Here is a 144179-nt window from a genome sequence, read left to right as displayed (position 1 = left end):
AACATCATGTGAGATCCATATACTAATTAGGATTATTAAAGTTCTTAATTTAAAATTCTCAATCTTTTTTCAAAAAATATATATATAATTTGAAATGAATAGTCAAATAACAAGTTTAAATGCATATCACAAATGAAAATTTCATAATAATTTTTTGGGTTTTTTTTGGTACTCCAGAATTTTCCAGCAAATATTGAGTATAAATGTAATTAAACTGATATCCCTGGTCATGCTCTACCACTACTATAAAGTTTTTGAAAAAATTATTAGGTGGACTCGTGGAAATGCTTCCACAATCATCAAATGTCATGCCCTTACTGTTCTTCATCACCCAATATTAAATCGTGGGCCATACTCTTTCCACCAAATGGTAATTCAGATTGGAAACAAACCTCTTTCTAATTTTTTTTTACTGTAATGTGAGATTTGTCATTTATGGGAGCTTTTATTTGTACATCATATGTTTTCTCAGTTTACATTATTTCGTGATTATGAATTGTTGAAGAAAAATCAATTGTTCGGATGTCAATTCGTATCAAACGCAATCGATATCCCAACAATTAACTTCTATTTGCAGTTGATATCTGTATGTTTAAATATAGTGCTAACTGAAAAGTTTAATGATTTACAAATAAAACCTTAGTGATAAGGTTACCTAATATGACCATTATAAACAATATTTACTGGTAGGGGGGAAGATGATGAGTGGGGAGAGAGATGACAAATTTCAAGAACAATAATTGAAGAAGAGGAAGACATGTTTGTTTGTGTGGAAGCAGCACCCATGAGTAAAAAACATTCGTATAAAAACGAAATGAAACAAAGATGGAGAGAGAGAGAGAGAGAGAGAGAGATGTGATGGGCCTGTACGACATGCATGCAGCCACGCACCCTGATGGATAGTCATTGACTCACTGAAACTTTTGAGGTCACGAGCCTCCCTCACCAATCCAACCAATTTATATATGAGACAACTCTTGTACATATCCTCATCAAAACACACAAGTTTTTTATTACTTTTTTTTTTGGGAGCAAAGTCTTACCTACTTGCCTCCTTCCTTTATTACTGTTTTCAATTTCTCATCTATTCACAGTGACAGTCTCTCATCAACAGAAGAGGCAGTCTAAAGCAAGCCTTGAGTAACATTCTCAATTTAGGGTCATAGTAAACCTACCCTCGCAAGGGAAATCCCAAACATTCGTAGTCATCCACAAATTATGTGTATCAATTAGGATCAAGTGCAATACCAGAATAAATTAAACTAAAAATGTCTGAATTTACGATTCAATCCAAGACTAATCTTTCATCACAGAAACTACTCATGTGGGTTTGCATGAGATGTTTTCATATCAAAATCGTCATTAAGCTAGCTAGATGGAGATCCCCTAGTCCCTTCAATGAAAAGCAATTTGAAGGCAGATACAATTAACTTCTATTTAGCTACTTAGTAGTACTAACATGGTATTGAGTTCTGTATCATGCTACCCTGCCCAGTTTGTGCCATTTGGAATTTAATTTGGGGGGCATTGAGGGAACCGATAATTGCATAGCTCTGGTCACAGAGTGGGGGCACTTCAATTCAGCTCGACTGATGTGGACCAGTCTTTTGTGCGTAGGGTCCAGTCTTGAATGTGAATGAGAAAGAAAATGGCATCTAGTCTTCAATGTCAATTACCATTCAACTTGAATGTCAAATTTCTAGTTCATTAATCTAAAGGCAAGATTGAATATTTTTGTTCCAAAAAAGAAATGAAACAGCAGGGATTCGATGATAGTATATTTGATATTGAAGAATAAATCAAGCTCATCAAAATCAGAAAAACAAGCAGCTCCAAAAAACAATTTTTGAATAATAACAATGGAATTTGGGGGTAAGTTTTTTTGTAACAAGAATGCAACATTTATTCATGAAGGTAATCATAGACCGAGAATTCCTCATAAAGCAGCAAACCATTTGCATAGTGAAGCATATAATAGCAATTCTTACAGAAATAGCAAGGATTCTCTTCAGCCCACTTGTCATCCACCGTCATCTTCTCCGCTCTACAAATCTTACAAACAGAGCATTTCTTGAACCGTTCTTTCAATTGAAATGTGATGATCGGATAAACCATGCGGTTCTGTACATCTTTTGAATGAATAAGCCTGATGCCTCTCACTACATCTATGTGCTTGCAATCTCCCTGGTGACAGTAAACATAACCAGCACCAACTCAAAACCTCAAGTCGCAAAATCGTGTCTTGTTCATTTCAACAGATCTGAAACACGGTAACTGTGAGGCCGTGGCACTCCCTAAATGTTCCTTCTGCTTCTTCTGCAATTCACCAGATACGATCCATTCCCATTTTTCGAGTGCTTCATCTTTGGAGTTCCTGAGCCAATTGAGTATGGGTTCACTGTAGTCTCTAGCCTTTGAATCCCTCAAATCATTGCAAAACACATCTTCTATGAGGAAATATCCAGATGGGTCATGCTCTCCTGCCTTATGCATAACCTGATCAGTCAAGCAGTATATCTTGTCTCTCAGCTCCGTCAATGGTTGGCGTCCCAAAACCAATAATTCTTGGGTCTTTACCCAAATTTTCTTGTTATTGTAAACCTCAATGCAAAGAACAATTTCTGGGTAAATCAACGGTACATGATCAACCCAATTGTTCGATGAATTCGATGAATTCATGTTAGTTGCACAACCTACAGACCTGAGAGAAGTCATCCTTTCAGTGTCATTATTAGTCCCTAAACCGCCATTGAATGAATGCAGCCTCGTTTCAGCTCTTTCTTCATCCTGTTTTTGCTTAATTCTCACAAGCTGTTCAATTTTTGCAGAGTAAGATTCAAGATTATGATTCTTCTTCTTCTTCCTCCTCCCATTACCTCTCTTCCTTTTCTTCGCGATTGTCTTACTCGAATTTTCATTATTATACCGGGAGCTATCTAAACATGAATTTGAATTTCTTGTAGACATTTTATCAACTTGGTGGTCATCCTTGAATGCTTCGTCAAAAGCCATACTTACCAACTCTTCATCTGTAACAATCTTAAGTTCATCGACCAAGATATCATCGTCACACGATTCGATCGATTCCGACCATGGTTCTAAATCGCGGTATCGGGTAGTGTAACAGTATCGATCGCGTAGTATCGGTATCGGTAGTATCGGCCAGTACGTATCGGGAATCGGGTGTCGCGACTGTGAAATTTTAAAAATCATTAGCAATCCCTCTGAAACTCAATTTTATATATTTTTTGACTCTTTTAACCTTAATTTGTCACATTTTAATCAAAATTTTGATATATAAGAGCACTTTTAACCTATTTTTTCAACTAAATGATATATATTTATTTTAATCTTGAGTTTTTTTTTTTTTTGACATATATTAAACTTTTAATAAAAAAATTAATGTGAACAAATAAATAGAAAAAACAAAAACGTGAACATTGTATGATGCACAAAACATAAGTTAAAAAAAAAAGAAAAAAAAATTAAGTAACAGTTGTAACCAATTTAGAATTAACTCTAATTTAAAATTAATTCTAGTTAGATTCATCAATATAATAAAACAACTAGTCTCTATTGATTAAAACAACTAGTCTATATTGACTAGACCAAAATGTCAGCAGGCCACTGACCTCTTCCCCTCACCTCTCTTTTTCCTCAGACTTCATACCTTTCACTCACGCTCACCTCTCACCTCTGTATAGCCCAGGTCTCTCTCTCTCTATATATATATATATATATAAACTCCGTATATATATTGATTTGAATTTCTATCTTCGATTTTGTGAGGAAATGAAAGCAAGGTGAGAATTTGTGTAAAAAATTGTATTTTTAGTTTATTGAAATTGTGTTTTTAGTAATTAATTTGTTAAATTCGAGATTAGAACTTCAGAGTCGTATCAGAGCTTCAAAGAACTCCAACAAGCTTGAAGATCCTTCAATGGCAGAAATGGTTCTGTCTTCGTCTTAATCTTCCTCTTTTCATTACCTTCAAATCTCACCGTCTTTATCTCGAATCTAAGTTCTTTTGCTTTTCTTTCTTCGTCTTCATCTGGTTCTCTGCTTCAATCTTCTTCAGCTGATTCTCTGCTTCAATCTTCACTGTACCAGCATATATCGCTTCATGTATCGGATTCAGGCCGATACGAACCGCGAATCGGACGCTACGTACGTGAATTTCAGTCTCACCGATATATCGGCCCATATCCGACTCGGTCCTCTGATTTTCCGGTACGAATCGGCCGGTACGTACCGTACCGGCTGATATTTAGAACTATGATTCCGACCTTAAATCTGTGTAGAGATTGTGAAGTTCATGGAGCATAGAAGTTTCGAAATCAAAAACCCTAGTTAAAGGACTGACCATGTTGGGAGTGTATGTTGGAACAATCTTCTGTGTAAATAAAATAACTTGAAATAAATTCAAACAAAATAAATAAATAGCATACCAGATTTATTTATCGAACCGAAATAAAATTAAGACCAAGTCGAGTGTGTGACACTCTGTCCTTAAGACAGATTCGCCCCGCTATGGTACTTACGGTTGAGTGGCGTCTATCTCTCAGGATACAATGATCTTCACAAATTGTAGTAGTACTCCAAAACAATTTGTTCGGCGAACCAAACCTTGTGTTCTAAGCTCTCTTTTATTTTTCCTTAAACTAGAATGAAGATTAAAATGTAAAATAAAATCTGGACAGCACAAAGGAACAAATAATATGAATAATAATGCAAAAGTGCTGATTTTCGAATAAAAATTTGATCCCAAAAACTGTTGGATTCAAGTAGTATTTATAGGCAAAATTAATAGACCCGAATAGGTGCAATCTGAAAAAGAACCGGTGCACCACTGTTTTGAATAAATTTGATTCAAATGAACAGGTGCACTAAAGTCAAACAAATTTGACCGTTTGCCATTTGAATGCATTATTCAAACTTTTGAAAAAAGTTCCGTTTGTAACTGTTGGAACTAAAAACTATTAATTAAACTATTTAAAATATATATATATATATATATATTAAACTATTTGAATATATATATATATATATATATATATTAAACTATTTAAATAGTTTAATAAATAAAAGAAGAGGTATAAACTTAATGAAACCACTTAGGAATCCAAAATATGAATTTAGAGTTAAATTAAATTCTCATAATTACAAATTTTAAGAAACCACTCAGGAATCCAAAATTTAAATTTTAGAATTAAATTAAATTCCCACAATAGTTTTTATTGCAAAAATTCAAATGAATTTTATCTAAAAAATTAATGTTAAACCCGAAAACGACGTCAACTTCCCATTCACTCATAAATGGTTTTGACGTACTGTCTTCACCGTGTGACTTGCCACGTGGCAAGGAACACGTCACCTCTTCGGACCCACCCCAAAAGACGTTTGGGGCCCACCTAAAATGGGCTCAAAATTATGCCTATATAAAACCATTTTCCAACAATCCCCCGCATGAATGGAATTTGACGGAGAGAAAATGCAACAACATGATCTAATTACAGAGAGTACAAAAATTGAAAATATTCTGCAAAGGATAGGTAGCTTTTGGCTTTGAACCTTCCCTTGTGAGACACTATCGAATTTACTAGCTAACCAGTGAACATGATGTCTTGAACTGTTCAGCCGTTTGCGTAAACCAAGACAATAGAACTCACACAGTATATTCCCAGACACAGTTTAGTTCTTACTATTGTGTTCATTTTGGCCCTGAACAACCTGGTCTATCATGAGTGCTCTAAAAACTTGTAGCCCTTCACAAATCTTATAGAACCGGCCCAGTTCACACTCACATAGGTGATTCTTATGAAAAGTATCCTGCCATACTCCACTAGGTTTACCTAGATATAAGAATCATTAAAAGTATTACTTAACCTAAATCGCTACAGACATCACTTATTTCATCATAGAAATGGGTAGGAGTTGGACTCCACAGTGATCATTCTGAGTCAATCACAACTCGGTTATCCCTTTGAACCTAGATCTTGGGATCTCCAGTCAACTAGGTTGGGTTGCCGTTGTGGTAACTCTTATTTAATAGGCTTAAGCCCCATTCCCCTCGATAAATTTTCAACTAACTCTCTTGCTAACCCTTTGGTTAGTGGATCTGCTATGTTGTCTTTAGACTTAACATATTCTATGGAAATAATTCCATTAGAGAGTAGTTGTCTTACGGTATTATGTCGACGACGAATGTATCGAGACTTACCGTTATACATATGACTCTGTGCTCTACCTATTGCTGATTGACTATCGCAATGTATGCATATAGCAGGCACCGGTTTTGGCCAAATTGGAATATCTTCAAGGAAGTGGCGAAGCCATTCTGCCTCTTCCCCAACTTTGTCTAAAGCTATGAATTCAGATTCCATAGTAGACCTAGCAATACAAGTCTGTTTGGAAGATTTCCAAGATACAGCCGCCCCACCAAGAGTAAAGACATACCCACTGGTGGACTTTAAGTCTCTTGTATCCGATATCCAATTTGCATCACAGTATCCTTAAAGTACTGCTGGATATTTAGTATAATTCAGCCCAATGTTACGAGTAAATCGGAGATATCTTAGAACCCTTATAATTGCTTTCCAGTGTTCTACTCCCGGATTACTCGTATATCTACTTAATTTACTTACTGCATAAGATATATCTGGGCGAGTGCAGTTCATCAAGTACATTAAGCTTCCAATAATTTGGGCATACTCTAATTGAGAAATACTTTCCTGTACATTTTTAGAAAGATACAAATTAACATCTACAGGTGTTCTAGCTAGATGATCATCATCTTTGCTGAATTTGTCAAGTATTTTCTCAATGTAATGAGATTGTGACAAAACATATCCTTCTGATGTTTTGGTAATTTTCATACCAAGTATTACATCAGCAATGCCCATGTCCTTCATGTCAAAATGTTTATTCAACATTTTCTTGGTAGTTTTAATCATGTCATTATTACTACCAATGATGAGCATATCATCTACATATAGACATACAATGACATAACCTTTATCTGTGTTTTTAATATAAACACATTTGTCACACTCATTAATTTAAAATCCATTTGACATCATTGCCTTGTCAAATTTCCCATGCCATTGCTTAGGCGCTTGTTTTAAACCATATAATGATTTAACCAATTTACATACTTTCTTTTCTTTCCCTAGAACAGAAAACCCTTCTGGTTGTTCCATATAAATTTCTTCATTTAACTCACCATTTAAGAAAGCGGTTTTAACATCCATTTGATGAATTTCTAGATTGTATAGAGATGCAATGGCAATTAGCATTCTAATAGATGTTATTCTAGTAACCGGTGAGTACGTGTCAAAGTAATCAAGACCTTCTTTTTGTCTAAATCCTTTGACTTCAAGTCTTGCCTTGTATTTGTCAATTGATCCATCCGCTTTCATTTTCCTTTTGAAAATCCACTTATATCCAAGAGGTTTACAACCTGGTGGTAAGTCCACTAATTCCCAAGTGTGATTTTGCAAGATGGATTCAACTTCACTGTTGACAGCTTCTTTCCATAAAGGAGCTTCAGGACTGGATATAGACTCTTTAAAAGTTAAAGGCTCATTTTCTATCATATATGTTAGAAAATCTGGACCAAAAGATTTTGAGGTTCTAGCACGTTTACTACGCCTAGGTTCCTCTTCTTTATTTTGATCTAACTCTTGTTCTTGATCATGCTCTTGATCATTACAAGTAATAGCATCAAAAGATCTTTTCTTATTACTAGTCTCTTGTCCAATCTTATTCGGAAATACATGTTCAAAGAAAGATGCATTCTGAGATTCAATAATAGTATTTACATGCATTTCGGAATGTTCTGATTTATGAATCAAAAACCGATATGCACTACTATTCTTGGCATAACCAATGAAAATGCAATCAATGGTCTTAGGACCTATCTTAGTCTTTTTAGGACTAGGAATAGCCACTTTAGCCAAACACCCCCACACTTTTAAGTATTTGTAGGATGGTACTCTTTCATGCCACAATTCGTAAGGTGTTTGATTCACTTTCTTTCGGGGTACTTTATTAAGTATATAATTAGCAGAAAATATTGCTTCCCCCCATAAGTTCTGAGGTAATCCAAAAATTATTAACATAGCATTCATCATTTCTTTTAAAGTTCTATTTTTCCTTTCAGCAATTCCATTTTGCTGAGGTGAGTAAGGAGCGGTGGTTTGATGAATTATTCCATGTTCTTTACAAAACTCACCAAAAGGTGATTCATATTCACCACCTCTATCACTTCTAAGTTTCTTGATTTTCTTACCAAGTTGATTTTCAACTTCATTTTTATATTGAATGAAAGTTTCCAAAGCTTCATTCTTGGTTCGAATTAAATAGACATAACTATATCTAGTATAGTCATCTATAAAAGTGATAAAATACTTTTTCCCACCTCTAGTTTGAATTGATTTAAAATCACAAATGTCACTATGAATTAATTCAAGTGGTTCCGTACTTCTTTCAATTGAATGAAAAGGAGTTTTAGATAATTTTGCCTCAACGCAAATTTCACATTTATGATTTGAATCAATGTTAAATTTAGGTAAACATTCCATATTAATTAATTTACGCAAAGATCCATAATTAACATGTCCTAGTCTACCATGCCATAAATTTGAAGACTCAAACAAGTAAAAAGAAGATGTAGTATTATTAATAACTGAGGGTACAACGGTCATTACATTTAACTTGAAAAGGCCATCAGACATGTAACCTTTTCCTACATACATCCCATTCTTAGTAAGTACAAATTTATCACTCTCAAATACTAGCCTAAACCCATTCTTACTCAACAAAGATCCGGAAACAAAATTCTTGCGAATGTCCGGTACATGCAGCACATTGTTGAGAGTGAGTTCCTTTCCAGATCTCATCTTGAGTACAATCTTTCCTTGTCCTTCAACTTTGGAAGTTGAGGAGTTGCCCATAAAGAGTTGTTCACCATTATCCACTGTAGAATAAGATGTGAACATCTTTTTGTCGGCACAGATATGGCGAGTAGCACCAGTGTCCACCCACCATTCTTTAGGATTTCCGACAAGATTTGCCTCGGAAACAACTGCAGAAAGATTGATGTCATCTACACCATTGGAAATTTTGTCCACTTCGGTCATATGGGCTTGAGCAAGCTTCTTGCTAGTTCTTTTCTTGCTTTTGCCTTTGCTACGGCAATCTTTGGCCCGATGTCCCTCTTTGTCATAGATGTAACATTTGCCATTAAACTTGTACTTTTTATTTCCCCCCCCCCCCCTCTTTAGAGCCTTGTGATGAACTTTCTCCAGAAGACTTTCGTTTCTTGGTTTTTGAAGCATGTTCTACCACATTTGCCTTAGACTCCATAGGAAGCTTACCAGCCCGCTTTTCAGAATTGCGGTTGTCCTCCTCAATCCTCAAACGCACAATTAACTCGTCCATAGAAATTTCTTTGCGCTTGTGTTTGAGGTAGTTCTTGAATTCCTTCCAGCCTTTTGGTAATTTTTCAATTAAGGCTGCAACTTGAAAGGATTCACTGAGAGACATACCTTCTGCGTGAATGTCATGCAGGATAAGTTGGAAATCTTGAGCTTGGCTGATCACAGTTTTTGAATCAACCATTACAAAATCCAAGAATCTGCCAACCACAAATTTCTTTGAGCCGGCATCTTCTGTTTTGTACTTTTTCTCCAACGATTCCCAAAGTTCCTTTGCAGTCTTGATTGGACTGTAGACGTTGTATAATGTGTTGTCAAGTCCGTTCAAGGCGTAATTTCGGCAAAGGAAATCGGCATGTTTCCAGGCATCAACCGCAGCAACCACTTGCCGGTCGGTTTCATCCTCTTTCAGGATAGGAGCATCTTCACGGAGGAAACGAGCCAGGTTCAGAGTTGTAAGATAGAACAACATTTTCTGTTGCCATCTTTTAAAGTCAGTTCCTAAGAACTTCTCTGGCTTTTCACCGTGATTTACCGGTACTGTTACAACAGGAGAGGGGGTTGGCGTCATTGCAGCCACCACAGTAGTACTTGTTTGGGCATTTGTTTCAGTAGCCATATAACGACCCCGGTCTTTTCCCATTTGATTATTGTATCCGGACTTAGGTTCCGTAGCTCCTGCCATTGTATTATGATTGTTACCGTCCTTTAATTTCCTATTTCTGAGTTGGGGGATGCAATGGGCAGGTTTGTAGCAGGTTGGTTGAGCTTGGGAACAAATGGTTGCTGCCCAAAATTTTGATCCTTCGCTCGAGCGAGCAGTTCTTTGCTCGAGCGAGCTCTTTGTTTTGGTCCGTCGCTCGAGCCAGGGTTTCTTCGATCGAGCGAGGATTGCGTTTTGTAGTAAGACCTGAGAGCAGAGGTTTTTGGCTCGAGCGAGCTTTTCTTCGCTCGAGCGAGTTAGTTCATTCTTCGCTCGAGCGAGAGTTCCTTCGCTCGAGCGTGTGTCTGGTTATAGACCTGAGGGTTTGAGCTCTTCGCTCGAGCGAGATTTCTTTCGCTCGAGCGAGCTTTTGGGTTGTTGGCTCGAGCAAGGCTTCCTTGGTTCGAGCATAGCTTTTCTGTGTCTGGTCGCTCGAGCGACCAAGTCTTCGCTCGAGCGAGCCTGTCAAGTTTAAATAGGCAGCAGCGTGTTTCAGATCAGTTTTTTATCCACTTTCAGATTCCAAAACCCTAGGTACGAGTTCTCTCTCCCTCTACACACCTTCTCTCTTAGGATTGATCTACTTAGAGTGAGTTTCTACCTTAGATCCTTTATTAAAAAGATAGAGTGGGTCGAGGGCTTCCATTTAATCTGAATTGTTGATAGTTTGGAGCACTTTGGAGTTTGGGTCTTTATCTCCATCTTCTCTTTTGGGACTATTTCTTCGAGGTAGGGATTTCCTACTCCATTCTATAAGTTTTGTTCTAAGTTTTGGTATTTTGATATGTTGGGGATGCTTTGGTAATTTTGGGAAAAACCCTAGTTGTATTAATAAATTAATTTGTATAATTAGTTTAAGGGAATTTGGTTAAATTCATGAAATTGAGGAATTCATTGATTAAATGGTGTGGTGGGATAATTTAAACCACTCGCCTAGTGAATTGTTGTTATATTTGTTTACAGTCTAGAAATAACTATTTTGGGCTATCGGCGGAGGATAGTCGTGATTGTTGTAGACATTGCATGTGGATTAGGAATAACTGAAACTAATCACATTGGTTAAGTCATTAATTTGGAATATTGCATTAATACAGAAAATACGTGTATTGATTGAGCATTGCATTTGCATACATTGTTTTGTGTGGGAGGAGATAGGGGATGTACTCCACGGTTTAGGGGAAGATAGGGGATGGACCTCTAAACCGGATTTTGTTTGGGAGGAGATAGGGGATGGACTCCATTAGCATCACTTTTATGTGTGCTTATTTATATAGAAGTGTTTTTATTGATACAGCACTAAAATGTGTATCAATCTGGAAGTATGAAATGTTTTGATTTGAGCTTGAGTCTCATTTGTTTGTTGACATTGGAAGAATGTGAATATGATATATATATAATTCACTATTGTAAGTTTGGCCACGTTCTGAGCCATATTGATAATGTTGGAAAGTGAAACGTGTCGTTGACAATAGTGTCATGAGATTGGATAATGATGTAATTGATTATCTTGGTTAACCATCTATTGAATGCTATTGCTTTATTCAATGCTTATATTTGGTTTAGTATATTTCTACTGGGCTGTGGCTCACCCTATATGGGAACATCATTTTCAAGTTCAGGTGATAAGCTACTTCCAAGGACATAGCTTGGAAGGACTTGGATTTTGAAGATTATTTTCAGTTATTTGCTTTCATTTGTTAGTATATGTAAACACACAAGCCTAGGGCTTTATTTGTATTTGAGTTAGAACTCATACTTTTGTGTCCAAGTGTTAGCTTAGAAAGATGTAAGCCTGTAGGGCATTTAATTTGATGTTACATGTAATGCTTTTGTTTAGTAAGACTCTGATGAATATTATAATGAACTGTTTCCTTTTTAACATTGCATGTTGATGTTATATATATTTAATGGGTTTATTTCCGAGGGCGTTACAAGCCATCAATTCTAATATATAAAATAAAATTATAATTAGAATTTACACTACACAGAAAATTAAACCAAATTCACAGAATTAAATTCTGTAAAAATAAAAGAACAAGAATGTAACTTTTATTTTTCAATTAATTTGAAAATAAAATAAAATTTTATTTAAACAAATTAATTCCACACAGAAAATTAAATTCTGTAAAATAAAAGAAATAAAAACTATAACTTTTATTTTTCAATTAATTTAGAAATAAAATAAAATTTTATTTAACCAAAATAATTCCACACAAGAAATTAAATTCTGTAAAAATAAAAGAAATAAAACCTATAACTTTTATTTTTCAATTAATTTGGAAATAAAATAAAATTTTATTTAACCAAATTAATTCCACACAAGAAAATTAATTTCAGTAACACTTCAATAATTAAAATACTGAAACAGAATTTTAATTAATGAAAACTCAGAAAATAATTTCTAAAACCCAAAATTAATTTCTGAAAAATTTCACAAAAATATATTCTGAATTTTTAATGACACCAGTATCGTACTACTAGTTGTTGTCAAAGAAAAGAGATAGTATATTACTACTATCTGTCAAATAGCATATAATCACTATTTGTTTTTCCAACCAGAATATTATTTTGTAAATCCACAGAAAATAATTTTCTTCCGAAATTATTTACGAAGAATGAAAAAGGAAAACAAACGAAAAATTCTGTAAACAGAATAATTCGAATCTGTCTTAAGATTGTTGGAACAATCTTCTGTGTAAATAAAACAAATTAATTACACACAGAAAATTAAATTCTATAAAATAAAATAAATAAAAACTATAACTTTTATTTTTCAATTAATTTGGAAATAAAATAAAATTTTATTTAACCAAAATAATTCCACACAAGAAATTAAATTCTGTAAAAATAAAAGAAATAAAAACTATAACTTTTATTTTTCAATTAATTTGGAAATAAAATAAAATTTTATTTAATCAAATTAATTCCACACAAGAAAATTAATTTCAGTAACACTTCAATAATTAAAATACTGAAACAGAATTTTAATTAATGAAAACTCAGAAAATAATTTCTAAAACCCAAAATTAATTTCTGAAAAATTTCACAAAAATATATTCTGAATTGTTAATGACACCAGTATCGTACTACTAGTTGTTGTCAAAGAAATGAGACAGTATATTACTACTATCTGTCAAATAGCATATAATCACTATTTGTTTTTCCAACCAGAATATTATTTTGTAAATCCACAGAAAATAATTTTCTTCCAAAATTATTTACGAAGAATGAAAAAGGAAAACAAACGAAAAATTCTGTAAACAGAATAATTCGAATCTGTCTTAAGATTGTTGGAACAATCTTCTGTGTAAATAAAATAACTTGAAATAAATTCAAACAAAATAAATAAATAACATACCAGATTTATTTATCGAACCGAAATAAAATTAAGACCAAGTCGAGTGTATGACACTCTGTCCTTAAGACAGATTCGCCCCGCTACGGTACTTACGGTTGAGTGGCGTCTATCTCCCAGGATACAATGATCTTCACAAATTGTAGTAGTACTCCAAACAATTTGTTCGGCGAACCAAACCTTGTGTTCTAAGCTCTCTTTTATTTTTCCTTAAACTAGAATGAAGATTAAAATGCAAAATAAAATCTGGACAGCACAAAGGAACAAATAATATGAATAATAATGCAAAAGTGCTGATTTTCGGATAAAAATTTGATCCCAAAAACTGCTGGATTCAAGTAGTATTTATAGGCAAAATTAATAGACCAGAATAGGTGCAATCTGAAAGAGAACCGGTGCACCACTGTTTTGAATAAATTTGATTCAAATGAACAGGTGCACTAAAGTCAAACAAATTTGACCGTTTGCCATTTGAATGCATTATTCAAACTTTTGAAAAAAGTTCCGTTTGTAACTGTTGGAACTAAAAACTATTAATTAAACTATTTAAAATATATATATATATATATATATATATATATATATATATATATATATATATATTAAACTATTTAAATAGTTTAATAAATAAAAGAAGAGGTATAAACTTAATGAAACCACTTAGGAATCCAAAATATGAATTTAGAGTTAAATTAAATTCTCATAATTACAAATTTTAAGAAACCACTCAGGAATCCAAAATTTGAATTTTAGAATTAAATTAAATTCCCACAATAATTTTTATTGCAAAAATTCAAATGAATTTTATCTAAAAAATTAATGTTAAACCCGAAAACGACGTCAACTTCCCATTCACTCATAAATGGTTTTGACGTACCGTCTTCACCGTGTGACTTACCACGCGGCAAGGAACACGTCACCTCTTCAGACCCACCCCAAATGTAACGCCCTCAAAATAACTACATTAAACCCATCAAATAAATATGCATTGATATATAAAAGTCCCACAACCTTACATTCATCAGAGTTTCATTACAAAAGTATTACATGTTAACAACAAAAGCAAAATGCCCTACGAGCTTACAGCTTTCCAAGTTAACACTTGGTTACAACAAAAGAGTACTAACTCATTTACAAATTTAGCTCTTGGCTTGAATTTACATGTAATACATCAAAAATAAAACGACAAAAGTATGTCCGCCTCTAGCCTCCCAAGCTATGTCCTTGGAGGTGGCATGCTACCTGTACCTGAAAATGATATTCCCATATAGGGTGAGCCACAGCCCAGTAGAAATACACTAAACCAACCGTGAACAATGACTAAAAGATTAGCAATTGATAGATGGCCAACACTGATACATTCACATAAATCACATATTTATGTCATACGACTTATGAGTCCAAGTTACTTTTCATTTTCCCTTTTTCAACAGATAAGCATATTAGCTCTATCATCATCTCAACAGATATGTATAAAAACTATATCCCACATTCACAGATAAGCACATAAGCTATATCCACATTCTCAACAGATATGTATAACTACAATATCCCACATTCACAGATAAGCATATAAGCTATATCCACACTTCACAAAGATAAGCATAAGAGCTCTATCTTCACTTCTCTAGACAAGCATATGAGCTGTATCTACGGAGTTCATCCCCTATCTTCTCCCAATACTATCCGGTTTAGAGGTACATCCCCTATCTTCCCCTAAACCGCGGAGTACATCCCCCATCTCCTCCTCTACACATAACGTATATAAACACATTGGTTCTATATACAATCACCCAATACATACAGTTAATGTATTCTATCAACCGTCAAATTCCATGACACATTCCATTGATTAGTTTTCATTTGCCTAATCATCATGCATTGTCTATAACAATCACGACTATCCTCCACCAATAGTCCAAAGCAGTTATCTCTAAACAAAAAATAAATGCACAATGGATATTCAATCGACATTTCAATTCGGTGAGTGATAAATAATTCAACTACACCCTTTTTCCCCATACATTCCCAATCTCAACAATTCCATTTCATTTCCTCATTTCTCACAATTAATTATCTCAATTAATCAAATAATGTAATTAGGTCATTTTCCATAATTACCATTACAACCCTTGGGTCCCATTTTCATCAATGATTCAACATTTATTCCATTCCTCTATACCAAGCATACATCTAGGTTTATTATAAATAAAACCCCAACTTTTGTAAAATAACACAAAAGCCCCAATCTTTCACAAAATCACCAAACCAACCCCAACCTCTCAAAATACCAAAATTTAAAGACAAAATCCATAGAGAGGAGTAGGATATCCCTACCTCAAATTCGGAGCTCCAAGGGAGAAGATGACAAAACCAAACGTGCTCCAAATCTCGAAATTTTCAGATTAAAATGTAGCCCTCGACGATCAACAACTTTTTTGTAAAGGCCAAAGATGAGCAAATCACTCCTACTAGATCAAAACCTAGAGAGAATGTAGAGTTCTAGAGTGAGAGGCTCAACAATGGTGTTTTTGGAAAGTATGAGAGAGAAGAGAAAGTGAAAAAGTGATTTGAAAAGTCAAAACACGGAACTTAAACCCAGTCGACCCGCTCGAGCGTCGAACACCCCGCTCGAGCGTCACTCACAGACTCCCGCTCGAGCGTCAACAATCCTGCTCGAGCGGCGGATACACACTCCCAGAACTTTTACAGAACCAGGTCTTCGCTCGAGCTTCCAACTCCCCGCTCGAGCGGCACTCACACAACCCCGCTCGAGCGGCCAATACCACGCTCGAGCGTTCAACACTGCACAGGAAATACTGGATGGGTGCAATTCCCGCTCGAGCGCCAAAACCCCCGCTCGAGCGTACAGGTCAAAATCTGGGCAACTAGTTTTGGTTTCTAAACTCAACCAACCTGTAACAAACCTGCCCAACACATCCTATAACTCAAATACGAAGTAAAAGGATGTAAACAAGATAATAATCAACTACCAACATCTACAGACACATGTCCGGATCACTGTACAACAAGCGTAAACCCGAGATCGCTATACCAAAAGACGTTTGGGGCCCACCCAAAATGGGCTCAAAATTATGCCTATATAAAACCATTTTCCAACAGTGTATATAGGACCGCCTCGAGGAATTGAAAAGTCTTGAGCGAAAGACTCTGTCATCTGGGTTTTGTGTTATATATAATATATATACACTTCAAATTCAAATTTTTTGCTTTTGTCTTTGCGGATTCTTGTGTTATGGTATACTGGGTTTCTGTGGAATTGCAGGAAGTAGAAGAAGCCAAATTGATGGAATTGAGAGTTTGAAAGAACGAGTGATATGCTCCTGAGGTAGGGTTTAAGAGGAGAATCGAAAGAAATTTTGGATTTGTAAATTAGGGTTCCTCATGGTTTTTATTTGTGTTTTCCCTTGTGGAAAGGTGTGTGCTATGGAACTTATAATTAGAGAATAGATAATTTTATATTTTTTAAGTTATAATTAAAAAAAATCATAATTAAACATAAAAAGATATAAATATTTCAAAATAATATTACTATTTAAAAAATAAATTAATCATAACTAAAAAAATAACGTAACTAAATATTTTAACATAATATCATAATTAAGAAAATTAATTATAATTATAAAAAAAATAACGCAACTAAAAGGTAGGGGTGCAATTCGAACGGGCTCAACCTAAGTAACCCATGTCCAACCCGACTTTTTTAAGGACTTGGGTAACAATATATTGTAATATGGACGGGTTTAGGCAAATTTTTGATACCCAAATTGCAATTTAGGTCGGGCCTACTGTCACGGCCTTGGTTTTTTTAGAACCTCCCGGGTCTTTCTTCGTAAAGGACAGTTTCAAAATTTGCCAGCTTGTGACACTAGGCACAGGTTGTATATAACCCAAGTAACCTGAACTCGAGTTGCATTTTCTATACTATAAACATTATATAATATATGTATAAATACATGGCCCTTAGATTTTATTTTATTTTATTTTATTTGTTGGCTGGGCTTTGGCCCGTAGATTAAAATCTTGTATTTGGACCATTAAATTAAAAGTAAAGACTAAACCCTACATATTCTTTTCTTCCCTCTTTGTGTCTTAGACTCTCATTTCTTTCTCAAAGAGTTGAAGAACGGTGGAGAGATAAACAAGGACCATGTAGTTTAATTAGGGAAAGATTCTATTTGTGCAGATATTCCTACTCTTAAGGATTCCAACTAAGCAATCCAATTATACTCTTGTATCTTGATTAATATTTTACTAGTTTAGCTTGTATACTGATAGCAAAATGTTTATCCTTGTGAGACCCTTAACTTTAGTGAATCCTATTAGGTCCCTAAATGTTAAGTTATTATAATAAAGCCTTTAGTTCGTTGATTATTCGCAAATTATACTCTAGAATTGAAAACGCATCACAGATGAACCTATACAAATCCAAATCGACCCTAAAAGCTTAGAAATCATTTCTAACACTTCAATATTAATTATTTAACTCTCAAATTTTAGATTAATCTCTCTAAACCTTAACTTCCGGTTTTCACAATTTTCGTTCAGTTATTCACCTTTAAATTCAAAGTAAGATAATACAAACCGAATTATTTTTCCTAACACTAATTTATTAACTCTACACTTGAAATAGATATTTTAATTAAGCCTAAGCCCTCACATTTTTCTTAAATCACATTTTGACCCCTAACTAGTACCATTACACACACACACACACACACACACACACACACATATATATATATATATATACCTGTACCTTTCTTAAATAAATAATTTTGTACACAAAATATCTTCATATATATATATAATCAACAAAAATCTCTCAAAATTCCTTGCACATGACTAGCCACCTTGGGAAGAGAAATTAATATAACTTTTTCAAACCATATCCATGAAATTAAGAAAAAAGTTTGTTAGTGCACCTCAAAACATGGAAATTTGTCTCCACCTCAAGTTCTATCCTAACTAGATCATGATTAATTTCATAAATAAGGCCTCTAATCAGTTACTATTCTATTAGGTTCCAAGTAAATCCAACATATCCAATCCATTTCTAACTAATGGACAAAATGGACTTTTTGCACCAATTTTCCTATAAAAGGAACCTCACCCTTAGCATTTTGCACATAAGAACACACATACAAACACTTCATTCGGCTGAGAGGAAGAGAGGGGAAGAGGGTGAACTTGGCGGAAGAAAAGAAAGAAAGAGAAGGTCTTGTTAGTTAACCAACTAAGCCTCAAGTAAGCCGCAACACAACTCTCTCTTATTTTTCGTTTCAAATACATGCCCTTAGAAGTTTTAAACATTCATTTCAGATGTGTTTTGACGGTATTCTTGTGTTAAAAATGAAAGGAGTTGCGCCTTGATTTTGCCATTCTTGTATTTCTCTTAATCAGTATAAGACGACATTTTTCTATACAATCTCTCAAAATTTCCAAAGGCACACCGTCATCTTAAATTTCTAAGTTTAATATATATTATTTAGCATGTTTTCATCGCAAGAGAAGTGGAAAATTTCTCTTAGTTGACCTCTTTCCTTACCAACTTTCTTATTTCAAGAACTGTATCAAAAAAATCTGTTTTACAACCAACTTTCAAAAATTCTAGAAAAATCTTCTAGACCTCAGTTTTACATCAAAATCTTCCTTAAGAGTTAGATTTCAAGGAAAATTGGTTTCATTAGAAAAGATGGAGCGGTTTGTGAGAAAATACGATTTTCATACCGGTCGACGAATCTGGACAAGGCTGGACTATTTCTGAAATAACAAAACATTTAGGAAAGCTATTCCATTTTCGAAAAATGTTCTGAAAACTAGCTAAAATTCTCTACGAATTATAGGAAGGCTGGGGTCGGCAAAAATCTGAAATGGTCCTTTTAATTTCAATCTTTAAGTGGTTCTGAATCTGGAAATTTTGTTCCGCCTTGGTGATATAGCAGATGAGAGTTATAGATTTTATCAAAGTAAGATCAAAGTTATTTTTGGAGATCCATGGAGAAATATCGCGATTAGAGTGTTGGCGATGGAGGAGATTGATTTGAGGTAATTTGGGTGGTATACAATATGCTTCCTTTAAATCTCTTTACAAACATTGTTATTTTGATCATCTTTAATTTGTACTCCTCTTGATGATTTTCATAATTTGATAAATTTTGTGAAATTATTCGTTGTTGATTCATTTGATTACTCTAGTCATTTGATGAACTTTGTGTGTTATTATGTGTTGGAAATGTTGATTTGTCTGGCTAAATGACGTGGAAATGCTCCGTACATGGATCAAGTGAACTTTGCTAATATGCTCTGTACCAATAGCCCAGATAAGCAGTTTGTGTTTGGGTGAAGGGGGTGAGGCCGGTCACTGATCATGTACTAAGTAGGATTGGGTATTTAGTTTTAGATAAATTATCATATGTCGAGTTGACTTATTTGTGCAATTTGGTAAATTGCTTGGTATCTCAAATTGAATCATTTTGTGTAATTATTGGATCCCCATGAATTTATTATTTGTTTGAGCTTTGTTATTTCTATCTTATTGTATACTTCCCGAATTAATTTATTTTTCAAGTGCAGAGCAATTTAGTAGAGATTGGGTTTGAAGTTCTAAAAAGATTATTCTAAAGAGATTATTAGAGTTGAATATTTTGGGGTAACCACTATATGTTATAATTATTATTATTATTTTGGAGATTTGTATAAGATATATTTTGGATACATTTGTGTAATTATTTTAGAGATAAATTTGTATTCTTTTGATGTTATTAACTAGTTAGAAGTTTAAATTTGAGACTAAATTGATTTATTAACGGTTCGGAAGTTGAGGTGTTACAATCCTAGCCTTCATCCATGAATTGCAATAGTTTAATCATGAAGATGTTGATCATTTTGGGTTATGGTTCAGATCCACTGAAATGCATGATTGTCAGTCCTCTATTTCAAATTTGGATGCATTCTGCTGCTACATTTGCAGAAGTTTGAATAATGATGAAATTAACTGCTTATTGGATTGTGGTGGTCAATTCTTAATCAGAGTATGCATCTATACAAATCATGTTTAACTTAAGTTTTTTCCTAAATTCTCCTATCAATATAAAAGGATAAAAAAAAAGGGCTTCTTGTTATAATATCATCATATTTCTTGTGAAATTTGGTCAATTCGGGCTAACTCGAGTTCAGATTATGAAGCTCGGGTTGATGGTCGGGTTTGGGCACTGCCAAACACAATTTGGGTTGGGCCTGGGTAACCCTCCAACCTGAGCGAATCTGCCCGAGTTGCACCTCCACTAAAAGGTCATACAATATCCTTTCCCGTTGCTATGAAAGTTATCTGGGTTTCATGCTAAATAATTGCATTTTATTTACAATAATGTTACCTACTTAATTTATTACTCTTAAATCATCATTAATAATGTGAAATTAAAGTTACATCTCACATAATAGAATATTTGATAAAGTAAAATTTGATATTTGCTAGATACATTATTAGGGATGATTTTTAAATATGATAAATTAGGTATCTCAAGTATTTTTCTTTTATTTATTTATTTATTCAACAATGCCACATTTCCTAATTTATCACCTCTGGTGATGTGGCATTGAAATTAGACCCACGTGATGAAATATTTGACAAATCCAAATTTAACCTTTGTCACACACATCATTAGGAGTAATAAATTAGGTATTTGAAACATTTTTCTTATTTATTTTAGGATAAAATACAAATGGATATCTTGAAATTGATTGAAATACGATTTGTCCCATATAATTATGAAAATTACATCACACCCTTTGAAATTTCTAATTTATTACAAATGGCTTTTTTTTATTAATAAATTATCAGGTCAATTAATAATTTTTAATGATGTCAGAAATTTGTTGTAATTAATAGCTCATGTAATTTTATCATTGTATAAAGAACAGTTAAGAATTTTATTTTTTTTCAATTAATTATGTTAAATAACAAATTCTAACAAGTAAGTATTTTTAATTTTTTAAGTCACTAGAATAATTCGTATTTTAAGTAAATTTTAATATATTTATTTATAATGGGTTTTGTTAATGAATGCCCTTAGAGATAAAAAGTTTAGGGTAAATTACATTTACCTCCCTTGAAGTTTCTGACAAATACAGGGACCTCCCCTGTGGTTTTAATAATTACAGTAACGTCCCCTGCTTTACCTGACAATGTCAAGATTCTCCCAATCCGTTAATTTCGCACAAACGACGTTACTTGATTATACAAAATGACCATATTGCCCTTTTATTTGAACACAAAAAGACCAAAATACCTTTTAATTCCTATATCTCTTATACCTACCTCACCAACACCTCCCTCTCTCTCTTTCTTCTTGCCTCCTTTCTCTTTGTTTCCAGGATAGAAAGTCCCATTGAGAATCTGTAATGGGTTGTCCTGTTTCGAGTTCTTGAACTCACTGTTGTTGGTATCTTTGCTCCAATTACCAACATAGCAACTACTATCAGACCAAGTAAAAACACTATGGCCTTTGGGTACTCCGTTTTTGGCCGTACCCATGTTTTCGATCAGCGGACCAAGACCCCATGTAGGTGTCTCCATCGGATCCGATGAAGGTTTCGAAACCTTCTATACGACTCGACTTGAATTCACCTTCGAAGGTAGCTCTAAAAGGCCAAGAAACCTTTCCTTTTCCCGAAGCTTTCCCTCTATTCCACTCTCCTTCGTACATACACCCATCGGTCCACAAATACTTTCCCGATCCGTGAGGCACGTTTACGGCGAGATCTCTGTTCGCCAGAAGTTTTTTCGCGGCGGATGTGGTGGTGGTGATGGGTGTAACTCGACGAGCAGCGGATTGAGATTAGATGCGGCTAATGAGGGGGAGCGACGGAGGAGGAAGAATAACCACCACTGCTTTGGTGGTCTCGACTTCTCTGTCCGTAACTTCGTCCTCAGATTTCTTCTTCTTGGGGCTGTTGTTCTCTTCATAGAATGATGACAGAACTGGTTCACATTTTTGGGTACTGGATTTTCTCTGAATCTTCTACGCTCGTCGGAAATTACATCACCCATTTTACGACTTCAATCAATTGAGTTGTTATCACTTACAGATCCATCATCTTGTGCCCCTGTGATCGGCTTATGGCAGTGATTATGTTGAAGGGACTGGTATCCTAGTAGTGCAACTATGTTGCAGTTGAAAGAGCAATGGTTGGAAGCTGCACGCTTGGATTGTTGTTGTTGTAGTTATAGTCACCTTTTCTTGAGTACGCCTCTGGCACTCCAGCCCAATTCTCATATAAAGAACTACAACGTGCCACAAAGGGTTTCAAGGAAAAGCTTGGAGCTAGAGGATTTGAGGTTGTTTACAGATGCGTTCTTGTTAATAAAACTATTGTTGTAGTGAAGCAACTTGAAGGAATGGAGCAGGGTGAGGGCATTATGGACATTTTAGTGTTTACATTTGATGACATCAGCAAGGTCTGTTACGTGTATAAACGGCTGTTAAATTTTGGGGGAATCTTGACATTGTCAGGTAAAGCAGAGGAGGTTACTGTAATTATTAAAACCATAGGGGAGGTCCCTGTATTTGTTAGAAACCTCAGAGGAGGTAAATGTAATTTACCCAAAAGTTTATAATGTTTGTACATAATGTATGAAAACATATAAAATATAGGGTAAATTACATTTACCTCTCCTGAGGTTTCTGACAAATACAAGGACCTCCCCTGTGGTTTGAATAATTACAGTAACCTCCCCTATTTTACCTGACAATACCAAGATTCCCCCAATCCGTCAATTTTGCTCAAACGACGTTATTTGCTTATACAAAATGACCATATTACCCATTTACTTGAGCACAAAAATACCCTTTAATATTTTTTTAACCCAATAATTTATATTGATCCTTTCCCTTCCTCCATTTACCAATCTAAACCCTCTGAAGAAATAAGAGAGAGAGAAAATCTCTTCTTCACCAGTACCCCTTCTCTCCACCGTCTGCCACTGCCGTCTTTCCTTCTCCTCCTCTTCTTCTTCCTCCACTCCCTTTCTGCCGTCCGTCGCTGACCGATCTGGGTTGACCGATGATGGCAGCAGCGTTGACCGATCTGGGTTTGTGACGGTTGGTTGCGATCTTGGTCACGATCGGAAGAAGAAAAAAAAGAGGAAGAGAGAAGAGGGACGAACGGCAGGAGAATGAAATGGGGAAAATGGCATCAATTGATAAAAATGGAGCATTATCTCTTTTTGATTGCAAGGATGGCAATGGTGGGCCTAAGATTGGGATAGTGTTGAAGAAATAGGAAACATAAGTTTTGCACACCAAGCATTCTGGTAGTGATTGATAGATGCAAAAGTTCATAAATCTTGTTGACTTGCTTTCTATTCCTTTTTTCTTCTTTGAAACCAGATTTCATTGATTTTTCTTTAAATCATACTTTTTTCTTCTCTTGCCTTCTCAACCATTGATTTTTGTTTAATCCATACAGTTCCATTGTTACAATAGAACAGATTTATGAGCTTTATTTATTGTTGCTTGTAATGAAAAAGGAATTGAACATGATTGGCTTTATTTTTTTGGATTCTTTTTCATTAATTTTCATTTTCTCTGGCATGATGGTTCACAATACATTATAGATGCCAAAATCTGGACCAACTGAAACCCAATTTCATTATTGGGTTGCGGTAGATATGGACCATAGTTCTTTGAAATCTATTGGGTTATTTCTAATCTTTGAACAATGAATCTGTTTGAGAAGCATTTTATTTGAATTTTACTTTTATTGCCTGTGTAGCATGCATTCTTTGATTTTATTTTATTTTTTTTAAATTAATTTAATTTCTTTTTTTTTTCATGTTAAATCTGGATGGCCTAATAATATGAATTTACAAATTTGTATGTATATGCTAAGGCCATTCTAGTTGTTTCTGTTTGCTGCATATTATAGTTCCCAAATATTATGAATTGTTACTTCTGCGCAGAGACAAATCATGCTATTTTGAAGTCTACTAGTTCTTACAATATTTGTATAAATTTAATGTTGTGTTTGGAATGGATAATAAGGAGATGGAAGTGGTAAGGATGAGAGAGAGAGAGAGAGAGAGAGAGAGAGGTGATGGCAGTGATACGACCAGTGGAGGAGTGGGAGAGGAGGGAAAAGAAGAAGAGCAATGTTTATTTGTGATGTTGTGGGTTGTTTGGTTACAAGGAACAAAGGGTAATTTTGGTATTCAGTCACCATAATATGCTAATGTAAGAAATTTTCATCACCTGTCTAACGACTAGTTAACAGAAGTGTGGTTTGTATATATTGTTAAGTAAAGTAGGGGAGGTCACTGTAATTATTCAAACCACAGAGAATGTCTCTATATTTGTCAGAAACCTCAAGGGAGGTAAATGTAATTTACCCTAAAATATATAATGTACAATTAATTTAAATATTATTAATCAATATCCTTAGAAAAAGCGGTCAGTTTCGATACCACTCCATCTGAAATTGGTTTAGAATATGTCTAACTAGCGGTGGCACGGCTCGCAAGCCCATTTAACCCATATAATCCAGCTCTTATTTTTACCTTGTAGAATTGATATTTTGATGCACATGGGTGGGTTGTGCTATTGTTTTGTTTTGTTTTTTTTTTTTTTTTGAACAACAGTGATACTGTTTTAGGACCGTTTAATTTTTTGTTTGAGTTTTTGAATTTTTATTTTTACAGCCTAATTCAACTTGGACCGGCTAGTTGTGTTAGGTGCATAGAAAAATTAAATATAAAATACACAAATATGGGACAAAAAATATTTGCATGTATAATTGTAAATATTTGTCTTACATGTGGGGGTGTTTGGGAAGTTTGGTTTGTGGTTTTTTTTTTTTTTGATTTTTTTCACTAAAAGACAAATTGGTTACAAAACTAAAAAAAATCAATTCAAACAAAATATCACATCAAACTCCATCATCATTTCACTTTTTTTCTCACAAATATCATATCCAACCACAAAAAAACTAACTATCTTTTCAAACACAAAAAAATTTCTCTAATAATATCCTATAACTAAAAAAACCTACAAAAAAATCCACTTCCCAAACACTCACATTATGTGTATGATTCTTTATGTGCACACAAACATTTTATTTGAGTAATGCATGAATAATTGTATTTTTTTAAATTTATTTATTAATATAGCCCATATATATGGAGCAAGAGGGAAAGCTTGCGAATTGAATTTTTGGGCTGAATTAGATATAATTTCATGGGCTCAATGTTTGGGCTGAGTTGGACTTCAACTATGTGCAAGCTTGGTCTAAACCCAATCTGTACACACCCTTATGTCCGGCCCTATGGCCATCAATTGAGTGAGTAGTTACAGGCGAACCCGATCCAGATTGACTCAAGAACAATCTTAACAATGCATATTAACCCCGTTCAAAAGAAAAAGATAATCCATATTTTTTGTGAAATAATTTTTTTTTAAATCTACAAGTTCTTATTTTAAATTCAAATTCAAAACCGTCATTATACAAGGATGAATTGATTTGAAATTTTGATTATAATAGCATGATTTATCAAAACAAAAAAGCTAAACACTCATAATTTATGTTCAGAATTTTATTTCAAAAGTTATTGTGCGATCCCAATTCAATTTTTATATGGTAAGACTTATACTAAAAATAAATTTAGACCTCACTTTAATTTTTTATTTTAAATTTAAATTCAAAATCGTTCTTATATAAAGATGAGTTGATTTGAAATTTTGATTATAATAGCATGGTTTATCAAGACAGAAAAATTGAACACTCATAATTTATGTTCAGAATCTTATTTCATTTCAAAAGTTAATATGCGATCCCAATTTAATTTTTATATGATAAAACTTATACTAAAGAATAAATTTAGACCTCACATTAAATATTAGTTTAAATTCAAACTTAAAACCGTCATTATATAATGATGATTTAATTTAAAATTTTGATTATAATAGCATGTTGTATCACAATAGAAAAAGCTAAAGACTCATGATTGTGTTCACAATTTTATTTCAAAAGTTAATGTGCGATCCCCATTCATTTTTTTATTTTTTTTGTATGGTATGGCTTATAGTAAGAATAAATTTAGAAATCATATTAAAATTTTGGGCAAATTACATTGATAGTTCTCATATTTTACCTCTTATGTCATTTTGGTTCATATACTTTTAATTGACTCAATTTTTACCCTTAATTTTAGATTTTGTTTCACTTTGGTCCAATTGATAATATGGTTAGTGTTTTTTTAAAAAAATTATCACTAAATTGGTTAAGATGTCATTTTGGTCCTTACACTTTCAATTGGTTCAATTTTTATCCTTAATTTTAGATTTTATTTCAATTTGGTTCAATTGATAATATGGTGGTTAAGATTAACTAACTAGATTGAGTAAGTTTATAATTTTATCCTTAAAAATGTAATACATAACATATACGTGTGTATTTTTCATAAAAAAAAATTAAGAATTGTAATCAATTGAATTAAATTGAGACAAAATCATAAATTCAGAATTAAAATCAACCCAATTGAAGTTATAAGGACTAAAGTGACACAACACCAAAGTACAGAGACTATCGTTACAATTTGTCCTTAAATTTTTAAATAAATTTTTTGATTAAAAATTTGGTTATGTAATATTGCAATTATCAAAATCCTGGAGGATAATATGGATATTAAAAAGGTGTCTCTGTGTATTTATTTCATGGTAAATTATAAATATATTCTCAATTTTTATGTGTGATAAATCAAAGAAAATATGATTATTATTTCTCTTGAAACGATATGAACAAAATACCTGTATTATTTTATTATTTTATATGTATAAAAAATATGTTTTTTTTAATCTGATGAAGAAATAAGTGTAATTTTTTAAATATGAGGGATGATTTGTATTAAACTAGAATATCCGAGAGTGTTACTGTAATTTACTCAAAAAATAAAGAATGAAAAAGATAATTACAAAATGAATGTACAAGTAAATCTTACGTTAAATAAAAAATGGAAAATGCTTGGGGTCTTTTTTTTTAGAATCTTTTTTGGATTTCAATTATGTACAGGATTCATTCATATATGTATGAGGCTTACTTTATCAATAATGGATTGTCTCAAAAAAAAAAAAAAAAAAATTCAATCATCATTGATAAAAAAATTGGGAGCTTTTTTGATAAATCCATTTTCTAAAAGTTTTATTCCATCCAACCCATATTCTTTTTGACTATTCCATTAGGTCTAATTTGAGATAAGAAGACCAAAATACCCTTTTCATCTACTTATGTTCCATTTAGTTCACATTATTTTCTTATGTTTCAATAAGTCCTATAGGTGACATAATTACCAAAATACCCTTAATGTGAATGTTCACACCATCAATATAAATGTTTATATCGTCAATGTGTAGGGGCCCGGCTCATGTCGATCCTCGTGGGTGCTCGAAAAAATTCGAGTCGGGCCCGGCCGGCCCACAAGCCAAAAAAATAGACCTAACCCGGCCCGTTGATAATATGAATATTCACATTGACAAGTTAACATTCACAATGATAGGAGTGTAAAATTGGCCTGCGGCTCGTAGGCGGCCAGAAACCAGCCCGTCGCCCGGGGCGGGCCCGGGCCGACCCGTTCATAATATGAATATTCACATTGACATATTAACATTAACATTAACATTGACAAGAGTATAAAATTGGCCCATGACCCGTGGACAGCTCGAAGCTCCGGCCCGGCCCGTTGACAATGTGAATATTCACATTGACATGTTAACATTCACATTGATAGGAGTGTAAAATTAGCCCGCGGCCTATGGCCGGCCCGAAACCTGCCTGCGGCTCGTGGACTGCCCTGGGCGGGCCCGGCCCGACCTGCTGATAATGCAAACATTCACATTGATAAGAGTATAAAATTAGTCCGCGCCCCGTGGCTGCCCGAAACTAGCCCACGGCCCGTGGCGCAGCCTGGGGCGGGCCCGACCCAGCCTGTTGACAATGTGAATATTCACATTGACATATTAACATTCACATTGATAAGAGTGTAAAATTGACTCGCGTCCCATGGGTGGCCTGGGGCGAGCCCGGTCCGGCCCGTTGACAATGTGAATATTCACATTGACATATTAACATTCACATTGATAGGATTGTAAAATTGACCCATGGCACGTGGGCGGCCCGAAACCCGCCCGTTGCCCAGGGAGGGCCCGGCCCGGCTCGTTGACAATGTGAATATTCACATTGACATATTAACATTAATATTGATAAGAGTGTAAAATTAGCCCGTGACCCGTGGGCAGCCCGAAGCCCGGCCCCGGGCCGACGCGGGCCCGGCCCGTTGACAACGTGAATATTCACATTGACATGTTAACATTCACATTGATAAGAGTGTAACATTAGCCCGTGCCCCGTGGCTGCCCAAAACACGCCCACGGCCCGTAGGCTACCCGAGGCGGACCCGGCCTGGCCTGTTGACAATGTGAATATTCACATTGACATGTTAACATTCACATCGATAAGAGTGTAAAATTGACTCGCGTCCTATGGGCGGTCCGAAGCCCATGGGCGGCTCGGGATGGCCCAGGTTTGGGTCTAGGCCTACCTCGGGTCGCGGGCGAGCTTCGGGCAGCGGACAAGTTTTACACTCCTATCAATGTTAATGTTAACATGTCAATGTGAATATTCACATTGTCACGGGTTGGGCCAAGCCCGCCTCGGGCTGCGATCGGGCTTCGGGCCGCGCCACGGGTTGCGGGCCAATTTTACACTCCTATCAATGTGAATGTTAACATGTCAATGTAAATATTCACATTGCCAAACGGGCCGGGCCCGCCTTGGCCTGAGGTCGGGCTTCGGGCTGCCCACGGGTCACGAGCCAATTGTACATTCTTATCAATGTGAATGTTAACATGTCAATGTGAATATTCACATTGTCAACAGGCCGGGCCGGGCCCGCCCCGGGCCGCCCACGGGCCGTGGACGGGTTTCGGGCAGCTACGGGGCGCGGGCTAATTTTACACTCCTATCAATGTGCATGTTAACATGTCAATGTGAATATTCACATTGTCACGGGTCGGTCCAAACCCGCCTAGGGCTGCGGTCGGGCTTCGAGCCGCCCACGGGCTGCGAGCTAATTTCACACTCTTATCAATGTGAATGTTAACATGTCAATGTGAATATTCACATTGTCAACGGGCCGGGCTGGGCCTGCCTCGGGCAACGGGCGGGCTTTTGGCCGTCCATGGGCTGCGGGCCAATTTTATACTCTTATCAATGTGAATGTTAACATGTCAATGTGAATATTCATATTGTCAACGGGCTGGACCGGGCTCGCCCCGGGCCGCGGGTCGGTTTCACGCCGCCATGAGACGAGGGCCAATTTTATACTCCTATTAATGTGAATGTTAACATGTCAATGTGAATATTCACATTGTCAACGGGCTGGGCCGGGCCGAGTCGGGCCCGCCCTAGGCTGCTGCCTAGTTTTATACTCTTATCAATGTGAATGTTAACATGTCAATGTGAACATTCACATTGTCAATAGGCCGGGCTGGGCCCGCGCCACTGGCCGTGGGTGGGTTTCGGGCAGCTACGAGGCGCGGGCTAATTTTACACTCCTATCAATGTGAATGTTAACATGTCAATGTAAATATTCACATTGTCAACGGGACAGGCCAGGCCCGCCTCGGGCTGCGGGCGGGCTTTTGGCCACCCATGGGTCGCGGCCCAATTTTATACTTTTATCAATGTGAATGCTAACATATCAATGTGAATATTCACATTGTCAACGGGCCGGACCGGGCCCGCCCCGGGCCGCCCATGGGCCGCGGGCGGGTTTCAGGCCGCCACGGGACGGGGCCCAATTCTACACTCCTATTAATGTAAATTTTAACATGTCAATGTGAATATTCACATTGTCAACGGGCCGGGCCCGCCCTGGCTCGCGGGGGGGTTTTGGGCCGCCCACGGGCCAATTTACATTCCTATAAATGTGAATTTTAAAATATGAATGTTCACATCATTAAATTGCTAATCGTTGAAAAAATATTTATAAGGGTATCGAAATTAAATATAAGGACATAAGTGTCCAAGAAAATAGTGTAAATCAAGAAAATAGATTTTATGGAATAAAACTATACATACATAAGACTAAATAGGTTAAAAAATTCCTTCATGCATTTCTTGGGTTAAAACACTTCTAAATTGGACTTATCAATAAAAATTTCGAAAAAATTTGACTATGCTCTAGATCCCACAACCCCGCCACTCGCACCGCATTTGAGAGACAGCGAGGGAAAGAAAGAGAGGAAGAAAAAATAAATAAATAACCACAAATCAATTGTGAATTATAGGGTCACAAAAAATGGGAAATATCAAATATTTTTCCAAAAAATTTAGCTTCGTCACATAGCAATCTTATATTTATGAAAAATATTATAAAGTTTAAATAAATTATTAAATTTTTACCAAACTTCTCATATATATAAATCTCACCATATAAAATATTTAATAAAAAATTTGATAATTTATTTGAGATCAAATCTATATTTAGGCCAAGTTTGGCATACTTCATCTTTTTTTATCTTTTTTTTATTACATCACCTCTCTATTTTTTTACACTTCATTTTATAAAAAAATAAAAAATACACTTATTTAAATCATCACAAACAATCCCAAATTACTCGTCAGCGTTTTTAAATTTTCCCAACTAAAGTCGTACATAACCCGTTAAATACGTTGGATTATCCATTCCAATTTTTTATGACTTCGTGTTTATCCAAACAAGTAGGTAGGTATATATGTACTATAACATTCCCATTTTTCCTCAACTTTGCATAGCATAATCTTTTCTTTGTGGTTTTTGAATTTCAATTGATTTTCGCTGTGATTGCTTGCTTGCTTTTGCTACAATGGAGGATTGTTCTCTCCGCCTGGGCTCTCTTTTCCTTGGATTCGACAGTTCTACTCAGTAAGTCTGTGTTCTTTCTCACCTTCGTTCTTTCTACTAGTAACAAATTCTAAATCACCCAGATCGCAATTTCTTATGTTTGGCTTGTTCTCTTTTCTGGGTTCTTTTGATTTTGTCCAGTTTCATTCAGGGTTTTGAGAATTTCATTCAGAAGTGTTGTATGTTATCAATTAATTTGTTTTTGGTGCTACTTCAATCATGTATTTTTTTTTCTAGGTACTTCAATTATTTATCAATTTTATGTGTTTGGCTTGTTTTCTTTTCTGGGTTCTTCTGACTTTATCTAGTTTCATTCAGGGTTGCTAGTTTTTTTTGAGAATTAAGTACAAACCCTTTTGACTGAATTTTATAAATTTTTGATTTTTTAGGTCATTGAAGTCGACTGTATTAGATGCCAATCTCAACATTGTCCATTCGGATATTGTTAATTTTGATTCTGAATTGCCCCATTACAAAACCAAAGATGGTGTCTACAGAGACCCATCTATCAATGGCCGAATCGTTTCGCCAACCTTGATGTGGGTTGAAGCATTTGAACTCATGCTTCAGAGACTCTCTTCCAAATTGGATTTTGGGAAGATTGTTGCTGTTTCCGGAAGTGGACAGCAACATGGCAGTGTGTATTGGAAAACTGGAAGTTCCACCAAATTATCGGCATTGGACCCGAAGAAACCATTGGTGGATCAACTCGGTGATGCCTTTTCAACAAAGGAATCGCCGGTATGGATGGACAGCAGCACCACAGAACAGTGCAAAGTCATTGAGAAAGCTGTTGGAGGCGCATTGGAGTTATCTAGAATTACTGGGTCACGTGGGTACGAGAGATTCACTGGCCCACAAATTCGAAGGATATTCGAGACACAGCCAGAAGTTTATAACAATACTGAGAGGATCTCCCTGGTTAGCTCCTTTGTAGCATCTCTACTTATAGGGGCCTATGCTTGTATTGATGAAACCGATGGTGCGGGAATGAACTTGATGGACATTAAGCAACGGGCTTGGTCTAAAATAGCTTTAGAGGTCTGTTCACTGAATTTAGAGACAACTCTTTTAGTTCCATGTTCAATATCATGTGATTCTTTTTCAGTTGGTATTAGTTATAATTTGAATTAATGCTCTTTGTTTCTTGTCCAAATTATAAGCATCGTATGCTGATACTTTGAGATGATATTTGTTGATTAATGGTCAATCTTACATCTCTTGATCAGTTGATGTTGAACTTTCATGCTCATCACAGGCCACTGCACCAGGTTTGGAGGAGAAACTTGGAAATTTGGCTCCTGCACATGCTGTTGCTGGTGTTATTGCTCCATATTTTGTGGAGAGGTTAGTGAAAACTGTCAGTAAATTTGTGACATCATGAATTTCAGACGCAACAACTTTTGTACAAAACATTGGCACATACCTAAATCTTTGGTTTGACTTCAGTTCGTATACTGCTTTTTCTTTTATAGTTAATAGTTCATTCATATAGGCATTTTGTGTTTTACCCTCTGAATATAATATTGACTGTAACATATTACATCAAACTGCTTCCAGGTTCCACTTCAACAAGAACTGTTTGGTTGTTCAGTGGTCTGGAGACAACCCTAACAGCTTAGCAGGTGAATGGTTTTTTTTCATCTTTTACTTTTCAGATCATATCTTTTGTTCACTTATTTCAGCTTCCTCAATGCATGATCCATGCTTTAGAATTTTTTTGATATTTTCTTAAAAGGAGGCTTTTAGCATTTTCTTTTTTCGTCCTGAGGTTCCATCCCATCACTTTTGTGCTTGCTGGAACAATGATTGATTCGGAATAGAATTTTGTATCTATTGCATTGTCTTGCAAAATGCTTTGTTTTAGTTTACTGGCTGACCAAGATGTGACTTCTGGTTCTCCTCTTGTTGTGTATTTTTACCCATATTCTCATATTCTCTTACTTCCATGCTGACTTGACATTCTGAACATATGTAGGTTTGACCCTAAACACTCCTGGGGATCTAGCAATTAGTCTTGGCACTAGTGACACTGTAAGTTAAAATATATACAATCTTAAGTTACTTGTTTATGTACTTGATATTGGTATTTGTATATCTTGTTATAATCTTATTTTGTGCTCAACTGAGTTTAAGCACACTAACTAGCCTAATCAAATGTTCTCACTGTCCCAATCTGCCAATCATATCTGTTTTCTAATTCCACACCTGTATGTACACAATCATCGATTAGCCAATGGTTATTGAATTGTTCATGACACTTTTTTATCGCAGCTAATCTTCAGGTTCTATTGTTGTTTAAGTTTATCTTGCTTAAATTTGCCTTGTTCAGCAGTTAGCTGGAGATGGAAGCTTAAGCATGCCTTATTTTATCAATGATGATCAAAATTCAATTTTTTTTGGGGCAAATTACACTAATAGTCTCTATAGTTTGGGATTCGTGTCATTTTAGTTATTGACTTTTCAATTGTGACACATTTGACCATGAATTTTGAATCTTGTTCCAAATAAGGACAATTGAAGACCATTGCTCAATTTCAAGGGTAAAGTCATCAATTTGATAAAATATAAACTAACTTGACAAAAATAAAAGTCAAAAAAAATATTTTTTGAATTTTTAAAAATTATTTCTATTCACCAAAGATAAAATTATATAAAATTGATAAATCTTTTACACATTTGTTTATTTATTTATTTTACTAAATAAATTTTTATTATGTGATTGGTTGATGATCATGCAATAGGCGGTTGTAAGCCTTTTAATGTGTAATCGATATATTTAATATATGAAATGTTTTTTGGATTTTTTGATTTAATGGATTGGTTTAATAATAATATCAAAGTTATCGTTATATTTGACTTTTAAAAAAATATAAACTAATTTAATGAAAATAAAAATAACTACCCATTACATTACATGATCATCATCCAAACACATTAAAAATTAATTTGGTAAAATAAATAAATAAATAAATGTGTAAAAGATTTATTAATTATACAGAATTTTATATTTGATAGGTAGAAGTAATTTTTAAAAATTCAACAATATTTTTTTGACTTTTATTTTTGTCAAATTAGTTTATATTTTATTAAATTGATGACTTTGCCTTTGAAATTGAGCAATGGTATCTTCAATTGTCCTTATTTGAATCAATATTCAAAATTTAGGGTCGAATGTGTCATAATTGAAAAGTCAAGAACCAAAGTGATACAAGTCCCAAACTATAGGGACCATTAGTGTAATTAGCTCTCTCTCTTTCTTTTCTTTTTTGTTTATAGTGTCTGTCAGCATGATTTAGGGGGTGTCTAACTTATGTCTGTAAGGTTCAATGTTCTTACAGTCATGAGTCGAGCCTAAATAACTGTTATTTTGCTGTACCCTTTTATACCCCAATCTTGATTCCTTGTGAGTTAATTCACTTGTGATCTGTTCATCCTTGTCATTCAGGTTTTTGGGATTACCAATGACCCTCAACCAAGCTTAGAAGGGCATGTATTTCCTAATCCAGTTGACCCAAAAAGCTACATGGTGATGTTGTGCTATAAGAATGGGTCTTTGACTCGTGAAGGTGAACTACTCATATCTGATATATAATTCTAAGGGTTTCGACCAAAGTTTTGGAAATTGGACTGTTTCTTGAACTGGAAAATTGGCCTGGTATGGGACATTTGGGTCAACCATGGTTGAACCTTGACATCATTATGATATCATAAATATACTAATTTATATATTATTATTATTTAAATGGTCTTTCTTTTGGGGGTGAAAAGTCAAATTGTATTTATTTCATGGGTATGTGTTTGCTATTGGTACACAAATAGAAAATCTTCAAAAGTGAATCACATTAAGTTAAAAAATCAGTAAGGCAGAAAACATCAGCAAAAGATGAAAGATTTAACAATAATTCATTTGGAAGAAATCACTAACTACTGAACTCAAGGGAATAGATATTGTCAGTTCCGAGGGAGTGGTGTTGCTTTGAAATAAATTTTATTAGATCTGAATCATAGCACATAGAGTTTCAGTCAAGTTCAGTAAAGCTTTTGGTTTAGAGAAAGTGAATAGGAGGTTCAACTATTTGGGTAATAGTCCAGGTGGTTCAACCATAAATTCTCATCCAAAATTGAACTGGTTAATAGTCCAGGTGGTTCAAGCATTGGGTACGGTCCTGTTTTTAAAGCATTGGTTTCAAGTTTCAAATAAAACAATAACTGAAAATTCCTATTAGTGACCATCACAACCTTGACAGATGTGCGAAATCAATGTGCGGATAAATCTTGGGAAGTTTTTGCTAAATTTCTGCAACAAACACCACCTCTAAATGGTAAGTAAATATGTTTCTTGAATGAGTTTGGAGGAGTTGTTTTTATTTTGTGGTTTCACATATTTCTCTCTGCCATAGGTGGAAAGATAGGTTTCTACTACAAGGAGTATGAAATACTTCCTCCCCTCCCTGGTAAGTTAATGGGTTTTGTTTCCTACATATTTTAGTGGTGGTCTAGCAAAGTACTTCCATTTCAGTAATATGGAAGTCAGAGCATTGCATTCATTTCACTCTTGAATATAATTGTACCACACATCAAACACACCGAAGGGTGTGACATGGTTCATCTTTAGTTTTCTACTCAAAAAAGAATTTGATATATATACAGGCTGATGTGAGAGTTATTTTTGATCCATTCAACTATTTGTGCTGGTTTAATTTATTATCTTACCAAATTGGCTGATAGAGATTTGAGATCTTGTCTGATTAAAAGGATTAATAGTGAAATGATTAATAATCTCATGAATTAGTATAGGATTAGTTATCCAATTAAATTAGTGAGATAACCATTTATTATGTATTTATTTTATTTTTTTCTTTCATACTTGATATTATGATCCCCATCTTCTCTCAATAATAAAAATTCGTCAATTTCGTCGGATTTAATGTCCCCCCCCCCCCCCCTACATATAATTTGGTTAATAAAATTTGCAATCAAACATGAGATTGACTAGCAATCTCTATCTTATGTTATAATCCTACTAATCAAACATGCCCTAAAATTGATATAAACAGTAATTCAAGTCCTACTTAGTACACATGGAGTCTTGAGTGTCGATCATTCACTCAGTTCGTCTAGCAAAATGAAATTGAGATCAAGATCCAGACATGTAGATGCTCGAGTTTTTGACCATGTCGTATTTTCCTTTTTTCGTCATGACAAGAATTTAGCAATGATAAACTCAAAAGTTGCTTATGTATCCAGTTGGTTTTCACCGCTATGTACTTGAGAATTTCACTGGCGATACCTTAGATGGCATAAGTGAACGTGAAGTGGATAAATTTGATCCTCCCTCTGAGGTTAGTAGTTGCCTTAGTTGAGATTTCATGAGATCTTGGGTGAAAACACTTTTCTTACCGTTAAATAAATTCACTTGCAGGTTCGAGCATTGATTGAGGGCCAGTTGCTCTCTTTGCGAGGTCATGCTGAAAGATTTGGAATGCCTTCTCCTCCAAAACGAATAATAGCTACAGGCGGAGCATCAGCAAATCAGAGCATTCTAAACACAGTAGCTGCCATCTTTGGCTGTAATGTCCATACAGTCCAAAGACCAGGTCTGTCCTGTTTGTTTAACTAAATTTATGCAGTCAATAACTGGATACATTATTCAGATCAACTTGGCCTTGTTGTAACAGATTTATGTAGTTAATGTCCCACACCCACTGAAAACATAACGAAATCATTATTGATCTTAAGTTTCCGGATCTTAGTATCAGGAACCTCCTACTTGGGTTTCGTACTCAGAAATGTTATCACGTACTCCTAAGTGAAAGAAACTCATAAGAAACTGTCTCCCAAATGAGATAGGACCTCTCAAACACACAAATCTTACAAAAACAAAAACAACTCAAACTTATTCTAAGTTTCTATTTATATAATATTTATTTATATTTAATAAAGACAATTTGTAGTTGACTTAAATTTCTACTATTTATTCATATTTTAACATATATATTATTGATAAGCAGGAAAAAAAAAGTTAATTGTTAATAGATTTATATATTTAATATATAAAATATATACACGCTCCTATAGATACTTCCAACTTTAGAAACTTCGATATGCTCTTGCTTTCACATCCCCACTCCTGCTCCCGTCTCTACCCCTCTTTGTGCATCTAAGTTCCATATTCATAATCTTTCCCAATTTCAAGGAGTCTCTAGAGAAACTGATGCCTTCATATGTGAAAGTAACTAAAATTCATGCCGTGCCCTGATAGCAAAATCTTTATCTTGCTTGACAGACTCTGCATCGCTAGGAGCGGCATTGAGGGCCGCTCATGGTTGGTTGTGCAACAAGAAGGGCAGTTTTGTGCCGATCTCATGTATGTACATGGACAAGTTGGAGAAGACATCTCTCGCCTGCAAACTTTCAGTGAATGCTGGAGACCAAGAACTTGTCAACAAGTATGGTTTGTTCATGAAGAAGAGATTAGAAATTGAGAACCGCCTTGTCCAAAAGCTAGGACGATTGTGAGGTTGAAGTACAAGGCACTACTAGCTTGAACGATTTTTTGAGCATTGACCACTGTGCTTTCTCACTTGGCATTGTGGTATTTAAATTGAGCCAGACAATAATGAATTATATTTTTACAGTGAATTTTTTTAATAAACAAACATAGTAGCTAGCATTTTCTGCACAGAATAAGTTGTTCGTATTTGTAAATAATAATAGAGCAAGACAATTGTTCCATCTGTTATTCTATGTTCATGATCACATGGTGCGTTGTTTTTCTTCTTCTGTAAGCATCAGTGTGTGCCTATCAAGCCATTTTCTTGTTTCAAATCTATTGTTTGGGTCAGAACAACATTGTTCTGAAAGAGTGAAACGTTTTGGGCATAGCAATTGTGGTTTTCCAAATACTATGTTGCTTCTGTTTGATTGTTCTGAAAATGCAAAATGTTTCAGTAATAGACATTGGTGGTCTTTTAAATGCTTTGTTGCTTCTGTTTGGATTATGCACCTATTGAAACATTTCAAATGGCCATGGCTATTGCCAAAACAGGCCATGCTATGATCTGTCGTACTGTACAGCTCACCAAAAACATGGTCTGCTTTTGACAAAGCTATTCTTAAAATATAAACTCTTAACACAACATAAAAGGAAAGGAAAATGTTTGGGACCCACAAAGGAGGACCCCCAGGTGCTATACAAATTAGTGAAGCACATATTCTTAATACCAAACAACTCTTGAGCACAAGAAGTTCACAACCAGGACAAATCCACCATTAGAACATATAATAACAGAAAATGATAAGGAAACCATGATGAGCACACAATAGACCTTCAAAAATCAATATTCATCTCCTTCGTCACCTTCATCACCTTCGGCAGTCTCAGCACCAACCTCCTCGTAATCCTTTTCTAGGGCAGCAAGATCCTCACGGGCTTCACTGAATTCTCCTTCTTCCATGCCCTCACCAACGTACCAGTGCACAAAGGCTCGCTTAGCATACATGAGATCAAACTTGTGGTCAATGCGGGAGAAGACTTCAGCGACACTGGTTGAATTAGATATCATGCACACAGCTCTCTGCACCTTCGCGAGGTCACCTCCGGGAACAACAGTCGGCGGCTGATAGTTGATGCCACACTTGAACCCAGTTGGGCACCAGTCAACAAACTGGATTGTTCGCTTGGTCTTGATGGTGGCCACAGCTGCATTCACATCCTTGGGCACAACATCTCCACGGTACATCAGGCAACAGGCCATGTACTTGCCATGGCGGGGATCACATTTAGCCATCATCGATGAAGGCTCAAAGGCACTGTTGGTGATCTCTGCCACGGAAAGCTGCTCGTGAAAGGCCTTCTCAGCTGAAATGACAGGAGCATATGAGGAGAGCATGAAATGGATTCTGGGGTAGGGCACAAGGTTGGTCTGGAATTCAGTCACGTCAACGTTTAAAGCTCCATCAAACCTCAATGAGGCAGTAAGTGAAGATATCACCTACATCAAAGGAATTCATTTGCATCATCATCATTTGAAACACATCTTTGTAATTTCACATTGAGTGGCGTTTGTTTACCTGAGAGACAAGGCGATTCAGATTGGTGTAAGTAGGGCGCTCAATGTCAAGGGAGCGCCTGCAGATGTCATAGATGGCCTCATTGTCCAGAAGCACAGCAACGTCAGTGTGCTCGAGAAGGGAGTGGGTTGAGAGGACACTGTTATAGGGCTCCACAACAGAAGTAGAGACTTGGGGTGAGGGATAAACAGTGAAACCGAGCTTTGATTTCTTGCCATAGTCAACAGAAAGACGTTCCAAAAGAAGTGATCCAAGACCAGAACCAGTACCACCACCAACAGCGTTGAAAACAAGGAAACCCTGAAGGCCAGTGCAGTTGTCAGCAAGTTTCCTGATGCGATCCAAGCAGAGGTCAACAATCTCTTTGCCAACTGTATATAACAAAGAAACGCAAAATTAGAGCAACTCCAATGATATTTGCTATAGTAGCAACTATAATTCGGCAATAAATAGTAACAAATTATCAAATTATAGTAAGCAGAGATCAACAATCTCTTTGCCAGCTGTATATAATAAAGAAACGCAAAATTAGAGCTTCTATAATGACATTTGCAATAATAGCAACTATAATTTGGCAATAAATAGTAATAAATTATCAAATTATAGTAACGGTGCTCTAATAATCACATGCTATGTTGGCAAATCTCAACTAGCTTTCCCTTCAAATTTGTAGGTATTGTTTAAATATAGATTTTTTAGTGATTTTTTTTTTTTTTGTTTATTTTTTGTCTTTTGTGGCATTTTTTCAACTGTTTTTCAAAAAAATTATATATTTATATTATATCCGACTAGACAAATATAAAAAATGAAAAAAAAAATTGAAAAATTGAAAAAAGAAAAATATAATTCACCCCATCAAAAAACATACCACTACAAAAAACAAAATAATAATAAAAAAAATTAACTACATTAAAAAATAAACAATCATCAATTACCCACCAACCATCCATTATTTACCAGCATGCACTCACCAACAACTCCCCACCAACAATCATTCATCATTCACGCAACATTCATTCACCGACAATCACTCAGCCAACAATCATCCATTATTCATCCACTATTCACTTACCAACAACTACCCACCAACAACCACATCATTCATCCCCACCCACAATTTTCTCTATAAATTATAACATAAAGTTTTCTACAATTTTCATATTCACTTATCAATTATTTTCATATCTTCTAAACTATCCACAAAATTATCTATAATTTTCATATTCACTCATCCACCCACCCACAATTAACAAATTCACTAAAGTCGTTTTGAATGGAGATTTTGATGAATTTTCATCATCTGATGATGATATAGTGATGACGCAACTAATATAACTTTAATAATATAACTTGAAAAAGAAAACAAAATCTAATATAACTTTAATAATGGAAGAGCTATAGAGGGCAGGAGCTTAAAAATTGGATAAAAGTGAAATGTCACCTCAAAAAAAAAAAAAAAAAAACTCAAAAATAATAGAACAGAGGTAACATAGGTTAGAAATTAGATAAAAATGAAATGCCACTTATAATTTTTAAAAATTTAAATTGTGTATTTAAAAAATAAGTATTTATGATATCTTATTGTACATTTTTTAACTCTATTTTGCATCTCTTACCTATAATTTTAACAATTTTTGTATTTTAAACATACGTAATAAAAAAAGGGATCACCTTTTTATTTTTTAATTTTGTTTTCCATCTATAACCTATAAATTTCAACAACTTTTATATTTTGAAACTACTAAATAAATAAAAATATATAGCATCACTTTTCTATTTAAAATCTTAGTTTTATCTATTACTCTGTGTTATATATGATACTATAATTATTCATTTTAAATAATTAGGTTTTGAGTATAGAATGCGCTTAACTTGAATGCTTTTCTAGACCCTCTTCTCCAATGATCGAAACCCTAACCCTAACCAAAATGATCCTCTCTCTCTCTCTTCGTTCTACCTCTCTCTGTGTTCTAAACCTCTTCTCCAACAATCCCTCTCTCTCAAAAATGATCCAAACCCGAAATCCTAATGAAGACCATCCAAAGATAAGGATGAAGATGAAGAAGATGAAGCCAAATTCCTCTTCAAATTGCAGTTATTTTTTTATAATATTATCTTGCTGAAATTCAATTTTTATTTTTGAAATTGATTGCTTGAAATTGTTGAAATTGATTTATTCATATTCCTTGAAATTCCTGAAATTCAATTGTGTTTGGTTTCAATTTTCTGAATTCAGTTTTCTGAAAATAAAGTTTTTTGTTTTTTGTATTTTTTTGTTTTTAGTAAATATTTTTAAAATTTTAAGCATTTTTTTTTTTACTTTTTTAGATGCACCTTACTTAGATGTATCTAAAAAGTAAAATATTTGTGAAAAAACATTTCAAAAATTTAATAAATACACAAAAATACAAAAAATATACTGATTTTTTGTTTTTGTTTTTTATTTTTTTGTATTTTTTGTATTTAGTAAATTTTTTAAAGATTTTTTTCACAAAAATTATACTTTTTAAATGTATTTATGTTAGATGTGTTTAAAAATTAAAAAAATTGCTTAAAATACTAAAAAAATTCAGTAAAAATAAAAAAAATATGAAAAATAAGAAAATAAAATTTTTTGAAAAGCTTTTTTAGAAAATCCAAACCAAGCAAAGTGAATATTTTTATTTTTTTTATTTTTGCTTCAGATTGATTTATTGATTCTGAAATTTTTAGCTTTAGAGTTTATTTATTTTTGGATGGAATTTTGCTTCTGTTTTAGAACATTTTGCTGCGAAGGATGATGAGAAAGGGAGGGACGGAGGGAGGGAAGGTTGGTTTTAGTGACTTTACAACTTTGGCATTTGCCAAAAATAGAAACTGCCAAAACTTAGGCTCCGTTTGGTGCAGTTTTCAAAATCTAGTTCCACACTCACTTTTGAGTGTGGTGTTTGTTTAGGGTTTTCAAATCATAATTCTACACTCATTTCTCAAAACTCAATTCAAAACATAATCATTACTTTTCAAAACTCATAACCAAACACATAATTCAAAACTCTTTTCAAAACTCCATTCAAATCAATATTTTAAAAATATTTTAATTTTGTTAAGATTTTAAATATTTTAATATTTAAATATGTTACGATTTTTTTAATTTTTTAATTTTTTTAATTTTTTGAATATTTTTAAATATTACGATTTTAATTTTTTAAATTTTAAAATATTTTATAAAAATAAATTCAAACTCTATTTTATAAAAATATTTTTAAATATTTTAATTTTTTTGTTATGTATTTGGTTACGATTTGAGTGTAGAGTTGTGAAAGTAGTATAGAGTTTCGAGTTATGTGTTTGGTTATGAGTTTTAAAAATAATTTTTTAATTGAGTTTTGTTTTATGTGTTTAGTTACGATTTGAGTGTAGAGTTGTTTTTAAATTTAAAATATTAAAATTTTAAATTATTTTAATTTTTTTAATATTTAAATTATTTAAATTTTTACGATTTAAAATTTTTGAATATTTATTTTAATTTTTTACTTATTAAATTTTTTAGATTATTTAAATTATTTAAATATTTATGATTTAAATTTTTTGAATATTTATTTTGAAAAAAAAATTATTTCCTTTATAGTATTTTCAATTAAAAAATTGATTAATGTTATTTTTTGTTAATAATAAATTTTTTTAATTGAATTTTAAAAAGAGTTTGGTTATGAGTGTTGATCAAAATTTTCAATAATGTGAAAGTAATGTGTTTTGTTATGAGTTATAACAATTTGAATTAAGTTTTGAAAACTCTTTTCAAAACTCATAACCAAACAAATTTTCTTACTTCACATGTCAAATCAAACTTTCAAAACTCAATTCTACACTCAATTCCACACTCAATTCAACACTTTATTCAAAAATCATAACCAAACAAATTTTCTACACTCAAATCATAATTCTAAAACACACAAACTCAAAATACAACTCATATTCTCAAATCATAGTTACAAAGCTCTACCAAACGGAGCCTTATACTTTTGACACAGACCTACTATAAAATGGACAAATCATTGGAGATACTCTTATGCTATGTTTTGGTTAGGTGATTTGGAAAGAGATTTAGAAACGAAAAGGGAAAATGGGTATGAAACTAGGTGAAATATAGACAGTATTACTAGAAAGGAAATTTTTCTTTCCAAATCCCTCTCAAAATCCCCCAACTAAACACAGTATTACTAGAAAGGAAATTTTGAAAACAGAAAGTGTGATGAGAGGTAAATATTTACTTGTGTAGTGGCCGCGAGCAAAGTTGTTGGCAGCATCTTCCTTGCCGCTGATGAGTTGCTCAGGGTGAAAGAGCTGGCGGTAAGTGCCAGTCCTCACTTCATCAATGACAGTAGGCTCAAGATCGACAAAAATAGCACGAGGCACATGCTTCCCAGCACCAGTTTCGCTGAAAAAGGTGTTGAACGCATCATCTCCTCCGCCAATTGTTTTGTCACCTGGCATCTGGCCATCAGGCTGAGAAAAAAAAAAAAAAAAGAAAAAAAAAAAAAAGAAAAAAGAAAAACAGAGGGTAATAGAACAAAGGCTTCAGAATAAGATCATTGATAGAGAACCACTAATTTAAAAAAAAAAAAAAAAAAAAAAAAAAAAGAAAAGAGAAAGGATTGAGCATGAAAATAAAGCAAATTCCACAAGTACTTCGATCAATATACAAAGCATACCACTGTACTAATACTTGATTATCATAAGAAAAATCATAACAAGGTTTTGATGAATAATAAACCAGAATAAAAAATATATAAAAAGAAGAAGTTATCAGATTAAAATCATGAAAGACTTAGACACCAATGATATCCTACATATAACAAACAATCAAGCCCCACATGCAGTGTCATACAAACATCTGAACAACGAATCCAATGCGGATGCTGTTGAATTTCAAAACAGAGCACCCAAACTGATCAGACTAATAATCAACATATCAACAACCCATGGACTAGGTCCATAGCACTAGATCCATAATCTCCAAAAGAAACATATTATAGGTATATGATTTGTTGATCAGATTGTACATAACAATGAAAGCAGAACTCAACATTTACAATTTAAAAATCATAATTCTTAAAGTACACCATACAATTAAAAAAAAAAAAAATCAGGAATAATAATCAAAATTATTACTGGCTGGATCTCATCCATAATTTGCACAATAATCCCAAACACCAATACCAGCAATTTCAAAAGATACATATCAGATAATTTAACCAAAACATTATGAATAGTTTCCATTGTAATTGTTTGTTTTCAGTAGAATGCATATAATATATGATGAACAACAATCTGTAATAAAGCATACATTGACAAAAACACGAAACGAAACTTGGTAGAAACACAAAATTGATATATATATATAAACTTGGTAGTATTTACCTGAATGCCATGCTCGAGGCAGTAAAGTTCCCAACAGGCATTGCCGACCTGAATACCGGCCTGACCGATGTGGATCGAAATGCACTCTCTCATTGTCGAAGCAAAGAAACCCTAAAAATTTTGAAGAAAAACGAAGAGCAAATAAGATATTCACGAACGACGTTTATGAAGACGCCTTTCGCTTCGATTCGAGGATGGTTTTTTTTAACTTTCAGACCTCTCTGCCTTTTGGTATTTATAGCATATACAGCACAGGCCAGGGCAGAGAAACAGCTGGTTAATTAACTATGGTTGCTGTCACTTTTTTACCGCGGTTAGCGTTCGCTGCCTGCTGCTAGGCTCTGTATTTTGGCTTGTTTTGAGAAGTATTAATTATTTTTTAAATTTTTTTTTAAAACGTATAAAAAAATAAAAAAATTTATGTGGTCCAAATAAATTAATAAATTAACAATTTACTTTTTTTTCTATATTCCCCAAAAAGTTCTTTGTTGGATTTGCCAGCTTAATCACTCTATTTAACCTTGGTTAAAGATTTTTCCCGCTCGATTTGAATTTTTAATTGATTAGTTTTATATTAATAAATAAATAAAGATTCAAAAATAGATAGGACACCTATCATATTAATTTACTACATACCACAATAAAAGAGATTTAAAAGAAAAATTTTAACAAGTCCAACTTAAAAGACACATGGTGTTATGCTTTAGGGAAAATTACATTGATTTATTTTGAAATTTGAAAAAAAAAAATACAGTAAGTTTTATAATTTTAATATGATTACTTTGATTTCTTTTTTGGTAAATTTAAATGAACATAGATTAATACAGATGGTGTAAAAATATATAAAAAATAAATAATGTAAAATATACATTTTAATATAAAAAAGATAATAATATAATTTTGTTCATCTATAAAACAAATAAAATATTGATAATAAGGAGGCTAAATAGTATATGAATTAAAATCTCAAAGAAACTTAATATGATTATATTAAAATTATAAAATTTATTGTATTTTCATCATTTAAAAATTAAAAAAAAAACAAAAATAATTCAGAATAAATTTCATAACATGCGAAGTTGTTGGGCTGTCAACACGGACTCGGATTCCATGGTTCTATTAGTGGGCCTAGACCTACCTAAATTAGACTGGGCAGCGGTTGATGAGAAAGGTGCGATATTGGGCCACATTTCAATATAATTTTGATGGTAATACTTCAGCGCAATGTTCTGAACTGGACCAGGGTCAATAAAAATGTCCTATTTATGAGACTTATTACCTATTAAATTTTATTGATAAATTTATCAAGTGATAATTTTATCAATCTCCCTTGAATAAGTTTACAGTAATAAATTTATTAGTCAGAATTTGTAAATAAATAAGTCTAGTTTATAAGACTGATTGTTAAATGCTCCAAAATTCAACAATAATATATCCCCCTAATTTACTACTTCTAAACCACCCATAATGATGTGATATTGAGGTTAGACTCCACATGATAGAATGCTTAACAAATCAAAATTTAACACTTATTAGACACATCATTAAAAGTGATAAATTAGGTATTTTAAGCATTTTTTTAAAAAATTATACAATATGCTGACTCATATTGATCGCTTGTGGAAAAAAAAAATATTGATTATACTTCTTTTTTTTTGAAAGAAAATGATATATATATATATATATATATATCTAATTTGCGTTGAATTCCCAATAGAATTAAAAAAATAGAAAGGATAAATGACACTCTGTCCTTCTTATATTTGGTCATTTTTTTACTTTATCATTTGATATTTCATGTTTCAAATTTTTTCAATTTAGTCTTAAAACTAACTTATATTAAAAAATAGGGTATGGCCCAGACTGGACTGTATTGTTGGGCCTGTGGGGGCCCACCACAGGTCCCGTTTTGATAATCTGAACCGTTGAATGTGTAGAACTCGTCGAGTACTATATGCTTGTAAAAAATCACGTTGATCGGATATCGATAGCTATCTGATCAAATCAGTTTCGTATTAAAAAAATTGGATAGTAAACAAATTAACGGTTGACAAAAAACTGATTTGATCATATAGCTATCGATATCCGATCAATGTGATTTTTTACAGTTATATAGTACTCGACGAGTTCTACACATTCAACGGTTCAAATTATCAAAACGGGACTCTTGGTAGACCCACGAACCCAACAGCACGGTCCAGTCCGATCCCGGACTGGACAGAAGCCATACCCTAAAAAATAAATAGAAAACGTCATATAATTCGAGTTTTTGCTTGAAAAGCATGTCATGATATATTTCTAGTTTTTGCTTGGAAAGCATGTCATGATATATTTCTAGTAAAGGCAAATCTGATTAAGAAGTGGATAATGTTGCAGGAAATGTGTGACATTTGTCTTGATGAGGCGAAGACTGTGTGCCATTGCTTGTTTGGGTGTGATTTTGCGGAACGGGTTTGGATAGCTGTGTGTCTTGACAATCGTTGGCAACGGGATTGGACCTGTGGTTTTGTTGAGTGGATTTTGGGAATTTATTTACTTCATGATGATGCAATTTTGGGGCTGGTTTTCACAGTTTGTTTGAGTATTTGGTTGCACCGAAATCAGGTTATCTTTGCTCGATCCAAACGGGTGGCGCAGGAGATGACCACTCCTGCTCTTGGCAGTCACTCAGCTTACGTCGCAGCCTAGGTATGTTCCAGTCCTTTGCCTACTCCAATGTCAAATACGATTTGGTCGGCACTGACAGATGGAATGTACAAAATTAATTTCGACGGGGCTATGGGCTGTACACAACATGTTTTGGGAGTAAGTGTGGTTGCTAGGGACAGTTTGGGGCGTGTCATGGCTTATTTATCAGAACAGACGAATTTAATCTCTGATGTTGATTTTTTAGAGGCAATGGCGGCCCTCAAGGCTGTTCGGTTTGCTTGGGATCTCGACTATCATGGCATTCATCTGGAGGGGGATTCTTTGAAAGTGATCAGTGCCACTCTGGGTGCAAATTATTTGTTGGCAAGTTTTGGGCCCGTGATTGCAGAAGTTTGCCAAGCTCGTTGTGTTGGAAAAAATGATTTTACGGTGATTTTAATGTGAAATTAAAATAGGTCACAATCATTGATTGAATGGGTTTAGATTCTTTGTAACAAGGTATTTACACTACAAAAAGAATGACAAAAAATTATTAAGAATTGAAGGAAAAATTATCTCATAAAGTTGGCCTCATGAATGAGGTATTGAGAATTGTGTATAATTACCAATCTCACATTGATTATAGAGGAAAACTTTGATGGGTATTTAAACCTCAAGACTATGAGAAGGGTATGAGCCATTTGGGGCATTCAAATTTTTCGAAAGAAGGGAGTTATGGATGCTTCAAGAATGGACTAGGGCCAAAACTATGGTCCAAGTTGGTTATGGAAAAAATGCCACACACGTTCGCCGCACGCCTGGGTCGGGCCGGGTCTGTGATCCGTGGGTCTTGGATCTTGAGGCTTGAGGGAATGTACTGGGTCAGATTGGTGGTCTACCAACTTAATCTTTTTGGACCAAGTTTGCTGCAGATGTACTCACTTGTGTATACAGAATATATATCTCAGATATTATTGTCCCATCAGTTTTGGTCCATTACTCCAACAGTTTTTGCAGGCTTAATGGGCATTGGTTGCTAGCTTTCATGGCTGTTTTTGCAGGCTTAATGGGCATTGGTTGCTAGCCTTCATGGCTGGAGGCTCCTCCTCTGTCCCTCATGGTGTTTAAAAAGAGACCCATCTCCCTTGGTTTTGGTGCATAATTTTTTGTCTTCTAGATATATAGTCAGTTTGTTTTCTCCTATAATTTTCTTCCTGTGTTGAGAGAGTATTGCCATTGTCGGTTCGCCAAAGCTAACAGAAAGTGTTTCTGCGTTAGCTGGTCTAAACCGTCGTATCCTGGAAGACAAAAGTCGACGTTCCTCCAACACCCACGGTGAGGCGGCTAATCTGTTTTAAGGACATTGGTATCACATAGGCTTCGATTTGCTTATTTTATGCCATTTCAATTTCTGATGTATTCTTGTCAATCTTGTAATTGTAAACATGTTGTTTTCCTCCTTCAAATGTAAATTGATAATTATGAATCTATGTATTTTATTTATTTTAGTACACAAATTATACAACAATCTTAAAATAGACTATTTGTGTTTGTCATGAAATTAGATAATTAGATTCATATGAAATTTCTAAGGAAAAAAAAAAAAAAAACTCACTGTGTCATTTACAACTTCATTTTGCTATAACAACCAAAAAGGGGGAACTCAGCTGGAAAGCACTGGCAGAATAGATTAAGCCCGAACAACCTGTCACAGAAATATAAGAATCCCGCGGTGGTTCGTCCACCCGGGAGCACTCTGACGATCAAGTCAGTAAAATATCTCTCAAAGATAACCAATAGTGCCTAACTCACTAGACAGAGTATAAAAAGCATACCTTAGACTCATGAGGGTACCTTCCTTTTATAGCCAACACAAACCTAGTCCCAATAGAAGCCTTGCTTCAATGGACTCTGGATTACTGCTAATCTTGGACTCCCAGTAGGATTGGAATAAACTCTCTAAGAGTCTTATCTTTATCAAAACTGAAGTCCTCTCCCAATCTAGGACTCTAGTCCTTTATCTAAATATTTTAGATTCCGGTATTATCGCACCATATCTCGGCATTATGGTCCGCCCACGTGGCACCTTGGCTAACAACCTCGGCCACATGGACTACCCAAAAACATGCCCCCACAACTGCCCCCTAGGTTCTATCGCCTCGGCTTGTGGGTGTTAATTTCCGACCACACAACCAAAAAGGGGGAACTCAGCTGGAGAGCACTGGCAGAATAGATTAAGCCCGAACAACCTGTCACAAAAATATAAGAATCCCGCGATGGTTCGTCCACCCGGGGGCACTTCGACGATCAAGTCAGTAAAATATCTCTCAAAGATAACCAATAGTGCTTAACTCACTAAACAGAGCATAAAAAGCATACCTTAGACCCATGAGGGTACCTTCTTTTTATAGCCAACACAAATCAAGTCACAATAGAAGCCTTGCTTCAATGGACTCTGGATTACTGCTAATCTTGGACTCCCAGTAGGATTGGGATAAACTCTCTAAGAGTCTTATCTTTATCCAAACTGAAGTCCTCTCACAATCTAGGACTCTAGCCCTCTATCCAAATATCTCAGATTCCGGTATTATCGCACCATATCTTGGCATTATGGTCCGCCCACGTGGCACCTCGGCTAACAACCTCGGCCACGTGGACTACCAAAAATATGCCTCCACAACTGCCCCCTAGGTTCTATTACCTCGGTAAGCTGAGGTGATGGAACCTATATATGTACTCCTCCGACCAAGATCCTGACTTGTTGACGCCAAGAAATAAGGACTCATATGTCCACTCGTCAAGAATCAAGAATTAAGAATCAAGAACAAAGAACCACCATGTTCTATCTCATCTAGGTCCAACATCTCAACAGAGATCACACTACTAGCAGAGATCATGACTTGCTAGTTCAAGAACATCAAGATCCTAGTATCATCTCATAAGAAACCAAGAATAAACAAGTTCTGCTCCCATCCAAATTCAACATCTCAACCGAGATCGTCATCTCAACCGAGATCATCACCTCTACCGAGATCATCTCAACTGAGATCGTACTTCTCAATCAAGATCATCATCATATTGGAGCGTACTAATCATGTCTCCATCGTGTCGCATCAGTTTTGTCCCCAGCCGTCTAATATCAACACGAGCACGTCGCCTAAGGACTCGAAATCATAACTTTTTGCCATCTTTTTTATTTTGCCTCTGTCTGTGTCCCCAGACACTTTCTTTTTGCCTCTGCAAACCATCATCTTTGTTCTTGAAGCATTGATTTCCATGAATAATCCATTCGTGCCCCAGGTTCAAACTCTATTAGCTGAACCAGACTAGCAGCCAAGCACTTCATCAACTGCTCCACGTATCAACCCACCATTTCAATGGCAGTGCAAACATCGACATATCGACAATCTTGCAACTATAACCAGGAACAGGAAACACCGAGGTCCTAAGCTTCCAACATTAGACTTGATAATTTTTCAATCGCCTTATTTGTGAGTAAACATCGTCGTAACCAACGACGACATGTCTCGCTGAACTCTTGTCGTAGAAGACCTTCTCGTTGACATCTCTGATGTCATAACTGTGCAATCCACTTCATCTCCTTATAGTCAATCTGATATCCTCATGCCTCCAGCAACTCAATATCTCGAAAGAGAAGCACATGAAGCAAGTGGACTAAGTTACGGCTGCCAAAGCCGAGGCCATTGCTAAGGTTGAAAAAACAAGTTAACATGGCCTGCAACAAAGGCTATTATCTTGACTGGATGACAGCCCTCAAAAAGATGTTTGTTCCCAAGGACTTTTCCCTCCATGATATGGGTCAGCTCAATGTCCCTTTCCCTTCCTCTCCCAATCAATCTGAGGATGAGGCCAAGAAAGTAGAAGAGGCCGACGACGAGGAGGCCAGAGACAAGGAAGAGGCCGAGGCTGAGGTTGCCAAGAAAGAATTTGAAGCTGCTGCTGGGGCCAAGTTCGCTACTTTGTTGTTGGGGCCAAGTTCTCTACTCTAAATGATCAAGTCCTGGACTTGATTGAGGATGACGAGGATGGGGTCTCCAAAAGCACCTCACCAAAGAAGGCCGACACTTCTGAAACTGAGATCACTGCCGTTGCAAAAAGCCTAGACCAGACTCTTCTAGAAATCGATGCCGAAATCACGGCCGAGAAGTCTGCCCAGCTATCTGCCAAGACCGAAACAATGCCAACAGTCAAGGTTGAATAGTCTGAGATCAATGCACAAGATCCTAGTACTTAGGAATTTTTCTTTCCATTGTACCTTTTTCTTTGTAATTTTCTTCTCTGTTTTGAACAGTATCTGTTTTGTCAGACCGATGTGCCTGTTTATGTACTTGAACAAGCTGTCCCTTTTCAATGCAAGCCTTCTATTTTCTTCTAAGTGTTGAATATTGCTTTCATCATGTATGCTTACCATTTTTCTTCTATGCTTTGCATGTTTTCATACTTAGAATATTTTGCATGTCTTCAACATACACCTCAAATGTGTAATCTTCTTGGTGTGGAATACTTCGGCTATACCCACTAGCAGTTTTATCTCGGCTTTGACCTAACACTTGAAAATATTTATCATAATATTTTCACAAGTGCTACTCACAACTTGCCACTTCACTCTTTACTTATCAGGACCTTTGTCTTCTATTATTTCAACATAACCTTGGATTAACTTCAACTTGTAAACTTTTCTTAAAATTTCAACAAGTGTTAAACCAACTTCCTTTAACATAACCTCGACTTAACTTCAACTTGTAAATTTTTCTTAAAATTTCAACAAGTATTAAACCAATCTTCCTTGTAAATTCTAACTCCCAAGCATCATTCTCCAGCCCTCTACCCCCTAACGTGAACTTAAGTTCCACTTAGGTTCTCATTAAGTATGTGGTTTTGACCTTGTCGTCGAGGTCAAATTCAAACAAAGACTGGCCGAGGCTATCAACCTCAGCCTCTTTGTTAATCTTGATTGACATGCACTTAGCGTCAATCTGTGTCTGATTCTGCTGACATAGAAAGTTCAAGTTGATTCAACTTAGTTCAACTTCATTATATGCAAGTAGGAACTCTACCATATAATAAGTCTAAGTTATTCGTTATATTTCAATCAGAAACATCACCAACTTAGTTCAACTCTATTATATGCAAATAAGAACTCTGTCATATAATAAGTTTAAGTTATTCGTCATGTTTCAATCAGAAACATCGCCAACTCAGTTCAACTCTATTATATGCAAGTAGAAACTCTGTCATATAATAAGTCTAAGTTATTCGTCATGTTTCAATCAGAAATATCGCCAACTTAGTTCAACTCTATTATATGCAAGTAGGAACTTTGCCATATAATAAGTCTAAGTTATTTGTCACGTTTCAATCAGAAACATCGCCAACTTAGTTCAATTCTATTATATGCAAGTAGAAACTCTGCCATATAATAAGTCTAAGTTATCCGTCATGCTTTAATCAGAAACATCGCCAACTTAGTTCAACTCTATTATATGCAAGTATAATTCAACTCTGTCATATAATAAGTCTAAGTTATTCGTCATGTTTCGCTTAGAAACATCGCCAACTTAGTTCAACTCTATTATATGCAAGTGTAATTCAACTCTGCCATATAATGAGTCTAAGTTATTCGTCATGTTTCGCTTAGAAACATCGTCAAGTACTGGAATCAGGGATTTGCTCACTTAGGCTGAGCTCTTGTATTCTTGGACTTAATCTTCTAGGCTGAGATCTTGTCTTCTAGGATCTGGGATCCGGGATCTGGAATCCGGAATCTGCTCACTTAGGCTGAGCTCTTGTCTCCTCGGACCCACTCATCTAGGCTGAGATCTTGTTTTCTGGGCACCAATTTTGGTTGCTAGTGCCGGTATGTCTTGTGATAGGGATGTCGGCTGTATCACGTTGTTCTGCATCATGAGGTTGACCACTATTTGTAGATATGTCAACTTATTTGCCATGTCTTTCAGTTTTCTCGTCTTTTCTCCAGCATCTGTCCTTCCATACCTGAAGGTTGCTGTTACGGTAGTACTTATCTCGGCTTGCTTTCTTCGGTGCGTCTCCATTTTGGCCGATGTTATTCTCCCCGGGATTTTGATCTCGTGCTCCTTCATTACGGTTTTCTTCTTCCACGTTTAGATTGGCAAGTTTACTACCCCCACTAGGGATGTCAGCCCCAATCTTTTCTCCATACTCGTTGTTGGCCATCTATTGTCCTTAAGTTTCCACAGATGGCGCCAAATTATGGGTGTTGATTTTCGACCACACAACCAAAAAGGGGAAACTCGCTGGAGAGCACTAGCAGAATAGATTAAGCTCGAACAACCTGTCACAGAAATATAAGAATCTTGCAATGGTTCGTCCACCCGGGGGCACTCCGATGATCAAGTCAGTAAAATATCTCTCAAAGATAACCAATAGTGCTTAACTCACTAGACAAAGCATAAAAAGCATACCCTAGACCCATGAGGGTACCTTCCTTTTATAGCCAACATAAACCTATTCCCAATTGAAGCCTTGCTTCAATGGACTCTGGATTACTGCTAATCTTGGACTCCCAATAGGATTGGGATAAACTCTTTAGGAGTCTTATCTTTATCCAAACTGAAGTCCTCTCCCAACCTAGGACTCTAGTCCTCTATCCAAATATCTCAGATTCCGGTATTATCGCACCATATCTTGGCATTATGGTCCGCCCACGTGGCACCTCGGCTAACAACCTCAGCTACGTGGACTACCCAAAACTATGCCCTCACACTATATATATTCAGGCCACTGTGTTTATCATATTAATGTGCATGTTAAGTATGCTATAATACATGATGTCAGATTTATTTTATTAGGACAAAAACCAACATAGGCCTCTGTTGATAAATAAAAAATAAAAAATAAATATATGTTTTACCTAGATTTTTGGTTTGGTTTCCGTGTAAAATAGTCTGTTAACCTACTGTTTGTTATATAGATGCATGCTATCGTCTTGGTACCTGAAGCACATGTGATCGGCATTATTTCACCTATGAAATTCTTGATTAGAGTGTTAATTTACTATTATTTGCATGCTGCCATTTAGTGGTTTCTATAGATGTAAATATATGTTTCAATAGTACATACTTATTAAAAGTAAGTATGTACTATTGAAACATATATATACATTTATAGAAATATGACCGTTACTGAGCTTCCAATCGCCAGAGAACAACGGCTGGAAACGGGCTGCTCCACGAAGGAGGCAGATCATCTGATCAGAAACACTAAGAAGATTAAAAGCACAGTTGATTCAAAGGACGAAACGATGAATGAATTCATCTTAGAGCCTGAAATTTTGGGAGGGGTGTCTCATGCGTGCCATGTGGATGCCCTAGCTACTGACGAGGTTAATCCGAATCAGATCACGGCGACTTGCCCTGAATCTACAGATATTAAGATGAGTACCTTTGGAAATCGCTCCTTCAAACAGGCCCTCTTACGATCTAGGTTTAATGAGAATGGTAATGAAAAAAATTTTGATTGCGATGTGGAAGTATTATCCTCTGATGAGAAGGATGATAACACTGATGCACAAATAGAGGAAATGGGTAAGGATGGTTTTGAAAATCATAGTGCCATTCCCAACATCAGAATTCCTCCGACTCTTCTGAAGAAGATTAGGGAACCCTGGAAAAAGTGCCTGATTGTGCGTCTGCTTGGGAAAACCATAGGGTATAAATTGTTCATGCTGAAAATGTCCAAAATTTGGGGTCTGCAAGCAGATTTTGAAGCTTTGGATATAGGGAACGGATTTTTTATAGTTAAATTTGACATGGTTGAGGATTATACTAAGGTTTATACAGGTGGTCCTTGGATTGTTTTGGATCATTATGTCACCGTAAGGAAATGGCAACAAGATTTTAAGTCTGATGATGCTGAAGAGGATACCACCGCGATCTGGGTTAGATTTCCTAATCTACCCATTGAGTATTATAATGAAAAGGTCTTATTTCATATAGCTAAAGCCTTGGGAGTCCCTTTGAAAGTTGATATCAACATAGCCATGGTAGCTCGCGGGAAGTACGCTCGTGTGTGCGTTGAAATCGATCTTCAAAAACCACTGATTTCTCACTTTACCATTGGTAAGTATACTTATGGAGTTAAATATGAACACCTCCACTCACTTTGCTTCTCTTGTGGCAGGGTAGGGCATCGCCAAGAAAGCTATAGTGATTGTCAACCAAGAAAGCTACAGTGATTATTAACTACCGACGTTAGCAACCCAGCCCCAAGATTGCACCGGCAACACAATAGAGAAGACAATGGACCAAACGGGCAAAAGCCCAAACCCAGACCAAGAAAGGGCAGATTCTGAATTGGGCCGACCCACGTATGGGCCTTGGATGACAGTCACAAGCCAAAGAAGAAAAGCCAAAGGGTCGCTGCCTAATAGAGGAAACAAAGCCCAAATGGGCAACAAATTTCATGATCTGAGAGAGAAAGGTGGGCCTGTCAAAGATCCAGGTCAAACTAGTAGAACTAATGAGGAGTTGGGGTTTCACTATAAGACCAACAATAGCCCAATTGTGGGAAATATATCACATAGCCCCCTAGCTACTGTTAAAGCCAACAATGGAAAGGACATTAGACTGGGATCAGAGTTTCAAAACCTACAGACACGCCATCAGAACTCCAACAGTACTACCATGGCTCAGATGTCAAAGTTTATCCCATCTACTCATAGTGGTAATCCCCCACCCACCACCACTGAAGCCACTCTTCTGCAACAAGCCAACCCTCAAGTTCAAGTTCAACCCCAAGCAAAGACCAGAAAGCCACCGGACAAGAATGGAGGCCGAAGGAGAGAACTACCCCGTGGAACAACTCACAGTGAGCCAAAACAGAGTGATGGTGTTTCTCACACCAGGGACAGAAGCATTTCACCGCATTGCCTCAGAAGGGTGGATAGAGGAAGTAAAAATCAGGATTCAACCATGGAGGCAGATCGAAATGGGTCAGGAGCATCACATGATATCGGTAGAGGCATTGAAATCCATGGAGGACAACCTAAAGAAAGCAAAGGAACTTCTGGGCTTTGTTGACCAGATGTCACCACCCAAATTTAACAGATCATCCATGACTTTACTAATTTCGACTTGTAGAGGTGCGGGAAACAAAAAGTTCAAAAGAAATTTGCGTGAATTAGTACAGATCCACAAGCCAGATTTGTTAGTTCTTATGGAAACAAAAGTGGAGTTGGCTGCCATGGGAATGTTTTTCAACCAGATGGGATTTACTACTTCAGCTCATGTTGATCCTGTAGGTCGAAGTGGGGGAATCTGGATGCTTTGGAACCCCAGTCTAGTCAATGTTAGAGTCTCTGAAGCCAGCTCTCAACTCATCACAGCCAGGATTGCTAAGCAGGATTACCCTGAGTGGCTTCTCACGGCAGTGTGTGCAAGTCCTATCAACAACAAAAGAGAAGATTTATGGGACAGCTTGGAAAACACTGTTCAAACTAATTCTGCACCTTGGATGATAGCTGGAGACTTTAATGATTTTGCTAGCCATTCAGAAAAGAGACAATCTGCAGGGAGCTCAAGTCTTTCTAGCAGCCAAGATCAACGAAGAATAAACAAGTTCTCAGAAAGAATGAACAATTGTCAGTTAATGGACTTGGGTTGCACTGGTCCGAGGCTGACCTGGACAAATAATAGACAAGGTTGGGCTAATACAATGGTTCATTTGGATAGAGCTATGTGCAACAGTGAGTGGAGAACTAGCTTCCCTGAAGGTCTGGTTCGAAACCTCCCACGAACTTACTCTGACCATTCCCCAATAATGATATTCACTCAAGGTATATCTCCTTTTAAACCCTCTTGTAAGCTTTTCAAATTTGAGGCTGCCTGGATCTCTCATGAAGAGTTTCACACAGTGGTGGAGGAAAGTTGGTCTAACAACCAAACTTCCCTTATGACTAAACTTGATACTCTAGCTCACAAGGCTAGTAATTGGAATAAAGATGTGTTTGGTAACATATTTAGGAGGAAAAGATGGTTACTTGGGCGGATTAAAGGAATTCAGAGAACCCAGACAACTTTATATTCCCATAACCTTCATGTGTTAGAACTTGATTTGATTGCTCAATATAATAAAGTCCTCTTTCAAGAGGAACTGCTGTGGTTTCAGAAATCTAGATCGAAATGGATCACCCAAGGTGACAGAAACACAAAATTCTTTCATCTCACCACTATTATAAAAAGGAGGAGAAAGAAAATTGATGTTCTGAAGGGTGCTAATGGTGGTTGGATTGATAATCCTGATGAGCTTAAGAGGCATGTGCTCAATTATTTTACTACTCTGTTTGCTCATAATCCTTCTATTTCTTTGAGTCATTGGAACAACTTGGCTAGTCATGTTGTTAATGTTGAGGAGAATTGTGAGCTCATGAAAGTAGTTACTAATGATGAGATTTGGCAGGCTGTGAAAAATATTAAAGCCTTTAAAGCCCCTAGAAGAGATGGCTTCCAAGCCATCTTTTATCATACCTATTGGAATGTGATTCGCCCTTCTGTGTGTGATTTTATCAAAAACTGTTTTGCTACCCATTCTATTCCCTCAACCATCAACCGTACCCTGGTGTCTCTTATCCCTAAACTGGATAACCCTGTGAATATTAAATAGTTTAGACCCATTAGTCTGTGTAATGTGACCTACAAAATCATTGCAAAAATTTTGGTTAGTAGAATTAGACCTTTGCTCTGTAAGCTTGTATGGCCTAACCAAAGTAGCTTTGTGCCTGGTCGTTCTACCAGTGATAATATTGTTATCTCGCAGGAAATTATTCATACCTTAAGTTCTAAGAAAGGGAAAGTTGGTAGAATGATCCTCAAGGTTGACTTGGAAAAGGCCTATGATAATATATCTTGGGAGTTTTTGAAACTGACTCTAGAAGAGTTTGGTTTAGATGACAACCTTAGTGATATGATTATGTGTTGTGTTACTTCTGTCAGCACTGTCATTCTTTGGAATGGTGAACCATTGCAAGAGTTTAAACCTGAAAGGGGGCTAAAACAGGGAGACCCTTTATCTCCCTACTTGTTTGTGTTGTGTATGGAAAGATTATCTAACATGATTACCAAGCAAGCTGAAAACAATAAATGGAAAGGCACTAAGACCTCCCATAGGGGCCCTTGTCTGACACATTTATTTTTTGCTGATGATTTAATGTTATTTAGCAAGGCAGATATAAGAACTTGTAACACAATTATGACCACCATGGCTGAGTTCTGTGAGATTTCTGGATTGAAAGTTAATGCCCAAAAATCCAAAATCTTTGTTTCTGCTAACATTGAAAGGAGAGTGGCCAGAGATTTGAGCCTTATATGTGGCATTCCCCTCACTTCTAAGTTAGGGAAATATCTGGGTGTTCCCCTTTTATATGGGAGAGTCAACAGAGGGCACTTTAACACTATTCTTGAGAAAATGCAACATAAGCTGGCTGGTTGGAAAACCAGTGCTCTGTCCTTGGCTGGCAGAAATACCCTTATTCAAGCTATTAGCTCTGTTATCCCAGCTTATACCATGCAGACTACTGTGTTTCCTATGAAAGTGTGTGATGCTATTGATAGACTTAATCGAAATTTCTTGTGGGGTGATACCCCTAAACGGAAAAAAGTCCACTTAGTGAAGTGGGACACTGTTTGCACTTTGAAAAAACATAGTGGACTTGGTTTAAAGAAGGCTAGAGACCAAAATCTGGCTTTACTTTCTAAACTTGGCTGGAAACTTTTAAATAATGAGGAAGGTTTGTGGCTTGATGTGTTGAGAAGAAAATATTTGAATAGAACTACCTTCTATAATTGGCCTAAGAAGAAACTTGCTTTCTATGTGTGGAGAGGCATTCTCTAAACTAGACATATTCTCAGAAAATGGGTGAAATGGAAAGTTGGAAGTGGTGAATTGGTAGATATATGAAAGGATTGGTGGTGTGGTGATAAATCCTTTGAGGAGTTAATGACTATTGACCACCAATCCAACCATATACCTGCTGGTGGTTTTGGTACTGTTAACGCTTTCTTGAATGAGCATGGAGGTTAGAATGTGGATTTTGTGTCCACTCTAATGCCTTCTTACATTGTTGTTATCATTTTGGCTGCACCTTCTCCTTCTTCTACTATCACAGATAGTTTTAACTGGAATAGCACCCTTAGTGGAGGTTTTTTCTACTACCTCTGCCTATGATATTATCATGGGCCATCATAGTTATGTAGATAACTGGAGCTGGATTTGGAAAGTAAGGCTACCTCAAAAACTTAAAGGTTTTATGTGGCTTCTTTTTCATGGAAAACTGCTAACTAACCTTATGAGATTGAGTAGGGGCTTAACATCTGCCCATGCATGCCCTAGCTACTGTGGGGTGGAAGACATGGATTACTTATTCAGACATTGCTTCAAAGCCAAAGAAGTGTGGTTGGCCTTATGTGGCCGAACCTGGTGCAGAAACATGTTTAGCTTATCTTGGAAGGATTGGCTTTTGTCTAATTCCAAGAATAAAAAGCCTTTTAATGAGCAGGCTACTTGGTCTTCTGTCTTCATTATCACTTTATGGAAAATTTGGAAAAATAGAAATGTTTTTGTTTTTGAAAAAAAGTTGTGTAATGGCATGGATAGTGTTAAATTCATTCTTGACTACTCAAGAGATATTGATTTGGCTTTCAATTTGTCCATTATTAATCCCAGGCCTGCTTTTAGATTGATACAGTGGATGTTACCTCCTGCAGGTAAAATAAAACTAAATGTTGATGGCAATAGGAAGCTGGGAGGTGGAGGCGATTTTGGCGGAGTTTTCAGAGATGTACGCGGCGCTTGGGTGTGTGGCTACTATGGAAGGTTGGACAGTGGAACAAGCTTGGAGGCGGAACTGTGGGCTCTCCACAAAGGACTGACAGTGATGCTCTAGAAAGGTATGCACGAGGTGATCATTGAGACTGATGCTAAACAAGTTGTGCAGCTGATGGAGGATGCCATAGATGATAAATTCCCTTTTAAGGCACTATTGGAGGATGCAAAAATAATTTTCAGAGGATGTGAATGCACCATCCACCACATCTATAAAGAGGGGAACTTGTGTGCGGATGCGTTGGCCAAATTTGGAGCGGAGCAACCTGAAGATGTCTTAGTGGTTAATGATCCACCACAGGAAATTCAATGTTATCTTGTTGCTGATATGATCGGCCTCTCTAGGGAGAGGTCCTAGTTTGTTTGTATTTTCTGTTGTACCTAAAAAAAAAATAGTACATACTTATTTAGATATTTAATTGAATGTACATAGAAGACCATTGTTATTCATAGGAAAAAGTAGTTTACCGTTGCAATTCAATTTATTTAATAATTAATTAATTGATTAATGATCTATTGTTTAATTTATTTAAAGTGAATAAATAAATTTTTCCATACTTTGTCTTTCTAGTGCTTTATCATGATTGGCATGTTTCTAGTTTTACAATATAATTTGCATGTTAATTGCTTTTTAATTTCTAGGATTATTCACATGAGTTGTTTACAATGTAATTCCTCTAGAATTAGGTGTATGCTACTTGTTTAAATTTATTTACATCTTTATTACGTAATAATTGATATATAACTGATGGCAATAAATTGTAATTTAATTATTTGAAATCATAATTTTTTTAAGGTTTTGTAACTTGTCTAATTTATTTATATATTTATTGTGTAAATTAAATTGTAAATTTAATTTTGGAGTTTTAAGTTTTATATGTGTAACTTATATCGCATTTTAATTTTCACTTAATGTGCTATTCATAATAGAGCCAGAAGGGTTAAATACAAAATTTTTCTAATTAGTTATTTTGTATTATGTTGTGGTTTGCTACTAACTTTCTTTGTAGGCATACCAATGCGAAAGGGAATAGAAACCATACAAATCCAAATTAATAGAATTTGGGAGTGCAATCTTTGACTACTAACCTTTGTGTTGAACAGAAATACCTAAGCATGGAAAGAAATTTTTGGACTGCTTACAATCTTCAATTGGATTGGTTTACTTGTCATTTATTTAAAGCAATTGGTTGCTTGAGTTTTATTGTGGTTATTTACCAATGTGTTTAAGAAAGTTTTCTTTGCTTGTATTGTTGTAGCAATTTTTAAATTGCATGTAAGTTTGGACCTCAGTTTGGTTTAACCTAGTTTATCCCTTGGAAAAGTTAATTCTAAAAAAATTTTCCCATGGACTAGGAGCCAACATGCTCTTGAAAGTTTTGTGAAAAGATTAACTAGGTTTTAAGTGGGACCAATGTGACCTCTCCAGTCTTCGTGGGAACATTCTTGACCATATTCGATTCTAGGTTAAGTGGTGAGACTAGTTTTGAATTAAATTTCCAACTGTAGGATTTTTTTGGTGTTAAGTTTAATTTCTGGAAACATAGAAAGTGAAATTATGTTGTAATTTTTAGAAATAACAACTGTCATTGATGCTGCTATTGCTACTACTATGAATGTTGGTGGGGATCTGAATCCCGAGGCAACTGACTTGCCAACCCCTATTGTTGTGATCTCTGTGGTCAACCCTATTACTGCTCCTGCTGTTCCGAAAGGCCCGCTTAACCATCACGAGTGCCTGAAGAAGTTCACGAGAGTGAATTTCAAGAGGTGGCAGCAGAAAATGATGTTCTACCTGACTACTCTTAACTTTGCGAGGGTTTGGAGTGAAGATCCACCAGCTGTGGAGGAGAATGAGCAAGACAAACAGAAGCTCATGGCTCTAGATGCTTGGGAGTAGTCAGACTTCTTTTGCTAGAACTACGTTTTGAATGGCTTGGCAAATTCACTTTTTAACGTGTTTTATGCCAAGAAGTCAGCAAATGAGCTGTGGGATGCTTTGGACACGAAGTACAAGACCGAGGATGCAGGGGTAAAGAAATTTGTCATTGGCCGGTTTTTGGACTTCAAGATGGTGGACTAAAAAACTGTCATCAGTCAAGTCCAAGAATTCCAAGTAATTTTGCACGAAATTCATGCAGAGGGAATGTTCCTGAGTGAATTATTCCAGGCCACTACTCTGATTGAGAAGCTGTCTAACGACTATAAAGACTTTAAGAATTACTTGAAGCATAAACGAAAGGAGATGACAGTCGAAAAGCTCGATGTCAGACTCCGGATTAAGGAAGACAACATGAGGAAAGAGAGGAATACCTCCACTGTGAAAGCAAATGTGGTTGAGCGTAGCTAGTCCTCAGGGTAAAGAAAAAGCCACCGACAGGTAAAAGCTCAAAGCTGGGGGTAAGAGGCGATGTCTCCAAAAGATCGGTCTACAAGCCGCAAGAACCTACTTTTAGGTTCAATGGAAAGTGCTTTAACTGTGGAAGTGATGGGCATCGGGCTGTAACAACCCCCATACTGTTTACTGATTAATGACCGATTGATTACCGATAATCACCGATTACTGTTAAACGGAACTGATAATGACTGATAACTGACTGATAATTGAACTGTCTGACTGCAATTGGAAACCGAATTGATTGAGTATACGTTAGTTAAATTGCATTTTATCTGTTGACAGTATGATTATCTGTTCATGTTCATATGCTTAAACTGCTAATTGAAGGCCTTATCGGCGGCCGAATCCAAAACCGATTAGTGTTCTATGACCCTCATAATTTATGTGATTTTATAGTACAATTATCTGAAAATTGATTAGGTATGATTAAATTAGATTAAATAAGCTAATTAAAGAGTTGGACTTAATTACCGAATTGCCACCCTTAGTGGTCCACTCAAATGCACACACTTGAGCCTTGTATACACTTCAATCAGAGCATTTCATCAGCTCATTTCTTGAGCTTAACCGACCAAGAGAGGGAAAGGGAGAGGAATTGAGTTCTACCTTGTGAATTGCTTGGAAATTGAAGGAATTGGAACATAGGTTGCAAATTTAGCTTCCTCACCTTGTAACTAAAGCTCTAGGTAAGGAATTCAACCCCTCTTTGTTGTGTTTAAGCTCATTCATGTAAGATTCTTGAGCCTCTAGTGCTTCAAGTCTAGAATTGGTTCATTGTTGTTGATTTGGAACTCATTTCATGCATGCATGTTTGTAATGTAGATGTTTGAGTTGTTTTCATGGCAAAAGGTTACATGCATGTCCATCTTTTGGTCATACTCCATGAATTCATCATGTTCTTGAAGAAATGAGCCCATTTGAACAAGCTTTGAAGATTGAATTTGGTTTGAATCCATGCATGTTTGCATGTTTTTCATATTTTTGAAAATGGGTTTGAATGTGGTTTTAATTGACTCACCTTTGGGGCTTGAATTCATAAATTGAGCTTTGAAACTTGTTATACATTGAATTTAGTTATGTTTTCCAGAATTTGGGCCCAAGAGGTCGAGTTTGGAGTGGTAGAATGCTTGGTTTGAGCTTGGGAGGCAGATCTGGAAATTTCAGATTTGGCTTCCTCGCTCGAGCGAAGGATTCCCCGCTCGAGCGAGCACCTTTGTCCAGGGCTCCGCTCGAGCGACCATCGAGCGACCATCGCGCGTAGAATCTCAGCATCCAGTATTTTTACTGTTTTGCAGACCGCTCGAGCGAAGGATTCCTCGCTCGAGCGAAGCCTTTGATTTTGGACTTACGCTCGAGCGGAGAAAGTCTCGCTCGAGCGAGGCTCCTAGTTTCAGCAAACTTTGCGAAATGTTTTCTAAGTGTATTTTTGCATCCTCATCCCATCCTAGGCATTCTTAGGCCTAGTTTAAGACATTTAGATGGGGATATCGTTGTAGAACACACCAAGGCAAATTAGAGATTAAGTTATGATATTTCCCAACTGTGTAGCTTAGTGTGTGTTCAACCTGTGAACTGTGTAGGGTTGGCAACTGGGGAGACACGCTCTAGCATACCGTAGCCCAAACTCTGTGAGTAACAATTGTGTAAAGATATGTTCAACTGATATCTTTTGAATACTGAACTGAACTGTTTACTGAACTGGTATTATTTACTGAATGAATGTATGTCCTTTATTTCTGAACTGTACTGTGGCATCCTTAGTACTTACTGTTTACTGTTACTGTTACTGCGACAGAATCCTCTGTCGGTTCCCTCGTGGAACCACTACTGTTTACTGACTGATGGCCATCATTACTGTTCGGTCTTTTAAGACCTACTGTTACTGTTATGCTAATGGATGTACCACATATGACTGTTTACTGTACTGAACAACTGAAATACTGATTGAATTGAACTGTTTTCATTACTGTAAGGACATTCATTCTAAACCCCTTTACGCTTTATGTTATTCACTGGGATTTAGCTCACTGCTCATATATATATGTAGGTGTACAGGCACCAGATCGGAGCTAGGAGCGTCAGGGTAACTCCAGTTTTGTCAAGCCAGCCTTTGTGCCTCACTGCGAGGTTCCGAGTTGCCATGCTATGGCTTGGGGGTGTTTTGTTTGTTTTCCCCCGCCTGTCTTCATACTGTCTAACTGTTCTGTATAGACTGAATGTTTACCGTACTGTTATCAAGGGATTAGGTCCCTGTACTGTGTGATTGTAAATTCTGTATAGACTGTACTGTTTGTATATGTATGAATGCATGAAAAATCTTTTTGGCATACAGACTGTCACAGCTCATTGGACATTGTTTACTTACTGTATTGGCTTCCGCCAGGCCCTGTACTCTGTTTTACCGTATTACTGTTCAGCAGGCCTTCGGTAATCTCGGATTACTGGCCGGTTACGGTGCTAAACCCATAGGGCCGGGTTTTGGTCGTGACACGGGCGGTTGACTGTCACAAGAAGAAGAAGCCTTACAACAAGTACCTTTCATAAAACAAAAGCCGGGTACACGTGGCTGAGATGGAAGATCGATCACTAGATGTGGACGACATGCATCTGGCAGCTGTCGTTTCCAAAGTGAACATGGTGGGGTCCAACTAGAAGGAATGATGAGTGGACATTGAGGCCACTCGCCACATCTGTGCGGAGAAGAAAATGTTCATAACCTTTGAACCAGTTTCAAATGGTGAGAAGTTGTTCATGGGTAACTCTGCAACCTCAACTGTTGGGGGAAAGGGCAAGGTGATCCTGAAGATGACTTCAGGAAAAGAGCTGACTTTGAATGATGTCCTATATGTACCGGACATTCGTAAGAACCTTGTCTTGGGATCGCTCTTAAGCAAGCATGGCTTCCGCATGTGTCACAACCCAAGCCCGCCCCTTTAGGTTTAACGACATAATCAGCCAGTATTCCTCGGATTACCCAAGGCCTCTTAGCAGAATAACAAAAATATAAGGGGCTGCAGAAACAATTATACAAAATATAAGGTCCATGGAGCTGTGAAGACGTACATGAGACAAATAAGTTTTAAACTTATATATTGTCAAACTTCCAAAAAAACTCATATCACCATACAAATAATGTCATGAGGGATTTAGCCCAACGTATAGACAAGCAAAGCAACCAACAAAACATTTTCATGAGGTTCACAAAACTTGACTTCTCAAACGAAACCTCTCCGGAAGGCACAGTGGTTGGCTGACACAAAACACTCCAGGCAGCAACTTAGGCCTAGTCACGCGCCTGTTCACCTACATACATAATATAAATAGTGAGTGAAAGCCTAGTAAATAATAACATAGTAAAGGGTTTAAATAAATGACATCCATAACAGATTCAGAAATCAGAGTTCATACCAAAATAGATGTGTATTCATATTCTTGTTCAAACTACATATAGAAATCAGAGTTCATGCTTAATCATACATAGTATATCCATTAGTGTTATCATGCTTGTTAGTTCTATAAGGAACTTTCGGTACTGGGAAACTTGTATTATACTTGAGCTATGGTATTATTACCCCCGGGAAAGGGCCTTGAAACCACGGTATTGTTACCCCCGGTCAAGGGCCTTGTACTTCTAAACCACAATATTATTACCCTCGGGCAAGGACCTTGTGCTAAGGATGCCACGCATACTTGTCAAAAATTGGACATTCATTCATTGATACAGAACATAGCATTTCAGAAAACTGATTATTTCTTGTCATATCATATAAGAAAATACTTTAACATGAACATAGCTTTATAAAGTTATTATTCACAGATGGCTCCACTTGCATAACAGACCAGTCAAACAACTTGTGGAGCGTGACCTATACACACATAACAGAAACACATAATGAAATACACACTCGGTTGGTACTTAACTTCTTTCTTTTTGTCCTTAGTGTGTTTCTAGGTCTTATCCTCTTATTGAGCCCTAATCATGGCCTATGAATGCCTAGGATGAAATGTGGATGCCAAAATGCACTTTGGAACTCTTAATAAAACTTGCTGAAAACAAGGATCGCGCTCGAGCGCAACTTCCCTCGCTCGAGCGGACATGCAAACATATGAGGGGTCGCTCGAGCGCAGATTCCCTCGCTCGGGCGGTCTGTAAATTTTGCAAAAGTATTGGTTGTGTGAAATCTTCGCTTGATGGCTACTCGACGGTCACTTGAGCGTGAGATTGAGGTCCCCGCTCGAGCGCAACTTCCATTGCTCGAGCAGTCTGCAAAATGTGTAAACTTATGGGAGCTTGCATTTCACGCTTGAGCGGACTTCTAGTCGCTCGAGTAGAAGTGTAAGATTACTGACTTGTCGCTCAAGTGCATAATTTGTCACTCGAGTAGAAGTACAGAATCTGGAATTTCCAAATTGCACTCCCAAGCTCTAAACTCGAATCACACACCTTAAAATTCATCTTTTTGGGCCCAAATTCCAGAAAACATTTAGAAACTTGTAAAATACCATGATTTGAAGATCATTCACTAAATCAAGGTTATGCCATTAGTACCATTCGGCAAAGTCAAAATTGGTACAGTTACTAACCTAGTCTTTAACTCTTGGAATGCGGTCTCTCTTTGATCAGTCCAATCAAATGGTGTGGTTTTCTATGTCAATTGAGTGAGTGGCAAAGCAAGTTTGGAAAAATCCTTCACAAATTTGCAATAATAGCCTGCAAGTCCCAGAAAATTTTGAACTTCTGATACATTGGTTGGTCTAGGCCAGTCCACAATAGCTTCAATTTTCTATGGGTCAACAGAGATACCATCCTTATTGATTACATATCCCAGAAATGCTACACTGTCAAGCCAAAATTCGCATTTGAAAATTTTTGCATATAACTTCTTTTCTCTCAGAATCTGTAAGACAATTCTCAAATGATTTTCATGTTCTTTCCTATTTCTTGAGTAAATCAGAATATCATCAATAAACACAATGATAAATTCATTAAGGAATTGTTTGAAAACCTATTCATTAGGTCCATAAACACTGCAGGTGCGGTAGTTATTTCAAATGGCATTACCAAAAATTCATAGTGTCCATATCTAGTTCTGAATGCAGTCTTCTCTACATGTTCTGCCTTAACCTTTAATTGGTGATACTCAGACCTAAGGTATGTCTTAGAGAATACTTATGCTCTTTGCAGTTAATCAAACAAGTCGTCTATTCGGGGCAACAGATAGTTGTTCTTAACAATTACTTTGTTTAACTCACGATAGTCAATACATAGCCTCAAAGACCCGTCTTTCTTTTTGACACATAACACTGGAGCACCCCAAGGTGAAGTGCTTAGACAGATAAACTTCTTGTCTAATAGTTCCTGGAGTTGAGTTTTCAATTCTTTCAATTTAGGCGTGGACATTCTGTATGGGGTTTTAGAAATTGGTTATGTCCCGAGTACTACATCGATAATGAATTCAATTTCCTTATCAATTAACTCCCTAAGTAGTTTATTAAGAAATACATCAGGAAATTCAAAGGCCACGAAAATATTTTCCATACTAACATTATTCAAAGACACAGTCAACACACAACACAAATAGCCCTGACAACCTTTTCTTAACAATTTCTTGGCTTTCATAAATGAAATCAAGTATAGCGGAGGAAATACCCCATTTCTAGTAAAAACAAACTCAGGCATACCAAGTGGTCTAAACACAACAGATTTACTCACACAATCAATAGTGGCATAGTATTTGGTCAACTAATCCATACCCAGAATACAATCAAAATGATCAATGCTCAAGGGCAGCAAATCGACATACAATGTCATATCACCAATCATAATATCACATGCCGAATAAACATAAGCACATATCATAAGACCTCCAAATGGTGTAGTCACAGATAGTAAACAGTTCATGGGTTCTAACGGTCTAGTTAATTTTCGAGAAAAAGCATGCAATACAAATGAATGCGTGGAACAAGAATCAATCAGCGCATAGGCATTTGAGCATAGATAGAGATTATACTTGACACCACTGACTTAGTATTTTGTACATCTCCAGGTACTAATGCAAAAACCCGGCCTTGTCTCAAACTTTCTCCCCCAATATTGGCTCTCATATTCGTTCGTGGTACAGAAGCAGATTCGGATGAACTTACTGCAGGACGGTTAACCCTGTCGAGCCTCGTCGAACAATCTCTAATCATGTGGCCTATTTTGCCGTATCGAAAACAAGCACCAGATGCACGGTGGCACGTGCCACTATGCTTCCTTCCACATTCTGGACAAACTGGCATAGACCCACTGCTTTGGCTTGAACTACTTGAAGACCCAGTATTTTTCTTTTTGCCTACAAAGTGTGAGCGGCCCTTCCGAAAATTGGAGCTAGATCTTTTGCCTCTCCATTCAGTTGTTGGAGCATTAGTCTGTTTCTTTGTTGCTAGTATGACCTCTGCCATCAATGCCCTATTAAGTACTTCCACATAGGTAGGCAATTTCAATACGCTTATTCGATCATACACGTCCAGGTCTAAGCTCCCTTCAAATTTTCGGGCCTTCTTATAATCTGTGTCGACCATATGAGGGGAAAAATTTGGCCAACTCAGTAAACTTAGCTTCATACTCGGCCACAGACATCCTACCTTACTTCAATTAGTGGAATTCAGAAACTTTTCGATCCCGAAAATACTAAGGAAAGTACTTGTCATAAAAGATGTCATTGAATTGTGCCCATGCCATGTTCCTATTATTAGTTCGAATCAATAACCACCATTTTCGAGCTTCATCTTTTAAAGTGTAGGTGGCTAATAGAACTTTCTGAGTCTCAGAACGAGAAAATACCTCAAATAATTTCTCAATCTCGAGCAATCATGTCTCTGCGTCTCGACGGTTTCATCTTCATAAATTTCTGAGTTAGGTTGATAATGTTGTTGTTATCCGGTTCAACTCACGTAGGTAGAGGCGGGGAGGGGGGGAAGTAAAGGTTGTTGCCTCTGTTGTTGTGTCATTGCTTCAGTTAAGGTTGTGAGCATTTGTTCGATTTGGCTCATTCGAGCCTCAGAGGACCCTGCTGCATCATCACTTCTTGTGTTTTCCATTGCTATAGGGAAACAAGAAAACAATAAACATGGGCAAATAGTTCCTTTCACAGTGTTCGGAACATTTAATCTCAGTTCATTCGTTTCAATTTCATGTGTTCATATTCAGGTGCAGTTTTCTTATATACAAAAATTGATACATACTCACACATGTAGATGGAATGCCCTTAACTCTTACTAAGACATCCTATAGCTCATATGGACTTGTGTGTGAGGTATAATGTGTGTTTTGATATCACTCTGTCACGACCTCAACTCGCCCCTTTAGGTTTAGCAATGTAACCGGTCAACAATCTTGAGATTATCCAAGGCCACTTAATAGAATAACAAAAATATAAGGGGCTGAGAAAGCAATTATACAAAATACAAATGTTCATAGAGTTGTGAAGACATACATGAGACAAATAAGTTTTAAACTTATATAATGTCAAACTTCCATAAAACTTATATCATCATATATATAATGTCATGAGGGACATAGCCCAATGTACAAATAAGCAAAGCAACCAACAAAACATCTTCATGAGGTTCACAAAACTTGACTTCTCAAAAGGAATCTCTCCGAGAGGCACAGTGGTTGACTGACACAAAACACTCCAGGCAGCAACTTAGGCCTAGTCACGCGCCTGCTCACCTACATACATAATATAAATAGTGAGCGAAAGCCCAGTAAATAATAACAGAGTAAAGGGTTTAAATGAATGACGTCCATAACAGATTCAGAAATCAGAGTTCATACCAAAACAGATGTGCATTCATATTCTTGTTCAAACTACATACAGAAATCAAAGTTCATGTTTAATCATACATGGTACATTCATTAGCGTTATCATGCTTGTTAGTTCCATAAGAAACCTCCGGTACCGAGAAACTTGTATCATACTTGAGCCACGGTATTATTACCCCCGGGAAAGGGCCTTGAAACCACGATATTGTTACTCCCGGGAAAGGGCCTTATACTTGTAAACCACAGTATTATTACCCCCAGGCAAGGGCCTTGTGCTAAGGATTTCACGCATACTTGTCAAAAATTGGACATTCATTCATTGATACAAAGCGTAGCATTTCAGAGAGCTGATCATTTCTTGTCATATCATATAAGAAAATACTTTAACATGAACATAGCTTTACAAAGTTATTACTCACAGATGGCTCCACTTGCAAAATAGACAAGTCAGACAACTTGTGGCGCGTGACCTATACACACATAACAGAAACACAAAATGAAATACACATTTGGTTGGTACTTAACTTCTTTCGTTTTGTCCTTAGTATGTTTCTAGATCTTATCCTCTTATTGAGCCCTAATCATGGCCTAGGAATGCCTAGGATGAAATGTGGATGCCAAAATGTACTTTGAAACTCTTAACAAAACTTGTTGAAAACAGGGGTTGTGCTCAAGCGGAACTTCCCTCGCTCAAGTGGACATGCAAACATATGAGGGGTAGCTCGAGCGCAGATTCCCTCGCTTGAGTAGTCTGTAAATTTTGTAAAAATATTGGTTGTGTGAAATCTCCGCTTGATGGCCGCTCGACGGTCGCTCGAGCGTGAGACTGAGGTCCCCGCTCGAGCGCAACTTCCATCGCTTGAGTGGTATGCAAAATGTGTAAACTTCTGAGAGCTTGCATTTCACGCTCGAGCAGACTTCTAGTCACTCGAGCGAAAGTGTAAGATTACAGACTTGTCGCTCAAGCGCATAATTTGTCACTCGAGCGGAAGTGCAGAATCTGGAATTTCCAGATTGCACTCCTAAGCTCTAAACTCGAATCACACACACCTTAAAATTCATCTTTTTGGGCCCAAATTTTAGAAAACATTTAGAAACTTGTAAAATACCATGATTTGAAGATCATTTCACTAAATCAAGGTCCCAAACCATGCCAATTTATCAAAATCCAACTTGAAATTTATGAATATGCCATGAACATGACATGCATGAATTACTTTGAGCTTAGGCTTTCCAAAACATGATCAATTAAGGTCAAATGGTAAGAAATGTGATGAATTCTCAAAACCAAGTTAAGATAGACACATGCATGTGAACATTCTTCAGAAATCTACTCAAGATATCATGATATATGCATGCATGAAATGATCCTCCTTTCTAATTCATTAGCTTATCTCTTGCATAACTTAGCTTAATTCTTAAGAATTCTTGTATTAAAGTCTTGATTACTAAATTTAAGGACAAAATTCTTACCTAGAGTCTTAATTGCACAAGTGTAGAAGTTTCACCTCTCAATTCTCTTCAATTTTCCAACTATTCCTAGTAATTTCCGCTCTCCTAGCTTTGATCTCAATTTCCTTCCTTCTCTCTCTCTCTCTCACGTTTTTGACATCAAGAATGAAGATATAAGAGTGTGTGAAAGTGTAAAGTCACTTATGGCTTATATAGGCTTAGTTAAAAGTATAATTAAATTATTGATCAAACTAATCAATTAGACATTAAATTATTCTAATTTAATCGTTTCGAATAGAATTTTAATTAAACCTACCATAATGTTTTCAAAATTTTAAATAGCACATAAATCAAGTCAATTTCGTAATTGGATGTCGATAAGGCCTTCAATTCGTAGAATGAAGCAGAAATACAAACAGATATTCCTATGATAAACAGATATAAGCACAATAATGCAACACACACTCATGCAATTAATTCATAATTACTGATTAAGCTTATTTAATCATGAATTAACGTTAATCAGAGGTCGGGGTTGTTACAGCATGGTATTTGGATCTGATAAGGTTGTGTTGACCAAAAGTGAGGTCTATGTGGGGAAGGGATACATGTCGAGTGGTATGTTCAACCTAAATGTAATGACTATTATCCCAAAACGTAATAAGAAAGTTTCTTCTTCTGCTTATATGCTTGAGTCTCTTAATTTATGGCATGGTAGACTGGGTCATATAAATTTTAATTCTTTGCGTAGATTAATCAAGTGAGGCCATATACCGTCTTTTAAGATTAATCCAAATCACATGTGCGAAACTTGTGTAGAAGCAAAATTGACAAGGACTTCTTTTTATTCTGTTGAAAGAAGTAGCAAGCCTTTTGATTTAGTGCACAGTGATGTGTGTGATTTGAAAGTCGTACAATCATGTGTTGACAACAAATACTTTATCACTTTTGTTGATGATTGCACTAAATACTGTTATGTGTATTTGCTTAAAAGCAAAGATGAGGCGATTGAGAAATTTATTCTTTTCAAGAATGAAGTTAAGAATCAATTAAGCCGAAAGATCAAGGCTATAAGAAGTGATCGTGCTGGTGACTATGAATCCCCGTTTGCTAAGATCTGTGCTCAATTTAGGATTATTCACCAAACCACAGCACCTTACTCCCCTCAGTCAAATGGTGTTTCTCAGTGGAAGAATATAACATTAAAAACAATAACGGATGTAATGTTAATAAGTTCTGGGTTGCCACAGAACTTGTGGGGGGAAGCGATTTTCTCTGCGAATTACATTTTAAATAGAATCCCTTGGAAGAAAGTAGACAAGACTCCATATGAATTATGAAAAAGCCGCAAGCCTTCTTGTAATTTCCTACAAATGTAGGGGTGTCTTGCAAAAGTTACGGTACCTACACCCAAGCGGGTTAGGATAGGTCTGAAAACCATGGATTGTATATTCATTGATTATGCACAGAATAATAGTGCGTATAGGTTTCTTGTGCACAAGTCTGATATTTCAGATATCCACAAGAATACCATAATGGAGTCAAGGAATGCGTCCTTCTTTGAAGACGTATTTCATTGCCGAACCCGAAGAGTGGATCCAAGTTCTGAGAAGGAACTTGAAGATGATCAAGTAGATGATCAAATAGCTGATCAAGATAAGGAAGTAGATGAGCGAAGAAGGAGTAAGCAAGCTAGGACTGCCAAGTCCTTTGGTCTGGACTTCTTGACTTATCTATTAGAAAAAGAACCTCGCACTTTTCATGAAGCCATGACTTTACCTGAAAGTCCCTTATGGAAAGAAGCAATTAAGAGTGAAATTGACTCAATCTTACAGAACTATAATTGGGAGTTGGTTGATCTACTCCTAGGCAGTAAGGCCTTGGGGAGTAAATGGATATTTAGAAGAAAGATGAAAACGGATAGGTCAATAGATAAGTATAAAGCCAGGCTAGTTATCAAAGGATATAGGCATCAAGAAGGCTTGGATTACTTTGATACGTATTCACCTATGACAATGATTACATCCATTCACATGGTGATTGCGATAGCCGCTTTACGTGGTTTGGCGATATATCAAATAGATGTGAAGACAACTTTCTTAAATGAAAATTTAGATAAAGAAATCTATAAGGAACAACCTGAGGGGTTTTCAGCTCTAGGGCAAAATAAGAAAGTCTGTAAGTTTGTCAAGTTATTAAATGGTTTGAAGCAAGCTCCTAAGCAATGACATGAGAAGTTTGACAACACTATGTTGTCAAATAGGTTTAGAATCAATGAGTGTGACAAGTGCGTATATGTTAAAGACACTGATAGAGGTTATGTCATTTTGTGTCTCTACGTAGATGACATACTCATTGTTGGTAGTAATTGTAACAACCCCAGTCTGTAATTAACTACTAATCCGTAATTAAGGATGTTAATTAAGTGGTTAAAAAAAAGTTATGTGTTTATTATGTATTTTGTATGTTATTTGGGCCTTCAATTTGCTACTCGTAGTAATATCTATCATGATTTACGCTTTGACATGAAATGATTTATGCTTTGATATGAATTTGATAGCCTAAATGGTCTCAGAAACTGAAATTGAGCACATGGATTGACTAATTAGAATTTTTGGAACCATTTGAGAAGTTTTGCTAAAAACTGATTCAGTTTAGTAAAATCGCATGTGATTAAATTAAGTCTTAATTGGAACTATTTTTGAATAATTAAATTTTGTGCTAACCTTGACTAATTAAGGTTACTTGTGTTTGATTTAAATGATACATGATTGATACCTAATCTAATCCTATTAATGATCCAAGATGTGATTAAGTGTATGATGTGCTAAGACATTTTGTGGTGTTGAGTGTATGGGATTAAAACCCTTGTGTGTGTATGTGTTGGAATTTTGCATGTGTGTGCACGTGTATTGTGCTCAAAGTGAGGTGTGTGTTGTGTATATTCTAATGAGTTGGGAATGTTGTATCATTCATTTGGCTTTATTGAGTTCATCCATGTCTTGAGCTAGAGAGAGATAGCTCATTCTAGAGAGAGAAGCTTGTTTTTGTGCTAGAGATTGAAGAAACTAGGAGGGTTCATCTCACATTTCTGAAATTAAAGCCTTGGGTAAGGATTCTATGTCTAATTTATGTAGCTATTCCTCCATGCATCATGATTTCATCAAGTTCTGAGCTACTTTCATAAAAATGCAAGAAAATGGGTCTTTGAACATGTTGATGGCTTTCATGAGTATTCATGGTAGATCATCTTTGAATTTTATCATTTTGAGTTTTAAAGTCCTTGCATGCATGTGAGCTCTAATCATGTCCATGTTTCAGAAATTCATGAGTTTCTTGATCACCAATTGCATGTTATGAAAACCATGAACGGAGTTGAAATATTGCATGAAGGAATTTTGATTCAAATCTTTCATGAATTGATGAGTTTTTGAATAAAAGATGTTTCAAGGGTCATGTATTGAAGTTTTCTAAAGCTATTTTATGTGTTTGATCAAACCATGCAAGACCCCAAGGTTTGAAGGTGGTTTGGAAGCCATTTTTGTTAAGCTTGGCGCCCAGAAATTTACAGTTGGCTCGAGCGAAGAAGTGGTGGCTCGAGCCAACATTACGAGCTCTTAGAATTTTGAACTCTGTAGAAGCTGGCTCGAGCGAAGGAGTTATGGCTTGAGCGAGCTCTGTTTTTGCCTTCTGCTGGCTCTAGCCACCAACTTATTTTCAGCATGTTTTCAAAAGATGTTTTAAGTACATATCTTCACTCCCAGCTCTTTATGGGCATTCTTAGGCATGATTTATGAGCCGTTAAAGATTAATAAGCTAAGAAATAACATAAGTAAGTGAATTAGAAAATATGTGTTGAATCCGAGTATATGGGCAATATGAACAAGTTATGTAGCATGAATGAATGAGAAATTAAAGTGAGAAAGCTAAGCCATGTATGGCCACATGAATGAGTAATAATGAGACATGTTTTGTGCCATGTACATTTATGTTTGTAGGTCAAGACTCAAAGACTGACCAACTGTTTCTGGAAGCCCACTGTGAGTAACATTTCTGTAAAGATATGTTGATATGAATTATGTTCCAAATGAGTTATGATATGTTATGATTTCTGAAATGATATTGTTTACGTAAACGAATGTCCCATGTTTGAAATCTATTATGGCATCCATAGATAGTCCCAAGTCATGGGGGACGGCATGTAAATGTGGGTCCATGACATAACTGTGAATATGAGATCTCGTTAGCCACTTCATCGTGGTGATATGTGTTTAATCGGTATCCGGAGCCGATTACTCTAGTCGGAAGACGATATGTAATATGTTTTATGAGATGTACCATTATGTTATGTTCTGATATGAGACTGATATGAATGATTGTGTCATGAATTGTTTTACGGATATGATATATTTAGAATTCGTTTACTAACCCCTTTACTTTAATGTTATTCACTGGGCTCTAACTCACTGTTTATATATATATATATTTATAGGTGAGCGTTCTGGAGGGCAAGTGTAGGATGGTTTTACCGAGCCACTGTTTTGAAGCCTACCAAGTGTTTTGGGTGCCTCCGAGTTGGGGCTAGGCCTGGAAGGCCGTTAGCAAGGTTTCGATTATGTTATACATTTTTGTCCCGTAATCTATTTTTTTGTATAAGATATTGTGTTATATGGTATGTAATGTAAGTGGGTAAATTAACACTTTTGCATGTGATTATTTGTTCATGTAGATGCACAGCTCGTTGGACTACTGGTGTTTTGTTTATTGCTTCCGCAAGCCTCGATTATTTTGATTATACAGAAAGGCCTTCGGTAATCCAAGGATTACTGGCCGGTTACGATGCTAAACCTATAGGGGCGGGCTTGGGTTGTGACAGAATGGTATCAAAGCAAATGCAGTACGAACTATAGAACAAAATGTACTTCGTTTGAAAATGATGGGGATAAAACTTTTATCTGATCTGATCTGATCTGATAGAACCTTGGTTTGATGAGACCTTCGTTTGAACTAATAGAACTTTTGTTTAATGACACACACTCTAATACCTGGATGGAACTTTCAGCTAATGTGATCCGATAGGACTTTACTTTGACTTGATCTGAGGGGAACTTTACTTAATTCGAGAACCATTATCTGATTTGATTACATTATGGGGAATCGTGAATTGCTTATGATTGAATGACAGGTTGTGTTGCTAAGGGAACTAACCGAGTAAAAATTTGAATCAATTGTGAACACTTACGAAGAATGTGAACTGTCAATAGCAAACTATGTGATTATAAACAACTTTTACCATATGCCTATAATTGATTGGAAACACACGTGAATAAGATTATAAAATTTTGTAACTTAGGCTCAGGGAATATGGGAATACTGTATGCATGACATGTGGTTAATTGCTCCGATATTACCGTTACTACCATGAACTTGCTTGAATTAGAGAATGATTGCTTTTGTGTTACTGTACTTTGAAATTGATGAGACTTGTTGACAACAGACTAATTTGATTGTAAACTCTGACTACCTGGAAGTATAGGTAATCAGTATGTTTTGTGAATAACTGCTTTCTGTATTAACATGTAGTACAATTGAATCTGTGAAAACTGAGGCTAATGAATAGTATATGAATGATTACTTCTGAATGACTTGAATAACTATGGTAGATTGTCGAACAGAATACTGAACTGACCAATGAACTGTTTAATGATTGGGAAACGAATCAAGTCTCTGTAACAAGCAGAATGGAGAGGAAACTACTTACAAAAATAGAAAACAGTGTGAACCTAAAACATCTGATCTGCATCTGATATATATATATGTGGTAACTCAAGTTTGGAGGACCAAACTTTTTAAGGTGGGGAGACTGTAACAACCCCGGTCCGTAATTAACTACTAATTCGTAATTAAGGATGTTAATTAAGTGGTTAAAAAAAAAGTTATGTGTTTATTATGTATTTTGTATGTTATTTGGGCCTTCAATCTGCTACTGGTAGTAATATCTATCATGATTTATGCTTTGATATGAATTTGATAGCCTAAACGGTCTCAGAAACTGAAATTGAGCACATGGATTGACTAATTAGAATTTTTGGAACCATCTGAGAAGTTTTGCTAAAAACTGATTCAGTTTAGTAAAATCGCATGTGATTAAATTAAGCCTTAATTGGAACTATTTTTGAATAATTAAATTTTGTGCTAACCTTGACTAATTAAGGTTACTTGTGTTTGATTTAAATGATACATGATTGGTACCTAATCTAATCCTATTAATGATCCAAGATGTGATTAAGTGTATGATGTGCTAAGACATTTTGTGGTGTTGAGTGTATGGGATTAAAACCCTTGTGTGTGTGTGTGTTGGAATTTTGCATGTGTGTGCACGTGTATTGTGCTCAAAGTGAGGTGTGTGTTGTGTATATTCTGATGAGTTGGGAATGTTGTATCATCTATTTGGCTTCATTGAGTTCATCCATGTCTAGAGCTAGAGAGAGAGATAGCTCATTCTAGAGAGAGAAGCTTGTTTTTGTGCTAGAGATTGAAGAAACTAGGAGGGTTCATCTCACATTTCTGAAATTAAAGCCTTGGGTAAGGATTCTATGTCTAATTTCTGTAGCTATTCCTCCATGTATCATGATTTCATCAAGTTTTGAGCTACTTTCATAAGAATGCAAGAAAATGGGTCTTTGAACATGTAGATGGCTTTCATGAGTATTCATGGTAGATCATCTTTGAATTTTATCATTTTGAGTTTTAAAGTCCTTGCATGCATGTGAGCTTTAATCATGTCCATGTTTCAAAAATTCATGAGTTTCTTGATCACCAATTGTATGTTATGAAAACCATGAAAAGAGTTGAAATATTGCATGAAGGAATTTTGATTCAAATCTTTCAAGAATTGATGAGTTTTTGAATAAAAGATGTTTAAAGGGTCTTGTATTGAAGTTTTCTAAAGCTATTTTATGCGTTTGATCAAACCATGCAAGACCCCAAGGTTTGAAGGTGGTTTGGAAGCCATTTTTGTTAAGCTTGGTGCCTAGAAATTTATAGTTGGCGCGGGCGAAGAAGTAGTGGCTCGAGCCAACATTACGAGCTCTTAGAATTTTGAACTCTACAGAAGCTGGCTCGAGTGAAGGAGTTCTGGCTTGAGCGAGATCTGTTTTTGCCTTCTGCTGGCTCTAGCCAAGAAAAGCTAGCTCTAGCCACCAACTTATTTTCAGCATGTTTTCAAAAGATGTTTTAAGTACACATCTTCACTCCCATTTCTTTATGGGCATTCTTAGGCATGATTTATGAGCCGTTAAAGATTAATAAGCTAAGAAATAACATAAGTAAGTGAATTAGAAAATATGTGTTGAATCCGAGTATATGGGCAATATGAACAAGTTATGTAGCATGGAATGAATGGCAAATTAAAGTAAGAAAGCTAAGCCATGTATGGCCACATGAATGAGTAATAATGCGACATGTTTTATGCCATGTACATTTATGTTTGTAGGTCAAGACTCAAAGACTGACCAATCGTTTCTGGAAGCCCACTATGAGTAACATTTCTATAAAGATATGTTGATATGAATTATGCTCCAAACGAGTTATGATATGTTATGATTTCTGAAATGATATTGTTTACGTGAACGAATGTCCCATGTTTGAAATCTATTATGGCATCCATAGATAGTCCCAAGTCATGGGGGACGACATGTAAATGAGGGTCCATGACATAACTATGAATATGAGATCTCGTTAGCCACTTCATCGTGGTGATATGTGTTTAATCGGTATCCGGAACCGATTACTCTAGTCGGAAGACGATATGTAATATATTTTATGAGATGTACCATTATGTTATGTTCTGATATGAGACTGATATGAATGATTGTGTCATGAATTGTTTTACGGTTATGATATATTTGGAATTCGTTCACTAACCCCTTTACTTTAATGTTATTCACTGGGTTTTAGCTCACTGTTTTTATATATATATATTTATAGGTGAGCGCCCCGAAAGTCAAGCCTAGGCGGAATCTTGAACCGAGTCACCGTTTTGAAGCCTACCAAGTGTTTTGGGTGCCCCCGAGTTGGGGCTAGGCCTAGAAGGCCATTAGCAAGCTTTTGGTTATGTTATACATTTTTTACTTGTACATATGTTTTTGCATAAAATATTATGTTATATGTTATGTAATGTAAGTGGGTAAATTAACGCTTTCGCATGTGATTATTTGTTCATATAGATGCATAGCTCGTTGGACTATTGGTGTTTTGTTTATTGCTTCCGTAAGCCCCGATTATTTTGATCATACAGGAAGGCCTTCGATAATCTCAGATTACTGGCTAGTTACGATGCTAAACCTATAGGGGCGGGTTTGGGTCGTGACAGTAATGATGAAATGATTCGAACTACCAAGAGATTGTTAAACTCCAAGTTTGACATGAAAGATATGAGCTTTGCAGATGTCATTCTGAGTATCAAGATTACTAGAACATCTAGTGGCATTGTACTTTCTCAATCTCATTATGTTGAGAAGATACTTGAGAAATTTGGTAAATCAAATACAAGTGTGTCTAGGACACCGATAGACGTGAGTCTATATTTGATCAAGAATAATGGTAAGAGTGCCTCTCACCTAGAATATTCATGGGTCATTAGAAGTTTGATGTATCTGATGAGTTGTACAAGGCCGGATATGGCCAACTTTGTTGGCAAGCTTAGTAGATACATGAGTAATCTGAATGTCACGCATTGGAGAAGCATTACGCGGGTGTTACGTTATTTACGTTACACCCGGGATTATGAGCTGCATTATACCAGATACCCAACAGTACTAGAAGGGTATAATGACGCTAATTGGATATCTGATATAAAGGACTCCAAATCCACTAGTGGTTATGTGTTTACCCTCAGAGGGGCAACTGTGTCTCGAAAATCATCCAAGCAAATGTGTATATCGAGATCAACGTTGGAGTCTGAGTTTATTGCTTTGGACAAAGCAACTAAAGAAGCTAAATGGCTTTGCAAGTTCGTTGAGGATATTTCATGTTGGCCGAAACATGTGCTTGCTATCTGTATTCATGGTGATAACCAATCGGCGATTGGACGGGCACAGAGTCATATGTATAATGGAAAGTGCAGATATATCCGTCGTATACATAATTCTATACGACAACTACTCTCTAATGGAGTTGTCTCTTTAGATTATGTAAAGTCTAAGGACAACATTATGGATTCGCTAACCAAAGGGTTAACTCGAGAGTTAGTAGAAACGTCGCCAAGAGGAATGGGGTTAAGGTCTTTAGTAATGTTACCGGAACGAAAAACCCAACCTAGTGGACTGGAGATCCCAAGATCTAGGTTCAAAGGGACAACCTAATTTCGTGTAACAGGTGAGTCACTGAAGAGGTAAATCCTCTTACCCATTCCTTTGTATAGTGATACCCTATAGGGGTAGAAGGTTAAGCTAATGTTTTTAATGACCTAAGTGATATAAATAATCAACCGTGGTATAGTGAGATACTTTATACAGGTCACCTATGTGAGTGCGAAGTGGGGCTGTTTCTTTAAGAATTGGTAAGGCCGAATTCTTTAAAATACTCACTAAACTAGGTCAGTGTTCCAAGGCCATACCGGACACACCCGTGAGAACAAGAACAATGGTTGGACTAACTCTTGTGTGAGGTCTATTGTCTTGGTTTAGGTTTACACAAACGACAGAACAATTTAAGACATCACGTTCATTGGTCAGCTAGTAAATTCGATAGACTTTCACTACGAAAGGTTCAAGGCCAATAGCTACCTTTTCTAATGTAGGGTTAGTCTATGTGCTCTTTCTCCGAGTCTTTGTTATAAACACTATTCGTTTTCTTTATTCAATCAATTTTTATTCATGTGGGGGATTATTGGAAAAAAAAGATTTTATGGTGACTTTAATGTGAAATTAAAGTAGGTCCCAACCATTGGTTAAGGTGAGATTAAATGGGTTTAGATTCTTTGTAGCAAGGTTTTTACACCACAAAAAGAATAACAAAAAACTATTAAGAATTAAATGAGAAATTGTCTCATAAAGTTGGCCTCATGAATGAGGTATTGGAAATTATGTAAAACTACCAATCCCACATTGATTGTAAAGGAAAACTTTGATGGGTATTTAAACCTTAAGATTATGAGAAGGGCATGAGCCTTTAAGGTGTCAAAATTTTTCGAAGGAAAAGAGTTATGGATGCTTCAAGGATGGGCTTGGGCCAAGACTATGGTTCAAGTTAGTTATGGAAAAATTGCCACACACACGTGCACGCGGGCCGCCTGCTTGCCGCGGCTGGTCTGTGATCCGTGGGTCGTGAATCTTGGATCTTGGGCTTGAGACTTGAGGCTTGCTGGGTTGGGTGAGATTGGTGTTCCACCAACCTAATCTTTTTGGGCCAAGTCTGCTGTAGATATACACATTTGTGTATACAGAATATATATCTCAGATATTATTGTTCCATCAGTTTTGGTCCATTACTCAAGCAGTTTTTTGCAGGCTTAATGGGCATTGGTTGCTAGCCTTCATGAGCATTGGTTGCTAGCTTTCATGGTTTGAGGCTCCTTCTCTCTCCCCTATGGTGTGTAAAAGGAGACCCATCTCCCTTGGTTTTGATACAGAATTTTTTGCCTTCCAGATATATAGTCAGTTTGCTTCCTCCTATAATTTTTTTCCTATGTTGAGAGAGTGCTGCCATTGTCGGTTCGCCAAAGTTAACAGAAGGTGTTTTTGCATTAGCCAGTCTAAACTGTCGTATCCTGGGAGACAGAAGTCGACGTTCCTCTACCACCCACGGGGTTTTAAGGACACTGTGGTGTTACACAGGCTTTGGTTTGCCTTTTTTTTTTTTAATGCCATTTCATTTTATGATGTATTCCTGTCAATTTTATAATTGTAAGCATGTTGTTTTCCTCTTTCAAATGTAAATTGGTAATTATGAATCTATGTATTTTATTTATTTTAGTACACAAATTATACAACACTTTATTCATTTCATTCTTTCCATGTCTCCCATGTTCGTCGAAATAGAAATGAGGCTGCTCACCGTCTTGCAAGGTTGGCCATCTTCAAGGGTGGTTTGTGTGTTTGTATAAAAGAGGTTCCACCCTCTGTGTCTTGTTTTGTCCATCTTGATGCTAGTTCTTCTGAAGTGGAGTGTAAGATTTTCCTTTGCTTACTTTTTATCCTATCTCAAATATATATATATATATATATATAATCTATATAATAAGGTAGAATGGTTTTTGAAAATATATCAAAATGTATTAGAGATACATTTTGATTTAGTGGCTGAGATTAATCCAAGTTTATATCAATGGTTTAAATCAATAGATCTCCTGCCCAAAGACTTCTCTCCCTAAACGTTGTTGCCTTCCCACCTATCCACGTCTGCCTCCCCCACTCCGTCTCTGTTCTTCTTCTTCTTGAATACTTCTTCTCATCTCTCTTTCATAGATACATCTCTCTCTCTCTCTCTCTCTCTCTCCTCAAAACTTTTCTCTCTTCCTCCTATTTTTTTCATACGTTACTCTCTCTTCTCTTGCGATGACCACCGACCACCTCTCCTCTCCCTCGCTGGAGACCCAAACCCGAACCCTTTATTCCTGTCCTCCTCCCTCTCTCCCAGCCATAACCTTAATCCCTTCATCTCCCGCTCTCTCATCCCCCTTCATCACTTTAGGGCTTTGTTTTGCAACAGACCCATAATCTCTAATTTATATGCTTTAATGGAAATCTCTGATCTGAACCATTCAGTAGTTGTTGTACTCTATTTTTTACTTCTCTCTCTCTCTCTCTCTCTCTCTCTCTCTCTCTCTCTCTTTCTCTCTTCATTTGTTGTGGGTTTTAGTATAACTTGGTTCGATTTATAAAGGTGGTTCGGAAAGCATTGATATATGATCTTCTTCTTCTGGCAATGTACTCTGTTTTTTTTAAGTATAAAAATGCGGGTTTCTTATAACTCATTAAAAGTGATGAAGTTGCTGAAAATAAAGTTGCTATCATGGCACCATGTTACAAGTTGAAGGGGTGAAGCCCATATGCAGATCCTCGACCACCGTGGGCAATCTGTGTTCAACAAGAGGATTTGGGAAGGGCATATGGTGATGGTGCCGCAGAACTTAGTGCTGGTGAAACAAGCCGGAAGTAATGGGTTCGAATGGGTGGCCTTGAGGACCAATGAGGGCCATTCCTGTGGATGTCCTAGCCAACACTTACCATATTTCGCTGTTTTATGGTGTTTAGAGCCATTCCTGTGTATTTTAAAGTTTTAATCTATGTATATTTGATGAGTTTTTGAGAATGGATTTATGAGATTCAAGGTTTTATTTATTTATTTATTTATTATTATTATTATTTTTAATGTTTGATTTTATTTTACTTTTTTGCTTTTAGGGGTTTTCCTGTTTGGTTGAAGTATGCTTCAGGCATCAGCAATCCATTACCTTAATAGATAATTATTGGTGTTGTAGACTAAGATGCAAAGGTTCATCCAAAAAATTGTCCAAATAATGAAGGATGAGAAGTTGTTTGAGTCTCAAGGTGGTCCTATCATCATCTCCCAGGTGTGACTTTTTGTGTTTTTTTGCCTCTTTATATTTGTTGTGTTATGGTGATTTTTCCATGATAAAGTTTATATTTTTGTCTGAATTTGTATATCATGCAATGGAATAAAATAGATATCGTTCTAGAATGGGTGTTTTCATAATAAAGTTTCCATAATAAAGTTTACAAGCTACTCCTCAGATCCTTCACAAATCGAATTAATGGTATCATCTCTCTCATATTTTGATTTTTATGAATGGGTGTTTTCTATAGGTTTATTTTCTCTGGTTTATCTTTATTTGGGTTTTTATGAAATGGTTCTTTTAATGCCTTTGGTTCAATTCTAGGCATAATTTACTTTTGGTGCATTTCTTGGTTGCTGAGAATTTAAAGAAAAAAAGGAAAAAAAACAAACAGGGAAAGTATATTGAGAGCCATGAATTAGTAACCCAATTGTTAATGCAACTTGTGCTATTGTTCCTAAACCATGGGCCTCCAATTAATGCCTATGTTTGGTTATATTTGGGTAGTAGTGGGCTGCCAAAGGAAAAGTTCTTGCAACTTTTTTCTTTCTTTCTTTCTTTCTCTCTCTCTCTCTCTCTCTCTCTCTCTCTCTGCTCAAATAAATTGTGCACAATTTTAGTTTGGGTATCATTTTAGTTTTCCCTTATTTTGCTTTAAAGTTAATGATTTTGGTTGTGATTTTTGAAATGGGTTTGAATTTTTAATTTGTTCCTCAATGGGTTTGAATCATTAATTTCTGAAATTCCTCGCTCTACTTTCTTTGTTGATTTCGTTGTTTTTACCAGTTACCAAACAGAAATTTCCGACTCTATAATAGGAACTGAACTACTTGACATAATTCTCACCAAGGTAATCTTTTTTTCCTTCTCTTTCTGCTCTATTTTGTTACCCAAAAAAGGTGCAAAATAAAAACATTTGAATGTGTTCTGAATGTATTATATGTGTGATTGCAGCTGAATGTTCATGTTCATGTTCTTAATCTTCCTTTGAACATTGGTTGTTGCTTTATCATTGATAGTTCTTATGTTTCAATTGCCAAGAACTTTATTTTCATTATCTTTTTCAACATTTCGTCAACAAGTGACACCATTTGCTATGCTCTCATGCACTGCAGCTGGAATAAGAGAATCAACATTGGTAAGGCCAAAGATTCTCATTACAATTTTTTTTTTTTTTTTTTGTGTGTGTGGATATTAGTGGAAAATTTTAAAATTTAACCCCTGATTTTCCTGTATCCCATCACAGGCAATGTATGGATTCATGCAGGTTGATATAAACATAAAATTTAATAAATATCTATATGCTAATAACCGTTTATGATCATGCTGAAAGTTAGAAACAAATATAAGCAACGTGGAAAACTTATCAGTTTATGTTGCAAGTATTTGTGCTTGATTTGATTAGTTTTTGCTTGGTGCAATTGTAAAGGCCATGGTGTTTAGTTTAGTGTGAAAATGCAGGTCTGAGTAGTTAATAATGTAGGTTAGTCACTGTACATAGTTTACCCCTAACAGCATGGCACATCTAATGGGATGGTTGCTGCAATTCAAACCCATCGTCGTTATACCGATGTTGAAAGGTAATTTCATAACCCTCGAGTTTCATGATTTTGCTGTTCAAATTTGGTACCACTGTTCAATTTCATGATTTTGCTATTTTGCTATTTTGCTATTTTGGGGTTGGATTGTTTTACTATGAAGTTGAGGGCTTAGTTGAAATGCTCTGTTTCTATAAATTTTATGAATTTGGATTCTGAATTTGGAGTTTATTTGGTGTATTGAGTTTCATGTCTTCATTTAGGAAACTATCGAGTTTGGTATCAAGATTGCTGGCATTTGTTCATGTCTTTGTTCAATTTCATGATTTTGTTGTGAAATTTGGCTCTCATTTCCTAGATTTCTTTGTTCCAGCCACAACCACATCATCGCTGTACCACTGTTCAAAGGTAATTTGATTTCTTTTTTTCACCCTTTCTCCCTTTGAGTAATTGAGTAATTTAGTTCGCATGTTCGAGTTTGGTATCAAGTTCGCTAATTTTCTTTGTTCAATTTCATAATTTTGTTGTTTGAAGTGTTGGTATAGGGTTCGCTGACTTCTTTCAGGTATGATTTTTTGTATGTGTATAATTTTTTGAGGGCTTAGTTGAAGTGCTGGTAAAGTTGGTGTTTTCTGAATTTAGTTGAAGTGCTTAGTTGAATTTTCTGTAAATTGGTGTATTGAGTTCCATGTCTTCATTTAGGAATTTTTTTTCTTCCTGTGAATCCACTCCCTACTCTTTGAAAAGAAAAAAAAAACAAAAAAAAACAAAATTTTTTTTGAACCATAATGTATCTTGAGGTAGTCTATAGTTCATGGAAAATTTTAGGACCATAATGCATGTTTGTTCCATGTCTAAAGTAGTATGTTATCCATGTAGAACTCACTACTTTTTTCACTGCCAATGCACCACTACAACTTTGTCCACTAACCTCCAGATAGTTGTCTCAAACACTTTAGAGAAGCAAGTGATCAAGTAAAATTGGTTAAACAAATACTTTAGAGAAGTAAGTGATCAAGTATGGTTGTTGAGTTTATTTATTCCTTTATTTATTGTGTTTCTGTGCCAAACGAGTTCACTGAGCCTTTCCATTTTAAAGTCTCTAGATAATTCATTCCCTTTGCCTATAGAATAATTAAGCCCAAAAAATGTGAAAAGAAAAAAATTAAACTGCTATTCTGTCAATTAAGACAATGAAAAGAAAAAAATTTAAACAATGGTGAATGCCTCCTTCATCATTTTGATGCAACAGGAAGATGTGCTTAGGGGAGGAAAAACACCATACGTTACATGTGTAAGCATGTATGTTACAATAACATTCAAATGCATACCATGTCATAAGCCATACCTCTGCAATAATATCTTTTTCCCATATTGATGCTAAGGGAATTACAAGAAACAATATAAGCCTCTCATCCAATACTTCTCTTGCACCAGCTTTATGCAAAAGCCTATATGAACGGCCTCTGCAATGATATCTAATTCCCATATTGATGCTAAGGGAATTAAAAGAAACAATATAATATAGTAGATAGATATTTCGTTACTATGGACAAGTTTGGGGGCTGAGTAACATCACCCATGAAAAGAACAATATTTGGGTGCCACTGAAACAGATTGTTTATGTTAGTTGTTGATTTTTATATTCCCCCTCATTAGTTGGTTCACTTTCTTCTTTTTTTTTTTCTTTTTTTTTCAGGTACATTAGTTAGTGTCGTTTGGTTTTATTAGTTGATACTCCTAATACTAATACAATTTGTTGTTGCTTTGTATCTTGATATAGTGACTTATTAATGCTTCATATCACTATTACTAACTAATTATTGAAGTGATTAATAAAGCAGGTACTTTTCAGGTAATCTAGATGTTTGATAGGTTGGATTTGCATCTTCTGGTATTTTTCAATTCGATTTTCACAATTCTCATGCTTTGAATCTGTTCTCAAATAGAGGTCTTCACTTGAAATTTCGATTTTGATCGTGAATTGTATAGGGTAAGGATGAATCTAATGATCTGCTTTCTGGGTTGGGTTTTGTATTTCTTACTAATGATTTCTGAGTGGTGGTTACCAAAATAAAATATCACTTGGCTGGTTCTGTTTTTGATTAAATAGACAATGGTTGTTTGCCTATGCCATTTTCTGTTCTGATAAGATTGCTAATTGTTTTAGTATTATTCAAACAAGTTATTTTAGACCAAAAATGACTTAGATAGAATATCACTTGGCTGGTTTTGTTTTTGATTAAATAGACAATGGTTGTTTGCCTATGCAATTTTCTGTTATGATAATCTAGATGTTTAATAGATTGGGGTAAATAGTATAATGATTTCTTAATGGTGGTTACCAAAATATAATATCACTTGGCTGGTTCTGTTTTTGATTAAATAGAATGATCATTTTACAGTGTTGCAATGGTTCCTGTTGTAATTTTTTTTTTTAGTTACATTTTTTTCGATTAAAGGCATATAATGATTTCTTAATGGTGGTTACCAAAGTATAATATCACTTGGCTGGTTTTGTTTTTTATTAAATAAACAATGGTTGTTTGCCTATGCTATTTTCTGTTATGATAATCTACATGTTTGATAGATTAGAGTAAATAGTATAATGATTTCTTAATGGTGGTTACCAAAATATAATATCACTCGGCTGGTTCTGGTTTTGATTAAATAGAATGATCATTTTACAGTGTTGCAGTGGTTTTTGGTTCTGGTTTTGTTTTTTTTAGTTAAATTTTTTTCGATTCAAGGCATTGCAATTTTTTCCATAACCTTTTGGTATGATGATGTTGAGAGCAAGAGCCTAATTATAAAGGCATTGCAGTTTCTTCATCTTCAGGTTCTTTTTTTTGCTTTATTTATCTGTTTGCTAACATTGCAATTTCTTTATTGTCCTGTGAATTTCTTTATGTGCTTTAATTCTTCTTTCCTTAAATTCTTCAGTGTAAGTTCCTTTTTTTGCTTTGCTTATCTGTTTGCTAACCACATGTTTCCTCTCATTGCAGTTTCTTTATTTAGCTGGAATTGTTCGCTCCTCTTTCTTTGTTGACTTCATTGTTTTTACCAGTTACTGAACTGAACTAAGCTGAACTGATTCTCACCAAGGTAATCTCTTTTTCCTCCTCTTTCTGCTCTATTTTGTTACCCACAAAAGGTGCCAAAAAAAAAAGAAAAACATTTGAACACCTCTTCTGGGTTTAGGTTTACCTACCATTTTGATAGCAGATTGTTAGAAACCTTTTTTTTTTCTTCAAGCCACTGCTTGAATAATCCGAACTGCTAACTCCAAATGTTGACTAAATTTTAGCTTCATAAAACACCAAAGCACCACAATTGTATTTTCCATAATGCAATTTCACAATTTCTTTGCAATTTCAATATTAATTTCTTTATTATTTGTTTTTATACTTACTTATCTGAATGTAAGGTAACACGTTTTCTTTCGATTTTCGTTTTCTCCATCAAATGCGTCCATTCCAAGTACCCGTTTTATATTTGTCTTCTAAACCACAATTTCATATGACTTCTTCTCAACATGGGTTTTGTTGGAACTATTGAGTTTAATTTGGTTTGATTGATTGATTTGCACTCGGTTTGTTCTTCAGTTTCTGGCCATTGGGATTTCCTGAAAAGGACCACACAAAAAAAAAAAAGAAGGCATTTTTTTTAATGTGAGGGGCTTTGGTTTACATATGTGCGTGCATTCATCTGGTGTGTATTTTAATACTATTTACATATGTATGTGCATTAATCGTGCTCTCTCTCTCTCTCTCTCTGTATTCAAGTGTAAGTAATTTCCTTATCGTTTCTTAGTTTTCAGTTTCGTATCTTAGGTGATTTTTGTTGATTTACACAAATAAATATGTGTGTGTGTGTGTGTCAAAAAATATACATTTTTGTTATATAGGTTTGTTCGAAGATGTCTATCTGGGTATATGCATCAAGCAGTGTTCTTTCCACAACAGCCTCATCTTTTGCAGGTAATTCTACTTCCAACATGGGTTTATATACTATATGCAGATATATATAAAAAAAAGAAAAAGAAAAAAAGAGAGAGCAGTGTGGGTTTGTAAGGTTTGTAATTTTGAATGGTTTTATTGATCATTGAATATTGTGTATGTCATGTTCTCTCATTTGTTGGTTTGTCACTTTTATGTGTTTAGAGCAGTGTGGGTTTGGAAGATTTGGGTTGGGAGATTATTAGGTTTGTGGGTATATGCATCATGATTGAATCCTACAACAATGCCATTATACATGTGTTTGAATTGGGGTTTGAATTGCAGCAAGGTTATTTACCAATTCTGTTTCGAATCTATTCAATTAATTATTTGTTCTAACCATGTGTGATGATATGCATAGTTGCCCAACTCTAAAGTTGTCAGATTTTATTGATTTTCTTTTTCTTAACTTTATGTTTACAATTTTTTTTACTTATTCTGATATTTTGATTTGCAATATTAGTGAACATTATAAATCTTATATTGTTTCTTAATTTGTATTAAGGCTGGGGGAATTGTTATTTTATTTGAGTTTTGAGTTTTACTTATGATCATGTCAATAACAAATATTCAAAATGTATTTAAGGTTGGAAGCAAAATGAATCTGGGTGGGTATAGGTGAAAATTGAAGAAGGTGATGGAGGGTGGTTACATATACAAAACTGACGGGACTAAACTGATACAATAAGTGGCTTTGGGTTTTTGGACAAAATAAATGGGGTCTTTTAGGCTGTATTGATTTGTAAATGATGGGGGAATTAAGTTAGTTAGAGTTTGTTATTGAATTACCAAGCGAAGAGTTTGCTTTATGAATTTTATTTTTTTAAATTCTTTCTTAAGAACACTTCTTTCTTAAATTTTCTTTCTAACCTTATGTGATCAATTAAAGGAAGTTCCAAAAAGAAAGAATTGAAAAAAAAAGAAACCCCAAAGAAAATATTGATTGATTTGTGTAAATTAATGTTTTTATCTGTCATTAATTTGTATCTATGTTGACAATGTGTTGTGTTTGTTCGTAGTGTTTGTATTGGGTAACCAATTATTATTTTGCAACAATGTTTGTGTTTAGTTTGAATTGTGTGGTCTATAAATAAACCTTTCATTAGTGTGACAATGCATGTGTTTGTTTTGAATTGGGTTGTCTCTTGTAATTATCATATTGGTTTTTTTCTGTATTTTACAGGTAGATGAAGACTAGATGTGAATGGTAATATTGATTCCCTTTTTATAGGTCTACATTTTTTTAAGATTAAGTTTTTCTTACTCTCTCTAATGATTTTGTATTGTGTATACTAAACGTGTTCTTCTTTGATTGATGAGTGTTGAAAGAGTGGCAATCTCGAGTATAGGATTTACACTATTTTTGGTTTCATCGTTGACAAACTTTGAAAATGATTGACGCTGTATAAAGTTAAAGATTATTTAGAGGCAGATTGATGTTGTTTAAACTTATGTAGATTTGGTTTGGTTTAAGAGGTAGACATTTGGAGGTGTTTGTTATTTAGATTTTGATCAAGAATATCATTTTTGTATTGGCATGGTGTACTCCAAAGGGAGAACACCATTTTGTTGTTCCTCTTATTTTGAGGTTGTGTTTAAAGGGGATCCTCTTGCTAAAATGTATGTTATCTATTCATTTTTTATATGTCATGGGAAAACAAAATTTTAGGTTCTCAATGTTCCTAGCTTAAGAGAGAATGATAAATGAAAATTATTCAAACGAAACATTATTTACACCGTGTTTTTAGGTTCTCAATGTTCTCAAGTTCTTTACAAAGAAAAATATTTCAATATATTTTTTCAGTATCTTTATCAAAAAATGACACAAATTTCACAAATTTCAACATAATACATATAAATTATAACTGCATTTTAATCTTAATATTATCTACACCGCGCCTTTATGCACGGGTATACGCTAGTATATAGATAAATTAACAGTTCTAAAATGTTCCAACTAGATCACTTTCAATTGCTCTACCTTTGTGGAGTTGCTTCCTCTCAATCACTCGTTTTCATGCTTTGATTACCCCAAATCCAATATTTTGAAGGTCAACTTTTATTCATATTTATTGGTTGGAAATTCAAGATTTATCAGGTTTATAATTACAAAATTATCAGTTTTATGTATCAAAATTCAATATGATTTTTATGTTCGGCGAGTATTTCTTGATCTCTGTGTTTCTATATTTTAGTGTTTCGCAGAGCCCACACAACCTGCTTGTAGAAATGCCTAAATGCGTACTCATTGCATTCATCCACAAAGACCTTGCAAGACATGTTTGTCTTTCATTCAGTGCAATATTTGCCTGGTCAGTAATTATTGTCCCTCATCGTGTGTTTATTATATCAATTTCCTTCCACAATGTCAATGTTACTTTAGCCCATAATTAGTATTTTAATGTTAAATTGTCATTTCATCAAGCAGTAATGCTGCAATAATATTGGCAATCTTGTATGGTATTAGAATATATCTGCGTAATCTCGTTACAAATTGATGCAATAAAAAATATCATAATCAAGTCACAAACTTTTGCAACATCAACCACAAAATTTTAGACATTTTGTTGCATCAATTTATGTCGAGATTGCGCATTTTATTGTTGATATTATAAAATTTTATGGTCAAGTTATACATTTTTATGGTAAGGTGCATATACCGTAAGATTTTCCCTCTTTGTAATAGCAATGCAACGGACAAGAATCAGTACACATAAAAATACTTGGAAAAAATGTATAATTTGGATTTTTGGGTTGAATTTGGACTAGACAAATGAGTTATGGATTTCATAACCTTATTTTTATTGTTTTTGTTGGAGTCAGTGGGGCCGACCATGGGTCAATTTAATTTTTTTCATTGATAATTTACACACAGAACTTCGCGGTTCAGTTTGGTAGAGTGAGATCTGTGATGGACTCCATGGCTCCAACAACACCATCTGGGTACACTTCAGAGAATTCTTTACCTTTCATAAACAAAAAGGTAATAGTTGCCAGGGTTGTGTAATTCATCGATAGTTATCATAGATACTTTTATTTTTTCACTGATTCATTGGTGGAAAGAATGAAAGCCAATTTAAAAGATTGATAATTGTTTTGGGTGATTGTGCATTTGGGGAGGGCATATCAGTCCTGCATGAGTACTTGCTATAGCTAAGCTTTCTTGGTTAGTCTGTCTTTTTTTGGTTGAATTACTTTTTCTTATATGGAGTCTCCACCATGCCAAAAGAAATATTTGTCTCAATGAATCTTATTCTCTCAGGAGGACCCCAGCTCACCACTTACAAAGTTGGAACTCATACATGCAAAGGTATGCACTCATTTTTGCATACAATCATACAAACAAACATGTCCATGTGTTGGTCTTGTTTTATGCTTGTCTATGAATATGATCCTGAAAATGATTTGCATACTTGCTGCTTGATGAATTAAGTAGTTGAGTTCAGTTGTTTATTATATGATTAGAGCTGCAAATGAACTGAGTTGTTCAAAAGCTCGGCTCGACTCTGATTTGGTGAGGGTTCAGCTCAGCTTGGCTTGTTTCCTATATAAACGAGCCTGAGCCAGATTTTTAGGTTCATCTAATAAACAAGCTAAGCTCAAGCATTAATTAATATTCGAGCCAAGCTCAATCTTAATTTTCGAGCTCAATAAACAAACAAGTTGAGCTTGAACCGTGCAAAGCTTGACTTGATTTGTTTGTAACCCTAAACATCACCTGCCTATTATAATGGTTCAAAACTATTTGGGGAATACATAGAAGTTGTGCTAGTCATACTTATAGAAGAATCCTATTCTTTTTGTTTTTTATTTATTTATTAGAAAAATTACTACTCTAGCCTGGTCTAAGGGGAGGGGAGGGGAATGTTGGTGATTGAATCCAACCATATGATCTTACATAAACAAAGAGCATTCGAGTAGTAAGTGGAGTGGTGGTTCATTGCACACTATCTACTGTGAAACAAGCTTGGTGCTTTTTTTTTTTTTTTTTTGTCATCCTTGTTACTTCATTCATTCAATCAAACCAATCAAACTTGCTATGGAAAAGGAGGAACAGGGAAAAGCAAAAGAAAAGGCTTATGCCTTGTCCATTGTCCCTAGCTGAAATGGAGACAAAGATGCTCATCCTCCACAAACAAATCATACAATCATACTCCATTTTAAAATTCAGAATCAGAAACCCACTTGGATCAAAAAGAAGTCTCATGTGAATCACAACGCTCCACCAACATCACTGCCTTTTCTTGGAACCTCCTTTTCTTTGGATCACACTCAAGAAATAAAGAGAATAATATATTATAAAGAGGGAAAAAAACAGAATTCAGAAAAGCCAGAGAATTATTTGGTTTGTGGGTCTATGAAAAATACAGATGCCATGCGTTGCCATAAAGCAGTTATTATATTGTTTAATCTCCTCAAATACTTTACAATAGGCCAAGGAGGACCAAAAAAAAAACTAGTTTTGTTCTGTAGATGCTATAAGAATCTGCCTTAAACCCCACCAAAACCTCTCCTACAATCATAAATCATATGGATTAGTTGTCTTAGTGAGATTTTCTGTTTCTTTGGTTTTGGTTGATGACTTGCAAGTATCAAATCTGCACGGGTCTGCCTCAATCAGCAACTGAACAACCTCGTTCATAGTTGGTCGCTGGCCCGGTGCCTTAAACGTACAGCGAATAGCAATCTTGAGCACATTAATCATCTCGTCCTTGAACAACCTGGATATTTGTTTGTCTAAAACTTCCATGGCCCCTTCCTTGGTCTCCACTTTGCTTGAAACCCAATATATGATATTCTTGTTCTCTCCAAACTCTGCCTCCACGGGCTTCCTTCCAGTAACTAGTTCCATCAATACGACTCCAAAACTATAGACATCACACTTGGTCGTTGCCTTGGAAGAATATGCATATTCTGTCACAATCATCAATGAAAATGATGAATTATTAAGCTGATGAAAGCATAACAAAATTGCATTATATAATTTTTTGATAAATAAACAAAATTGCATTATATAATGTTCACAAAAAATAATTAATTTTTCAATACAGCCTAAAGGCACATCAGCAAACAATTCGTAGATATAACAAAATATTTCCAACCTTGTGTCATAGGTGTATATATGTGTAAATATGTAATCGAATTAGAAATGAGTTGGTTTTTATTAAATTACCTGGAGCTAAGTACCCATAAGTCCCGGCAATGACAGTAGTGGTGGAATCTTTCCCTCCTCTTGCTTGCAAAACTTTGGCTATGCCAAAGTCTGCGACCTTGGGCTGGTAGTTGATATCCAACAGAATATTGGTTGATTTGATGTCTCTGTGAATGATTGATGGCTTGAGATCATGATGGAGATAGGCTAATCCCTGAGCGATCCCTAGCGCGATCTGATGACGAATAGCCCAATCCAAAAGGATTTTTCCTTTGTGAAGTGCATCCCAAAGGTTTCCATTGGGCATGTACTCATAAACTAATAAGTTGCAATCCAAGCTAGAGAAATAACAATACAACTTCACAATATTCTTGTGCCTTATGCTTCCTAGAGTATCGACCTCTGTTTTCAACTCGTTGGCGACAAAAAGTTGATCCTCTGAAGCAGAATCTTTTGTTTTGAGACTCCACAGCTTCTTCACAGCAACCACATCTCCATTGCTCAACTCAATTCTGTACACTGTCCCAGACCCCCCGTGCCCCACTATGTTCTTGTCAACCATGGCTTCCACGATTTGGCGTTGATCAAAACTTATTCTATGAAAGCTTTTTACATCATAGGAGAAAAAGGAGGATGACAAGGTCTCATCATTTTCCATCGTGGGATGTTGGCTACTAAACCAACGTTTTAGAAACAAAATGATTCCAACAACCACAATCCCCACCGAAACCCCTATCACCCATATACTGTTGGTTTTCTTTTGTTTATAAGATTGCGAACAGATGGGTAGATTTGTACCTGAGGGATTAAGGTTGACTGGAACACAGAGACCGGGATTGCCTGAAAAACTTTCTACTAAACCACCCTTTATAAATGAGAGAGGGATAGGACCGGAAAGCAGATTGTCTGAGAAGTTCATTGAGTTTGGTAGCAATTCACAGAGACTCTCTGGGATGTTTCCCATCAAGAGATTGTTGGATAGATCAAGGACATTGAGCGATTTTAGTGAAGAAAGTGAATCGGGGATTGAAGAATTGAACTTGTTACCTTGCAACATCAATGAATTGAGCCTTCTCAGGTTGCCAATTTCAGAAGGTATTGGACCAGACATGAGATTGTTGCTGAGGTCAATCTTCACTAAATTGACCGCTTGAGAGATTTCTGGTGGTAGAACACCTGAAATCCTATTGCTCTGTATGAACAATTCTGACAAGTTTTTAGCATTGCCAATTGTATTCGCAATCGAACCATTCAATCGATTGTAACCCAAATCAACAATTGAAACACGGGGAAGAGCAAGAAGGCCTTCTGGGATTGATCCCTCTAACTGGTTATAACTAACTCGAAACCGGAGGAGAGATCTGCAGCTTGCATAACTTTCAGGAACTTTCCCGGAAAACATATTTTCCAGGACAAGAAAGTACAGCAATTTACCTCCATTGCAGGCCATGGCGGGTAACTCTCCAGAAAATCGATTTTCCGACAACTCCAAGACAATCATGGGTGATGATCCCCCTAAATCTCGCGGAACTTCTCCGGTCAACATGTTGTCATAAACCGATAACGTCGTCAGGGTGGTTGAGTTTGCCATTGCTTCAGGGATTTCTCCGGTGAGGCTGTTGTTGTAAAGCTGCAAGACTTTGAGCTTTGGGAGGCGGCAAATGGATTCCGGGATTTTTCCGGTTAACTTGTTCACAGACATGTCCCAATCTACAAGCTTTGAGAGATTTCCAAGCTCCTCAGGTATTGCACCACTAAGCCCATTGTAGTAAAGCTCAAGTTGTTGTAAGTTCTCCAGCAACCCAACCTCCACCGGAATCTGACCCACAAGATAATTCCCGCTCAATTCAAGATCAACGAGCGATGTCATGTTTCCGATCGACGCTGGGATCAAACCACGAACCATGCACGTCGTCAGGACCATAGATTTGAGCTTTGTTAGCCTGGAAATATTCTCAGGCAATTGCCAGACCTTGAAACCAACATTTTCATTGAAGTTCAGCTTCTCGAGATTGGTGAGGTTAGTGATGGAAACTGGGAAATCACCAGTGAAGAGATTATAGGAGAGGTCAAGTGACCGGAGAGCAGCCATGGACGAAAAGTCTGGCAGTGTTCCAGTGAGGTATGCATAGCTCATGTTTAGTTCTTCTAAGAGAGAGCAGTTGCTGATGCTTTGAGGAAAATTTCCATGGAGGTCGTTGTAGCCGAGGCGAAGAATACGTAGCTCCGGGATGTAAGAGCACACATCTTCCGGGAAGCGGCCAGAGAGTGACCAACCGGAGAAATCGATCTTCACAACAAACCCATGTTCGTTGCAGCTGATTCCGGCGTAGTTGCAGAAGGGTTTTGGTGTGGTGACATCCCAATCAGACAAGGGGTTGCCTCTGAGAGAGTTCTTCATGAGAGTGAAGAACTGAGACTGGTTAGTTACAGTGGAATGAGAAGTGGTAGATAGAGAGAGTAATAGCAAAATAAGAAAGAAACTATAATGAAAAGCCATGGGAAGGGGGGAGAGAGAGAGAGAGAGAGAGAGAGGCAGAGGCAGTTATGTTGGTTGTTGCAGAGGAGGTGAGGAAGGGAAGAAGTTTATAAATGGCATGATTGAGGGGATCATTGGGTGCAGTAGTAGTAATAGCAGTGATGATGAAGAAAAAAGGAAGTTCATATTCATGCAATGTTGTACTTTGAGAGAGAGAGAGAGAGAGCATATCTTTGCATAAAGAAGCTTTATGTTTATACCCCACCAAGACCAACCATAGTAGAGAGAATAACTTCAGTTTCTGAGTCCTCTGAATAAACTGCATTTGATCCTAATCACTGCATTTTCTCGTTGGATCAAGTCCTCTTGATGTGAGATCATGAAAATTTCCTTTCTTTTCTTGGAAAAGTAATGTACCCTTTTTGAGTGCTACCTGGTTAGGCTTCAAATCAAAGGCCAAGCCACTGTGCAGTCTCATCTTCATTATTATTGAACTCACTTGGTTTTTGCTTTAACTCCCATGTTTATAATAGTACTTACTTTGGAGGCTATTTTAATCTGTAAGTGAATGTTGCATGCTTGACCTTGCCAAGGACCCATGCTGCACTAAGTCCATATCCATATATTACTTATGTTTGCTTACTAGTTCATTCTATCTGACCCTCCGTTTTTTTGGTTCTTCAAGGTTTATTCCTAGCATCCTGCTTTTTCCTGGTCCAGGCCTTACTATGATGCAAGTAGACCTCAAAACTGGTCTGGATTTTTGTTACCAAAATCCCTATCCTCTATCCCAATATATTCTCCAATTGCATAATGTGACGAGAATCTCCAAAAATCAGAATCTCGACTTGAAACTCGATTATGTAACTGAATGCTCATTGCAGACAGAGGGATGAGAATTTTGGAAACAAAAAGTCATGTGCCCTCAAAACCAAGAGTATCTTTCAGTGGTCCCGAATCATTATGTAAATTTTGGTCATCAACTAATAGGATCGGGCATATTAGAGAAAACAAGAATTAGACCTGAACTAATGAGGTCTCATTTTATTTGGACTCACCAAATCGGGAAGGTGAAAAGGTCGGGTTTGATGGTGGTCGCACACAATCGAATTAAGTTTTCCATAGCCAAATGCCTTTTTCTCTACAAAAAGTCACTTGGGTATGAAACACACATTTATAACACATACACATTGAATAGTATCAAAGTTTTTGAAGGTGAATGCTTACCTCGAGTCGCATGAGATGAGGCCTAAGCCTTAGGGCATTGAGAGATACATTTCAAAATTCAAATTTTAATATTTAGTGAATAAATTAAATATTCTAAAATAGTAAAAAATAAATAAAAACAATTAAATATAAAGGTGTAAATACTTTTTTCCTTAAGGCTTTGAACATTTTATTGCATAGAAGGAAAGTTTTCTTTCACTGAAAGTGAAATTGATATTCTCGACTTTAGTGATTGAGCTTCTTATTTAACTGTTAACTGTGTTTTTTCTTGATTGATCATTTACTTAATTTTTCCTATAGAATATACTTACAAAAAAGGATTCTTTTTATTTTTTTTTATGTTTAAACAATCTAATAGACGTTTAACAAAAGCCCAAGGTAACTTCTGCATGTGCATACTCGTCACAGGCTTATGCGCAAAAAACGTACAAAGCACATTTAAGGCGCATGTCTCAAATTGTGATGCGGAAGCCTTTGGGGAGTAATGCCTAAAAATTAAAGTTTTGATGCGTTTTACCTTAATCTCAAGGCGAGACGAATATCGAGGCGAGTCTCAAAAAAACCTTTTAAAATTGGCGGAGGGACTTAGGGACCAGGGGGGTCACGTGCCCCCCTTGGATTTTAGGATTTTAGGATTTTTTTTTTTAACAAATATGAAGAAAATATTTTAAATAAAAAAAAATTACAAAAAATATTATTAGAGAGAAATATCAATAACACTTTAAAAATTATGAGAACAATTATGGTTGTTTTATTTAAAAATGAAGAGATTATTATAAATCATATTATTTATGAAAATTTTATGAAAAATTTTGAATGTAACGGTGATGTCATTATTATTGACATGCAAATGTAAATAATCTTGATATAAAAATATGAAATTTATTGGATTGTTAGTTACATTTGACATATGAGGTTCACTCTCTATGCGCTTATTTACTATTAGTTGGTGATATTATAAACTAATGATGATGTGGTATTACCATTATATTGAATTTTTAATCAAATTTTATATAAAAAAAATAATTTATCATTATATAATTTAGGATAAATTACAAATACACTCCATGAGATTTGCTTAAAATACAAATTGTCCCTGTGGTTTGGAAAATTACAAATATCTCTTTGTTAGTATTTTTTATTTAACAAAATTAACTAAAAAAATGAAATTCATAATTGCTCTTCTATACAATAATAAAATTACCTAAATTATTAATTGAAACATATTTCTAATATCATTAAAAACTATTAATTGACTTGATGATTCATTAATAAAAGAAGTGATTTGTTATGAAATTAAAAACCTCAGAGGGTGGAATGTAATTTTCAAAATCATAGAGGGCGATTCGTATTTTAATCAAATCTCAGTGAGTGTATTTGTAATTTACCCTATAATTTATTTTAAGACATATATACATATTTTTTTATATTGTTCATGATACACTAGTTATAAATAATATTATTTTTTTGATATTTCTCGAAATTAATCGTAAAAACTTGCGTGAAATATTTTTGTAAAAATTTTCGATATTGTAATTAATAAGTGTCTATTTTAATTTAATTTTCTGGCTCCACCACTGCTGGGTAGTATAGTTCCCGGACCCTCACCACCAAACAATCTATTATGCTGAATGCAATCACTGATAAGCAGCACTTAATTAAAAAAACGCGTAGTGTGTCAAATTATTATATTTGTCCACTCAAATGACTCTTTGGGACCAAATGGGGGCCTAAACCCTCCGCGTGTACAACCTGTACGGACTACTAAATTGTGCAGCAGAGTTCTTCCATTCCCTGCAATTGGCAGGTGGTCTTGCAGAAACACCCAGTGGATATGGAGTTGGATAAAGCTGGGAATAGATATATATATATATTCTGTTTCCTGGTATTTTTGCGTCTCTGTTGAAAGTTTAGGAGGGATCTTTTTAGAAGAAGATAGACCAAAGCAGGAATCAAACAATACAAAATAATAATAATGAGTTATGTTATGCATTAGAGTTTTTATCCCAGTAGAAGTGTATAACCCTCATTCAATGGTGTCAATAATATACACATGTTCTCTAGATTTTTGTCTCCACATGGCTTCAATATTTGTTCAAATGCAATTCCATTTGATTTACTCCTGTTGTCTTCCTTCTTCATTTGAAGCGGCAATTCCTTTGATTAGAGCTTATAAGTTTTTTTTATTTTATTTATTTTTAATTTTTTTTTATTATGAATTTTCAACTGAGTCAGATTTTTGTTTTACTCCGTCTAGACTAGACGCTTTTAAATTTTCATTTATTAATTTATTTATTTTTTGTTTTTAGTGAAACTTAAAAAAAATAATAATAAATAAAAAACCTGTTTTAATACTTCTGATTGTCTAGTCTAGACAGGTAAAAAATATTAACTTGAAATTATTTTTTACTGAAGACAACTCACTACCTATATCCTAGTTTTTCTTGAAAGAGCTTGTCATCCTATTAGTACTCCATTAAATAGTCCCAGGATTTGCAGAAAATTACAAAGCTTTCTAATGGCCTCGTTTTGGGAAGTGACTATTTTAGTAGATTATTTGACTTTTTGGTTATTTTAGTAGATTATTTTAATAGGCTATTTTGATTTTTGTGTTTGGAAAGATGAGATAGATTTTATTTGAGTTATTGTATTGAAAAATGTGTTAAAATGATATTTGAAATTAGAATGACAAATTTGTCCCTAAAAATATATTTTTTTAAATTGCTGTCAAGGGGTAAAATCGTAATTTACTCATTGATGAAACAATTTCTGTAACTGGCAGTGTAGCCGGCTGTGCAACTTTTTTTTTTTTTTTTTTTTTTTTGAAAAAGCTTGCAACAGTGGGCTTTTTAGCTAAATTTTCATTTTAGGCTATAATAGCCTCTTTAGCCACTTTCCAAACAGCGCCAATAGGACCTATAGAATCAGAAATAAGCTTGCAAGGAGCGGATGTATTGGTCCATTCAAATTGATCGAACTGAATTGATCTGTTACATTTTGAATGGATACGTGATGACGAACAGACAGTTATGGATTGATTTTTTTCAATCCACCTAGTTTTGGACGGATGGCAGATTTGAGATTAATTTGACCGCAACCAAAATGTCAATTTGTAAGATTTTGTGTTTTCAATTTATGTAGATATTCTGTTTTTATTTTCAATTGAAAAAGAATTTAAATATTCTGTTAAATATATTCTGCTGAAAAAAAGTTTTCAACCTGAGTATATTTTTTGAATTGAAAAAACTAAATGTGTTATTTATCTATATTTTTTTTATTTTTAAATCTAACTTTAAAAATAATAAATAAAAAATATGATATATGTTGTTGGTTTTTATTTTCAAAAATAGATATAGATGTAACAATACATAGGCATACAATCTCTACTACTGTTCTGTTCATGGTTTTGAAGTTTGAATTGTTTTTATATTTTAAGAACCTAATATTGTAATACATTATATAGATAAGGCATGCTGTGATTGTAATATGTAGATGAGGCATGCAGTGACTGTAATATTTTAAAGTTTCAAACTTTCTTTCTTTGAATGCGACGTGTAGTGATTGTAATATATTTTTAAGTCATTGATTGTAATATTCTTTTTTTTAAGAAGTGCACAAGTTGAATTATCTTAAAAATTTATAAAATTTTAAACCGTCAAACCGATTCGTATCTATCTATCAATCTGTTAATCCGTTCAATTCACATCTGACAAATTGATAAACAGATACTAATTGATTTTTTTTAATTTATCAATCCGACGAACGAAGAACAAATTAGAAATTCTTTGACACACCCATCCCTAACCATAGTGGCACAGTCTCAGAGCAGAGCCAGGGTTGTTGATTGTTGAGCGTTGAGCCCATAAATTTGGAATCTTGAGTGGATGGGGGTGGTGTACCTCAATGATGAAGTGCAAAGCAAAGATGCCCACTCTTCTAAAAAAAGTATTGAGAGTTCATTGATTTTGACGACTTGGAATGGAGCGAGCAACATGGCATGGCGTAAGCCTTGCGGGGAGATTCTATTTGAGCTCAAAATATATTTTAATATGTTCAATTTAAATTTATAAATTTAAATTTTTATTATATTTTAATATAAATTTATTAATAAAGACTATATATTAAATTTTCAAATAAAATTTATTTTTCTCATAATACACATTAATCAATTATTTTTATTTAAATTTCTATATCTTTTTTCTTAAAAGATCAAAGTTATTTTTTCTTCTTTTTCTTCTTCATCCTCCCTACAAAACTCTAATCTATCCTACCAAAACTCACCATCATCATCATCATCATCATCATCAACATCATTGTTTTTTATTATTTTGAAGTCCTAAACCTTAAACCTTAAAAGAAAGTTTGAACAAAATCAAATAATGGATGAGAGTAATAGTTTTTTGAAGCAACCCATCAAAAATGAGGTATTCACAATTTTTGCAGAGTATTATCAATTATTTTCAATATCTTTTTTCGATAAGAATTAAAGGGTCTAGTAGTTAGATTAACAATAACATATTATTAGAGTTGTTCTTATTTTGTCATTTAAGTAGTATATTATTTGAGAACTACTCTTTCTTATTAGTGCTTGATACTTATGTGTTTATAAGTTTGATTTTTACTTTCTCACGAGTATTTTTGTAGATAATTTATAATGTAAAAGTTTTTTTTGTATTGAAAAGTATTATAATACTTATGTAAAAGTTTGATTTTTTTTGTATTTATAATACTTATGTGCTTATAAGTTTGATTTTTTTTCTTCTGTATTTGAGAATTATTTTCTGTGTTGAAAAGTTTTTGAAATAATTTAATTTTTTTTGTTTGTTTATTATTTGGGTTTACCTTGAAGATAATTTGTAAAAAAATAATAAGATGTAATGAGAGTAAAATAAAATTTTAAATAATTAAATAAGGTATACTTAAAAATTGAGAATACTTAATAATTTTTAAAGTGTAAATAGAATCTGCCCCCTTGTGGCCATCTTTGTTCAGCCTCAGGGTCCGATTGGATTAGCAATTTCATGGGTCTTACATAAATCTTGTTTGGTTTGAAAAAAGGGTATGGGATTATTATCAAAAAAAAAAAAAAAAAAAAAGACAAAGGGTATGGGATTAACAGTTCCATGCAATTTGCATTTCTACCAATAAGGACCATTTTACTCTCACTTTACAAAAATTAACTTTTTGATTTTTTTTTTTTCTTGTAGACTTGAATATTAATGCCAAGGTCCATTTGATTTTCTTGTTCATATCAATAGTATTCTAATTTACTTTCGTATGTGTGATTCAAGTAGAAAATATACAAATCCAGTTTCATTATATGTTAAAACACATTGTGATGGGAACAAATATTATCTTTTAGAAAACGACTGTGTAACACAACTTAAATTAAGTAATTTCTATTAATCTCTTCAAATTTCTCGAAGACAACGAATTTAAAGATTTAATTTATTCAACACATAACATTTCTGAACATATAGGTTTCGTTTGGGAAGTGGGTATTTTAGAGGTTTTTTGACTTTTTGGCTATTTTAGTAGGCTATTTTAATTTTTGTATTTAGAAAGATGGGATAGATTTTTATTTGAGTTGGTGTATTGAAAAATGTGTTGAAATTAGGGCTGGGCAACAAACCCACCCACCCGCACAAACCGCCCGACCCTACCCTACCCGCAGTGCTTTGGGCGGTTTCGATGTAGGTAGGCGGGCGGGTGCGGGTCAAGAAATTGGCAAAAGATCGGGTTCGGGTCGAACCCGACCCGCCCGCAACCCGCATTTTTTTTTTTTAAAGAAAAAATAACTAGTTATTATTATTATTTTTTGCATTTTGGATGGATGGAGATAACTAGTTATTATTTTTATTTTTACATTTTGGATGAAAGTAAAATTTATTATATGGGTACTTATATACATTATCATGATCTAATGATATTTAAATTAGTGTTATTAGTTTGAATTTTATTTATATATATATAAAAAAAATCATTATATTCCATTAGTCTAGTAGACACAGTTAAATATGATATTTTGAATTGTCATTCTATTATCACATTATTGCATATTAAAAACTAAACAGTGAAGATTAATCCACTATTAAAATTAATGTTACTAGTTTGACTTTTAAGGGTTTGTTTTTGCATATTTAAATTAGTGTTACTAGTTTGACTTTTAAGGGTTTGTTTTTGCAAGCTAAGGAGGAAGATTAATTACTATCCTCAAGCATGGTTCCATATCATTTTATCTAACATATGGACTATTTATTATGATCATGAATTGTATATCTTGTAATTTAATTTATAACTCTTTTAAAAAAAAAATGTTTAGAAAGTAACAAAAAATGTCAAATTTGCTAAAAAAAAAAAAGACACTAAACCGCAAACCGAACCGCACCCGCCCGCACAAACCGCGAACCGCATCGCGGGCGGTTGCGGGTCCATTTTTCCCCAACCGCATAAGTGCGGGTCGGGTCGGTTTTGACCCGCACCCGGCCAAAACCGACCCGCACCCGGCCAAAACCGACCCGCACCCGGCCAAAACCGACCCGCGAGCAGCCCTAGTTGAAATGATGTTTGCAATTAAAATGACAATTTTATCCCTATTCTCACATTTTTCAAAGTAAATCAATAGGGGCAAAATTGTAATTCCACTACCTGTCACTGTGACAGCCTACTACTGTCACAGTGACAGCCACTGCCGGCCTAATTTTTTTTTTTCTTTTTTTTTTTTGAAAACCTTTTGATTTGGAGGCTTTTAGGCTATTTTTATTTTGGAGGCTATATTAGCCTAAACCACTTCTTCCCAAACAGCGCCATAATAACACGAGTAAAAATGTGATCACTATTTGAAATGATGCCATATAGCAATTCCATAATAGAGGTTGGATATATGCACTAAGGAAAGGAATAAGAACAAGCGGTATTTTTAAGGGAATAGAAAGGGCCACAAAATATTAAATCTTAAAGGATAATTTCATCAAATAAAAAAAATAAAAAATAAATAAAAAAAAAAAGAAGAAAATAAGGAGAGGTTAATTTCATGTTGCGGTTGGCCGCATCCCAGCGCATTATAACAGGTTTATTCTCTTAAATCTCGTTTTGGTCTTTTATAAAATAAAAATAAAAAAATTTAATGAAGAGAATAGGGATATTGCTTTTGATAATAAGCGAGTCAATTCATAATCATAATTTTGAATATAATGAATTGGGTAAAGTCGTGTTAATGGAGTTGCCATTGATCTCATAGTGTGTTCAGTCTGCAACATGACTTTATTTTATTATTAATTTGTTTCCAAAGGGTTAAAGGTTAATCATAGCATCCAACTATGGTAAAAGTGGCATTTGGAAAGTGGCTACAGGAAAATGGAGCATATATAATTCATAATGAGTCCAGATCCCCTCCTTGAGCCCCCTCTTTCATTCCCTCCTTGCAGGGGCCTTCGGGTCCACTTTGAGGCCTAGTTTTGATAATCCGAATCGTTCATATTTTTAGATTTATTCAGTATATTATATCTGTAAAAAATCAAGTTGATCGGATATCAGAAAGTATGCGTTCAGAAAATTGGGACTACAAACTATTTTTTAATAAACAGTTTTCCAAACACATACTTTATGATATTCGATCAACTTGATTTTTTACAGGTATGATATACTGAATAAATCTAAAAATATGAACGGTTCAGATTATCAAAACTGGGCCTCAAAGTGGACCCGAAGGCCCCTACAAGGAGGGAATGAAGGAGGGGCCTCAAGGGGAGGATCCCAATTCATAATTCAAAGCGTTAAGAAATTTTTGTACTTTAATATGTATTACGTCACTTAACATAAATATAATAGATCCTACTATTAAAATTAATTATCATAATAAAAAGTATTACATGACATATTCTACCCGCATCCAAAGCGCTCAAAGTGAATTACTGTAATTACCACCTCAATGAGAGAGAGAGAGATAGATAGATGGAGAGAGAGTTCCACTTTTGATGGTTGTCATGAAGCTTATCATGTGTTGAGTGCAAAACAAATTTTAAAATTTTTCTTTTGGACATAAAGCAAATAACTTAACTAGAATGGATATATTGATTCTGTTTGGTATAATTTTTTTAAAGTTAAAAATTGATAATTAAAAACAATCGTTCTTAACTTTCACAAAAATCAATTTTTTTTGTCCAATTTATTTAAGTTTATTATTTGTTATTTAGTGGTAAACCAATTTGTTTTACAATTTGAGTGAAATTTTATTTTAATCCTTATTATTTCAAATTGAACAATTTGTTTAATTTGCTTTTTTCACTCAAGTTGTAGCATATATGTATAAAAAAATTAAGAGAAATTTGGATCAAAAAAGTAAATTGAAATTGAACTTAAAACATAGTGACTGTTGGGTCTATCCCACATCGACTCGGGAGGGACTTCTCGTCTACCTTATAAGCATACTGGCACTCACCCAGACAACAGGCCTTTTCCCCTCTTCTAGGGGGAGGAACAAAACCGTGAGGGGGCAAGCTCGCAGCAACCCAACCCCAAAGCGGACAATATGTTGCTCTGCCGGCTGAGCTGTTCCAGCACTCACCCAGACAACAGGCCTACAAAAACCGTGAGGGGGCAAGCTCACAGCAGCCCAACCCCAAAGCGAACAGTATGTTGCTCTGCCAGCTGAGCTGTTCCAGCACTCACCCAGACAACAGGCCTACGAAAATTGTAAGGGGGCAAGCTCACAGCGGCCCAACCCCAAAGCGGACAGTATGTTGCTCTGCTGGTTGAGCTGTTCCAGCACTCACCCAGACAATAGGCCTACGAAAACCGTGAGGGGGCAAGCTCACAGCGGCCCAACCCCAAAAGTGGACAGTATATTGCTTTGCCGGCTGAGCTGTTCCAGCACTCACCCATACAACAGGCCTATGAAAACTGTGAGGAGGCAAGCTCACAGCGGCCCAACCCCAAAGCGAACAGTATGTTGCTCTGCCGGCTGAGCTGTTCCAGCACTCACCCAGACAGCAGGCCTACGAAAACCGTGAGGGGGCAAGCTCACAGCGGCCCAACCCCAAAGCGGACAGTATGTTGCTCTGCCAGCTGAGCTATTCCAACACTCACCCAGACAACAGGCCTACGAAAACCGTTATTGTCCGCTTTGGGGTTGGGCCGCTGCGAGCTTGCTCCCTCACAGTTTTGTTCCTCCCCCTGGAAGAGGGGAAAAGGCCTGTTGTCTGGGTGAGTGCCAGTACGCTTATAAGGTAGACGAGGAGTCCCTCCCGAGTCGATGTAGGATAGACCCAACAATGACCAAAGTAAATTTGGATTAAACTATCCATTTCCCCTTTTTTAGGTGACTATTCCCGTACAAGAAAAACAAACTAATAAATTAAGAGAGATGTAATTAACATCTATTTTTATTCTTTGGACCCTTCAATTTTTATTTATTTTTTATTACAATTATACCTTGAAGTAAAATTACAATAAATGACAACCTTCAATGAAACACCCACATACCAAATAAAGACAATTAAAATGGCACTCTATAATATTATACACTTACCTCTACCACCATCAAACCATTTGACAGTAATTGAAGTCCATCTTCATTACCAAACTAAACCCTAAATAGTGTTTCTCGTCATCACCACCCTAAACCTTAAACTAAAAATCAGTGGATGAAGTCCAACGTTCAAGTCGTTTTAAATCGTTGCATTATTTATACCATATATCAGTTTAAAATTTCACCATTTATTGATACTAATAGAGCAATGAAGGACAATACAACAACTCGGATGAGATTGGCGTTGAATAGGTAAGTTTATCTATCTTGTATTAACGATTTTTGGCCATTTTCGATTGTTGCTGTTTGTGTGAACTTGATCGGTATTGGTTTGCCAATTGTTAAGGTTTTGTTCAATAGCATAGTGCTGAATAAAAACATTTATTTCGAAAGGTGGGTTCTGAACATAAGGTTTTGTTCAACACTAGTATGCTGAATGGTTCTATTTTGTAAGATTTTCTCTCTAGTTTTGTGTTTTTTCTAATGATTTTTCCCTATAAAATCCTCTTTATTGTTGGTTTTACCCCAAAATAAACAAAAAAAAAATAAAAAATGTGATGGAAAGAAGAGATGCAATGGTGTTGATAAGATGGGGAGTCAGAGGTTACCTGAGACGAGATTTTCAACAAGTCGATGGTGTTCACTAATGGAAAGGAATAATGGTATTCGTTGATTTCCGCGGTGGCTTCGAATAAATCAAAGAGAAAGAGAGGGACCGTCGTTGTTCTTTAACAAGAAAGAAACTGCCTTCAACCATGATGGAAAGGGTATGAAAAATTAAGTGGTGTACACTTAGGTGCGATGATATTATGAATAAGGGTAAATTTAGTATTTAGTGCGGGTGTTAAAAGAAATATTATTAAAATTTAAGATTTATGGTGGAGGTTCAAAGAAATGAGAGGTCCAAAGAATTAAGGTAGATATTACTAAGGGTTCTCTAAATTAAACTGGGTAACCCTATAATTTTTTTAGTATTTCACTTTTGTCCCTCTACTTTTACACGCGTTGTTTTTCATCCCAAAATATTAATGACAACTAATGAATGAATTGCTTTAAAACAAATATGAAAGTATGTGATTTAAATTAATGAAAAAATAGAATTTTACACATTATTCCTAGGGTAAATTACACTTAGCCCCCCCTAAAATTTTACCAATTTCCCACTTTGACCCTTTAAATTTATTTTTTCTTACTTTGACCCTTCATGTTTGCAATCATTCCCACTTTGACCCTTTAAATTTAATTTTTTCTACTTTGGCCCTTCATGTTTGTAATCCATCCCACTTTGGCTCTTCATATTTGCAATTATTTCCACTTTATTCCTAAACTAACTTCCATTCTGTAACAACCCCTATCCGTAATTAGCCACTAATCCGTATTTAATGATGTTAATGAGAGAATTAAAATAAATTATGTGTTTATTCTGCACTTTGTGTGATTTTGGCTTTCTATCTGTTACTTATAGAAATATCTGTTTGGAATTCCACTTTAATATGTAAATTGAAAGCCTTATCAGTATCCGAAATCGAAATTGACTACGCCGATATGTTATTTGGAAGTTTTAGAACCATATGGCAAATTTTATTAAAAAATTGATTCAGAACGATTAATTAAGTCATGTTTGGTTAGCCTAATATTCTAATTAATGTGTTTTAGCACCATAAGGATATATGTGAGCCTTAACTCATGTTTGAGCTCAATTCTTTGCTCCTCTTAGTGCAAAAATCTGAGGTTTTGTTTTAGAGAGAGAGTGTGTGCAATTCTAGAGAGAGAGATGAAGGAATTGAAGGAGAATTGAAGACCTTGACTTAGATTCATCAAAACTAAGCTAGAGCTAGATTAATTCAAGACTATAGGTATGAATTCAACCCCTAAATTATGAATCTAAGTTATCAACATGAAGATTATGTGTTTAAGGGTGTGTATTGAGCTTAGAAGGAAGATTTGAGTGGCAATTCATGCATGCATGTACATTTTCTTACAAATTGAGCATGATTTCCATGAATCCTCTCTTGCATGTTTAAAATTCATCTTCATTTGGGGAAATCATCAAGTTTCAAGTTGTTTTGTGGTGTTTGATCATGTTTTGGGAAGCTCAAGACCAAGAAAACCCATGCATGTTGTGTTCATGAACATTCATCATATTTTAAATTGAAATTGTGAGTTTTTAACAAATTCTTGGGCCATGATTTTATGAAATAATCCGTAATGCTTCATGTTTTACAAGTTTACTATGTTATCTCAAGTTTTGGGGCCCAAGAGATGTGTTTTGAGGGTTGGAATTCGAGTTTTGAGCTTGAAGGTGCAATCTGAAAATTTCAGAATTTGCATCTACACTCGAGCGTGGGAGTTCACACTCGAGCGACCAATCTGAGTGCGTGCACTCCGCTCGAGCGACCAAAAGTTCGCTCGAGCGTGAATTGCAAGCTCCTAGAAGTTTCATGTCTTTTACAGATCGCTCGAGCGAAGGAATGTGCGCTCGAGCGACCATTCATATTTTGCATGTCCGCTCGAGCGTGGACCTTATTTTCAGAAATTTTGCCTAAATGTTCCAAGGCATGTTTTGGCATCCTCATTGCATCTTAGGCATTCCTAAACCTTAATTAAGCCATAATAATGAGGTTATGGATTAGAAACACACTAAGAACAAGAATGTACTAAGTTAAGAGTTTATAAGAGTGTGTTTTAAGCAATGTAATAAGAAAGAATATGAGCTATTGTAATGAAAGTTAAGCCTTAATGGTCACTTGAATGTGTAATGATAAGACATGCTTGTGTTATGTATTTTGTGAATGTAGGTCAAGGCTCGAGGATTGATTGACCGCTTACTGGAACCACTGTGAGTAACGTTATCGTAAAGATATGTTCATATGAATTATGTTCTAAATGAAATATGATAAGCTGTGATTTTTGAAATGATATCTGTTTTCGTGAACGAATATTCCATGTTTGAAATCTATTATGGCATCCATAGATAGTCCCAAATCATGGGGGACGACATGAAAATGCGGATCCATGACATACAAGTAATTACGAGATCTCGTTAGCCACTTCATTGTGGTGATATGTGTTTAATCGGTATCCGGAACCGATTACTTTAGTCGGAAAACGTTCTGTGATGTGTTCTATGGGATGTACCATTATTATGTTCTGATACGAGAATAATTATGGTATGATCTATTTTACGCTTATGATATGTTCGAAATTCGTTCACTAACCCCTTTACCTTAATGTTATTCATTGGGCTTTAGCTCATTGTGTGTGTATATATGTATAGGTGAGCATTCTGGAGCCCGAGCCTGAAGGCTTTTTGTCTGGACCTGTGTTCTGTTGTCAGCCAACCATTGTGCCTCACGTAGAGGTCCCCAAAGTGTCTTGTGTTCAAGTTCTATTGGTTGTGTGTATATATATGACTTGATTTAATTCTGTTGGCTGGACCTAAGATACTTTAATGTGTGTGGGTATAATGTATAAATGACTATTGCATACTTATATAAAGTTTTAACTATTTTGTTCATATAAGTCAGCACAGTTCATTGGACAACTATATTTATGTATTTGCTTCTGCTAGCCCCTTAATCTTGTTAATCTGTTCAGAGGCCTTTGGTAGTCTAAGGATTAATGGTCGGTTACGATGCTAAACCTATAGGGGCGGGTTTGGGTCGTGACAGAGTGGTATCAGAGCACGAGTTATACTGCACACACGTGTCCATATGAGCTATAGGATGTCCTAGAAATGAAATAGGGACATTGCATTATCATGTGTAAGTATGTGAGCTATGATGACCACGTCCTTGTTAGAAATGAAACGAAATGAAACCTTTGTGCATGGTCAAAGAAGTTAAGTGGAATAACATGTAATGTTAATTTCAATACCGAATATGGAATCTATGTGAACATGAACGTATGAAAGTAAGGGATCATGTGACTGTATCTGAATTGAAATGAAAGTATAAACACGTCTAATATGAAATGAAATGTGAGAACAGTGAGAACTTTCCTTATATTAATAAGCACCTTGTTTGTGTGTAGTCAATGGAAATGACAAGGAATATAGACGAATCTGAATCTTCTGACGCTAGAATTAGCCGGCTAGAAAGAATGGTTGAAGCCTTAACCGAAAATCTGAAACAACAGCAACAAGGGCAAATACATGTGCCTAAACCAGCTAATTATGGTATGGTAATACTGACATAGAAATACAATAAGATGAAACCACCAGAATTTCAAGGGGGTACTGAACCGTTGAAAGCTGAGGCTTGGGTCTTAGAAACTGAGAAAATATTTGAGGTATTTCCGTGTACTGAGGCACAGAAAATTTTGTTGGCAATATTCACGCTCAAAGAGGAGGCTAGGAGATGGTGGATGTTAGTACGAAATGATAATGAGGGTGTGACATGGGATAGACTTAAAGAAATTTTCTTTGAAAAATATTTTCCCCAATGCATCCGAGATAGGAAGGTATCCGAATTTGAATAACTAAAACAAGGCAAAATGACTGTGGCTGAATATGAAACAAACTTTACTGAGTTAGCCCGTTATGCACCCCACATGATAGACACTGACTACAAAAAGGCTAGAAAATTTGAAGGTGGGCTTGACTTAAATGTGTTTGATCGAGTTGGCGTCTTAAAATTGTCAAAATACGCGGATGTTCTTGATAGGGCCTTAATGTCCGAGGCAAACATAGCAGCCTTGAAAATATCAAAATCAACATCATCAACTGAATCAGAATGAGCGAAATAGAAGAAACAGAAGGTTGAAATGACTAGTAATTCGATAACTTCTGCGAATGAAAAATCTAGGGCGAAAACTGTGAACAAAGAAAGCCGGGGAAGCAATGTGAACAATGGTATACCTAGTTGTAAAGAATGTGGGAAACAACATTGGGGCATTTGTCGCCGCCTATCAGGAGCTTGTTTTAGATGTGGTCAAAAAGGGCACTTGGCTAAATCTTGCTCACGAACTCATCCGAACAATACCTAGAGGCAAAGAAGGGTTTACACCCTAGTTCTAAAAAATGCTCGGAACACTGAAACAACTGACGCAAATATTACCTTAACTATGTGCAATTGTTTATATGTGAATTTTTTGTGGAAGTGTACATTCCTTAACTTGATATAGATTGTGGACATGTTAATTGAACCAATTGAATTATTAGAATTATGAACCCTTAGTTATTGACTGCCTCGAAAACTTGCTAATTTTATGTGAGATGCCCGAAGCCCTATAACGAATTACCTGAGCTTTGGGAATTGTTGGGACTTATGAACAATGAGAATTTGCTGGGTTAGATCTTTGTACCGTAGTGCAACAATTCAATGTGAACTGTTAGGTACGACCTTTTGAACTATGCTAAAACTATCGAACATGGGAATACATTATGATTAACTATAATTTGAGAAAATCTGTATGACCGTAACTTGAACTGAACCGTTATATATTGACTGACATCATTGAACGATTAGACCCATGAACCCGAATTATATACGTGAACAGTCATGTGTGGAACTTCTGAAATTGAGAACTTATGTTAGGTTGGAGGAATGAACCTTTGCTTATGAATTTGCGAACGAATGCCTAAACGATAATTGATTCTAGACTCGTGTCCGTATACATATATCCTTGCTTGTACACTTTGAGACCTACTGCCTGATGTGACCTATGTGTGACGTTTTAGACCCTTTTGTTTAACAACTACCTATGCTATGGAGAATGTTTGGACTTATGTATATGCATACCTATGCTTGTGGATGTTATTAGACTTTCGATATACACATATATGACTGTACCTTTGCTCAGAATGATTGATACGTTATTTGTTTTGATAACTTGACCATTGGGACTATGACTCTGGGATTGTATGACTAAGTGAAGACCCCATGTGATAACCTCTAAACTGTGGACTGTGATTGTTGAACATTGACAAGATTGTTTGACTAGACCAGTGAGCCCATGCTCTAATGACCGTATGACCAATTTGAAACTTCTGTATAACAATCTGCTATTGCGTACCATATACTTACATGAAAAACTCATTTGGGAAATTGTTATATTGACTGTAATGCTTACCTCTCGATGTGAATAACTGCATGCCTGTGCATTTACCTGTAGAATTATTGGGAGGAAACACATTGTATATGACCTGGAACACTTTGACATGAACTACTATGATACATGACTCTGATGTGACTTTGAGAATTGATGAACTTAGACTAATTGTGGAATTACTGACTATGCACCTAAGCGAATGAAGTATGAACTATAGAATTAATGTACCTCGTTTGGAAATATTAAGGCTAGAACCTTTACCTGATCTAATATGATAGAACCGTGGCCTGACGAGACCTTTGTTTACTTGAGAGAACTTCTGTTTGATGACTCATGCCTTGAACTTTTATTTGATATGACTGGATAGAACTTTCATCTGATATGACCTGGTTGAACTTTTATTGATTTGATCTGAGGAGACCCTTGTTGAGAGCTATTATCTGACTGATTACATTATGGGGGATTGTGAATTGCTTATGATTGAATGACAGGGCTGTGTTACTAAGGGAATTAACCGAATGAAAACTTGAATCAATCTCGCACACTTAGGAAGAATGTGAACCATCGACAGCAGACTACGTGGTTATAGATGATTTCTTACCATACGCCTATAACCGATTGGAAACACGCGAATGAGATTATGGAATTTGGTAACTTATGCTTGGAGAATATGGGAATACTGTATATATGACATGTGATTAATTACCCGGTATTACCGTTTTGACCATGAACTTGTTTGACTAGAGAATGATTGCTTTGGTGTTACTGTACTTCAAAACTGATGGGATTTGTGACAACAGACTGGTTTGATTATAAACTCCGACTACCTGTGGGTAGATGTAATCAGTAGGACTACTTCTGTATTGACACATAGTACGATTGAATCTGTGGAAACTGAGGCTGATGAATAGTATATGAATGATTACTTCGGAATTTCGTTTGCTGCTATGGGATTAATGTTCAAAATTGCCTTGTATTTCTGTTATACTTTGGATGACCTGGACTAACTGTAATGGATTACCGAATTGAAAACCAAGTTGAACAAAGACCGGATGAATGACTCAGAAATGAATAAATCAAATCTCTGTAACTTAACGGGGGAAATTACTTATGAAAATGGAAACAGTGTGAATCTATGACCCCGATCAGTACTTGATATAAGTAATGTGAATAATAACGTAGTAAAGTTGTGTTCAACTGTATTTGTTTTCTATGTGTCTAAAGGGGATATGTTTTCTGAAATATTATATGTTGTGCAATGAATAATTGTCCAATCTCTGATATGTGTTCGTGTGACTCTTGGTATTATATGATATCTGTTGGCTGTTACCTAGTATCGAAGGTTCCTTTATGGAACTTATATCTGTCTGCACTCTGTTACCCGTACCGGAGGTCCCGTCATGGGGGGCTCAGCTTATCTGTTCTCTGTTCCCGAATTCAGAGGTTCCTTAATGGAACTGGTTATTCATAACCATCACGTGTCTGCATCTGTTCTGTATCTGCTATGTCTGCATCTGTTCTGTATCTACTCTGTTAGTGCTAATGAAGGCACCACGTATGCTTAAGCAAGAATTGTGACATCTGTGTATGATCTGGACAAGAATAGGAACATGAACATGTATCTGAATCTGTTCTGGACTAAAATCTAAATGCGTATAAGACTTTGTTTTGATATGAACCCTGAGCATGAACATGTTTATGAATATAGTTATGCTTCTGTTTTGTAGAGTTAAAGTTATATTTTGAATGGTCATCATTTCTTTTTGATGTAAGATAACTTAAGTTTGGAGGACCAAACTTTTTAAGGTGGGGAGACTGTAACAACCCCTATCCGTAATTAGCCACTAATCCGTATTTAATGATGTTAATGAGAGGATTAAAATAAATTATGTATTTATTCTGCACTTTGTATGATTTTGGCTTTCTATCTGTTATTTATAGAAATATCTGTTTGGAATTCCACTTTAATATGTAAATTGAAAGCCTTATCAGCATCCGAAATCGAAATTGACTACGCCGATATGTTATTTGGAAGTTTTAGAACCATATGGCAAATTTTATTTAAAAAATTGATTCAGAACGATTAATTAAGTCATGTTTGGTTAGCCTAATATTCTAATTAATGTGTTTTAGCACCATAAGGATATATGTGAGCCTTAACTCATGTTTGAGCTCAATTCTTTGCTCCGCTTAGTGCAAAAATCTGAGGTTTTGTTTTAGAGAGAGAGTGTGTGCAATTCTAGAGAGAGAGATGAAGGAATTGAAGGAGAATTGAAGACCTTGACTTAGATTCATCAAAACTAAGCTAGAGCTAGATTAATTCAAGACTATAGGTATGAATTCAACCCCTAAATTATGAATCTAAGTTATCAACATGAATATTATGTGTTTAAGGGTGTGTATTGAGCTTAGAAGGAAGATTTGAGTGGCAATTCATGCATGCATGTACATTTTCTTACAAATTGAGCATGATTCCCATGAATCCTCTCTTGTATGTTTGAAATTCATCTTCATTTGGGGAAATCATCAAGTTTCAAGTTGTTTTGTGGTGTTTGATCATGTTTTGGGAAGCTCAAGACCAAGAATACCCATGCATGTTGTGTTCATGAACATTCATCATGTTTTAATTGAAATTGTGAGTTTTTAACAAATTCTTGGGCCATGATTTTCTGAAATAATCCGTAATGCTTCATGTTTTACAAGTTTACTATGTTATCTCAAGTTTTAGGGCTCAAGAGATGTGTTTTGAGTGTTGGAATTCGAGTTTTGAGCTTGAAGGTGCAATCTGAAAATTTCAGAATTTGTATCTACACTCGAGCGTGGAAGTTCACGCTTGAGCGACCAATCTAAGTGCGTACACTACGCTCGAGCGACCAAAAGTCCGCTCGAGCGTGAATTGTAAGCTCCCAGAAGTTTCATGTCTTTTATAGATCGCTCGAGCGAAGGAATGTGCGCTCGAGCAACCATTCACATTTTGCATGTCCGCTCGAGCGAGAAAAGCTACGCTCGAGCGAGTGTGGACTTTATTTTCAGAAATTTTTCCTAAGTGTTCCAAGGCATGTTTTGGCATCCTCATTGCATCTTAGGCATTCCTAAGCCTTAATTAAGCCATAGTAATGAGGTTATTGATTAGAAACACACTAAGAACAAGAGTGTACTAAGTTAAGAGTTTATAAGAGTGCGTTTTAAGCAATGTGATAAGAAAGAATATGAGATATTGTAATGAAAGCTAAGCCTTAATGGCCACTTAAATGTGTAATGATAAGACATGCTTGTGTTATGTATTTTGTGAATGTAGGTCAAGGCTCGAGGATTGATTGACCGCTTACTGGAACCACTGTGAGTAACGTTATCGTAAAGATACGTTTATATGAATTATGTTCTAAATGAAATATGATAAGCTGTGATTTTTGAAATGATATCTGTTTTCGTGAACGAATATTCCATGTTTAAAATCTATTATGGCATCCATAGATCGTCCCAAGTCATGGGGAACGGCATGAAAATGCGGGTCCATGACATATAAGTAATTACGAGATCTCGTTAGCCACTTCATTGTGGTGATATGTGTTTAATAGGTATCCGGAACCGATTACTCTAGTCGAAAGAGGTTCTGTGATGTGTTCTATGGGATGTACCATTATTCTGTTTTGATACGAGAATGATTATGTTATGATCTGTTTTATACTTATGATATGTTCGGAATTCGTTCACTAACCCCTTTACCTTAATGTTATTTATTGGGCTTTAGCTCATTGTGTGTATATATATGTATAAGTGAGCATTCTGAAGCCCGAGCCTGAAGGCTTTTTGTCTGGACCTGTGTTCTGTTGTCAGCCAACCATTGTGCCTCACGTGGAGGATCCCGAAGTGTCCTGTGTTCAAGTTCTGTTGGTTGTGTGTATATATATGACTTGATTTAATTATGTTGGCTGGACTTAAGATACTTTAATGTGTGTGGGTATAATGTATGAATAACTATTGCATACTTATATAAAGTTTTAACTATTCTGTTCATATAAGTCAGCACAGCTCATTGGACAACTATATTTATGTATTTGCTTCCGCTAGCCCCTTAATCTTGTTAATCTGTTCAGAGGCCTTCGGTAGTCCAAGGATTATTGACCGGTTACGATACTAAACCTATAGGGGCGGGTTTGGGTTGTGACACATTCAAAAAACTAACAGAATCTGCCACATCATTAACACATCAGCTCTATGTGTGATGTAAAAAATTCACTAAAGATGCAAAAAAATAAAAAATAAAATACAAAAAAATTAGAATTTTTTTTAAGTCTTTAGTGAACTTTTTTTTTTCAAATTTATTCATAAATGTTATTACATTATAGATGCATCTAGATTAGATGAAGCTAAAAAAATAAAAAATAAAAAATAACTAAAAAAAGAAAAAAAGGTTTACTAAAGACGAAAAAAATGAAAATATACTAACTCAAATACCTGTATTGTCAATTCTGAAATAAAAAATTTACTATAATTTTTTCCGTCTTTAGTAAACTTTTTTTTTCTTTTTTTAGTTAAATTTGTTTTTATTTTTTTGCATCTATAATGTAATAATGCTTATGAATAAATTTGAAAAAAAAGTTCACTAAAGACTAAGAAAAAATTCTAATTTTTTTGTTTATTATTTTTTATTTTTTGCATCTTTATTAAATTTTTTACATCACATATGGACCTGATGTGTTAGTGATGTGACAAATTCAGTTACTTTTTTGAATGGAAGTTAGTTTAGGAGTAAAATGGGAAGGATTGCAAATATAAAGGGTCAAAGTGGAAAGGATTACAAACATGAAGGGTCAAAGTGAGAAAAATCAAAGTTAAATGGCCAAAATGGGGAAGGATTGCAAACATGAAAGACCAAAGTGGGATGATTGTAAATATAAAGGGCCAAAGTGGGAATAATCAAACTTAAATGTCCGAAGTGAGAAATGGGTGAAACTTTAACGGGACAAAGTGTAATTTACCCTTAGGCCCCGTTTATTTTGGGAAATAGGGATGTGATTGGGATTAAGATGGATGTGCGACCCACTATATGTTGTGTTTGTTTTGGGAGATGGAGAAGAGATTCATAATCCCATGGGATTAAGATGGGCCTTAATGTTGGGATTAAGATGGAGGAGGTACAGGTGATATTAGGAAACTAGTTTTATAGGATTAGGTTTTTTTTGTTTTTTTTGTTTTTTAGATGTTGGGAATTTTTTTTAACATTAATTTTTAATGTTTTAGTATTTTTTGTTAAGTAAAAATCATAATTTTATTTGTTTTAATATTTTATATTTCTTTTATAGGGTAATAATGTAACAATTCCCATACTTACAACTACCATCAAAACAAATACAATTTTACTTAATCCTCTTACTATCAATTATCTCTATTCTACCACTGAAAATATACGGAGCCTTATTTCTAAGTAACCATTTAAATTTGGGAGTGTTGAGAGAAAAACTGAGATGGTTAGTTAGGAAAAATTATCTCGAAGGTAAAATCTTTATATTTTTCGTTGAATGCTATTTCAATTGAATAAAGGTAGGTAACTATTTTTTCCCACTTAAAAAAAAATTATAATTTAGACAAAATAATTGTGCACCGCTTTATAATAAAGTTAGATAACTATTTTTTCCCACTTTAAAAAAAAATTATAATTTAGACAAAATAATTGTGCACCCCTTATTATAAAGCGGACATATAATCATGATGTGATAGATAGACCTATCAAATAACTTAAAGTAATTCTAACTATACTCTTTATTTTTTATTAACTAAAATATAAAAAGTTCTTTATTTTTTCTAATTTTTTTTTTTATCTATGTACTCCAATATTACTTTTTATTTTACATATCTATACACATAAACATTTTTTATTTATTCAAATGAAAATTAGGATGGAAGATAAAATTCAGTCTTATAAAACATAGATGGGAAATACTTAGTCCCTCCTCATACTTGCAGAGATCATGTCTGCTACTAGTAAAGATGTTACATTGCTAGGTAGATCATCAAGAAAGATTATGTGCTCTTTTTGGTTTACACCAATATTGGTCAATGCATCAGCATTTTGATTAGCTTCTCTTGGCACATGTAGGATGGTGCACTTGCATCTTCTCATCATTAAGTTTTCATCTTCAATTAGTGCTATGTAGGGCTGAGTTCTTTCAACTCCTTTACTGATTAGCTTCATAGCTGTTTGGGAATCAATTTCAATATCTATGCCGTTCAGCCCCTTTTGCATGATGATGGTCAATCCTCTCTGCAGTTCACATATCTCAGCTTTTAGGCTGGTGCAGTTGCCCAGGTATCCATAGTATCCCTACACCCAGTTGTCTACTTCATCTCTAAGTAGGCCTCCATAGCCAGATTGTCCTAGATCACCCTTGGAGCATCCATGAGCATTCAGCTTGAGTTTACCTACAGTAGGAAGAAGCCAATTAGGCATTGTATGGCCAAATAAACTATTTAAAATGCCTCTAAAAGCTCTTCAAATGTAACTAATCTCAAAGAATTAATTTCATTAAAATAACTATCATAATAGTCAATTTATTGGAGTGATTAAAATATGATAATACAATTATAATAGTTAGCATGTCTCATTTAAAGAGCTCTTTGGAGATGTTCAAAGACTCTTTAAAAGAGACATGTTAGTTATTTTAGTTAGCGTCATCATATTTTAGTCACTCTAACAGGCTAACTATTATAATAGTTATTTTAATAAAATCCATTAATGTTATTTCCATTTGAAGAGTGCTGAGAGACTTTTTAAATAGTTTGTGTGTATAGATATGTAAAATAAAAAGTAGCGTTAGAGTACATAGAAAAAAAAATTAAAAAAAAATAGGCAAAATAAAAATATATTATTTTTATATTTTAATTAATGAAAAATGAAGAATGTGATTTTTGTTGCTTTCACAAATTTAAAAATAAATATATAAATAACTTTTCGGTCGCTAAGGCTCAGCACGGAATTTGTGGATGTGGGCAGAGTAAACTCCAGCCACTTCAGTCAAAGCTAACCAAAGGCTCGTAAAACTGTTCAATTTTTTTAAGGTCCAATTATCCCCTATGCAAGCCCAACTGCGGAGTCCAGGTTTCATTTCCTTGATTGGGCTGGTTCAACCCATGTTTTCCAATATCCTTGTCTAGTTTATTTATTTATTTATTTATTTTTTATTTATTTTTTTTATTTTTATGCGAGGTTGTCCTTGTCAAGTTAGCACTAGGTTTTTTGAAGCACAAGCGATGTGGTCTTTAATTTTAATATCTTACCGTGGATTTTAATAGGATTTATTGAGATTGTGTTTGATTAGAAGATTTGATAAGAGAAATAAAAAAAAGAAAAGAAATGTAATTCTAAATTTTGTTTGGTTATAATAGAAAATACAATGAAAAAAAAAAGAAAAAAAAAAAATAAAAAGAGAAATGTAATCTTACTTTTTATCTTTTGGATTCATTTATGCTTTTTTGTTTTTTCATTTTCTAACTCAATCAAACATAACTTGGAATTTTAATCCTATCAATTATTTCTCCTTTTCTTTCTATTTTTCTATTTTTTTCCTTTTTATTTTCCTCATCAAATCCTCTAATCAAAACTCCTTTTCATTCCATTTATTTGGATGGGATGGTGCAATTTTCTTGTTGTGATTACATTTTGGGTCTATTTTAATAATTTAAATTGTTTATGTTGTAAGATTTGTTATTTATACCCCAAAAAAAAAAAATTAATCGAACATCATTACAAAATCATCCAAAAAAATGGATGGTTAATTTCTTTTAAACATTATTTTGTGATCTTATCATGTGGTTACAAATGTCTAATCAATTTAATTTTTTACATGAATAATCTTAATAAATAATTGAATTGAAAAGAAGCTTAAAATACATAGGTGTTTGGCATGCACTAAAAAAATGCACTTTTTTTGCATAAATATACTTATTTAGGTCACATTAATCAACATCTATCAGCATCTCCTCTCTGCTTTTCTACCAATTTTCTCTATTTTTCTACGTATTTTTTATTTATAAAAAATTAAAAAATACATTTATTTATAACATTCCAGGCTATCCTTAAATTTGATTTTAGATGCTAGCTGGTAGTATAAATTGTAATCAATAATTTTTGTATAAATAAAGAGAAATTTGGCGACAGTTCATCATTTTTAACTGCATAAAGTCTTTAAGAGGAGTCGAATATCGGTTATACTAAGGAAAATCAATTTGAACGGGCCAAAGGCAATTCGGCTCTATTCTGAGCCGAGTATATACCGATACACGACTGAAAGGCCGAATAAGCAATCAGTCGAAGGATTAAGAGTGGGCCCGACCCTAGGGCCCAAAGGCGAATATAAATAGAGTAACGTCAACCAAAGAAAGGTATGTGAGAATAGATTAAGTAAAAACTTGAGATAGAAGTAAACTTGAGAGCATACACTAACTTGTCCGTCGGAGTGCTAATTCCGACACCCCCGACCGGAGCGTTCATCCTTTTTCAGGTGGCAATCTGAGGATCAGGAACGTCCTACAAGATCCAAGAGTATTTCCAAACTACTTCTCCATAATTGGCGCCGTCTGTGGGAATACTCAAATACATCTATGGCGGGCGTAACGGAAGATCTTCTGGTAGTCGCTAACGAAATTACGCCAAGAGACGACATCACTTCGAGAAACATGCTTGGGCTGGAGAATATCACCGCATGACAAGCCTTCAACTTCGATTTAGTAGCCCAGACCTCACCCTCGACATCAGTGCATGAGACAATGCAGACGATAATGGATCGAGCAAAGCAAAATGAACAGTGATTAGAGAATATGATGGCTGAGAACGAACGCCTGCGCTAGGATTTGGCCTTAGAGGTGGCAAAATCCCAACAGGCCGCATGCCAAGACTAGGGTCGACCTTCAGGAAAGAAGAATAGTCGACCTTCAGGTGCCAATCTGAGGATCAGAAATGTCCTACAAGATCCAAGAGTATTTCCAAACTACTTCTTCATAATTGGAGCCGTCTGTGGGAATACTCAAGTACATCCATGGCGGGCGTAATGGAAGATCTTCTGGTAGTCGCTGATGAAATTACGCCAAGAGACAACATCACTTCGAGAAACATGCTTGGACTGGAGAATATCACCGCATGACAAGCCTTCAACTTCGATTCAGTAGCCCAGACCTCACCCTCGACATTAGTGCATGAGACAATGCAGACGATAATGGATCAAGCAAAGCAACATGAACAGCGGCTGGAGAATATGATGGCTGAGAACGAACGCCTGTGCCAGGATTTGGCCTTGGAGGTGGCAAAATCCCAACAGGCCGCATGCCAAGACTAGGGTCGACCTTCAGGAAAGAAGAATAGTCGATGATGTCGACTTCAGAAGCGCGATAATGATTGTAATTCTGACTCACCGTCCTCGGAACTCAGAAAGAAAGGACGAGTTGACGTATCCAGCTTATCTGAAGGAAGTCCGTATGTATGGCACAAGCGAGAGAGGAGTGATGATTCGAATTAAGAAGATAAGCACGACCCTTTTGTGCGATGAATAGCAAGGGCAGTGCTACCCAAGAACTTCAAAGCACCGTCGTTCACCTTGTATGACGGAAAATCAGACCCCACCGATCATATTCGTCATTATAAACGAGCGATGACACTTCATGCTGACGATGAAGCCCTCATGTGTCGAATCTTTCCGAGTAGTCTGGGACCACTGGCCATTAGATGGCACTATAAACTGGAGCCGGCATCAATTAAGAGCTTCCATCAACTCCAAAAGTCATTCAGGGCAAGATTCATCACCAATGAGATCCAGCCAAAGCAAGCCGATTCTCTTTGGGCAATACAAATTAAACCAGAAGAAACTCTTCGTGAATATTCAGCACGCTATTGGGAATGCTTTAATCTGGTAGACGATTCCTGCAATGACTCTATAGCCATCACCGCCTTTAAGATAGGATTGCATTCTGATAGACCCCTCCGTAGTTTATTGACTAGACGGCCCTCCAAAACATTTTGGGCGTTAATAAAGAAAGTCGAAGAATATTGCAAAGTGGAAGACGATGCCCTGTGGGTCAAAGCCGGGCAGAAAGCCGATAAGGCAGCTCCGCCTGGAATCGTTCAGCCAATAAGCGTCGTGCCATCAAGGAGCCCTAAACCACAGAATCAGGCTAAATGAGACAAAAGGCGTCACTCGAGCGAATGAACAATATCAATGACAAAAGGCGTCACTCGCGCCGATCAAATGACCAATGTTCACATCGAGCGAATGAACAATATCAAGTGGACAACAGGCACACAAGGCGCTCGGACAAGAAACACATAGAGTTAACAAAGTCAATCAGTAAGATTTTACCAAAAGTTTAACACCTTCCGTACTTTAAGTGGCCTCCCAAGATGATGAGACCTCCCGATACTAGAAGATGAGATAAGCAGTATGAGTATCACAAAGACCATGATCATGACACCGACAGTTGTTATGCACTAAAGGATCATCTGGAAGTGTTGGTGCAAGACGGCCGACTCGCGCAACACATCCGAAAGAATAATTCATCAAACACAGTAGCCTTACGGCCGGATTCGCCTCCACTTGGTGTAATTCATATAATATACAGCTTGCCGACATTGTCCGAGGTGCATACAATTCAGTTGCAATCTAATCCACATAGGCCAATCACGCTAGCGAAGCGGCCCCATGAAACTGGGCGGATTAGTTTCGATGACACTGACTTAGTTGGAGTAAATCTCCCTCACACTGATCCCCTGTCATCGAGCTATGCGTGAACAAATTTAACGTTGAACGTGTTCTCATTGATCAAGGAAGTACTTCGGAAGTAATGTATTACAAAACTTTTGTTAAACTCGACTTCACTGACTCGGATCTATCTCCGGTCGATTATCCACTATTCGGCTTCAATGCTAACCCTGAATATCCTTTGGACAAAATCACATACCAGTTCGGGCGAGCACTAAATCAGTAGGTGTAGAATTTCTAGTTGTCAAACTTCCTTCGCCATACAATCTCATCATGGGAAGAACTTGGATGCATACCATGCAAGCCCTGCAGAGCACCTACCATCAACTTCTTCGTTTTCCGACTGAGTACAGTATCAAACAAATTCGAGGTTCTCAAAAATCGGCACAGGCATGCTACCTTGTCGCTGCAAAGAAACCAAAAGAGCTAGAAGTGAATTCAATTGAGGTACCGGATCGGGAGAGCCTTGAGGATATTGGGAAGATCACGAGTGAAAAGGCAACCGAAACCCTGGATCGGGTCAAAATTAACGAGAATCTCGACAAGTTCTTCATAATCGACGCTTCCCTGAACGAAGTTGAAAGGCAAGAGCTTGTATCCTTCCTACTTGACAACCTCGACATGTTCGCATGGTCATCATACGAGATGCCAGGGGTGGATCCATTTGTGGCCCAGCACCACTTAAACGTTGATCCAAAATGTAAGTCAATTATTCAAAGAAGTCGGCAGTCAGCCGCGGAGCATACTTCAGCCGTTGTTGAAGAAGTGGACCGATTACTTAATGCCGGGGCAATTCGCGAAGTAACCTATCCTACATGGCTATCCAATACCGTGGTTGTAAAGAAGAAGAATAGATCTTGGCGTGTTTGTGTGAATTTCACGGACTTGAACAAAGCTTGTCCTAAGGATTGTTTTCCCCTTCCCAAAATAGACTAACTCGTAGATGCAATGGCATATCACCAACGTATGAGCTTCTTGGACACCTACAGAGGATACCATCAAATTACCATGCATTCGGAGGACCAAGAAAAAATCGCATTCTTTACCCCAAGAGGAACCTATTGCTACAAGGTCATACCTTTCGGGTAGAAGAATACAGGGACAACTTACCAAAGACTAGCGATTGCCATGTTCAAGGAACAACTCGGCCGCACTATGGAAGTATACATCGACGATATGGTCGTCAAATCCAAGGAAAAGTATACTCATCTAGCCGATTTAGCAGAGACATTCGACATTCTTCGAAAGTAAAAAATGAAACTGAACAACTCGAAATGCGCATTTGACATTAGATCTGGAAAATTCCTTAGCTACATTGTTAACCACTACGGAATCGAAGCCAACCCGAGACAAATCACAGCAATTCTAGAACTTGGCTCTCCTCAGTCGGTCAAAGAGGTTCAAAAGCTGATGGGAATGGCCGTCACCTTCAATAGGTTTGTTAGCCGTTCCACTGATCGCTATCGACAATTCTTTCACACACTTCGGCAAGGTAAAGCTTTAAAATGGACCCCCCGAGTGCCAGGCCTCTTTGGACGTCTTAAAGACTTATCTTCGATCAGTACCACTCTTGGAAACACCTTCAGCAGGTGATCTGCTCATTTTGTATCTGTCAGTATCCGATCGAGCGGTCAGCGTCGTGTTGTTAAAGGAGGAACTTGGGGAACAACGACCAGTTTACTATGTAAGTAAAGCAATGGCTGACGTCGAAACACGTTATCTTCTATTAAAAAAGCTCATCATCGCTGTCATCGTGGCTGCAAGAAAACTGATGCATTACTTTCAGGGACATACCATTGGGGTACTAACGAACTACCCCCTCCGGTCAACGCTCCGTAGCGCGGAAACATCGAGGCACATTTTGAAATGGGCTCTAGAACTCGGCCAATATGATATCCAATTTCTGCCCAAAACTTCCATAAAGGGGCAAGTGCTCGCCGACTTTGTAGCCGAATTCACGGGATCCCTCGCCGACTTTAAGTGTGATCAAGTACAACCTAAGCCCAATTGGAGAATATATGTTGGAGACATTTGACAGATATACAGTGACGGGCCATCCAACCAACGTGGCAGTGAGTCAGGCGTAGTAATCATGACCCCCGAAGGGGCAATAATCGAGCAGGCTGTCAAACTGGGCTTCGATGCATTAAATAATAAGATAGAATACGAAGCATTGTTAACCGGCCTACGAAATACACTTCACCTCGGTGCGTGGCGTCTGCTTGTTTTCTGTGACTCGAAACTACTCATCAACTAGTTGAAGAGAGAATATGCAGCCGAAAATGACCGCATGACAGCCTACATGAAAACAGCGAATTCTTTGCTCGCAAAATTTGATCAACATGAGTTGAATCAAATAACCCGGGATCAGAACACGCATGTAGACGCCCTAGCTTGCCAAGCCTCTGCCATCAACTCAGAAATTAAAAGAACAATTGAAATATGATTCATCCTTAAGCCGAGCATTGCCTCTTTTGAATCAGTTTAAATCAATATCATTGAACCAGGCCCAAGTTGGATAGACCCTATCGCCGCATTCCTGTCCTCCAAGCAGCTGTCGATGGATAAGAAAGAAGCACACAAACTGCGAAACAAAGCCTTGCGATACTACTTGGACCCGCGAGGAAAGCTCTACAAAAAGTCCCTTTTCTAGGCCGTTCTTAGAATGTGTTCACTCGGATAAAGCCAAGGAACTCTTGGCTGAAATACATGAAGGCAACTGTGGTGCCCATTCTAGCGGGCATTCTTTGGCCTATCGAGCCATAACACAGGGGTACTATTTGCCGGCCATGTGAATAGATGCCGAGTGTTATGTCAAGAAATGTGAACAATGCCAAAAGCTTTCCGCTTTAACTCATTTGTCTACTGAGGAGTTAAACTCTATCACCAGCCCTTAACCGTTCGCTTAATGGGGACTTGATATCATCGGACCATTGCCACGGGCTCTAGGAAACAAGCGATTCTTGATTGTCGCGACAGATTATTTCACAAAATGGGTCGAAGTAGAGGCACTGACACATATTCGAGATACTGACGTTAAGCATTTCGTATGGAAAAACATCATAACACGATTCGACATACCAAGAACACTTGTTTCAGATAATAGCACCTAGTTCGATTGTGGCGTCTACCGAGAACTATGCAACACGTATGGTATTCGGCCCTACTTTTCCTCGCCGGCCTATCCACAAAGCAATGGTCAAGCGGAGGCCTCCAACAAAGTCATTCTGGACAGCATCAAGAAAAGGTTGGAAAAAGCTAAAGGTAGATAGCTTAAAGAGCTGCCCAATGTGCTGCGGGCTCATCGCACTACTCTAAAGTGATCCACTGAGGAAACGCGGTTCGCTCTATGCTTTGGAACCCAGGCAATCATCCCCCTAAAAATCGGCCTACCACTCTGAAATCGAAGGTTTTTGACTTGGACCGTAATGACATGATATTGGTCTTGAACTTAGCTCTGATCGAAGAACACTAAGGCCGTGCCCTTGCTTTTATGGCGTGGTATCAGCAACAACTCGCTAAATCATATAATTAACGCGTACAACTGTGTCATTATACAGCTGGAGAATTGGTCCTCAAGAAAGTGTTTCCCGCTCTTAAAAACCCCGCTGACGGCAAGTTAGGTCCCAACTAGGACGGCCCTTATCAGGTTGAATCAATTGCCGGAACAGGGATATATCGGCTCAAAGACATGTCTGGAAGAAGTTTGCTACGCCCCTGGAATTCCACATATTTACGTAAATTTTATCATTAATTCAACTTGTACGGTATGGTAGCTTGCTTTGAATTTTTGCTGTGTACATCTTTCATTTTCCTAATGTAATGCATTTTCCTTCCTGTTTTGTGAATATTGGTTTGGAACCAAGAAGCCTCCGAATTCGGAACCCCATCCGTGAATGACACGTTTGGGCTGAATAAGCCTCCAAATTCGAAGCGCCCTTCGTGGATATCACGATTGGCCAAGACACAAAGCCTCCAAATTTAGAGCCCCGTCCGTGAATGACACAGTTGGGCCGAATAAGTCTTTGAATTCGAAGCTTTATCCGTGAATAACACGTTTGGGCTGAATAAGCCTCCGAATTCAAAGCGCCCTTCGTGGATCTCACGATTGGCCAAGACACAAAGCCTCCAAATTCGGAGCCCCATCCGTGAATGACACGTTTAGGTCGAATAAGCTTCCGAATTCAGAGTGCCCTTCGTGGATATCACAATTGGCCAAAACAAAAATCCTCCGAATTCAGAGCCCCATCCGTAAATGACACGTTTGGGCCGAATAAGCCTCCGAATTCGAAGCACCCTTCGTGGATATCATTACTAGCCAAGATACAAAGCCTCCGAATTCGGAGCCCCATCCGTGAATAACACGTTTGGGCCGAATAAGCCTCTGAATCGGAGCTCTCTTCGTGGATATCACGATTGGCCAAGACACAAAGCCTCTGAATTCGGAGCCCCATCTGTAAATGACACGTTCAGTACTAAGAAGCCTCCGAATTCGGAGCCCCATCCGTGAATGACACGTTTGGGCCAAATAAGCCTCCGAATTCGGAGCGCTCTTCGTGGATATCATGATTGGCCAAGACAAAAAGCCTCCAAATTTAGAGCCCCATCTGTAAATGACACGTTTAGGTCGAATAAGCCTCCGAATTCGAAGCGCCCTTCGTGGATATCACGATTGGCCACAACACAAAGCTTCCGAATTCGAAGCCCCATCTGTGAATGACATGTTTGGGCCGAATAAGTCTTCGAATTCAGAGCCCCATCCGTGAATGACACGTTTGGGGCGAATAAGCCTCCGAATTCGAAGTGCTCTTCGTGGATATCACGATTGGCCAAGACACAAAGCCTTCGAATTCAGAGCCCCATCCGTGAATGACACATTTGGTACCAAAAAGCCTCCGAATTCGGAGCCCCATCCGTGAATGACACGTTTGGGCTGAATAAGCCTCTGTACTCAGAGCGCTCTTTGTGAATATCACGATTGGCCAAGACAAAAGCCTCCAAATTTTGAGCCCTATCCGTGACTGACATGTTTGGGCCGAATGAGTCTCCGAATTCAGAGCGCCCTTCGTGGATATCACGATTGGCCAGTACAAAGACTACGAGTTTGGACATACCACATTTGGCAAACTAAAAGTTATAGATTAGTATGCGATTGACATAAAGTAATAGACGATGGTCATAAATCAATCTATAAGCATTCATTGAAACAATATACAAACATTCAAAATAAAATGATTCGTTAAATAGACCTAAATACATGACGCGTCAAAACGGAACAATGTGTTCAATAAATTTTATTCGGCACCATCTTCATCATCGGTCTTCTCGGCGTCGAAAGCCTCGAAAGGAAAATTGTAATTATGATATAAAGGCGACACCGAATCAACATCCGCGGCCTGGAGAGCCTTGATCCACCCATGCTTAAATCCACAATTTTCGCATTGACAAACTTCCTCAGCTAGCTTATCCCTCGTCTTCTCTATTCCAATTTTTTGGCTGTTGAAAAAGCCTTTTTCATAGGACTTCGTCTTCGCAGTTTCTATTACGAGCATGCTCGCCGTTTCTCGGTCAGCAATCGCATGGTCCAAAAGCCGCTGGTTTACTCTTTCTACGACAATTGGGTTCACTTGACTCACCGACTGAGTTTCAAAAGTTTTAGCTTTCTTCAGCTCATTCTCGGTTTTCTTTGCGTGAGCTTCCAAGCTCCGAATGGGACCGTCTTTCTGCTCTATCTCTCTTTGCGTGGCCCGAAGATGCATGCCGATTTCATAGGAGGTATATAGCCCCTTTACTACTCCATGGATGCCCTCTTGAAAAACTTTGTAATCAGGCCGGCCGATCATTGACTGCTGGACTTCTGGCAGAAAAATCTATCGAACAAACTCGACTGCCACGTTTGGATCACGGATAATCGAATCCACTTCCGTCATCGGTTTGTTCCCAATGAAGACTGAAAAACTCAACGGGCGCGGTGGCCCACGGGTTTCGCTTCACGAACGGGGGAGTTCCCTCGTTGCTACCTCTCCTTCCTGGGTGACCTACTTTGACGACGTGGGGAGTGACGCCTCTCACGCTCCCCCGACGTCCGACTTCCCGTTCACGTAGGTTTGCCACCTCGATTCATCTCTGAGTCCAGTTCAGCCAATGTCTTACCCTCTCCTCTGCTGTTGAAAAATAGTCTTCTTGACATCTAAATTTGTCCAGCCTAGTTCGACACAGCGCTCTTTTCTCTCTCGAAATCTGTTGAATTTGAACACAAAAATAGAACCTATGCGCATGCAGCCCCCACTTCACTTATTAATTATGGGTGCAGCGTTCCCAAAGCAATCTCTTCAATACTTCGCACCGAAAAGTTTGTATGTCCCCGCCAATCCATGAACCGCCGATATTCGGTGATTCTATTCATTAATCAGCTAGGGCAAGGGTAGATTCATTAATCTATTCAGCTAAATCTCAAAACTTTGCGCCGATAAGTTTGTGTGCCCCAGCCAATCCATGAACTACCGATATTCGGCAGTTCTGTTCATTAATCAGCTGGGGCAATGGCAGATTCATTAATCTATTCGGCTAAATCTCAAAGCTTTGCGTCGATAAGTTTGTGTGTCCCAGCCAATCCATGAACTATTGATATTCGGCGGTTCTGTTCATTAATCAGCTGGGGCAAGGGAAGATTTATTAATCTATTCGGCTAAATCTCAAAGCTTTGCGCCGATAAGTTTGTGTGCCCCAGCCAATCCATGAACTACCGATATTCGGTGGTTCCGTTCATTAATCAGCTGGGGCAAGGGAAGATTCATTAATCTATACGGTTAAATCTCAAAGCTTTGCGTCGATAAGTTAGTGTGTTGGCGGTTCTGTTCATTAATCAGTTGGGGCAAAGGCAGATCCATTAATCTATTATTTTATCGCCGAATTAATTTACTCATTAATATACTCAGGAATTTACATCATCCTACTTGGCCATTAACTAGCACATGCAGCAGATAGGCAGAAAGGCAATTTTCATTAATAAATTGAGTACAAACAGTCGTCATTTTACACATGAAAATTACCCTACATTTAACTTTTAACCAAATCAAATAAACAAAATCTATAAAAACTACGTACACAAGATACCAAACAAAAGGCAAAATTACATTAATCCTAGTCAATCTTCGAGGTCAGACACCAGCGGCTCAACCTCCAACTGCTCGTATGGAATCGGCTGCTCCAATGTCACATTAGTAGCAGCAAGGGCTTTGAGACAGCCGTGTTTGAAGTCCCGATTTTCGAACTTGGGTATTTCCTCCACGTATTTCTCTAAGGCGACATTCTTCCCGGCTTGGAACGCCTTAGAGATCTCGGAGTCGGTGATTTCCTTTTCCTTTTTCGATGCTTCCAAATCAGCCTCCAGTTTGGCAATCACCTCTTTGGCTAACTTGAACACCTCATCGCTCACGTTCGCCCTTTCTTCGGCGGCCAACCTGAGTTGATCGAAACTCTTGGCTTTTTCTGCCTCGGCATCGACACTCACTCGTTCTTCCGCTGCTTTGATCGCCTCGGACTCGGCTTTGAGAGAGGCCTCCGTAGCCTTGTTCTTTTCATTTTCAACTTTGGCTGTGAGAAAGCCTATTTGTTTAATAGTGTCATGTTGACAGTGGCCAATCTCAGCTATTCTGCCTGCCGCCTGTAAAACAAGGAATTAATAAGATAGCTGGCATAAAAAAGGATGCAAGACTACAAACAACTCAAGTCATATACCAATATCGCCGATTGAACGGCTAATGCAATGGACATCATATCTGGCTCTGCATGAAAGACTGCTCTGTCAATCGGCAAAGAAATTGAAGAGGCCACGCTTAAGGCCACTGCAACGTCTTTCACAGCCGATGCATCAGAAGCAACCAACACATTCTTTATCCTTGGTTGTATGCTAAATGGCATAACTAAGGCCGACTGCTCTATGCGCGGCTGTTTATCAGTTAGGTTCTCTGAAAAGTTGGCTTCTTGTTCGACAGAACGTTTTTTTCCCCTGTGCTCGACCTCCAGATTATCCGGTTCATTGAGAACAATTTGCTCCGGTTCGGCTGTAACAATCTGCGCTGTTTATTTAACAAGAGTAGGCGGAGAAGACTTAGTCTCAACAACAAGTGGTGGGGGTTCAGATTAGTCGGATTCGGCCTTCCTCCGGGTAGCCATCCTCTCGACGTTTTTTCTTTTGGCCATCTGCGCGAGCGACTCCCCAGCCATGTTCTCAGAATATGTGCTGGGAAGGTCTCCTAAATCGGTGAAAATATCGTCTTCTAATGAGACGTCTACTTGGCTTGAAATGGATAGAGGGTTGAAGCCGGCTTCGTCAAAAGCCAAATTTAGAGTCGTGCTAACCTCCTCCCCGAGACTATCAGATCTGTCCAAATTGGACTGATTCGGCTGCGCAGTGACTTCTTCGGCTATTTGTTCGCCGACCGGCTCTAAATCCGAAGCTTCAAGACCAATCTCCCTAAGATTTTTAAAGTTCAGGAATGTAAGCGCCGTAAGCTGCTGTTCGCCCTTTGGAATCGGAATGTTATCAGCGGTCGAAAAGGTAGCGTAAGTTGGCTCATATCTCGGAAGGACGTAGGCAGCCCTCCCTTGCTTTTGGAGGTTTGGATGGCCGAAGAATTGGAGCGTGGTATTGATTTGCCTAAGTACAGCGTTGTCGGCCGAGATAAGAACTTTTTTCAAATCGTTACCTGCACAAATTAAACGGTAAGCACATGGAATCTAAGTCGAGTAAATGTACAAAAAATATACATAGGGGACTATACAGCCATCTGGTTCGCCTTTCTATCTAGGAACAAGATCTAGGCGATCTTCGCCTTCGGCGAATTCCCAGTTACCTCGGACAACGACCATGACATCTTCGACACGCTTACTAGAGTTGGCAAGCATAGTCACCAGATGGTGATCTGTGTCCTCGGTCTTGAGAAAATAACGCCCCTGCAGACCAGAGGATTTCGCCAAGGCATAACAATACCGAATAACATGGATTCCTAGATTAATCCTAAGTTGGCGATTTAGTTCTACTATCCCCATTATGATGCGATAAAAATTTACGTTGGGCTGCAAAGGGAGAAGACCCCAATAACGAAGGACGACCCTCAAAAATGGGTGAAGAGGGAAATGAACTTCACCCTCAGCGATTGATAGGAGGGAAAAGATGATCTTACTCGCATCAGCCCTTTCCATGTCAAGCACGCTGTCTACCACAAGTGACAGATGGACGTCGTCTAGAATGGAAAAATGGCGTCGAAAAGCGGCAATACGATCTGCAGAAAGAAGGGCTTTCAAATAGCCATTCGAGTCAGAATAGAAGGTACTATAAACAAAACAAAAAAATAAGAGTTGGAATGAAGAGGAGAAGAACTTACAAGGTGCATAGAGAACAACGGGGGACGGATGAAAGTTACATAGGAGAAATGAAAGAGAGGTTGAGGGGCAACCAAAGAGCCTTGTATATTCAAAAAATATCTGAAGAGACAACACGATTTCAAATCGCATTAAATGAACGACGTGTACGAACTAGCGGGAAATTGTAATGATTTGCAAAACTCAGATGTTCTGATGCTTCAGTATTAGAAGGAGTGCAAGCGCCGTATTTTTGACTTCCTATACCTAGAACCAAACATGTTGTCTAGGTGATGTTAGTCAGATATTTGGGAGACAATTGTGGGAGCTGAATATCGGTTATACTAAGGAAAACCAATTTGAACGAGCCAAAGGCAATTCGGTTTTATTATGAGCCAAGTATATACCGGCACACGACCGGAAGGCTGAATTAGCAATCATTCGAAGGATTAAGAATGGACCCAGCCCTAAGGCCCAGAGACGAATATAAATAGAGAAACATGAACCAAAGAAATGTATGAGAGAATAGATTGAGTAAAAACTTGAGATAAAAGTAAACTTGAGAGCATATCGTAACTTGTCCGTCGGAGTGCTAATTCCGGCATCCCTGACCGGAGCGTTCATCGTTTTTCAAGTGGCAATTTGAGAATCAGGAACGTCCTACAGAATCCAAAAGTATTTCCAAACCACTTCTCCACAGTAAATTTCTCATGATGATAAGCATGCCTTTATTTCATTATTATTATTATTTTTTACTTTTTGGACAATTTAACAATTTTTAACTTGAAATTGGAGGAAGCCTTTTTATCTTGAAATTAGACTCGTCTCCACCACGTCATTGAAAGGCTTCTGTTTGGCTGTCTCCTTCCAATGGCTACAATACAACTTACATATTTATATATTTGTATCTTTAAAAAAAAAATTAGTTTTAGTTTCATTTCTATTTTTGAGGTTCTTATCTTTTCACTTTACAATTTTTTCACAGATAAAAGATCCAAACAAAATTGAAATTTCTCATTTCTTTCTTGAGACAAGATGAGCTACATGCATCTCTAAGCACATAAACTTGTTTGGTTTTGATTTTGGTTTTAAGAAATATTTTTCAAAAAAATCTAGCTTTTTATTTTTCGTATTTTTTTGTTTTTAATAAATTTTTTTAATATTTTAAATAATTTTTTTAAAAAAAATTTAGACACACCTAACATAAATATACTTAAAAAATATAATATTTGTGAACTGTTTTTTTTTATAAAATTCAGTAAATACCAAAAATATTAAAAAATGAAAATTCCGTTCATTTTTCTTATTTTTGTGTATTTATTAAATTTTAAAAATATTTTTTCATAAATATTTTACTATTTAGATATATCTAAGTAAGGTGTATTTAAAAAAATAAAAAAATACTTAATATTTTAAAAATATTCATTAAAAAAAATACGAACAATAAAAAATTAAATTTTTTAAAAATTAAATTTAAAAACCTGAAATCAAACTAGTATATAGGATTATTCATCTCTCAGTCATTTTTTAAAGAACAATTAGAACATCGTCATTGCGAAAATATTAGGCCGAGTATTAAAAAAAGAACAAAATATTTACATTCAAAAAAAATTATAGGCCTGAGGCGGTAGGGGCAGAGAGGGATTGAATATAGTGGCGGCTTTAGGACTTTATCTTGTAGGGTCATTTGAAAGGAAAAAAATACTTTAAGCAATTTTATCAATCACCTTGGTTGTTTCTATTTTTTAAAAAATACTTTTTAAAAAATTTTATTTTCTTATTTTTTTGTATTTTTTTGTTTTTACTAAATTTTTTTAATATTTTAAACAATTTTTTTACTTTTTATAGACACACCTAACATAAATATATCTAAAAAGTAAAAAAATTATAAAAAAAATCTTTTAAAAATTCATTAAATATCAAAAATACAAAAAAAAAATACAAGAATTCAGTACATTTTTTATATTTTTATGTATTTATTAATTTTTTAAAATATTTTTTCACAAATTTTTACTTTATAGATACATCTAAATAAGATACATCTAAAAAAATAAAAAAATTATTTAAAATTTAAAAAATATTCACTAAAAAAAAATACGAAAATCAAAAAAATTAATTTTCAAAAAATTTAATCCAGAAAACTTAAACCAACACAATAACATTGAAAATGGTTTCAAAAGATGAAAATTGCTCTAAAGTCTATAGCAAAATCACAGTATCTGGTGAATAAATTATAATATAATATTGTGTTTGGAGAGATGAAAATTTAAACGTTGAAGATTGGGTAGACATAGAGAGTAGGAGACATAACAACAAGCAAGACTATAGAATGTTTCCCCATGACGGGATCGTTGGATAGATCAAGAACATCAACATTGAGAGATGTAAGTGAAGAAAGCGAATCGGGGATTGAAGAATTCAACTTGTCACCTCGGAAATTCAAAAAAAAAAAGAGAATTCCTAGGTTTCTAATTTCGGAAGATATTGGACCAGACAGGAGATTGTTGCTGAGATTAATCTTCACCAGATTGGCAGCTTGACAGATTTCCGAAGGTAGAACACCCGAAATGTTATTGCTCTATATGGACAGTGTTGACAAGCTTTTAGCATTTCCAATTGTATTCGAACCATTCAGTCTATGAAGCACGGATACTTCAAAAAGGGTGACGTATCCGTATCGGATACTTATCGGATACCGATACTCTTCGGATACTCGCGGATACGTATCGGATACTTCTTAAAAGTATCAGATACTTCTTAATTAATTTTTTATTAATTTTGAAGTATCGGATACTTAATTTTGAAGTATCGGATACTCGAAGTTATATATTACTTATAATATTTTGTTTAGTTCTTTGATAAGAGGAATATAGTGAGAGTTAAAGTAATAGAATTTGTCAAATTGATGTATCCTTGTTGTCTCTCTCACTTCTCTCTCGCTTTTTCACTCTCTCACGTTTCTTCTCTCTGCTCTCATTCTTTTTTTAGTGTTGGCATGTAAGGATGATGTTTAATTTGAATTTGCTTTTGCTTTTGCTTTTGCTTTTAGTTTTGGATGTTTTATGAATGTTTGAGCACTCTTAGGTTAATAGGAATCCCTCTCCTTATTTATTAATTTACTTTAAATTTTATTTTCATGCATATTACATTATTAAAATTATTAAAAAAAAAAAATTATGAATGTATCCTCGTTGTACCCGTATCGTACTTTTTAAAATTTTGACATATCGCCATATCCACATCCCCATATCACCATATTCGTATCCGTGCTTCCTAGGCTATCATTGATGACTTAAAAAAGTATATTTGCTGAAATTTTTATTTAAGAATGGTTTTTTGGCTTTAGCTAAGGTCTTGTGATATTCAATGATGAAGGGAAACAAGTTGAAGCTATTGACCTTGAAGACTCTTAGTTTTATAGGAATCTTTCTTCTTTATCAAGTTGTCTTTTGCTTTAGGTTTTATTTTTATGCATACTGTATTACTAAAAATTGTTAAAATAATATTTTTTACGAACGTATCCCCGCCGTATCCGTATCCTAGTTTTTTAAATTTTGTCGTATCGCCGTATCCGTATCGTATCGTATCCGTATCCGTGCTTCCTAGACTGATTGTAACCCAAATCAAGAATTTAAACATGGGGAAGAGCAAGAAGGCCTTCTGGTAAACATATTTTTCAGGACTTGAAAGTACAGAAATTTACTTCCATTGCAGGCCTCGGCTGGTAACTCTCCAGAAAATTCATTTTCCAACGACTCCAAGACAATCATGGGTGATGATCACCCTAAACCTATCGGAGCTTCTCCGGTCAACATGTTGTCATAAACTGATAATATCGTCAGGGTGGTCGAGTTTGCCATTGCTTCAGGGATTTCTCCGGTGAGGCTGTTGTTGTAAAGCTGCAAGACTTTGAGATTCGGGAGGCGGCGAATGGATTCCGGGATTTTTCCGGGTAACTTGTTCACAGACGTGTCCCAATCTACCAGCTCTGAGAGATTTCCAAGTTCCTCAGGTATTACACCACTAAGTCCTTTGTAGTAAAGCTCAAGTTGTTGTGAGTTCTTCAGCAACCCAAGCTCTGCCCGAATCTGACCCACAAGATAATTCCTGCTCAATTCAAGATCAATGAGCGAATGTCATTTTCCGATCGACGCTGGGATCAAACCGCGAACCATGCACGCCATCAGGACCATAGATTTGAGCTTTGTTAGCCTGGAAATATTCTCAGGCAATTGCCATACCTTGAAACCTTCATTTTCATTGAAGTTCAGAGCTTTGAGAATGGTAAGGTTGGTTACGGAAACAGGGAAATCGCTGAAGAAGAGATTGTAGGAGAGGTCGAGTGACCGGAGAGCCACCATGGACGAAAAGTCCAGAAGTGTTCCAGTGAGGTAGGCAGAGCTCACGTTTAGTTCTCGCAAGAGAGAACAATTACTGATGCTTTGAGGAAAATTTCCATGGATGTTGTTGTAGCCGAGGTGAAGACACACGTAGCTCCGGGAGGTAAGAGCAGACGTGTTCAGGGAAGCGGCCAGAGAGCGATGACTCAGAGATATCGATCTTCGTGGCATAGCCTTGTTCATTGCATCTGATTCTGGCACAGCTGCAAAGGGGTTTTGGTTCGGAAACATCCCAATCCGACAAAGGGTTCCCTTTGAGAGAGTTTTTCATGAGAGTGAAGAACTGAGACTGGTTAGTTACGGTGGAATGGGAAGAGGTAAGTAAAGAAAGTAATAGCGAAAGGAGAAAGAAACTACAATGAAAAGCCATGGAAGGGAAAGACAGAGATATATAAAGAGAGAGCCAAAGGTCCCTTATTTGTAAGGATATTTTTAGATGGTTGTTAACGAATACAATCAGAGATGGAAATGAATTCAATTTTAGAAGTGTATTTTGTATGTTCCTCTGCAGTCAAACTTGGGTTTGAATTTGTGGCCCCCTCCCCCCCAAAAAAAAAACAATGTTACACACACAAAATTCATGCACAAAAATATATCATGAAAAAATATTATGTGGTTTAGATTCATTTTAAATACGAGTTATACTGTATCCGAATTAAATTTAAATTATACTTTATTTTCTTAGTATTTTTCTCTGCACGAATTCTGAACACATACCAACAATCCAAAGAGAGCCTACATGCATCTCTAGTATATGGTACTGATCCATCAATCATCATTAGAACATCATCATTAAAATTAGTCTAAGGATTTATAAAAAAAGGTCCCAGTTCATAGAGTGGGGATGGGGGGGCAGCTGGGAATTGAATCCCTGTCCCTGTGCTAGGTTGCAACCACTATGAAATTTAACCCACTTCAATCCACACCTATAACAAAACTCATGTCCACACCTACAAGTAATATGTGAACAACCCTCTGTCTTCTCCACATAAATTTCACACTCTGGGCACTTCCTCCAGCTCTTCTTCTTAGCAAGTTCCTCCACCAACATATTTTCTTTCCCTCTCTTCTTCCCACCCAGCCTCATAAACTCCTTGCACGTAAATTCTACATGCCATGGAACACGACACCGTGCACAGATTGATCTCTTGCAGGCAGGACAGTTGATCTCTTCTATGATCTCCCCGGAATCATTAACCAACATGGCTGAACAGTCCCTGAAAGGACAATAAATTATCTGGGACTTGGGAATCATTGACTTGCATAGGAACTCGTCCCACTGGACAATGACCTCTTTCGGGATGATCTGCCTGCAGGCATCGAAATCTAATGCTGCCTTGCAATCTTCCCCGGGGCATAAAACTGTTTTTATGTTTTCTTGGATCTTTGCTGCGATGTGTTTGCTCGTGCAGTCGTGACAGAAGGAGTGAGAACAGATTTGATTTCTGTACATCAGGATAGTTTGTTTGTTTTCTAAGCAGATTCTGCAGAAGCAGCTTTGGGATGATGATGATGATGGCTCGCCATTCGACATTGGTTCTTGGACTTGCAAGTCGTCTGCATGATTCACATCTGATTCGGGAACACTCTCACCAGCTCCAGTTGCCTTGAAAAGAGCTGAAAATGAAAATACAGCTAGACAGGTTGCCCGGAAGAGACATTAATATTATAGGAAGGAAAAAGGAAATAAATCTTTGGTCTGTAACAGTTATCAAAAATAGAAAACAAAACCGAAGATTCATTTGATTAGTTGTTTACTGAAATGACCAAAAATACAGTCTAAAAAACTTTCGCAGCTTTCACGAATAAAGTGAATTCAAAGCACAAGTAAAAAAAGAAATAAACAATAAAAAGAAAAGAAGATTCTGTTTTCATGACGTGTTTAAAGTGGTTTCCTTAGTCACAACAAGGAGGAGCTACAGGTGCCTTCGTACCCTTCATCCCAAAGAAAGTCTTTTTTTTCATGATTGCTTTTGCTGCTAACGTGAACTTGCAAAGAGTTGGAAAATATGTAGAACTAAAAGTTTTTGTAGAGAGGGTTGGGTGTGAAGTTCTGAATTAATTGAAGGTGCAAAGATCTTCATTGGGAACGTGTATTGATGAAAGTTGGGAAGGCCCCCGAGTCCAATTTTGATTACACAATTTGAAAAGGTGTGAACATAATATAAATTTCTATTGATTTAAAATATCGAGTTTATAATTTTGAGTGGGGTCAATACACTTTTTGAATATGAGGTCTATTATTTTGAATCAATCACAATTTATATATTATTCACAGACTTCTCATTTTTAACTAAAAATGACATATCATGCTATAGGAGAAGACGGTATAAATAGATATAATTATTATAGCATTATCATGCACAAAATTTATCAACAAAGAAAGAGTTCGGTTCTTATAATGCATAACAGCAATGGTAGGTATCATGAAAAACCTTTCATGAAAATAATCATGAAAGTTTTGTGACCCTTGAATTACACTTAGAATAAAGTACCACACACTAATCAAGGTAATCCAAGGATGATAAATCTTTCATGATCATTTTCATGAAAAAATTTTCATGATGCCTAACTTTTCTCAATACATAATATCCTGAAATTCTATTCATTTTTTTTTATGACTATAATGAATCTAGAAATATAGGATTTGATCACATATAACACATAAATGAACAAAAAATTTTAAAAGTAAGTTCCATCAACAAATTTTGTACAATCCTTTACGTTCATATTCGGCGTTTGATTTTCGGGAAACATTATTCATGCCATAACATTTTTTCCAGGAAACTTTTTCTCGGAAAACACAAACTACGATAAATTGTAAAAAAACGGCATAACATAAGGACGGAATAAGAAATAGTCACCAACTTACCATCACTTAAGAGATGCATGGAGTCCGAAATCACCGCCTCAGCGTTAGTTTCCGGCGATTCCTCGGCGAGCGGTGCAACAGAATCGCCGCCGTACTTTCCCTCCTCGTAATGTAACCAAGCGAGTAGAGCCATGGGGACTAGTATGCCAACGTACACACAGAGCGCAAGTGTGCGCCACTCCAGGACTAGGCCTAATTCGGACCAATGTTGTCGCTGGGAGTGAGTGAAGAGACTGACATTAGTCCCTGCAGGGTAGGCTTCCACGAAGGATGACAGAAATTGATTGGGTAGATCGAGAAGGTTTATCAAACTCGCCTGAAACTGATCGGAAACTTCGTCTTCCGGCCAATTCACGGAGTTGAGACCTGGTATTAGACCGGATAGCATTGTGGATCTGGTAAAAAGGGATTACCAGAACGAAGACCGAAATGAACTCTGTAAAGAAACTGAGAGAAGCCTTTTCGCAGCTGAAGAGTGCATTTTTATACATAGAGAAAAGTTAGGAATTATGAAAGTTTTTTCATGAAGTTGATCTTAAAAAATTTATGATTTTTAGATTATTTTAATTAGTGTGTGGTGTTTTATTCTAAGTGTAATTTAAAAGTTACAAAATTTTCATAATTATTTTCATAAAAAAAATTTTATGATACCTAACATTATATTAAAAATTAAAAAGTCATGAAAAAAATCAAAAAGTCAACAACTTATATTAAAAATTCAAAGATTTTTTTTTTTTTACATATCTTTTCGTAAAAAATTAAAAAGTCATCACAAATATTTTAATTTTTTTACATCATATTTTAATTAAAAAATTAAAAACTTACTAAAAAAATATGTTCCTAAACGAAACCTTAATATTATAATGTGTGCGTAGTTTAAGTGGTATGAATCTTAATATCTTAAATCCTTTGTCATAAGACTTACACACCTCTATATGTAATTTTTTTTAAAATTAAATATACTATCACATAATGTAAATCAATTAAAATTTTCACTTAATAATAGTATAGATAATATTATAAGGAAGTTTTTTTGATAAATCTACTTTCTAAGAGTTTTATTCTATCCAACCCATATTCTTTTTTATTATTCCATTAGGTCCTATTTGAGATAAGAAGACCAAAATACCCTTTTCATCTACTTATGTTCCATTTAGTTCACATTATTTTCTTATGTTTCAATAAGTCCTATGGGTGACATAATTACCAAAATACCCCTAATGTGAATGTTCACACCATCAATGTAAATGTTCATATCGTCAATGTATAGGGGCCTGACCCATGTCAATCCTTGTGGGTGCCCAGAAAAATTCGAGTCGGACCGGGACAGGCCCAGCCCATTGACAATGTGAATATTCACATTGACATGTTAATATTCACATTAATAGTAGTGTAAAATTGGCCCGCGTCTCGTGGCGGCGCGAAACCCGCCCGCGGCCCATGGGCGGCTCGGGGCGGGCCCGGTCCGGCCCGTTGACAATGTGAATATTCACATTGGCATATTAACATTCACATTGATAAGAGTATAAAATTAGCCCGCGGCCCATGGGCGGCCAAAAGTCCCTCCACGGCCCGGGGCGGGCCCGGCCCGGCCTGTTAACAATGTAAATATTCACATTAAAATGTTAACATTCACATTGATAAGAGTATAAAATTGGCCAGCGGCCCAGGGCGAGTCCGGCCTGGCCCGTTGACAATGTGAATATTCACATTGACATGTTAACATTGACATTGATAGGAGTGTAAAATTAGCCCGTGCCTCGTGGCTGACCGAAACCCACCCACGACCCGTGGGCGACCCGGGGCGGGCTTGGCAATTTTTTTTTAATTCTTTTTAATTTTTTCTACTAAAATTTTATTATTTTTCACAAAAAAAAACACTAGGCCTCGGCGCAGGCCGGGCCTCGGACCGAGCCTTGAATGGGTCTTAACCAGGCCGATGGGCCGGGCCGGGCTTTAAAGTGATGGCCAAGGCCCTAGCCTAGGGTCTCGGACTAGGCTCAAACTTGGGCCCAAACGAGCCTTTCCCGCGCCAGGTCGAGCCGGCCCACGGGCCAAAAAATTAGGCCCAGGCCCTGGCCTTGGCACAAGGGTATTTGGGCTTTGGACGGGTCGATGGATCGAGCCTCTGGTCGGGCCGGTGAG

The 144179-nt window shown here is 36.1% G+C and overlaps 5 protein-coding genes, 1 long non-coding RNA gene and 2 pseudogenes across 8 annotated transcripts; 3 read left to right on the top strand and 5 right to left on the bottom strand.

The window, feature by feature from the left end:
• Nucleotides 1-1829: 1829 nt before the first annotated feature.
• On the bottom strand, nt 1830-3621 carry LOC114319801 (snRNA-activating protein complex subunit pseudogene; annotated as a pseudogene).
• Nucleotides 3622-31183: 27562 nt separating this feature from the next.
• LOC114287369 (xylulose kinase 2) lies at nt 31184-38189 on the top strand. Its single transcript, XM_028230700.2, has 11 exons — nt 31184-31472; nt 31841-32492; nt 32710-32798; nt 33012-33076; nt 33430-33485; nt 34900-35020; nt 35702-35776; nt 35855-35908; nt 36702-36796; nt 36877-37051; nt 37741-38189. Exons 1-11 carry the CDS (start codon nt 31414-31416, stop codon nt 37971-37973), a joined length of 1674 nt encoding a protein of 557 aa, XP_028086501.2. The 5' UTR covers nt 31184-31413; the 3' UTR covers nt 37974-38189.
• A 363-nt stretch (nt 38190-38552) lies between these two features.
• LOC114287370 (tubulin alpha-3 chain) lies at nt 38553-45260 on the bottom strand. Its single transcript, XM_028230701.2, has 4 exons — nt 44928-45260; nt 43778-44012; nt 39528-39898; nt 38553-39448 (listed from the first exon to the last, which is right to left on the bottom strand). Exons 1-4 carry the CDS (start codon nt 45018-45020, stop codon nt 38792-38794), a joined length of 1356 nt encoding a protein of 451 aa, XP_028086502.1. The 5' UTR covers nt 45021-45260; the 3' UTR covers nt 38553-38791.
• Nucleotides 45261-56272: 11012 nt separating this feature from the next.
• LOC145821238 (uncharacterized) lies at nt 56273-60824 on the top strand. The gene is made up of 2 exons (XM_082917757.1): nt 56273-57390; nt 60317-60824. The coding sequence occupies exons 1-2, from the start codon at nt 56382-56384 to the stop codon at nt 60493-60495; spliced, it is 1188 nt and encodes a 395-aa protein (XP_082773883.1). The 5' UTR covers nt 56273-56381; the 3' UTR covers nt 60496-60824.
• A 31010-nt stretch (nt 60825-91834) lies between these two features.
• On the top strand, nt 91835-111548 carry LOC145823018 (uncharacterized). Of its 2 annotated transcripts, none has more exons than XR_014365057.1 (5): nt 91835-92308; nt 92406-92522; nt 93086-93193; nt 93473-93520; nt 98527-99296. It is a non-coding gene; the product is annotated as an uncharacterized LOC145823018 (long non-coding RNA). The 2 variants fall into 2 exon arrangements; XR_014365056.1 differs by lacking the exon at nt 98527-99296 and adding an exon at nt 111396-111548 and having other exon boundaries at nt 91928-92308.
• Nucleotides 94591-98507, bottom strand: LOC114257942 (receptor protein-tyrosine kinase CEPR1). Its single transcript, XM_028197765.2, has 2 exons — nt 95384-98507; nt 94591-95124 (listed from the first exon to the last, which is right to left on the bottom strand). Exons 1-2 carry the CDS (start codon nt 97860-97862, stop codon nt 94730-94732), a joined length of 2874 nt encoding a protein of 957 aa, XP_028053566.2. The 5' UTR covers nt 97863-98507; the 3' UTR covers nt 94591-94729.
• A 21993-nt stretch (nt 111549-133541) lies between the features above and the next one.
• On the bottom strand, nt 133542-139654 carry LOC114317208 (uncharacterized; annotated as a pseudogene).
• Nucleotides 139655-139817: 163 nt separating this feature from the next.
• On the bottom strand, nt 139818-142525 carry LOC114317128 (uncharacterized). Of its 2 annotated transcripts, none has more exons than XM_028263827.2 (2): nt 142035-142525; nt 139818-140797 (listed from the first exon to the last, which is right to left on the bottom strand). In XM_028263827.2, exons 1-2 carry the CDS (start codon nt 142420-142422, stop codon nt 139974-139976), a joined length of 1212 nt encoding a protein of 403 aa, XP_028119628.2. In that variant the 5' UTR covers nt 142423-142525; the 3' UTR covers nt 139818-139973. The 2 variants fall into 2 exon arrangements, with proteins under 2 accessions (XP_028119628.2, XP_028119635.2); XM_028263834.2 differs by having other exon boundaries at nt 139818-140779.
• Between the last annotated feature and the right edge of the window lie 1654 nt (nt 142526-144179).

This window comes from Camellia sinensis, chromosome 3 (genome assembly GCF_055761805.1).
Source record: "Camellia sinensis isolate YWXY chromosome 3, ASM5576180v1, whole genome shotgun sequence".
NCBI lineage: Eukaryota > Viridiplantae > Streptophyta > Magnoliopsida > Ericales > Theaceae > Camellia > Camellia sinensis.
Note: the sequence above shows the minus strand (reverse complement) of the source record. Positions and strands in the feature narration are given on the sequence as shown.

Coding starts and splice junctions, on each gene's coding strand:
- LOC114287369 (XM_028230700.2), top strand. CDS start 31,414: ATGGAGGATTGTTCTCTCCGCCTGGGCTCTCTTTTCCTTGGATTCGAC. Junction 32,799..33,011: donor GCTCCATATTTTGTGGAGAG/GTTAGTGAAAAC, acceptor AACTGCTTCCAG/GTTCCACTTCAACAAGAACT. Junction 33,077..33,429: donor CAACCCTAACAGCTTAGCAG/GTGAATGGTTTT, acceptor GAACATATGTAG/GTTTGACCCTAAACACTCCT.
- LOC114287370 (XM_028230701.2), bottom strand. CDS start 45,020: ATGAGAGAGTGCATTTCGATCCACATCGGTCAGGCCGGTATTCAGGTC. Junction 39,899..43,777: donor TGCTCGCGGCCACTACACAA/GTAAATATTTAC, acceptor TGTTATATACAG/TTGGCAAAGAGATTGTTGAC. Junction 39,449..39,527: donor TGAATCGCCTTGTCTCTCAG/GTAAACAAACGC, acceptor CCTTTGATGTAG/GTGATATCTTCACTTACTGC.
- LOC145821238 (XM_082917757.1), top strand. CDS start 56,382: ATGGAGGCCGAAGGAGAGAACTACCCCGTGGAACAACTCACAGTGAGC. Junction 57,391..60,316: donor AATAATGATATTCACTCAAG/GTATATCTCCTT, acceptor TACCTCCTGCAG/GTAAAATAAAACTAAATGTT.
- LOC114257942 (XM_028197765.2), bottom strand. CDS start 97,862: ATGGCTTTTCATTATAGTTTCTTTCTTATTTTGCTATTACTCTCTCTA. Junction 95,125..95,383: donor TTATGGGTACTTAGCTCCAG/GTAATTTAATAA, acceptor TGATTGTGACAG/AATATGCATATTCTTCCAAG.
- LOC114317128 (XM_028263827.2), bottom strand. CDS start 142,422: ATGCTATCCGGTCTAATACCAGGTCTCAACTCCGTGAATTGGCCGGAA. Junction 140,798..142,034: donor CATGCATCTCTTAAGTGATG/GTAAGTTGGTGA, acceptor CAACCTGTCTAG/CTGTATTTTCATTTTCAGCT.